Source organism: Mastigoproctus giganteus, chromosome 8 (assembly GCF_048544385.1).
Source record: "Mastigoproctus giganteus isolate SK-2022 chromosome 8, ASM4854438v1, whole genome shotgun sequence".
Taxonomy (NCBI): Eukaryota; Metazoa; Arthropoda; class Arachnida; order Uropygi; family Thelyphonidae; genus Mastigoproctus; species Mastigoproctus giganteus.
The window spans coordinates 34643272-34761036 of NC_143582.1; the positions used below are offsets into that span (position 1 = coordinate 34643272).

Below are 117765 nucleotides of genomic sequence, written 5' to 3' on the forward strand. Positions count from 1 at the left end.
GAAAATGGAGTTTCCAGGAGATAAAATCCATGCAGCCCTTTCTAACTCAGGCACATTAAAAAGGCCAATAAAAATTCCTTGCATCATTGGTGGAATTCAAACCAAGGCCTTTTCAACTTGGCAAGTGATGGGATCCTACAGTTCATATTTATTACCTTTTTGCATTAATTTGTGTGAAGGATTTGATCACCTTTTGAGTCTACAGCATATTAGCATTAGTTGAGGCATACGATGCAAGAAAGCAAGCTCGTACAGCATCAGCAAGAAAAAAAAAAACCCTTCCCATTTCACCCATCTGGCCACTCCAAATGTTTGTCTAGTTCAGCCTTAAATTTATTTAAGCTATCAACTTCTGTAACAAGGCCTTATATACCTCATTCAGATCACCTCATAGGTGCCCAGTCTCCAGATACTGCAACTTGTAGAACTTAAGCCTTTCTTGGTAAGAGCATCCCATTGTTCCTCTCACCAATCTTGATGCCCTTCTCTGTACTCGTTCTAGCAACTCTACATCCTTCCTAAAATGAGGTCTGCAGACCTATATGCAGTACTCAAGGTGTGTCCTGACCATTGCCTTATATAAAGGATAATCACATTGTCTCTGCTAGCAAAATTCCTATATATCATTGATGAGGCTCTATGACCTGCTCTGGCAGCCCACCTGCACTGCTTAGAGAACTTAATATCTGACTGCATAATTTCCCCAGGTCTTTTTCATTCTCCACTTCCCTGAGTGCAGTACCACACAGTTGGTATGTTTCTCTTGGGTTACTGCTGTTCACATGCAGTATCTTGCATTTTTCAATGTTAAACTTCAATTGCCACTTCTCAGCCCATCTGCCTTACTTTTCTAGATCCAGTTGAAGTAGCATACCATCATTCCCGTCATTTTGTCAATCTTAGTATCATCTGCAAACTTGGACGTTAAACCTGATATGCCTTCATCAGTAACATTAATAAATATAGAAAACAAATGGACCAACACCAAGCCCTGGGGGATTCCATTAATAACATTAGTTCACGAAGAGCAGTGTCCATTTATTAGCACTCTCTGTCGTCTCCCACTCAACCATCCCTTTATCCATTGTAGTAACATGCCCTTAATGCTGCAATGCTCCAATTTGTACGGCATTCTACCATGTGCAACAGTATCAAAAGCTTTCCTGAAATCCAAGTATATATTTTTTGCATCCAGTTCCTTTATGACCACAACATAGTATCCAATCAGATTGGTCAGACAAGACCTCCCCTTAACAAACCCACGTGTCTGAACTATTACTGCAGTCTTATTGCCTCCGTAGCCAGGTGGGCAGCAGCAGTGCATAGCACACGCTTCTCAATTAGACCGGGGTTCGAGCCAGTGACCACCAAATACGGATAATGCAGAAAGGTATCCCCAGAGCAATATGGCCTTAGTTGCTAATGCTCCTAAAAACTAAAAAAATAACAACTGCAGTCTTGTCTAAATGATCCTGCAACAATTTTTTTAACCGGTATTTCCATTATTTTTCCTCGAACAGAAGTTAAACTAATAATTATTTGTGCCATCCTTTGAACCCCCTTTGTGAATTGGGAATAGATTTGCACATATTCAGTTCATGGGGACCTCCCCTGAATCTAAGGATGCTGTCATAATTATGGCTAAGGGTTTGTTTCCTTCCCTCGCTGCCTCCTTCAATATAACTGGATACATTCCATCCACCCCAGGTGCCTTTTTTATGTTTAACTTCAACAATTTCTCCTCCACTTTGCTCTCCATTATTACAAAATCATTTAGCTCCCTGTTAGAGTTTAGTAAACCTTTGTCTTCCCCTTCCTTACAGAATTCATGTGTGAATGTAGATGCGAAATACTCATTTAGTTTGTCAGCTATCTGCGCAGAATCATCAACAGTTGAACCATCAATATGAAGTGGTCCAATCTGATTCATCCCCTTCTAGAGTTTACACAAGTATAGAAGTCTTTGTTGTTTCTCGTAATCAGCCTTAGCTTGCCTAACCTCCTTTGTGACTCGATTACAGATTAGCTTATATCTACCATAGGCTTCTGTGTTGCCTGATAATTTATATGCATCCCATGCATTTTTATTCTCTGCCACGAGCCTCGTTAGTTCATCTGACATAGTACTCTCACTTTCTTCAATGCCATGGAAATTAATACAGACAAATCCTACAAAACAAGCATATGCAAAGAATTGTACACTCAACTACAGTTATAAATAACCTGAAATATTTGTCTTGTACTCATATGTTATGGCTTTGCTATCTTATAGATTCATATTTTTCACACTGAGCTTGCATAATAATTATATTTCCTGAATTTGCTCAAAGTACCATACCCCAAGGCTGTAACTATGTGCCCATAGCACAGGAACACTGGTTACGGCACTGAAAATAATAATGAAATAATAAAAAACTTTGTTGAGCCACTTTTTTTTTTTTTTTTTTTTTTATATATATATATATATATATATATATTTTTTTTTTTTTTTTTTTTAAATCCATTTCTTTGACTGCTTTCCTCTCGCATGATGCTGTCTACCAGCAATGAAATTTGCAATTTACAAATTTGTAAAACTTAATTTTATTAAAATGAAATGTAGTGAGCTCTTAAGGACAAAAACTTATTGGTTCACCTATGTTAAATTTATAAAACAATATTTAATTATTAAAAGCTATAATAAATTTATTTTATAAATTTAATGTTTTTTAATAATTTTTTATGTTTTTAAATTAAGGACTTATAAAAAATTTTTAAATTTTTTATAAGGATTTTTAAATGTGGGGGTGATTCCAGTAGCTTCTGGTTTGACAGTAAGTGGCATGCTGTAGGAAAAGGTTGGCACCACCTGAAATAGAATATGTTGTAATCTGGTGGGATGTCTCTAAGATGTATTGAGTAGCTGATGTGGCAAAAATTCTTAAGGGCAAGGTTGATAACTATCAGTACATTTTATTTGCAGGATGGCAGCTGTATTTGCATTTTTCAAAAAAAAAAAAATAAATAAATAAAACAAAAAATGTTTTTATAAGTAATTATTTATTTATTTAATGAATATCTTAATATACTTATGAGCCAAAACATTGAGCACCTACTTAATAGTGTATTGGACATTGACTCTATGAGCAGTGGCTCTGTGAGACTGTGGCATTGACTCTATGAGACTATAGAAGGTATCCTCAGGTACCTTGGTCAGATGGTCATCCCTGTGTTTGGCAACAGAACAAAGTACTGGAGTGGACTGGCAAATGTGGTGCATACCACAAATATTCAATGGAATTGATATTGGGGAATTTGGTGGCTAGACTAGCATGAAAAATGCTTGAACATGATCCTTGAACCATTCCTACGTAGTGTGGCCCTTGTAATATGGGGCATTGTTTTGTTGACAGTCCGGTGCCACTTTACAGTCACCATATAGGGTAAAACTTGGTCCGAAACAATGATAGGACCAAGGTAGGATCTTGTAGTGAGAGTGTGCTCAATGGGACAAGGAGACCCAGCAATGATTCATGGAAACATCTCCCAAATCATAATACTGCTGTCAGCCTGCTTTCATTGAACATGCAATCTGATTGCATCTGTTCACCCACTCATTGTCAAATACAGACTCATCCATTGGTATGACAAAGCTGTAACTTTGATTCATCAGACCAGGTGACTTTTCTAGTTGTCCAATGTCTAGAATGGTTCTCCCACTTACTGTAGGTGGAGGTGCTGATGACAGTCAGTCAACGTGGGCACATGAATAGGTTGCCTACTCCATAGGCCTGTCCACTTGGAAATGTTTGTCTGTGTTCCTTGGTTGTAGTTTACTGTCAATTGGGGGATCTAGAACTGTCTATTGTCCCAGACAGCATGTGCCAAGGCTGTTCACCTCGTCTCTCAACCAGTGGTGGTCTGCCCCATCCTGGCAAGTTGGGTGGTTGTGTATTCCTCATTGTACCATTCCTGCCGCACCTTCATTATGGCAGCCCTCGAACAATATGCTGAGATAATGGCCTCTGCCTTCCTAACACCGTGAATCAAGCCCTGTTCAAATTCCATCAGGTTCTACCCTTTCCATATTGCACAGGCTTCTTACTGACAAAATGATGGGCACTACCCATGCTGTCATTATACGTTATGTGATATCACTTCTAGGTGCTGTGGGATTTGTGAAGACGGGTGGTCATAATGTTTTGGCTCATGGGTGTATATTAACAGCAGAGCTCTGGAAGGCAGCGGCATCATCCGGTCATATCATATGCATCAGTAAAGTCATTTATACTTATATTTTTAATAATAATATAAGACATCCTATTAACGAACATTCCATTTGGAATGTGTTCAATTTCAAGCCTTCATTAGCATCATCTCTAAGTGACTGCTTATTCTTAAATCCACTATATTTTCAGTGTGCTGTCTGGAAGAGAATTGACAAGTTCTATTCAGCACATTGTTATAAAGTTTATGTTGTGAAAACAAACTGGGAAGAATTTTTACCATACTTTTATGTTTACATAATGCATGGCTTTCACTGTGGGTCAGTTTCAATGTGATGAACGAATTAAATGTTCTGTGATCGAGAACATATAATGTCTGAATTTTGAGGCTATTTGAAACATTGCTGCTGTAATATTTTAGGAGCATTAGCGACAAAAGCCATATTGTCTGTAAATTGCGTGTGGTCAATTTATTTGCTGGATCAAAAACCTGAGTTTTTGGGAGGAAAAGCCATGCTACCCTAGCCTGAGACCGACTAACTCAACCACTTTGTGAAAAAGACTCAATTCCTCCCATCATCAAAGGGAATCGAACTCAGGACTTTTTTCCCTGGTGTGCGGAGAATGCTGATCCTACCAACTTTGCTACTCATAGTTGGTGCATTATAGCCTAGGTTGCCGTTGGGCCAGTAAACCCAAAATCAAATCAACTGTGCTACCCACGAGGGCTCAAAAGATATATAATATTTAAAGTGATATGAGGATATTGGTTTATCACCTGAGAAGAATGGTATAGGCAGTATGGAACAAATGCATAAGGAGTTAAGATTTAGCAAAGTTGATATCCTTATGCAGCTGGAGTGGATCTCTCAAAGAATATAAATAAAGATCGGATTTGGACAGCACTAAGGGTGCACAAATGAGGTACTTGTTACAGGCATCACCCAAAATAGGCTCTGCTAGATGCGCTACTGCATATACTGTGCTGCCACTTTATTAGGTACACCCATGCTGTGCACACAGGTGGTCTGTCCCACACCGTTGCAAGTCACATGACCACAGTTGTGGATATAAATGCAGCAGAACAACCTTTCTAGTATCAGTTAAGTGTACAAACCATAGCAAGAATGTAGAAAAGGAGTGATCTAACAGACTTTGAACGTGGCATGGTAGTAGATGCAAGATGCGCTGGGCATCTCTGAAATGGCAGTTCTGATCTTTTCACGCACCACAATTTCAAGGGTGTGTTGAGAATGGTGCAATGAACAGAAAGCATCCTCTCAATGGCACTCCTGTGGAAGAAAATCGTTTGTTGATGAGACATGTATATGTAAGGGGCAGCTCCTAGAACGTTAGTTCAACTCCGCCTCGTATCTCTGTGAAGAACAGTATCACTACAAATGGGCCAGGTGTGTGTGACGTAGGTTTGTGTGTGTTCTGTTGTGTCTGGCTGCTCGGCTACCCAGAAGCATCAGTCACCTGGACAGATGATTCTGGGAACTTGTCAACGCCACGGGAAGGTGGGCCAGTCCCAGTGGAACACACTGTCTCAATATGAGACTGACCCATCTGATGTTGCCAAAAGGTGGGCCAGATTCCTCTAGGGCCCCATTCCAGAGGAGAAAAAAAAAATTAATTTTCCCAGTGCAAAAAAAAAAAAAAAAAGTGATATCACTGTAGAATGCGAAACAACAAAAAAACTAATGAATAAATTTTAAAATTTTTTAAAATAAATAAATAAATAAAAAAAGAAAAAGAAAAACAATATGACAGTAACGCTGAAGAATGCAAAAAGAAAGGGGAAAAGAACCAATGTGATTGAAGAACATGAGAAAAGAAGAGATGGTCAAAAAAAGAGATAGTCTTTTCCGTCCTACACACAGGCCGCAGAAACAAGCTCCACAGCCCATGTAGCAGGATGGGGGGGATACATGGGCAGTTTCAGTTCACTGCTGGATCATCGATGTTGGCCACCAGGGCCTGTTAATCCTTTGTCTGCACTTAAAAGGCTTCACCTGAGGTTTGCAGTGCAGGGAGGTTGCTAGGGTTCTGTAGGAAGAGCTCTAGATGTTCGCCAGAGATCTGTGTACAGCTGACGAGGTTGTGTCTCAGATCCGCATATGTAATGCACTCAAATAGTATGTGCCACCAGTTTTCTTTGGCTCCACAATGGCAGAGTTCTGTTGGGTGTAGACCCAGGTGGTGTAATTTTTCATTCATGGATCTGTATACGGTAATTAGGTATGATTTCTAGTGAAGGGATAAACCAAGAATGTACAGATTTGGTGGCAGCATAGGTTACACAGGTAGGAATCTTTTTGTGACAATGCCCCGTGTTGAGTTATCCCATCGAGTTTGCCAAATGTTGAAGAGCTCGTAGCAACGGGTTATCTCAGCCAGTACCGGTGCTAGGCTGGACATTGCTTGCCTGCAAAGCTGAAATGGTCACCCCCCCAAACAAACGGAAATTTATTTTTATTTTTATGCAGAATATGTAAATTTGTAGCAATTATATTGACTTACCTAATTATTATTACTTAATTCGTTTACAAAAATTTAAAGAAAGAATGAAACTTCATCCTAACACTTTGAAACGGCCCTCACCTTGTAGTGGCACCCGCCTGTAATGCAGGCCCTCTTCTGCCTGCCCTGACCTCAGCCTTGGGGTCAGCATCCAGGTTAACCTCAATGTTGAGGATCTTGGTTGGGACATTTCTCTTAATTCAGAAGCATAACCCACGGAAGATGACAGATAGATCAAGCAGAAGTGCTCCCACGATGACTTGAATGCAGGAGTGGAGACCGTTCTACACACTCGGCAGATTTCCATTAACATTGACCTCTGGATGGTTCCAAGCTTGTCTCACATCTTTACAAGAGTTACCCAATGGAACCAGGCTCCAGCTGCATAGGTCACAATTGGTAAAAATATTGCTTTGTAATACAACTGCAGGGACTTTTTGGAGAGTCCCCAATCATTTTTAGAGATGCATATGATGGTTTCTGAGAATCTCTTAACTTTGTTTTTTAGATGAATAAGATGTGGGAGAAAGCTGAGTTTGTGGTCAATAATCACCCCAAGTACCTTGGTTTCGGTGACGATTGGCAGTTGAGCATTAAATATCTTTACCTGTGGTGGGTGCCTGCCTGAGATCCAGTCTATTTTTGAATAGTATTTTAGTTTTTGTTGGATTGATATGCAACTTATTAAGTGCAGCCCAAGTTGAGAGATCATCGAGGACCTGGTTTGCATTTTCTTCGATGGCCTTCCGTGAATGCCCTGGCACCACCACTGTGAGATCAATAGCGAAGGCCACAATTTTTGCATTTCTGAAAGTGCGGAAGAGCCAGTCTTAGAGAACTATATTCCGAATGAGGGGTCCCAGGACAGACCCTTGGGGAACAACCTCGATTTACTGATCTGATGACTTGCTGGAATTTTGATTTAAGAATAACTTCTTGGTCAGAAAAATAATTCTGGAAGTGGCTGTATAAGTGCCGGGGACGAGCGGTAGTTCAAAGGCGTGCCAAGGCACTATCCAACAGATGGTGTCGAAGGCTCCCTCGAAGTTTACGAAGATGGCCAATTCGAACTTTTCTTCAGAACTCTCAATATGTAAGACCAGATAGAAAAGAGCTTCACATGACCTTCCAGGGGTGAAGTCATACTGGCATGGTGAGACCCAGAGAGACAATTCCGAGAGCCGTGAGTTGCTCAAGGACCTTACCAAGGTTAGCCAGCAGGGCAATAGGCCAGAAGCTGCAGGGGTCTGTTGGTGGTTTGTGAGGTTTCTTGATGAGGCAAAGGAGGGCCAACTTCCATTCTTTTGGGAAGCATCCATCCAAGCATTTATTGAAGAGGAGTAGATGGTGCGGCCGCAGTTTGTGAAAGCGAATGATGAAGATGTATTCTATTAGGTCAAGGCCCGGACACTTTTTGACATTAATGTTTTTAAGGACTGCTCCCACTTCTAGTGTGAATGGGTTGGCTTGCTCTTTTGCTACATAATTGCTGTTGGCAGCTCTAATTGCTGAATGTTCTGGGTGATCCTCAGAGATGTCATCAGGTGGAAACAGTTTGTGTAGAATAAGGTTGGCAGAATCCTAACACTTAGTTTCCTGAGTGTCTACTGAAACAATGTTGAAGATTTCTGGGGAGAAGGTTTTCCCTCTCAAGATCTTATATGCCAGACCCCAACGATTTGTACGGTTGGTTTCTTTTATGAAATTTGTCCACGTTTTTCTCTTTCTGGCTGCAATTGCCTTAGTGTACTCATTCATTTTGGCGACATAATCTTTATGAAGGCGTTCGACATCAGGAGCTGGCCAATCATGGTGTCACTGGTAGTTTCTGCATGCATTGTGGACTGACTTGCGAAGGATGGTAAGTTCCCGGGTCCACCACGGGCAGATTGCTGGGTGGAACACTTTCTTCCTTGAGGACCTGTATGAGGCTCTGCGTATGGAGTGCTGGATAAAGGTTGTCAAGTCCTCTGCATTTAGCTGTTCAATCTGTGATGGGTCTGTAGTTGGGAAATACAGTTCAATGGAGCTGTCATATGCTTCCCAATTGACGTTCCTCGAAGAGAATCTGATGAAGTCAGTTGCACTTGCTCCGTTGTTCTTTCTCATTGGAACCAAGTCAGGATGGAACAGTATGGCTCTATGGTCGCTAACAGTCAGATCCAGAGTTACCTCCCAGCAGCTAACTGACTGATGTAAGTCCTTTGTAGAGAGGGTAAAGTCAATATTAGATTCACCAGTGGAGCTAGAATAAGTAGTGAACTGGCTAGGCTGGTTATGGATAATAAGATTTTGGCTGATGATGAAGCCCTCAAGAAGCGGCCACGGCCATCGGCAACCACACTGTGCCAGAAGGGGATTTTGCATTCAAGTCAGATGCAACCAGGAGTTGTTTAGACCTAATATAATTCAGGACGAATTCCAAAAAGGTTTAGTGTTTCATTGATGTTCCCTGAGAGAGAGAGAGAGTGCTGTAGAGTGACATCAGATAGAATGATTGATCTGTATATGTAATTTGGTTACAGGTGGAGAACTGATTGCAGAGGCCCCAGACAACCAGGACATCGAGATCTCTATTTATGACTGCTATACATGTTTTAGGGTCCAGTGAGACAGGTTGAATGACCCGAGTGTGTATGGAAAAGCCAGTAATTTTAGAGGTTGGATGAGGTATTCTTGCAGCATACGGCTCTTGAATCAGAACAACATCAACTGACTCCTCAGTGGCCTGGCGTATTTCATGTGAAACTGTGCGGGACCTTTGTCCATTTATTTGCATCGTTCGCAGGTATTTAGGTTGAGATACGGGGGCTCCACTTAGGCTTCCAGGGCAGGACTGGATTGGGGACACAACCGGCATTTCTTGTTGGTTTAGGCATCAGCGATCCTGTCCTTTGGTATTCTGGTCATACAACATTCCAGAGAGAATTGTTGTGTGTTCACCGGTTCCTTTTACAATTAACACAAGAGGGCTCTTCATCACAGTGGGGACATTCTGCTTGAACATGCCCACTCCTGGCACAATGCCCGCAGGATGGGGATTTGTTGGAGCAGCGTTGGGAGATATGCCCATAGCCCAGACAGGAAACACCTTGTGACAATTGTAAACAGACGAAACCTGTGTGCGCTGCAACCAAGGAATAATCTTTCTGTAGAGAGGACAGTTCTATAAATCCGTGGGGAGAAGCTAATTACTTTGTGTTCCGTAGAGCTGGATTTTGATTTTGTTGCAATTCTGAAAGTGGTTTCAGCCTTAACTTCCTCCTAGGAGAATCCACGGTCCAGTAGGTTTCTGTGGAACAGATCCTCAAGTAATTCATTGTTGAACTGTGCTTTGGAACATCGTACACTACGACGAACGGATTTGACTTTTTAGGAGGATCTATGACCACTCCTGCATTTGTGAGGGTGCCACATGTGGCAATACTTGTTAGGTCTTCTTTTGTTGGGGTCTCCAGTAGGACTCCTTTGTTCCTAATGGGTCTCAGGGATTTCACATTTAGATTCTTATAATCAGCCCTTATAGTACTTTGTACCAGATCTCTGACGTCATTGCTAGTCTTGAGCTACGAGGTATCACTTGCTCTCAACAGTAGTAGATGCTGTGGCTTCTCTGGGTGGTGCACATGGAGAGTTTGTATCATGCCATTCCATGGGCAAGGGACTCCTGTCCAGACTGCACAGCGGCAGCATAGCAAGTGACACCCACAGCAGACCAAGGGGAGCATCGAATCTCAATATAGTGAGGGTCAGCGTTGGTACAATTTTCGGGCCTGCCAAGAACATCAATGACCTTTTCCATGACTTCACTTTTGGACCAAAATTCTTCATTCAGAGCCTTGAGTCTCTCATTGTCAATGAGGGGCTCCGTTGTAATTGACTCAAGGGTGGCCCACAACTCCTGCACATGGTTACCTGCACTTCTGGAGAAGCAACTGGAGTCGTGGTTTTGGAAGGCAATCAACTGCCAATGAAGTCGAGAGATTGTTTGGTGAAGGGTAGCTGGCTCTGAAGTGGGTCCACCTTCTGGGACACTAGGTGAAGGAGGTATCCCCAGTCTAGTGGAGGATTTTAACCTATCTGCGATAGCATTGGCAAGGGCTGTTGATGTGATAGCTTGGGCAATGCTTTTAACCTCTGTATGGGTGGAGGCCATTTCCCTAGTAGTAGGAGCAACATCAGTGGGTGCAGCAATAGGGCTTTGATCAGGGGCCAATGCCAGTGGTTGCCCCTCATCTTGGGTCAGTAACTCCGAGCACAGGAGAGCAGTCCATGCCTCCCTGGTCTCCTGGTTTTCTTGTTGGCCTTCTTTTTCTTTTCTTTTTTCATCTAGAGATATCCGCTCTTGAGCTGGGTCTTTAGTGGGGCCTTTGGCGAGGTACTAGTTGGGGAGAACCCTGGAACTGGTTCTGGCTCCTCCTCAATAGCAGAACTGAAACTTTCCCTCCCGCTCATGTCAAGTGGAGGGAGTGCAGGATGAAAAGCAAAGCACAAGTGTGAGAGAGGTCAGAGGAGGATGGCTAGAATTGTGCAAGCAAACAGACGGGCCACATTGTCGCACATCACATCAGAATACAACCTTCGTGCACATAACAAAATATCGCAACGGACAACTTGTTGCACTTTGCCGCAAATGGGCTACAACAGCCGACGGCCACATCGCGTATCTTTTGTTATCAATGAAGAACAATAGAGCATGCCTCCTATGAGCACAGCAACACCAACACTAGACTATCGAGAATTGGAAAACAGTTGCTTGGTCTGACGAGTCGAAGTTCCTGGTGCATCATGTTGATGGAAGGCTCATAATTTGGCAAAAACGACTAGTGTGCAAGGTGATGGGGGCAGTGTTATGGTGTGGGGAATGTTTTCTTGGCACACGTTGGGTCCATTGATACCCATAGATTCACGTCTGAATGCCACATCATACCTAAACATTGTTGCTGACCAAGTGCATCCGTTCATGTTGACAGTTTATCCTCAGCCAGATGGTTACTTCCAGCAGGATAATGCGCCGGCGCAAAAAGCCCGAATCACTATGGAATGGTTCCGGGAACGGAACATGAGAATGAATTTTCTTTGCTGCAGTGGCCCACTCAGTCCATGGATCTCAATCATATTGAACATCTTTGGGATGAGCTGGAAAGGGCTGTTCGCTGCAAGCCTTTACCTCCGTCGAATCTCAAGGAACTGCATGACACACTCATATCTGCATGGTACTCCATTCCTGCACAAAGTTTTCAGCATCTTGTTCAATCCATGACTAGACGAAATCAGGCTGTTTTTAAGGCTAAAGGAGGCTCAACACGCTACTAGGTAGGTGTTCCTAATAAAGTGGCAGCACAGTGTATATATGTGTGTTAAGATACAGTATGAATTAGGCTCTGTTACAAAATTTTACCTCGGGTGCCACAAACATTAGCGCCAGCTAGGGCTTATGACTCCGGAATCTCGAATACCGGGATCCAGTCATTTTTTTCCGGTATTGATACAAAAAATACCGGTTTTTCGTTACTAATTTTAAAAAATATAATTGTTTATAATTTAATAATATAAAGGCTATAAAATCACATTTATGTATTTATCACGTCGTTTTCTCTACTAGTAAATGTTCGATAAATCATCGATAGGACACTATGCAACATTGCAACCTGTCCGCAATTCTCGAACAACTTAATGTCTGACCGTATCGTAACTCCCAAGTTCCGTTCATCCACTACTAACTTTAGTTCAACTCCACCAAGTGTATAAGTTATTTTGGGGTTGCTGTTCCCCAGATGTAAGACCTTGCATTTTGCTGAATTAAAGCATTGCTGCCACCTTTAGTACCATCCTGGAAGTCTATCTAGGTCACTCTGAAGACACCCTGCTTGGCGGTGATCATTAACTACTCTACTGATTTTTACATCATCTGCAAATTTAAACATTATGCACTCTATCCCTTCATCAATGTCAATAAGAAAATCAAAAACAACAGTGGTCCCAATACTGTTCCTTGGAGAACCACACTTCTTACTTAACCCAATCTGAAGAATAACCATTTATCACAACCCTCTACCTACTGCCCTGAAGCTATCCTGCTATGTATCTAAGGATTTTCTCTGTGATTCCAACCTGTTCCAGCTTATAAAGTAAATGCTCATGTGGGACCAAATCAAATGCTTTGCTGAAATCCAAAAAAACAATGTCGAAATTATTCCCCAAATCCAGCTCACGAGTGACCTGTCAAAATGGCTAACCAGATTTGTTAAACATGATTTTCCCCTTACAAAACCATGCTGTGTTCTACAGAATTCCATTCCATCTAAACGATCCTGAATTCCACCCTTGATCATTGCCTCCATGATTTTCCCTACTACTGAAGTTAGACTGGCCGTCGGTAATTTCCCGTTACACTCCCAGAAATCTTTCCTGAGTTCAGTGATGCTCTCATAACTAGCCTTAATGGTTCAATGCACTCCCTTGCAGCTCCTTTAAGATCATAGGGTATATGCCATCAACCCCAGGAGCCTTACTCGCCTGTAGGCGCGAAACTTCTCATTAAATAATCATTTCAAATTTCAACATCATTAATTACATTTTTTTTCAACTTCACTTCCATAATATCTAATTGACACAAAGGGTTTTTTTTATGTAAATATCGATGCAAAGTAACTGTTGAGTTCAACTGCAACTTCAGCTGGGTATCTAATACTATCCCACGTCCATTACATAAGGATGCGATCTGGTTCGTCCAATGCAAGACAATGTCTGCTTGCCACCGTGATCAGCATTGAAATATGTAGTACTTCTCTACCGATTTATGATGCATAGCGATAATCTAGCATTAATAAGATAATAATAATAAATTAATTCCAGGGTATGTCTGCCAGGGGCAAAGGTTGATGACGTTGTAGAGCGGATATCATCATTGAGGGCACAAAAGGTGATATAGTTGTACACGTTGACACTAATGATATCAAGAGTAGGAGACCGGCAGAATTACTTAACAAGTACAGGTCACTGTTCAAAAAAAGCCAGGAATTAGGGTTGAATTTGAAAGTGTCTGCAATTCTGCACAGACACAATAGGAGGAAGTATATGATGAGAGCCTTGTCGATCAATTCGACCCTGGAAAGATTGTGCAAGGCTCAAGGAGTTGATTTTTTTTGTGCCTGGTCTGTACTTGTTAACAGGAGAGACTGCTTCTGCAGGGATGGAATACACTTAAATAGAAAGGGTGCAAGAATATTTGCTGATGCTATCGAGGCAGTGTTAGGTGGGTCGGAAAACTGCTAGCTTGGGGGAATATAAGGACAAATAGATTAACAGTAGCCACTGGCAGAGGTGAAAGTGATTCTTGCACTGCTTCTATTGGAATGAGCAACAGCCTGGAAAACAAGATGCAGGATATTTCAGAGACTGCTGGGAGTCATTGCAGTACAAGTAAACACATGGGTTATGTTAGGGTAGCTAAAAAAAAGGGACAGGTGCACGTATACTTACGTGTACACCAATACTAGGAGTTTGGTAAATAAATTTGACGAATTTCAGGTATTGCTCAAAACATCAAAGGCAGATATTGTTGGGATATCAGAGACGTGGTATCACACAGATATAAGGGAATGCAGAACTGGAATTTGGGGAGTATAATGTGTACAGAAAGGATAGACAGGATAGGAAGGGAGGAGGGGTTATGCTATTAGTTAAGAAACACATAAAATCCAAGGAAGTGAAGCCAGTCGACATTGCTGGACAGTGCAGTATCGAGTCAGTTTGGTATGACATAAGCATTGGGAGATCGAAATTGAGAGTAGGAGTGTGTTACAGGCCTAATGAATCTGATGAGTATAATAAGAAACTGTACAGGGAAATAGAGTGGGCCAGTAAATCAGAGAGTCTTATAATGGGGGATTTTAATTTACCAGATATTGACCTGGAACTTGTGGGTTGGTCACTCACACACTAGCAAGGCTTTTAGGGATTTATTGGTTGATTGTTTTCTACATCAGCATGTTCTGGAGGCAACTAGAGGGAGGAATACTCTTGATCTGATTATCAGTAGAGATTCTTCATGCATTAAGAATCTGCAGATAAAGGAACCACTAGGTGGCAGTGATCACAGTGTGCTGAAGTGGGATTTACTCAAAGAAGTAACTACCATCAGGGGTAAAGGGAAGGGTTTTTGCTTTCGTAAAGGTGACTGCGGTGGTCTGAGACAGTATTTAAATTCTATACAGTGGGACCAACTGATGATGTTACCAACAGCGAATTCAAAATGGGAAGCATTCAAAGAACTTACCTTGGAAGCTACTAGGCTTTACATAACAACTAAGAAATATTGTTCAAGTCCTAAATGGATGTCAAATGAACTAATGAGACATGTCTGAAGAAGAAAAATGCATGGGATACACATAAATTAATGGTTGACATGGAAGCCTATGATAGATATAAGCTGGTCTGTAACCACGTCACAAAGGAGATTAGGCAGGCAAAGGCAGATTATGAGAAATCCTTGGCAAAGGATGTAAACATCCTTTGCCAAGGATGTTTTCTGTATTTATAAATGTTATTGATGATGGTATATCAAGCTTAATGTCCAAGTTTGCAGACGATACAAAGGTTGGCAGGGTTGTTAAGGACACTACTGACGCTATGCTGCTGCTGCAACAGGATCTGTAAAGGTTGAGCAGATGGGCTGAGAGGTGGCAAATGAAGTTTAACATTAACAAATGTAAAGTGCTACACATGGGAAACAGCAACCCGAGAGCAACGTATCCTACATCTGTCTGTGGTACTACACTGACAGATGTAGGATAGCTCTGTGGTACTACACTGATAGTGGTAGAGAATGAAAAGGACCTTGGGGTAATGTGCAGGCAGATATGAAGTTCTCTGAGCAGTGCAGACGGGCTGCAAGAGTAGCTCATTGTGTCTTGTCAATAATATACAGGAATATTTCTAGCAGGGATAAGGAGGTGATTATAAGGAGGTGATTCCCTTGTTTAAGGCAATGTCAGGCCACCCCTTGAATAATGTATACAGGTCTGGAGGCCTTATTTCAAGAAGGATGTAGAGCTGCTGGAACGAGTACAGAGAAGGGCAACAAGATTAGTGAATGGAACAAAAGGTTGCTCTTACGAAGAAGGCTTAAGTTTTGCAAATTACAGTGTCTGGAGACCAGGCACCGGCGAGGTGATCTGATAGAGGTGTATAAAGCCTTGAAAGGTTTGAACATGTTCAATGCCCATGGGATTCCTCCTCTTGCTCGGAATAATCACCTGAGAGGGCATAAATTCAGATTGAGGAAAGACAGATGTAGGATAGATGTGCGGAAATTTGCCTTTAGCCAGCGGGTAGTTTTTTTTTTTTTTTTTATGAGAACCCCAAACACGAGAGGTAGTTGGTTGGTTGAACAGAATTCCATCCCTTGTTTTGGAAATTTATAGTCTAAATAAATTTAAGGCTCAGCTGGACAGGTATTTCGAACGAACGGAGGGGTGAAGTGGAAGTGGTTTTTTTTTTTTTTTTTTTTAGGCTGATTTGGGATAAGCTTGCTTTCTTGCATCGTATGCCTCTACTAATGCTAATGCTAATATTTACAAGCTCTCGTTGTACTGAAGGATAGGGCCCTATCACCAATCTATAGAGCATATCTGAACATTACAAGATTAGATTAATATTATGAGATGGCGTTCATCTCATAATATTAACACTGTATTTGGACGGAGACTGATGGTTCCAACGGTGCCACAACCAAGACTACGTAAATCAGACAGGAATGAATGTAAGATGCAATTGCCTATTGGCTACTGCGGGCCATCTGCAATGTCCCACAGTAGCCAATAGGCAATTGCTCAGGCCATTGTAGATGCTTCATATGATAAGACCCCAAACTAATGTGAAAAGGTTCCAAAATATGTAATTATAAGCATTTATCTACCCAAAAGGAAACCATCAAGGAAACCATCAGTAAACCATCAAGCCACGGCTTATGGATAAATCCGGCACTGCGCTTTGCACCTTAATCCCATTGAGAATCGAGATATGCCTCAGCAGCCAACGAATTTGATAGGGTATAGATGTCATTCTTGAATAGGTATGAAATAACGTCACCAGGGAAGGCTGCACGACTGCTAAATTCGGTGCTGTTTCTTGTATTCTGTCTATCTTGTGAACTCCTCTGACTGTTTGGTCGTCCCGGAGTATAAACAGAAAATTTATTATATCATGCAAGTCCGCTGGTGTCATCGCCAATAACGGTGTTTAAACTTGTGCACAGTGTATCCTGATGACTAAAGTGTATTTAGTGTCTAACGACACCAGGGGTTTCCCCCATATCCGTGTTGCTTTCATTGTGGGTGTACCAGTTCTCTGGGAAGGCTAGAGATTTAAAAGTGTATGGATATTGTACATGTATAGTGTTATGTTCTGTTGTTCATCTGGCCATTTAGCCACTAGACCCCTACTGAGGCCCAACGTTGACCACACTTGGCCCCGTGGAGGCAGACCGGGTACACCAGTATTTTTAGATAAGTACTCTAGCAGGTCCTACCACCTAATTTCCTGAGATTTCAGGAAATTAGGACCTATAATTAGGTGGCTAGGACTTATATATATATAAAGGGGGGGGGGGGATAAATGCTAGAATTTAGTTAGGCCGAAAAAGGTTGCAAGTGTGTCTAGGTTGGCATTTTAAATTTTTCGTTGCGTGGGGCATTCGCTTTTCGCTGGCGATATAGGTAGATTAGGGGGAGAGACGGAAGGCTGGGGGGAAAAGATAGAAATATTTGGTCAATAGGGAAGGCGACCCCATGTATATCACCAGAGGGGGTGGCGGGGAGGGGAGGGGTAGACAGACCGTCCCCTCACTCCACCAGGGATGGGGAAAGAAAGTGGCCGGGCAAGGGAGCCCCGCTAAGTTCGCCATAGCGGCAATTTGCAGTGTGCCAGCAAGTGCAGTCCGATGCTGACTCGTTGGTGGGGCCAACGAGTCATCATCGGAGTCAAGTGCAACTTGGCAGAGGGCTACTTCTGAATCCAGTGGATGGTACCGTTGATTTTTCAGCAAGTATTAAATCTCGGTTATAAGTACTTCTGTGTTCTTCGTAGCATTCATAGTCGTGCATAATATGCTGCCACGTTTCAGATTCTCTACAGGTGCATGTGGACTCGTCTATTATTCCGAGTGCGTTCAGTTTCTTCAGTATCATGATGACATTTGGATATTGCTGAAAAGTTGCCGACATATGGATATTGCAGGCAAGCAAAATCTACATATAAAATAAACAAGGATCGATTGCGCCGGTTGTTGCATTTTTACAGGCTTTCTTTCTCCTCCCCCAACCCAATCAAGCGTTGGTACAGACACATTCAGGAAGGCGGCAGACAGAATTTCCGCTCGAAAGGTTCTCTTCAGATATCTACCTATACTTTCACTTCCGTGCGAAATGTTTAAGCAGCATCCGGGATGTACTCAGCCTCGTGGCATTTACTCAGCTGTTTGAATAGCTGTTTCATAATCTGTACCTTGCAACTCATACCACCAACTGTTGCGAACATATGACACCACACTTTTACGTCTCGCCTAACGAACCAATATATCAAAATATGTTCAGACTTTTGCCAAATAATAAATACCCCTCTAGTTCGAAACTCATGAAAACCATGCAGTTAAAGGATTGGGTTAAGGCAACTCAGTGAGATACCAATTGTTTCTTTAATGTAGCCGAGATTTCGCTTTTCTTAGACAGACATGGTCAACCTTCGTAAACTGAGCTATTAATCCTTGAGTCATTTTAAGTTAAATTACCTCAAAGTAACAGAACTGAGCATTACCTATCAGATTGATTGCTAATGCTGTCGAAACCAAATAGCTTTGCAGATAAAACCGCCCTAATTCTTTAGGGTTGCACCGTCACAGCTTGATAGCATCCCCGGGTCCCGACCTGGATATCATCATTCTTCTCTTTCTTGGTATAGAGAAAATTATAGAGAAAAGGTTTTAGAGCGATCTAAAAAAAAAACCCAAAACCCTGGACACCATGCTCCCCCCCCTTACGATGACACCAGGATACGCCACTGGCTCAGGGCATCATTCAGCTTTATTCATCACATAGCAATAAAAAAACGAAAAAAAAAAACCCGCATTATTTTGATCATTAGAGGAGGGCTATAATTCCTATCCTCTACCTGGGACCACCCCTGATCTGTTGTATCTTATTAAAACCGTTCTTGAATATATGTTTGTTCACGACATTTGCTCCTAGTTTTGTATCCACATTGATAGCTCATATATTATTCGAAAAGTCTTCACCAGGAATCGAGTTTATGATATTAACCAGAATTTAATTACGAATTTTTAAATGCGAAATTAAATACAGTAATTGATGCATTTGTGAAATGACTAACTTACACCGGAAATAAGAATATTATATACACAACGATAACGATTGAATTAGTTGATATACGTGATTAAATCCATATGTTCCCTCTCTCATAACTACCGTATTTTCCGGACTACAAGATGCACCTGGTTTTAAACTGCGAATTTTGGATAAAATGTTTTATTACAAATATCTGAAATACAAGTCCACAAGTGTTACTAAACAAAATTTCAGCGTATAATGAATTTACGTTTTGTAAAATTCCAAAAGTTCGCTATTGTCACTCTCATCATTATATAAATAAAATAAATTTTCTGTTTATACTCGGGGACGGCTGCCTGGGTTAAAGAAGTTCACAAGATAGAGGAATACAAGAACACTATATTTCTCAGTCACGGTCGTTAGAGCCACAGTGAACTCATACACCCTCTTCTTTGTAGTTACCTATTCACTCGGCTACAGTGAATCAGCAATTACAAATGTACTAACTAACTTTCATTTTTAGAATAGACCATAACTTTCATTTTTATCCTAGAGTACGTCATCTTCAGTGCCATCAAATTGATTTCTGGTTCCACATTTCCTGAAAGACTTGAGGCTTCTGGAAGAAAGTAGGGTTTTATTGATTTTGGATGAGAGAACGAATAGAGTACGAGTTCTAGGGACACACGGGTACCCCACACTCGGATATGTCAAGCAGCAGTAATATATGATCCATTATGAAATAAAAATAACTGCACGCATCTGGTATACCTTTGGACCATAAAATGCACCGAAATTTTAGGAAAAGTTTTCTAGGAAAAAAGTGCGTTTAATGGTCCGAAAAATACGGCATTCCTTGTTCTGATCGAAATACTGAACGAACCGATATAAATAGAGATATAAGAAAATCGGAGGCATACCATCCTTCCTGACTGCCTAACACCGACTGTAAAGTTCCCCCGCCGTCAGATGGTCTGGGGATGCATAACAAGCAAAGGGGTGGAGCGGATTAAGTTTATTAACCGAACAGTGAATGCAGAAACCTACACTGCTATTTGGAAGAGTGCCTGAAACCCGTTATTTGGACTCAGCAAATTTTGCCACACAGCAAAATTGGTAAATTTTATTTTATTTAGATTTAATGATGAGTTTGTCTTCTTGTTTCACAAGGCTTAAAATACAATTACACCAATGTTTTCCCACGTTTTTCTCCCTTAAGGTGCAGTCATACCTCAGAAATGCAGGCATTACAGTGCTGGACTCGCCCGGCAACAGTGCAGATTTGAACTCTATTGAAAATTGCTGGTACATAATGTCTTCTAAAATTGCTCAGAAGAAGCCAACAAAGATTCAGCTCCAGGAGAGCATTGTAAGGGTGTGGTACCACGAAATTGGGCAACCGTATACATTTGTATATCCGGAAGTTGATTAACTCTATGCCAGATCATTGCAAGGCTGTAATTGCAGCTCGAGGAGGAACAACAAAATATTGAGGACTTATTTTGCTGATTTACAGTATATAATACTATTACGTTAACTTGTCATTTCAGTTTGTACATGTAAATTCAATAAAATGTATATTTGGTTGTCATGATTGCCATTTGCATGATTTTTCATATTTCCACTAATTACTCATTTTACCCTTTGGGAAGATATTTATGGCAATTAGGTATATCAGGTGGAGTCTTTTTATTGTACTATTTCATTCACAGAGATGTATGTCCCATCTAACAAATGCATTTCGAACATTTCTGTAACCCATAACAGCTCAAAACATTATTTGCAATTCACATGTGATGCAGTTTTTTTGTCCGCAATTGTGTGTATATATATATATATATATATAATTATTCATTTTCTTTTCTCAACCTCCCTGAGCAGTTGGTGTGTTTATGTATGTCTGTTTTTTTATTTATTATTTTTTTAAAGAAAGTGATTATATACGTAACCCCTTGGGTTTTTTGCGATTCACTTGAATCAAAAATATCACAAGAAAGTCGATTAAAAATATGGCATAGTTCTCGATAAAGTAAAATGGCTACTTCGTATATGTGTTGAATTATACTAAATGTAAATATAATTCATGACAAAATGTCAAAGAGTATGAAAAGGCTGTTTAAGCATGGGTAATGCATCTCCATCATTTCTACTGTCCAGGTATATGCATGCATCGTTTTATTATATCTCATTTTACCCCAGGGGCTCACATCTGGTGAGTATGGGCTTGGGACTCCTTGGGCCCTGAGCTGGATCATCTTTCTTCTCTTTCTTGGTGATTTCCTTCTACTTCTGACAACTTCTACTGTTTTCTTGATTTCTATATCACAGTAGCTCTCTCTCTCTCTCTCTCTCTCTCAGAGTAACTCAGAAATTTTTTTTGGCTGGTGCATTATAAGCCTTAGGCTTCCTTGCACCATATGGCTAATAATAATAATAATAATAATGTGAATTCAGATGGGCACCACCACCCAGACGACACCGTTTCAAAGCTGGTTGTATGCGTGGGATAATAACTCTAATATCCACTTGTTCCTATTAGGCTTAGAAAAGCAAAAAAGTAGAGCGAAAGTTATAGTAGGAGAGGAAGGAGAAAAGAAACGGTGTAAAAGAATGAAAGGGACTAACTCCTTCAACTCACACCACTCAAAAACTCAGACTCTTCGAATAGGCAACGCTGCCCCTGTGGTGAAGACTGTTGTTACCTATTCTCGGAAACTCCGGGCAGCATAAAGCACCCCCTGACGGCACCGTTTCGAAGCTATTTGGCTTCATCATCGATGGGTGGACAGGTACCCTGTTGCAATAGTGACAACCCAGTTATGAATTATAACTCCACAATATGAGAGATGCTTGATCGTGTGCATGGTTTAATCTAAATATAATTCTTGACAATATGAGATATAATAAAACGATGCATGCATACTACCTGGGTAGTAGAAATGATGGATATGCATTACCTCTTTGACATTTAGTCAAGAATTATATTTAGATTAAACCTAAACCTAAAAGCTTCGAAACGGTGCCGTCTGGGTGGTGGTGCCCATCTGAGAATAAGTAATAGTAGTCTTCTCCTATGGTGGAGCGTTACTTATATGAAGTAGCGCAATACCTAGGCAACTCGTTGTGAAGGCATTCACAATATGAGATATAATAAAACGATGTAGAAATTATGGAGTTGCATTACCCACGCTTAAACAGCCTTTTCTATACTAAATGTGTAACCATAGCACTAACTCATAACATTTACAATACATTTCTCAAATATCTTTGAAAACAGTCAAGTTTTCAAAAACATTAATTAAATTATACGGCCTAAATTCCTATTCCGGGGTAGGTCTTACAAATCATTCACGACCTTTAAACAAATCGTTATCTTCGTGGGTTATTTATGTTAAGAAATAACTACAATTTAAGCCACTATCATTCTGAGATAATTTATTATTCATTTAATATTTATAAAGAGAATCATGATCCGAACTTATGCTGGTACCCTAATCATATGAACACTGCTGACCTAAACGGATCCGAAGACCTTTCTCGATCGGTTAGTATTTCCATTGATTAGTATCAATGGTGTAATGTGGGGGGGGGGGGTGAATATGAAAGGACTGTTAGCTGCAGCTTCCTACTGTGATGGCCCCTATGTATAGTCATACAGACATGAGAATGAACTCAAGATCACCATCGGACTCGGTCTATTTTAATTGTAAAAGGATTCTTGGTATCGTTGTTTCACTGTTAATAGCTTTCGGTTTTTTTGCTGTGATAACAGTTACTGTTATCATAGCAGCATTTCAGTATCGTTTATCTTATTTTTGTTAATATTAGCTATATATAATAAAATAGCTAATTTAATATCTGCATTCACTTTCTTTACTTATAAAATAGGCTGTCGGGTGGTGACCTTAGAACTATACCTTTTATTACGTGAGATAAACATGATTTAATAATTTTTATTTTATTCATCAAATAAATTATGGTGCCCCAAAATTCCAAAAGCATTTGCTGCTTTTGCAATAACAAATAAATAAAAGCATGCGTGAGCGCCTCCTTCCCCCCCCCCCCCCCCCCACATGGATGCAAGCTGAATACGACCTTGTAGTTCAATACAGATGACTTGTCGATTCTGGAGTAACACCTGAAATGACGTGCATGATCTGACGAAATCAGCTGTATGATACGAATATAACAGCCAGAAAATGAATATAAGTTCAGCTCTTGTATTATTCAGATTACATTATGGCTGAGCTACAGGTTGTAGTTAAAATTGCGCTGCTCCTTTGTTCTTTATTTGCGTTGTGGTTAAGAGGATCAACTGCGAAGAATCTGACAGCCACTTGCGTTTTCGGCTGTGGAACTGGTAGTATCACAGGCACCGTTATTTTAACCCAGCGGGTAGGTGACTTCTTAATAAAATTTAAAAGAAAACAATTATTTAAAGTTTCTGTAATTGTGATCTTACCAGATTTTGAAGCAATAACTTACTCCATTGTTTAATATTTATTTTCTCTTATGAAGTGAGATTACGAAATCTGAAATGCATTTTAAAATAATGGCTATCGATATGTTAATATTATTAACAATTGATATTAATGATCACATTAAAATTCTTGCCTTTTTAAATATTTCACCAATATTTAATTCTTTATCAATTTTTTTTCTGTGTCTAATAATTAAAGCTGACTCGAACTGGGTAGGCTGCTGATCAGTACAATTTCAAAAAGCACCTATAACTTTTACTGACCAAATCTGCTTACAACGCTCTGAATTACCTTAAATTAATTGGCCATCAACTTCACTTCGTTCTGTTTGTATTTTCATTATTCTTCACCTCAAAGAATCATCGAGACATTTCTACAATGATGGCTAGCTTGAAATCGATAGTACTAGGAATGAACATGCAATACTGTACTTGACATTCATGTAGAGGCTCCAAAAACACGGTTTTTATGTGCTTGCCTAATTTGCCTGTTGTAACAGACTGTGGGCTACTTTCTTCACATAGATTTTTTTTTTTTTATGTTTCATAAATTACGAATATTTGATTCTGTTTTTTATTTGTATTTAACAATTTATTGGCGTTTTTATTCGTTCGTCAGCTTTTGATCTTCACTGTATTGCAGATTGTATTATGAAACTAGCTTTTAAAGCGCCTGCAATGGGAGGCGCTTTAATGCAAGACACTAGTGTCTGAAATATAACTACAGTATTCTGTTTATGCTTGAATAAATATACTTGGTGGAATTCTGTGAAATCTAAAAATATTATGGACTGGATTATATTGAGGTTGAAATGAAATATACTTCTGTTTTCAAGAATCATAATGAGATTATGCTTATCTAAAGCTGGATTATATTGAGGTTGAAATGAAATATACTTCTGTTTTCAAGAATTATAATGAGATTATGCTTATCTAAAGCTAAGTGGTAAAAAAAAAATAGAAATGATCACATTTTTCGAACTGATAACTATGCCCTTTAGAACCGGTGTAAAGACGTTGGACACAGAAAGCGAGATGAGAATGGCAGCTGTACTATTGCATGCTATTAATAGCATAAATATGTTCAGATATGCCCAGTGTGTAGCGATGAAAGTATTCCATGCTATGCATGGACTTGTGCATGGCATGAAACATCTGGCGTTTTATCGTGAGGATGGAGAATATTTTCTGGATGATGTTGCAGGCTATGAATTGTGGCGTTACCACTATATTCCAGAAACCAAATGCAAGGGTGAAGAATGGGCACGTCATAATTCACACAAATGACAATCAATGTGGCACCATGGGGAAAATTGTTGTTACAGCAAAACATCGGAGCAGTCTGGCAGACAATAAGGACAAAGCAATAAGTTCGCTTAATTGCATGGTCTGTTTTGCTCTGCAGCAACGCGAAACCCCACACAGTTCTTAACATCTAGACTCAACTGCAGTGGCACAAATGGGATGAGCTTCACCGCCATCTACAGCCCTGACTTCTAACCTTGTAACTTCACACACAGCCCACTCACTACCGGAAGGGTACGTTGATGCATAAAGTGATGTTAATGAAAATGTGGTTCTTAATAAACATAGTAACATCAGCTCAATATGTCCACCACCACATTCCCGTACTGAATTAGGTGCAGTATTGACCTCGCTCACGGCAAAAAAATAACAATATCTGTTAGAATTGCTCTAATTTCTTAACCATATGACATCTTTCAACGATAGCAAAGATTTTAGATTGCCGCTGTATAACCGAAGTTTCAGGTAAAAAAAAAAGTAAAGTGCAGCCATTATCAACCCACTGCAAGATGGAAGCCTCCTCAACAATTCATGCTGAGGGAAATGGACCATAATCTGCCACGCTGGTCAGGTGCGGGTTGGCAGATCGACTGTATTCAGCAGTCAGGGGCTTGAACCCCGGTCTACTCAAACAGCGTGTGCTACTCAGAAGGTACCAAGACTGGAGATGTAGGGAAGGCACTTACAGTAGAATAGTCCGTATTTAAAGGGTCACACAAGTAATTGTTTTTCTGGCAGCTGTACTTATTGAGTGGTGCACCATTGTGAATAGATGGTAATTTTTCCGATTGCATTCCTTTCCCGAAGGCTAAGAATGACAGTGTGGCACAAATTTATTGCCTGACCTGCGACTGCAAGTTTTCCATCCAAAAGCAGAACTTTTCTCAAAGGATATGTCCGCACGAAGACCAATTCAGTAAAATCACTTCACACTGCACTATTATTATTGGTATCTGCAGAGCAAATTGACTATAGACGCGAAGCAAGGCCAGATTTACAAGGACACAGTAGTGCATTTGCTCTAAGTGCCTCAAGATCTCAGGAACCTTAAGACCAACAAAATTTCTGTATGGGGACAACTTACAAAATTTTGTCTTTTAATATTTATATGCTCCAACGCTTCCTATATACAGCTATAACAGGAAACTACAGACAGTGATATTGGTCTAGTTTTTCTCATGTCTTTTTTTAACAAAGCTTTGATTAAACAGTTGTCACAGTCAGAATTCTTGTAGCTAAGTTCGGTCAGGCAAACATAATATGGTGATTAATGGAAAATATATGTGACACATGCCTTTTTAAGTAATATGTGTAACCTATGCCGTTACTGTTGAGTGAGCGAAATCAAGGGTTGTCTTATGGTGTAATTTTTTCTAAATGAACATCAAGGCTCATGTATGCTCCTCATTTCAGGTTATTAGCATTAGTAGAGCCAATATGATGCAAGAAAGCAAGCTTATTCAGCGATAGGAAAAAAAAAAAAAAAAACACCCTTCCTATTTCATCCATCTATCTATTTGGTCCTAAAGGTTGTCCAGTTCTTTCTTGAATTTATTTAAGCTATCAACTTCCACAGCGACAGATGGAAGTTTGTTCCAGCAATCAACCACCGACTAGCTAAAGGCAAATTTCCGCACATCTATTCTACAACTGTCTTTCCTCAATTTGAATTTCTTCCACTCGGGTTCGTAATCTCAGCAAGAGGAAGAATCTTATCAGCATTGAGCTTGCTCAAATCATTCAAGACCTTATACACCTCAATCAGATCACCTCTTAAGTGTCTAGTCTCCAGACACTGCAAACTGCAGAACTTAATCCTTTCTTGGTAAGAGTAACTCTTTCTTCCCCTCACCAATCTCGTTGTCCTTCTCTGCACTCGTTCCAGCAGCTCTACATCCTTCCTAAAATAGACCTCCTGATCCGAATGCAGTACTAAAGGTGTGGCCTGACCATTGCCTTATACAACGGGATAATCACCTCCTAACCCTTCTAGCAAAATTCCTGAATATCATTGACTGAGCTGCTCTGACAGCCAGTCTGCACTGCTCAGAATACTGCATATCTGACTGCACTATTAGCCCCCAGGTCTTTTTTATTCTCCACTACCCTGAATGTAGTACCGTACAGTTGATACGTTACTCTGGGGTTACTGCTACTCGTATGCAGTAACCCCAGATATGCATTTGTCACCCCAGATATGCATTTGTCAATGTTAAACTGCAGTTGAAACCTTTCTGCCCAACTTTCCTAGATCCTGTTGCAGTAGCTTACTGTAATTAACAATCCTGCCAACCTTCGTATCGTCTTCATACTTGGACATTAAGCCTGTTATTCCTTCATCAGTATCATTGATAATTATAGAAAACGAGCTGACCACGCACTCTGGGGGCAGTGCCGGACCAAGGTATTTTCATTTGTCTTATTACAAAGTAATAAGACAAATGAACAATAACCTCAAGGAAGCAGTCAAAATTAACACAATACAGTACCGTTAGAAGATTGGCTCGACTATTATAAAAACCTATGGACCACAGTTTATCTTCCCCTGTCTAAATCAACATCTAATAATAATATAATAGAAGCCTTCACTAACAAAGAACTGGAAACAGTGCTTAAAAATAGTAAAAATCAAAAATGTCCAGGCAACAATGGAATTAATATAACTCCCCAACTACTCAGGAAAAGATTTTGAAATTAGGCTACTGGAACTGATGAATATGATTTTTTTCGGGCCACCAGACAGCTGACAAAATGCTCTGGTAGTCCCAATTTTCAAAAAAGGCAATATAAACGACTGCAATAACTACCGAGGAATCAGTCTCCTAAACTCAGGATATAAAATACTCAAGCCTCTTAAAACTGAAACTTAGTAAATACTACGAAAACATCCTTGGAGTAGAACAAAACGGGTTCAGGAGGGGAAGATCATGCACTGACGCTTACTTCACACTCAAGCTTCATAGATTACAAAAAAGCCTTTGACATGGTGAACCGAACAAAATTATTTGAAATCTTAAAAGAAGATAATATCCCAAACCAGTTGATTTGAGGCCATCCTCAATATCTATAAAAATAACAGAATAAAAGTTAAGCTTGAAACACAGACAACTGAATTGGAGACAATAAATACAGGGGTGCGACAAGGATGTGGACTCTTTCCGCTTCTATTCGACATATATATAAATCATATTATAAGAGAATGGAAGAAAATCTCCAAGACAGGTATCGAAATTAGCCGCAAAGCAAGAATGGACACACTGCTTTTTGCTGATCACCAGGTCCTAATAGAAGACAATGAGAACTCATTGCAGAAAGCCATCTTCTCATTAAACAAAATAGCAAGATCATTTAATATGGAAATCTCATCTTCAAAGACAAAAATGATGGCATCTAAAGGAAGAGATCCAATAAGAAGCAAGATCTGCATTGACAATAATATTATCGAACAAGTTAACACTTTCAAATACCTAGGATATCACCTGTCATAAGAAAATGATATTGAGAAAATAATAAATAATTACATAGGAATTACTAAAACTATAAACCATATTTTCAAATCTAATCTGGTGCAGAAGAAAACAAGGACAGGGGTAGATAACACCCTCGCCAGACCTATCCTAACCTATGGCTCTGAGGCATGGACAATGAGCAAAGGGGACAGGAGGAGGTTGACTAGTGCAGAAATGCGTTTCATGCGCAGAACCGCAGGCTATACCAGACTTGACAGGAAAAGAAACCAAAACATCCTGCCAGAACTGCAGACGACTTCAGTACTCATTATATAGACTCATACAGAAACAGATGGATACAACATGAATGGACATTATCCGAAAGAGATACTAAACTATAAACCTCAGGGAAGGAGGAACAGAGGCAGACCGTAACAGGCCACTAGGCCTAATACTGAACAGGAAGAAGTTGTTTTTTTAAGTTTTGTCTTCCATGGATGCTATTACATTATTATTAACCATATAGTGCAAGGAAGCCTGAGGCTTATGCTATACCAGCTAAAAGAAAGTTACCGAGAGAGAGAGAGAGAGAGAGAGAGAGAATGAGAGAATGGAATCACCAAGAGAGAGAAGAATGATTATATCCAGCTCAGGACCCTGGGTGTGCCAAGCCCATACTCACCAGATACACAACTGTTAGAGAATATTACATAAACCTCAGTTGATCCAGACTGCTTTAGTAGAGAGGGCGATATGAAAATGATGGTATTTGTTATTGAGAGTAATTAAATTAACGTAATAACGCATGCTGTATTTGTTCCAACTCAGGCTCTTGGGGGAGGATCGTCGAACTCGCCCTCTACTGGAACTATGTTTAGAGAATGATTTTCTGTATTTTTTATAGAAATAATTTAAAATTTACCCATGAATTTGCAATTAAGTGATACTATTACTACTTAGCCACATGGTGCAAGGAAGTCTGAGGCTTATGCTGCACTAGCCAAAAAAAAAAAAAAAATTCCCACGTTACCCTGAGAGAGAGAGATGAATGATGATATCCAGCTCAGAACCCAGGGTGTGCCAAGTCCATACTCACCAGATGTGAGCCCCTGGGGTAAAATACACGTGTTATTGAATTACTGTATTGCGGTGATTGTAGTAATTGCGGAAAGAAGTTCTCAAAAACAACGCGAAAAAACGATGTACCATAATCAGGAACGATTAGTAAAATCTAATAATCTCTATTTTAACGAGATTTGGCATTAAGTTTGAGATCTAGGAAGGCATTTTTAATGTAAGGTGTTTTATTATGCGAAATTGTTACATACTTGTATTAATTACTTACTTGCATCTATACCATAAGTTTTTTTATGATTAGAAGAAACTAGTGGTTTAATAATTCAAATGTGGAAATTTTATTTATTTGATATGTGTAGTATGATGCAAGGTAATCCTTTACATTAGCGTCGCGCATCACGGCCAGCTCGCAAGTCACTATCAGCTCCGACTTGACTGAGCATGCGCGGCGCTCACTGTATCTGCCGGTATATAGGCTGGGAATTTACTATGCACTCAGTAGGCGTCCTTTTACTAAGGATGTATATATTTCTTGCCTCATTCTTCTTCTGTTTTTGGGGCCCTTAAAGAATGGCGCCTTGGGCAAGACCCCTACTTACACGTGCCTTTATCCAGCACTGTGTGTTGTTTATGTCAGGCCACTTTGCCACCAGGGAGCGGCTAGCACCTCTACAGCTGATTCCTGGTGCCCGTCAGAGAAACACTGGTCTAACACAACATTCCACCGCATAGATCCCAACACAGACCCCTGTGGACGCCTCCGTTGTATCTTTGCATTGTAAATAAAATTATTTGCCCTTGTATAGTTATTTTCCTGTTTGAGGAAAATAACTATACAAGGGCAAATAACATCTTAGAACCTTAAATAAAATATAAATGCTGAAGGCATAATATATTATGGGTTTAAAGTACGCTATAAAATATCGGCGTAAATACACCAGGGTATCCATCCACCCACCCACCGAGGAATTGGCCAATAAGCCTTGAAACGGTGTCATCGGGGTGGTGGTGCCCACTGAGAATAAGTAACAACAGTCTTCTCTATTAGCGAAGCATTACTTATACGTAATAATTCGTTGTGAAGGTAGTCACAATATGAGATGCAATTAAATCGATGCCTTTACAATACATACGTAGTTTTTCATTATGAGTTCACTATGGTGTATTTACATCGATATTTTATAGCTTAGCCTTACATAATTTGAAGAACAATTCATATTGACAAACGCATTCAACATACTTTCCCACCATAGTGAGTAAAATGCTCCCTCGAAGTCCACAAACATTGCTATAACATATTTATCAGAGGTATTATCACAATATGTAATTAGATCATAAATAGCATCTTGGGCTGACTTGCCTTGTTTGAAACCATACTGATTAGTCTGAATTGAGTTACTCTGTTGCATTAATTCATTAAGTCTAATTGCTAAAAGCCGTTCATAAATCTTGGCTAAATTAGCTAATAAAGATGTCGATCTAAATGCTCTGGGGTCTGTAGAATTCTTATCTCGTTTTAAATCAGCTTTAAAATGGCAAATTCACAGAAATCAGGGAAAACCGATATTAACAAGAATTTATTGTAGATGTTTAATCGAATTTCTGGATAAATTTCAAACAGCTTTATAATTGCAGCATTTACTATCAGATCCCATCCTGGACATTAGACTGTTTCTTTACTGACTGCAACTCTGTAAATAAAGCAGTTTCCGTTGGTGTATTATACACACTGTTTTCCAATCTCACTCTTGCCTGTTCTATTGAATTCTCACTGATGTTATCAGACTTATATACTGTATATTATATTGGCGCCTCCGTAGCCAGGTGGGAAGGAGCAGCAGTGCATAGCACACGCTTCTTGATTAGACCGGGGTTCGAGCCCGTCACCACCAAATACGGAGGATGCGGAAAGGTCAGCAAATGACCACCGCATATCCCCGAGCAATATGGCCTTAGTTGCTAATGCTCCTAAAAACCAAATAACAAACAAACATACTGTATATTATTTATAATAGTAGAAACAAAAGAATGCCAATCTAAAATAAATTCGTTATTATTATCTACTGTGCTGTAAAATATGTCTTGAAATTTTTTTATTACTTTATAACTTAATGATATACAAGAATTTTGCTGGCAGGGATAAGGAGGTGATTGCCCCCTTATATACGGCAATGGTCAGACCACACCTTGAGTATACAGGTCTGCAGGCCTCATTTTAGGAAAGATGTAGAGCAGCTGGAACAAGTACAGAGAAGGGCAATGAGATTGGCGACTGGAACAAAGGGTTGAGGTTACCAAGATTCGCTTATCTTCTGCAAATTGCAGCTTCTGGAAACTAGGCACCTGCGAGGTGATCTAATTGAGGTGTATAAGGCCTTGAATGGTTTTAGGAAGCTCAATGCTGATGGGATTCTTCCTCTTGCTCATATTACTCACCTGAGGGGACATAAATTCAAATTGAGGAATTACAGCTGTAGAATAAATGTGCGAAAATTTCCCTTTAGCCAGCGGGTGGTTGATAGTTGGAACAAGCTTCCATCTGTTGTAGTGGAGGGCGACAATTTAAATAAGTTCAAGGCAGAGCTAGATAAACATTTGGAGTGAATGGATGGGTGAAATGGAAAGGTGTTTTTTTTTTTTTGCTGAGGAGTTGATAAGCTTGCTTTCTTGCCTCATATGCTAATGCTATTACAGGAAATTTGGTATAGTACTCCCCATGGATCTGTGTTACCAGTTTCACAAAAGTTTGCCATGAACTGATCTTATGTTTCATGATTTCCTTACAATATAATTTCCTTTTATTCTTATAATTAACCCTGAACCATTTAACCTCTGAAGGAGGCCAAGAACGAACTTTACTTCTATTTTTTTTCTTCTTTTTACATGCATTAGAGGAAGCTCGGTATAACGCATTCCTAACAAATATTCCATTGCATTCAAAACATTTAACTGCATGCTAGCTTCACCCTCAAATTCTTTTCGTAATTCCTGCTTAAATTTATCCCAATTAATTGATTTGTGTGAAACTCTATTTAAATTTCGTAAACTAGGTACGCAAGTAACTCCTCCCCCCCGTTCAGACTTAATGTAAAGTGTATGGCTCAATGCTCACTTTGAGTAGCTTCTGTCAAGACTCTCCAATCTTTAATCTTATTAGTGATGTTAGCAGATGACAAGGTTATATGAATATTTGATTGCTGAAATGCGGCTCCGGGAGTTCCTCCCAACTCTTAGCCTAGGGGCTTGTGTTTTGATACAAAAACCTCTAGTTTACCGTCCAGTACCACGAGGAGACGGTCCGGGCAGTAAGGAGTGTGAAGCACTGGTGGAACAAACGCTGAGGTAGCTAGATCAACAAGCAGGGTGAGCCCAGTAAAAGAAAAAAAGAGATGTGGGGATTGGAAGTAGGGGATAAAGTGGTAGAAGGATTGCGGGGGGCAGTAGTTCAGGCACCTACCTGGTTGAAGGGGGGGAGGTATTCTTATAAGCTATTCACATAGCTTATAAGATTACATTTTGCTTTTTTGCGGTCTTTCGATGAAGCTTTCCAACCAAAGCCTTCCACTAAAAATTTATTAGTGGGTCAGCAAAATCTCGGGGCCCAATTTTATAAAAGGAAAATGAAGATATTTCGAGCATGTCCGTGCCATGTCATTCTTCTAGTAAGTTCCATCAATGTGAACAACTAAGAATTCATATCTGATAAGTGCTGTTTGCTGCTCGAAGAGTGAAATGAAATTCTGTATCTGAATCACGACATCCCACAGGATATAGCCATCTAGAAATGGTATTAACTCATGGCATAGTGTTATGTGTTTCTGATATCGACGGAAGAACCGAACTTTTTCTCCGAAGTACTGTTTCTCTCACTTGTTGAATGGAACAACGTTTAAAAACAACTTGCTCGAGGGTATCCAGATCAATATGCACTTTTACGTATAATGTTAACTCTTGCAACTACGCTTCAGAGAAAGTTAAAATTAATTGCTCTTAACGTTAATTCAGGAGATGAAAGAATAAGCACAGTAATTGTCTATAAATGAATTATCAAAAAGGAAAAAAAAGATTAAAGATATGGAAAATTCCAATCGAAAAAAAAAAATAAATAAGTAAGGTTATTAGTTAATGTAAACAAACATATATTTGTTTACCGCTTTCTTTTAACAGTTTTAACCACACGATTTATGCCGATTACTTTCATGAGCGTCGTGTATCTTCTTTTTGTGCTTGTTGAATTACAATCATATTAGAAAATCCGTTACCTATAAATATTTATCGATCTGCACGTCACTTACTCGATGTACAGTACTTTGCTTTCTCTGCTACAATGATGTATTATCAAATTTCAACGTCGAATTAAAAATGACCCCAGGGGCTCACTGGTGAGTATGGGCTTGGCACACCCAGGGTCCTGAGCTGGATATCACCATTCTTCTTTTTCTTGGTGATTCCGGGGTAATTCAGAAATTGTTTTTTTTTTTTTTTTGGCTGGTGCAGCATAAGCCTCAGGCTTCCTTGCACTATATGGCTAATGATAATAACTGGATTCTGTACCGCTTTTCTTTTCTTTTTTTTATGAAGTGTTTAGCAATGACGTCACACTATCCACGCGACTGGTGAGAAATGTGATGTGAAATTAAAACTATAGCATACGGGGCCACGGTAGTCTTGTGGCAACGTTGCTGGCTTGCTGAATAGCTGATCGAGGTTCGATTCTAGCTGCTTCCCTTATGGGAATTTTCCCAGGGGTTTTCCATTCAGCATTGAGTTTGGCGGTCTCAAACCGTGGTCATGAGGTTTTTCACCGGGATTGACTCCGGTTTTCCCCTCACAACAGGCAAACCGCCCTTCGCGACGAGGGACACACACGAAAATTTCATAGGGCTAGGGACGCGTGTAGACTAAACTTCGCAGCGTTTTCGCTGCGGACTTTACTCTTGAGGGAAGGGGGTTAGTGGGGCAGCCGCGCTACCATCTTAAGGTGGGTTTGCGGGCAGTCTATTTAACAGACATGTTCTGCTTCTTTAAAAGATTAGTGTACTTAAAAGAATGCATTCTGTGGCATGTACTAAGGCAGTGGATTTCAGCTGCAGCTAAAACACGAATTATTAGGCTGTTCAGCAAAAATCAATTGCTGGGGTTTGCAACCGCTGCAAAATATAAATTTATTGTAAAGAGTTAACGAAATAATGCTTTCTGCTGTAATTTACGATTACAGGAGAAATTACATTTAATATTTAAAATACACCTATGGATCCTGATATTTCATTGCTGGAAAATAAAATTTATAATTAAAAAATATGTATACATGGACTATCTATTTATCTATATATAGCAGGGTCGGCAACCTGCGGCCCTTTAACTTTTAGCCCACTTGAAATGGAGTTAGAGGATTTAAAAATCAAGGACATGTGGAGTGCAAGACTAAAATTGAGGATTTGGAGAGGCAAAAGGCTGCCCTATACAAATGGACGGCGATAGATAAGTTAAAAAAGCAAGACCAAATTGTGTTCGATGCATGGAGTAGCTTACCGGACACGTATATAAATTTGAAAATATTTGCCTTTGGACTTCTCTCAGTTTTTGGTTCGACGAATTTCTGCGGGAAAATATCTTCGAATTTAAACTATTTTAAAAATAAATCAAGAAACCGTCTGAACAATGGAGTCTCTCAGCATGTTTAAAGATGAAAATTACGGCATATTTGCCTGATATTGAGATACTCGCTCAAGAAATTCAGCGGCAAAAGTCACATTTATTCGTACCTAATTGGATGCTTAAGTTTTATTCAGTATTAATATATAATATTTCACTATATATATATATATATATATATATATATATATATATATATATATTTTTTTTTAATAAAACACCTTCCACTCTATTCAGTTGAGGTGCGGCTCTTCGGATTATCTCTCTTTTTTTTTTTAATTAATTAGATCAAAAATGGCTCTTCACTCAAAAAAGGTTGCCAACCTCTGATATATAGATATACATTAAACTTTCAAAAAAATATGGTAATATCTTTATTAAAAACCATATCTTATATCCCATCTTCCGCAAGCCCTGAATAGCTAATTACACCACAAGGTTTTTTTTGAGGACATTTTCGTGTGTTATGGTCTCTTTGGTTTTTCCCGCGAACGATTGAAAGCAATGGTAGGGTAGGGTCAGCTGGTATGGGGTACCAACTGGTACCCCATCTTAGGGGATACCATTGTACCCCCTAAAACCAAAAATAACAGGTAGGTAAGCATTAGGCAATTGGCGACTTTTTTTTTTTTTTTTTTTTGTGAATCTATTTGTTAACAAAAAATCCTGGCTACGCGCCACTGATTGAAAGGTGCGTCTTATACGTTTTCTTGGGTTCGCAATTTTCGTTTATTTACAAGGAAAATAAAAGAAATCCAAAACATTTTGTATTTTAGTATATGGTTTTTTTAGATAATCATAAATGCAGGAAATTATTTTTAATTCTTTCTGAAAACGCGTTAAAAGTAAAAACATATCAAATACAGCTAGAGCCGTGCAAGCTCCATCAGAATTAGAGGTTCGGTGACAAGTCGGAACTGCTCATCATAATAAGATTCACGACAGGTTGGAGCTGGCAGTGACTTGCGAGCTGACCGTGATTCGCGATGCTAATGTAAAGGATTAAAGCATTCACATTATTATTATCCATACATATAGTGCAAGAGCCTGAGGCTTTTGTTGCACCAGCCAAAAAAAAAAAAAAAAAAATCATGAGTTACCCTGTGTGAGAGAGAGCAGAGCCAGAAGTAGCAGGGAATTACCAAGGAAGAGCAGAATGATGATATCCAGCTCAGGACCCTGGATGTGCCAAGCCCTTACTCACCAGATGTATTCCAGATATATATAATTCATAGAACATTTATTCATGTTATATATAATTTACATAATTTTTTTTCCATATATTTAAAATTATTGTGTGTGTGTGTGTGTGTGTGTGTGTGTATGTATGTATATATATGTGTATATATATATATATACACACACACAGTATGAAATTAAAAGTTAGGATTTTTAAAAAGACAAACAACTATACTACAAAGATAATGGTGGTTATGTCTCAGAGACCATTGTAACTAAAATGACAGTCTCCTCTAGAAGTACAAATGCATCCCTTTCCAAGTAGATGCATCTCTGCACCCATCAATTTTATCTTATTTCTTGTGGATTTGACACTCCATCTATGGTGGGGGGGGAGAGTAATAGTCTCCTTGGATGTTATGCATTTGTACTACTAGGGATGAGTGTTACCTTAATTTGTTTTTATTTTTTGAGTTTTAATTATTGTTAGGGTTTTCCTGGTACTCGCTTATAGTGCTATCCACCTTTAATGCTCTGTTTCTTCTGGTCTCTTGGTCAAATCTATTTAGTGTTAGGTATTTTTTAATGGTTATAAGCATTCCTGTTTGAATGCTTTCCCACTCATGTCACTCTTTTTAAGGTGCCCAGAACAATAAACCGAGATATAACTCCTTCCTCAATTCTTGGCTTTGGAAAGGAATGATAAAGAATAAATTCTAGGAATTGTTAACCATACAGTTTGGTTTACTTAATAGAAATCATTCGTGGTACAAATGACATTTATTTCGTATTTAACTTGAACCTTTGAAGGTAGAAAGGCCACTCTTGATTTTGTCTAGATATGCGCAGGGCCATACTTATATACAGGCATATGAGGCGCTGGCCTTAGGCCTTGCATGGCCTCTGTAATTTAAAATTTTAAAGTGATCTTTTATTGCCACGTTTGTGTTTAAATAGATCGGTAAAAATAATGTTTTTTTTCTGATTATATTTATATATGTAATTTTTGTCTTTTTGGACTGTGGACCTCTGGTATCTTTAAAGGGGGCCCTGTAAGAGCACCTCGGTCCCCCGAGAAGTACAAGTACGGTCCTGGATATGCATCATTGCATTCAGATGCTCACTTCAGTTTCTTCTACATTCAACATTATTTTCCTTGCTAGTACAGTAATTGGTGTATCTCTCTCTCTCTCTCTCTCTCTCTCTCTCTCTCTCTCTCTCTCTCTCTCTCTGCATCAATAAATTTTATAAATGATGGCTTTATTATTATAGTAATACTGCATTTATTATGTTTAAATAGTAATTCAAGACATTTAGTTAATGTAGTATATATATTCTTTAATTTTCATTCTTTTTAAACATAAAAAAAGGCTGAAGGTGCTAGAAAAGAGAAAGCATAGCCCATTAATATTTTGGTAGATAGCATTTTTTTTTTTTTTTTTTTTTTTTTGTTTTCTTCACAGCATTTATGAAATAATGCTTTATATAGAAAGTTGAAAACTTGCACACTTAATGAAAAATGACTTCCAAAAAGTGGATGTATGCAAACAAATCAATGTGTGCAGTAATGAGTAGATTTGATGGAAATTAAAGATGAATAAGGCAAATCTGAAGGAAAGGCAGGCTGTTAGATTAGAAGGCTTTGTATGTGATATGACTAATAAGTTGAATTGAAGATGAAGTATAAGTAAGAATAATGGTTAAAATATAAAGAAAAAATGGATACATAAGAGGAACAGAAGTAAGAGCAAATGGTGCTGAAAAAGGAAAATAAAGTGTGGTAAAGGAGGTGTAAAGTAATGTATAAAAACGGACCCGGAGATAGCATAGAGAAAAGGATAGTAATAGCATCCACACTGTCATTGTGTTACCTTAATAGCTCAGTGGATGGAAAAATGAAGTATGGAAAGCAAAGAGATAAAGAAAAGAATAGAATTTTTGGAATACTTGGGCAAACTAGGAGTGTAACTTCCCAACCTCTTAGAGAGGACCCTGGCTAAGAAAGCATTAATAGAAAAAGATGTTGGTACCATATGCCTATAAGAAAGCACTGTAAAGGCTGTAATGAGGGAAATATAATTTTTTAAATGAGTACATATTGCATCAATAAAGGTATAAATATTAACTATTGGAACTATATAAGAAAAGCATAATGATGCAAAGCAAGTTAAAGCCAAGTAAAATAAACATAAGTAGAAATAGATCAAACTAATGGAAGGAAGCTGATTGAAAGATGAGAGCAAATTAAATATGCCAAAGTTATAATAAATTAAAAGATGAAGGGTACATAGAAGTATTTAAATATAAAAAAAAATCAGGACATGGGAAAACAAAAGTATGTATCTGTGTAAATATCTGATTGCAAAAAAGAAAGTAGAGTAAACACCTTATATCTCTCCAAATATCAATACTTGGAAATGTAAGGTATTTACTCTACTTTCATCTAGATTGTGTATATGTAACATATTTCACTAATCTTCCCCATAAACTAATAATTGTGTGTGTGTCTTTGCACTTTTATCAAACCCGTTCGTATGTATGATCAGAATGAAGAAACAGTTTTGGGGGAAATTGATAGTGAGCGGGAAAAAATGCACATTGCTTTTCAAAACCTTGGTATTATTTTATATATGCATTTTAATTCTTTAAATTGTATATTACCGTATTTCCCCATGTATAAGACGCACCTTAATTTTGGGGCCCGAAATTTCAAAAAAAATGTATTACATAAAGTTATTGAACTCAAGTTTTATTCATCATAAAATTCATACAACTCATCACTGTCAAAACTCCCATCCATTAGCTTGTCCTCATCTGTGTCTGATGACGAATCACTGTCTTCATATATTGCCTCGTCCTCAGTTCCATCTATGGCATTTGAAATGCCACACTTCTTAAATGACTTGATAACGATCTCAATCTTGATATTATCCCAGGATCTTTACACCCAGGTACAAACTTCTCCTATAGTTGATTTCTTCACTCTTCCTGCTGGTGTCAAATTGTCCCCAGAAGACTTCATCCATTGGTTCCATTCATCTCTCATGGCAGCTTTGAAGGGTTTGTTAATGCTGACATCAAGTGGTTGGAGCTGGGATGTCAAGCGTCCAGGTATGATGGCAAGTTTTGTTTTTTGCTCTGCAGCAATCTTTTTTGTATTTTTTGTTATGTGTGCCCTGAACGATCAAGCACCAATAGGGCAGGTTTGCATAAGAGCCCACCTGGTCTCTGCTCCAAACTTTCTCAAACCAGATCTTCATCCCATCCTGATCCATCCAACACTTGTCATGAACGTGGACAATCACTCCTTGAGGAATGTCTTCTTTTGGCATTGTTTTGCATTTGAAAATCAGCATAGGAGGCAGCTTGGTTCCGTCGGCACAACAAGCTAGAACAACTGTATAATGGCTCTTTTCATGTCCACTTGTCTTCACAGTTACAGTTTTCACCCCCTTCTTATCAACAGTTCTGTTACTTGGGACATCAAATTGAAGGCGGACTTCATCCATATTTGCAATCTGTCCCAACTCAAACTGATGTGTCTTCTGACATTGAATGACAAAACGATGAAATTCAAGGACCTTCTGCTCATAGCTTTCGGGCATCTTTTGGGCAAGTCTGGTGCGTGTACGCATGCTTAGTCCATTCTGTTTCATGAACCTGAAGCACCAATTGTATCCTCCTTTGAAATCAGTAACTTCTTTTTCATCAGCAATTCTTCTTGCCTCATGCTGAACCATCTTTGTGGACACAGGAATTCCAATTGCCCTTTGCTCTTCAATCCATATCTTCAATTCCCTCTCTAAATCAGGCCATTTTGCTGACTTACCTCTCATGGCCTTCTTCTTCCGTGGCGTTTTCAGTAGGGTTTCTTCGTCTCGTAGCCAGTCTCGGATTGTTTTCTCAGTTGGAGGAGGACCAAACTTACGTTCAGCAGCACAATTTCCATTCACTTTTGCAAACTGGATCACTTTTAACTTGAATTCAGCACTGTACGAAAATCTTTTCTGAGCCATTTCTAGGCAGAACGTGGCAAAACATAACCTAATATACCGGTAACAAGTGCGAAACAATGAGTGCAAAGACAATAAGCACGAAAAAGCGGGAAATGCAAGTAAAAAAATCTACAACCACTGTTATAAGACGCACCCAGTTTTTAGAACCCAAATTTTTCGAAAAAAGGTGCATCTTATACATGGGGAAATATGGTAATTTGCTTTGTACATGTACTATATAATGATCTATTAAAATTCTATCTTAATTTTTAATTAATGTTAACATGTATCATTATTTGTTATATCAACTCTCCATGATAAACAGAATATGTCCATTGTTAAATTAATATATTTTAATGTATTTTAGCATCTTTTAAATTTCATGATACCTTTTGGGCATAAATAAAATTTTATAGGTTTTTCAACAATATATATTTCCCCCAGGGGCTCACATCTGGTGAGTATGGGCTTGGCACACCCAGGGTCCTGAGCTGGATATCATTCTTCTCTTTCTTGGTGATTCCTTTCTACTTCTCTCTCTCTCTCTCTCTCTCTCTCAGGGTAACCCAAGGATTTTTTTGGCTGGTGCAGCATAAGCTTCAGGCTTCCTTGCACCATATGGTTAATAATAATAATAAAAATCTGGATGTTTGGTTGTCTTGACAAACATTTATAGAACAAAATGTTGAGACAACATGGGTAGTAGCCCATTGAAACAGAACTCGGGTGCTAAAGCAAACAATCTTGGCACCCAGGATAATGCCAAAATATGCCACCACCCCAAAAAAGGGAGCTTTTATATTCCTCCCCCACCTTGCCATGTTACTTTATCTGGTCACCCTGTATTTATGTATATAAAATGATAATAAAGGGGAAGAAAGATAAGAGTAACAAAAAAAACATACATTGTATAGAAAAAATTATACATAATATGTAGCCATGCAAAATGTGTATACAGGCAATCCCCGTATAACTCTACAACATGGTTTCGCTCTAACATGATTGATAAATTGCGGCAATCCTCGCACAACATGGTACTTATATAATACGGTTTTGCTCTAACATGGTTAGAGAATTTCAGTAAACCTCGTATAACAGGGTATTTTTGAGCTTTTGTGCGAGGAAAACCCTGCTATTATGTTGGATGTAATTTTTCAATGTTTCCACTCTGTTTGAATCTCTGCTCTTGACTCGCTAGTCAAAAAAAAAATTATTGAGAAATCCCTGTATTTTATTTTGTTTGGAAATTCCAGTGTTACATTCTATGCTATTGAACTTGTACTTGTTGAACTTGTGGAAAAATCTAGATTTCAAAGTTTTATTACTATTGGACAGCACACCAGGCCATCCAAACATTGGAGTTATATTCCTACACCACAGTTGTACTGGTTTAATACAACTTCTTTCATTCAGCATTAGATCAAGGCATTATATCCACCTTTAAAACTCATTTCATTAGAAAATCAATACAATGTATTTTGGAAAAAATTGATTCCAAATCTATTGAAGTAATGGAGGCATGGAAACATTTCTCAATTGTGGACTGTATCAGAATTTCAGCTTTGTCGCAGAAAGAAGTAAAACCATCAATGTTAAATGTGTGCGGAAAAATGTATGGCCAGAGTCAGTTCATTCAGAAAATATTATCGAACACGGAGAAAACAGAATCAGTGCAATAGTAGAACTTACTATGTTGGTAGGAGGGGAAGGTTTGGATGATATGATTACTGAAGCCCTCGTGGATAGCACAGTTGATAGAATCGCCCTCCTCCCCACACTGGCTGAAAAAGACCTAAGTTTGAATCCCGTCGATGAAGGGAGGAATTTTTACGGGTCTTTTTTCACAACATGGCTGAGTTTGTGGGGCTTGGGCGAGAGTAGCACGATTTTTTTTCTCCTGGAAACTCGGGTTTTTCATCCAGCCAAACAGAAAATCGACCTCATGCCACATGCAGTTTATAGACTATACAGAGAGTGACATGGCCTTAGTCGCCGATGGTCCCAAAAAAAATAGATATGACTACTGAAGATGTTCAAGAATTAGTGGTAGAAAAAGAAGCCGGCATAGTGGATTTGGTGCAAATGGCATTGGAAGTAAAATCAAATCAATTCAGATGATAATATTGCAGATAAATTCTGAAATTCCAAATTTTACACAAAAAATCATAGCAGAAGGCTAAAGTTAGCCGAGCAATTAGAATCTTGTTTTTTGAATGCAGATTGTTGAATGAAAGGAGCCCAAAGTTCAAAAGGGAGCTTCAAAAATGCTTAGTTCCATACGATGAAATTCACAAAGATTTATCAAGTAAAAGCAAACAAACCCAATTACTGATTTTTTAAAGAGAGCAGAAGATACACGAAATTTAGTATGGTGTATTTTTGTTCGTTTTGTTAATGAAATAGCGCATTTTTTTAGCTTTTGGAACGTAACCCCCCTTTTTGTAATTTTTCTTAGTCCCATTTAACATGCTTTCGCACAACACGACAATTTACAGGAACCTAATAACAGTGTTATACGAGAGTTGCCTGTATGTTTTTTTGTGTTTTTATATATATATATACACATCGAGTGATCACTGAATTATGACCACCTACCTAATACCATGTTGGGCCACTGTTCACACAGATAAGAGCTGCTATTTACCTAGGCATTGACATCAACCAGATGTCTGTAGGGATGCTACCTGCAAGGCTTTCCATAGTTTCAGACTAGATTACAGTTGCATGTCCATATGCTTCACATCCAATTCCAAAAAAAACATCCCACAGGTGTTCGATTGGATTGAGGTCAGGTGAATTTGGAGGTCCCGAAGTACTCGTGCACAGTACAGGCCTGATGACATGGTGCATTATTGTCTTAGAACAGTGGTTCTGAAAAGTGGTCACAGACAGTTTTATTAAATTCTGTACAGTGGGATCAACTGACGATGTTACCAACAGTAAATTCTAAGTGGGAAGCATTCAAGGAATTAGCATTAGCATTAGCATTAGTAGAGGCATTTGATGCAAGAAAGCAAGCTTATGCAGCATCAGCCAAAAAAAATAAAAAAATAAATAAAAAATAACCACTTCCACTTCACCCTTCTGTTCGTTCAAAATACCGGTCCAGCTGAGCCTCAAACTTATTTAGGCCATCAACTGCCACGACAAGGAATGGAAGTCTATTCCACCAACCATAATCGTGGATGCTACTAAAAGTTTCATACCTAATTAAGAAATATTGTTCAAGGTTTAGGCCTAAATGGTTATCAAATGAACTAATGAGACTCATAATAGAGAAGAAAAATGCATGGGATGCATATAAATTATCAAGCGACTCAGAAGCCTATGGCAGATATAAGCTAGTCTGTAATCAGGTCACAAAGGAGGTTAGGCAGGCGAAGGCAGATTACGAGAAATCTTTGGCAAAAGATGCTAAGAAAAACAGCAAGGATTTCTTTACTTATATAAACTCTAAAAGGAAGGGGATGAATCTGATTGGTCCACTTGACATCGATGGTTCGACTGTTGATGATCCTGCTCAGATAGCAAACAAACTGAATGAGTATTTTGCATCTACATTCACACATGAGTTATTAAGGTTATCAAATTGTAGCAGGGTACTTAATGATTTTGTAATAACTGAGAGCAAAGTGGAGGAGAAATTGTTGAAGTTAAACATAAGAAAAGCACCTGGGGTAGATGGGATCTATCCAGTTATATTAAAGGAGGTGGCAAAGCAACTAAGCAAACCCTTAGCCATAATTATGAGAGCATCCTTGGACACAAGGGAAGTCCCCACAGACTGGAGATGTGCAAATGTATCCCCAATTCACAAAGGGGGATACAAGGGTGACACAAGTAATTACAGACCAAATAGTTTAACTTCTGTTCTGGGTAATAATGGAGTCACTGGTTAAAGATGCATTGCAGGATCATCTAAACAAGACTGCAGAAATAATTCAGACACAGCATGGGTTTGTTAAGGGAAAGTCTTGTCTGACAAATTTGATTGGTTATTATGATGTGGTTACAAAGGAACTGGATGCAAAAAATATTTTTGATATCATATATTTGGATTTCAGGAAAGCTTTTGACACTGTTGCACATGGAAGACTATTGGAGCAGAATGGTATTAAGGGTAAGTTGCTACAATGGATAAAAGGATGGTTAAGTGGGAGAAGACAGAGGGTGGTAATCAATGGGTGCTGCTCTTCGTGGACTAATGTTATTAGTGGAGTCCCACAGGGTTCAGTGTTGGGTCCACTGTTGTTTTGTATATTTATCAATGATATTGATGAAGGTATATGTGTCGAAGTTTGCAGATGATACAAAGGTTGGCAGGGTTGTTAATGACATAAATGGCAGTGTGTTACTGCAACAGGATCTAGATAATTTGGGCAGATGGGCTAAGAAGTGGCAACTGAAGTTTAACCTTGACAAATGCAAAGTACTGCATATGGGTAGAAGTAACTTGAGAGAAAGGTACCAACTGTGTGGTACTACGCTTAAGGTGGTAGAAAATGAAAAATACCTGGGAGTAATTGTGCAGTCAGATATGAAGTTTTCTGAGCAATGTAGACAGGCTGCCAGGGCAGGTCATGGGGTTTTGTCAATGATATATAGGAATTTTGCTAGCAGGGAAAAGGAGGTGATTGTCCCTCTATATAAGGCAATGGTCAGGCCACGCCTTGAGTACTGCGTACAGGTCTGGAGGCCTCATTTTAGGAAGGATGTCGATTTGCTTGAGTGTGTACAGAGAAGGGCAACAAGATTGGTGAGGGGAATGAAGGGATCCTCTTACCAAGAGAGGCTTAAGTTCCGCAAATTGCAGTGGCTGGAGACCAGGCACCTGCGCAGTGATCTGATTGAGGTGTATAAGGGCTTGAATGGGTTGAGCACGCTGAATTCTGATGGGATCCTTCCACTTGTTCAGATTACAAACCAAAGGGGGCATAAATTCAAATTAAGAAAAGACAGATGTAGAATAGATGTGTGGAAATTTGCCTTTAGCCAGCGGGTGGTTAATTGCTGGAAAAAACTTCCATCTGTCGTTGTGGAAGTTGATAGGTTGAATAAATTTAAGGAGGAACTGGACAGGCATTTGGAGGGAATGGTGTGTTTTTTTTTGGCTGATGCTGCATAAGCTCATACACTTGCTTTCTTGTATCACATGCCACTACTACTACTGAGATCTACAGACCCTTTCATAAATTAAAAGTGTGTGTGTGTGTGTGTGTGTGTAAAATTCAAAGTTTTATGTTTTAAACAACAACTTTATTCTTATTTTTACAATATATAATAATAATAATAACTTTATGCTACCCACAGAACAAATAATTTAACCAGTTCCAGAGGGCTTGTTTCGTGTAACCCCCCCCTGGAACTCGTCTGTGGACCCCAGTTTGGGAAATGCTGTCTTAGAAGAGTCTGTCTGTCCAGGGAAAAAAAAAATTAAATATGGCTGGGTGCACATCGTCTCCTAAGAACTACCAGTAGACTTCACCGGTGAAATGTTGGGCCATATAAATCAGAGGTCCACGTTTTTCCAGCAAAACTTGCTCCTAGTAAGCAAACCACCGCCACCAGTCTGGATAGTGGGCACAATGGACTAGTGTTGTTTACACCACACATGAAGGCCTTGGTCAGTGTGTTGCACCAGGTGTTTGGACCCATTTCCAGTCTTCCAGCATGTTGACATCAGAGCATTTGCCTTCAATGATAATCAGAGTGAGAAGAGGGAGTCTCTTGTATGATCTGTTGTGGAGCCCCATATGTCTCAGTGTGTGGCACATCGCCATGTCAGATATTGTTCTTGCGTTCTCCATATTGTAATGTGATGTCAACTGTCACACAGTGAATTGCCATTGAGCCTGTACAAAGAATTGTGCCCTTTGCTCACCATGAGCATTCGCCTTGCATATCCCTTATAGTTCTATTGATGGGAGGTGGGTGGACCTGTTCGACACTATTCTTTGTAATAGTAATAGAGGCACAAGATGCAAGAAAGAAAGTGTATGAGCTTATGTAGCATCAGCCAAAAAAAAAAAAAAAAATTCGCACAACCATTCCGTCTAAACATTTGTCCAGTTCCTCCTTGAATTTATTTAAGCTATCAACTTCCACAACGACAGATGGAAGTTTGTTCCAGCAATTAATCACAATCTGGCTAAAGGCAAATTCTGCACATCTGTTCCACAACTGTCTTTCCTCAATTTGAATTTATGTCTCTATTTTATGTGGAAGAATCCCATCAGAATTTGGCATGCTCAACCCATTCAAGGTCTTATACACCTTAATCAGATCACCTTGCAGGTGCCTAGTCTCCAGCTGCTGCAATGAGGCCTCCAGACCTGTATGCAGTACTCAAGGCGTGGCCTGACCATTGCCTTATATAGAGGGACAATCACCTCCTTTTCCCTGCTAGCAAAATTCCTATATATCATTGACAAAACCCCATGATCCACTCTGGCAGCATGTCTGCATTGCTCAGAAAACTTCATGTCTGCCTGCACAATTACTCAGAGTTCTCTTTCATTTTCTACCACCCTAAGTATAGTACAACACAGTTGATACGTTTCTCTGGGGTTACTTAACGATATGCAGTGCTTTGCATTTGTCAATGATAAACTTCAGTTGCCACTTCTCAGCCCATCTGCCCAAATTTTCTAAATCCTATTGCAGTAGCATACTGTCATTAACGACCCTGCCAACCTTTGTATCATATGCAAACTTCGACACTAAGCCTGATATCCCTTCAACAATATCATTGATAAATATACAAAACAGTGGGCCCAACACTAAACCCTGTGGGACTCCACTAATAACATTAGTCCACAAAGAGCAGCATCCATTGATTACCACTCTGTCTTCTCCCACTCAACCACCCTTTTATCCAGTGTAGCAACTTACTCTTAGTACCATTCTGCTCCAATTTTTACAGTAGTCTTCCATGTGCAGCAGTGTCAAAAGCTTTCCTGAAATCCAAGTATATGATATCAAAATGATTTTTTGCATCTAGTCCCTTTGTAACTACATCATAGTATCTAAGCAAATTTGTCAGACAAGACTTTCCCTTAACAAACCCATGCTGTGTCTGAATTATTGCTGCAGTCTTGTGTAGATGATCCTACAATGCATCTTTAACCAGCGACTCCATTATTTTACCCGGAACAGAAGTTAAACTAACTGGTCTGTAATTACTCGTTTCACCTTTTGATTCCCCTTTGTGAATTGGGGATACATCTGCACATCTCCAGTCTGTGGGGACTTCCCTTGTGTCCAAGGATGCTCTCATAATTATGGCTAAGGGTTTGCTTAGTTCCTTTGCTACCTCCTTTAATATAACTGGATAGATCCCATCCACCCCAGGTGCCTTTCTTATGTTTAACTTCAACAATTTCTCCTCCGCTTTGCTCTCAGTTATTAGAAAATCATTAAGCACCCTGTTACAGTTTGATAAACTTCTGGAATTTTCTTCCCTTAACTCATGCAGCAATGTAGATGCAAAATACTCATTCAGTTTGTTAGCTATCTGAGCCGGATCATCAACAGGATGCAAAGAAAAACAGTAAAGAGTTCTTTTCTTATGTAAACTCTAGAAGGAAGGGTATGAATCAGATTGGTCCACTTGATATCGATGGTTCAACTGTTGATGATCCTGCTCAGGTAGCTAACAAACTAAATGAATATTTTGCATCGACATTCACACATGAGGAGTTATTCAGCGAGGGGAATGCCAGAGGTGTATTCAACTCTGGCAGTTAGCTAGATAATCTTGTAATAACTGAAAGTAAAGTGGAGGAGAAATTGTTGAAGAGAAACACAAGGAAGGCACCTGGGGTGGATGGGATCTATCCAGTTATATTAAAGGACACAGCAAAGGAAGTAAGCAAACCCTTAGCCATAATTAAGAGAGCTTCCTTGGACTCAGGGGAGGTACCCATAGACTGGAGATGTGCAAATGTGACCCCAATTCACAAAGGGGGATCAAAGGCTGACACAAGTAATTATAGACCTGTGAGTTTAACTTCTGTTCCAGGAAAATTAATGGAGGAACTGGTTAAAGAAGCACTGCAGGATCATCTAGACAAGACTTCAGTTATAGCTCGACACAGCATGGTTTTGTTAAGGGGAAGTCTTGCCTGACCAATTTGATTGGATAATATGATGCAGTCACAAAAGAACTGGATGCAGGGAATAACTTTGATATTATTTACTTGGATCTTAGGAAGGCTTTTGATACTGTTGAACATGCAAGACTGCTGCACAAATTGGAGCAGTGTGGCATTGGAGGCAAATTGCTGCTATGGATAAAGGGCTGGTTGAGGGGGAGAAGACAGAGAATGGTAATCAATGGACACTGCTCATCGTGGACTAATGTTATTAGTGGAGTCCCTCAGGGTTCCGTGTTGGGTCCATTATTGTTTTCTGTATTTATGAATAATATTGATGATGGTATATCAAGCTTAATGTCCAAGTTTGCAGACGATACAAAAGTTGGCAGGGTTGTTAAGGACACTACTGACGCTAAGCTGCTGCAACAGGATCTGGAAAGGATGGGCTGAGAGGTGGCAAATGAAATTTAACATTGACAAATGTAAAGTACTACATATGGGAAACAGCAACCCCAGAGCAACATATCAACTCTGTGGTACTACACTGACAGTGGTAGAGAATGAAAAGGACCTGGGGGTAATTGTGCAGGCAGATATGAAGTTCTGTGAGCAGTGCAGATGGGCTGCAAGAGTAGCTCATGGTGTCTTGTTAATGATATACAGGAATTTTTCTAGCAGGGATAAGGAGGTGATTATTCCCTTGTATAAGGCAATGGTCAGGCTACACCTTGCGTACTGTATACAGGTCTGGAGGCCTCATTTCAAGAAGGATGTAGAGCTGCTGGAACGAGTACAGAGAAGGGCAACAAGGTTAGTGAATGGAACAAAGGGTTGCTCTTACAAAGAAAGGCTTAAGTTTTGCAAATTACAGTGTCTGGAGACTAGGCACTGGCGAAGTGTTCTGATAGAGGTGTATAAAGCCTTGAATGGTTTGAGCATGCTCAATGCTGATGGGATTCTGCCTCTTGCTCAGAATAATCACCTGAGAGGGCATAAATTCAAATTGAGGAAAGACAGATGTTGGATAGATGTGTGGAAATTTGTCTTTAGCCAGCGGGTAGTTGGTTGGTGGAACAGACTTCCATCCCTTGTTGTGGAAGTTGATAGCCTAAATAAATTTAAGGCTCAGCTGGACAGGTATTTCGAATGAACGGAGGGGTGAAGTGGAATTTTTTTTTTTTTTTTTTTTTTTTCTGGCTGATGCTGCATAAGCTTGCTTTCTTGCATCATATGCTAATGCTAACAGTTGAACCATCAATATCGAGTGGACCAATCTGATTCATCCCCTTCCTTTTAGAGTTTTATATAAGTAAAGAAGTCCTTTTGTTTTTCTTAGCATCCTTTGCCAAAGATTTCTTGTAATCTGCCTTCACTTGCCTAATCTCCTTTGACTTGATTACAGACTAGCTTATATCTGCCATAGGCTTCTGTGTCACCTGATAATTTATATGCATCCATGCATTTTTCTTCTCTGTCACGAGTCTCATTAGTTCATCTGACATCCATTTAGGCCTAACTAAATCTTGAATAATATTTCTTAATTGGTATGAAAAGCCTAATAGCTTCCACGATTAATTCCGTGAATGCTTTCCACTTAGAATTTGCTGTTGGTAACATCAGCAGTTGGTCCCACTGTGAGAAACTGACAAATCTACCATTTCCGATAAAGAAACACCTGATGCACGGCTCTCACAATCGTGCCCTTTTGAAACTGTGATATCTTTATTACATCTCATAACTACTACTTTATCACTTTGACTTGCACGACCAGATGCAGATTACCACTGCTGTAGCATATGAAGCTGTTTGGCATTTTTATAATGCAAGCTATGTGGCATAGTCCATTACAGATGGGGTACTCATAATTCAGTAATTATTATTATTAGCTATATGGTGCAAGGAAGCTTGAGGCTTATGCTGCACCATCCAAAAAAATATATAAATAAATGAGAGAGAGAGAGAGAGAGAGAGAGAGAGAGAGAGAGAGAGAGAGAGAGAGAGAGAGAGAGAGAGAGAGAGAGAGAGAGAGAGAGAGAGAGACCTATTTAGGTGAGTTTTAAAATACAGAAATGTAAACCTAAAAAGAAAGCAAAAGTTGCTAACATATTAATTCTTTCTCAAGGAGGGTGGCTATCGTAAAACTCTCCCTATATACCTGTACGGAAGTGTAAGTGGCTTAGCTCCTGGCCTTCATGGATTTCATGTGCATGAAAGTGGAAACTTGACAAATGGTAACTATGAGTTTTTCCCACCCCCAAATATTTCTATGTATTATTAACTCTGAATCATTAATATTGCATACATTTTCAAGTTATTTTAGAGAATTAAAATAATCATCATTTCTTGTTAAATGTGTATTTTTCAGTATTAAATGCCATAGAAATTAATAAAATATTTGATGATACTCTGTTATTAACAGAAAAAAAACAGAAAAAACTATAGCCTCTTTAAGAAACTTGTATTGCTGAATCTTAAATGAACAAAAATTTAGACAGGATAGAATTTTTTTTTTTCTAAATTGAATTTTAGGCCCAGAAGAAAATTCTCATTACCTTGATCCATTGCAATTATTTTATTCCAAGCTTTGATCTAGTAGCCATATTAAACAAATACAGCTAATGCCAAAATTGTGTAGAATTAACTTAAAGAAATGCACATACACTGGATGACAATAACAGCAATTTGTATAATTCTAAATGTTGCCTTCTTAACAATGTGAATATGAAAAAGGTAAGCATAAGTAGTCCAATAAAAGAATAAACAGATAAAGAAGACATAACCATTCTCCTGCGAAGAATAGGCTTAATATATTCATCTTACAAAAATTCGGTTAATAGTATTACAAAGTTCATTTTCACTCCATGAGAAATAAATATATTGTTATTTTGTATGTTTAATACAAATCTTGGCACAGTTGTCTGATTATTGCCTCTGGCCACCTGATTCCCTGCTCCCCGAAGGATGGCATTGACTTGTTGTTAGAATTCACTTTTGTGTAAACACAAAACCAGTTTATGATAGCTACAATGTAATTTGTAGAACTAAGTGCACTCTGAAAAACATCATTGTGAAGATGAGCTGTTAAATTAAAAGAATAAAAACAGTTTTTCTAAGTTGACATACACTCCCTCGATCTCTATGGAAAAAGGTCAGTTGCAATTGTTATACCAATTCAAAGAGTCGTTTGCTATAGTATAATCTATTTTTTGTGCCATTTTTATCCGTGCTGATGTCTTTTTTTTGGATCTTGTGTTTAAATTAATTTAAAATTTGTTTATATTAAATCTTATCTATCTAGCTGTGTTATGGTGACAAAATGTAAATGGACAGAATTAAGCCTGCAAATTAAACTGAAAATTATATAAGAGGCTGATGGGATGGATCAAAGTGAAATGGACATTGCAAAGGAATACAACATCCCTTTACCTACAATAATAAAAAACTTGAAGTTCGTGATACTGGAGCAGCGATAAAAAAACGGGAAACGAATTCCTGGTTCAAAACACAAGGAGCTTGAAACAAAACTTTTTGAGTGTTACCAACAAATGCATGCATTTAATTTGCCGATATTATGTCCAATTTTGCAAGAAAAGGGCAAATTATCTAGCTCAGCACATGGAATTAGTGACTTAAAATGCAGAAGTGGCTGGCTACAAAGATTTAAAGACAGGAATAACTTGGTTTCGCGAAATGTTTTTTGCGAGTCTGGATTAGTCGACCAAGAAAAGGATACAGACTGGTTGTATTCTGTACAGTACATTCTTGAAAAATATGGGGCAAAGGATATTTTTAATCTTGATGAGACAGGTTTATTTTTAATTTTCTGCCAAACAAAACATTTGATGTTTGAAGGAGAGTCTTGTCAAGGTGGAAAATTGGCATTAGTAGAGGCATACGATGCAAGAAAGCAAGCTTATGCAGCATCAGCCAAAAAAAAAAAACACCTCCATTTGTTCCAAATGCCTGTCCAGCTCAGCCTTAAATTTATTTAGGCTATTAGCTTCCACAACAAAAGATGGAAGCCTGTTCCACCAATCAACTACCCACTGGCTAAAGGCAAATTTCTGCACATCTATTCTACAATCTTTCCTCAATTTGAAACTGTGCCCCCTCAGGTTCTTAGTCTGAGCAAGAGGAAGAATCCCATCAGCATTCAGCTTGCTCAACAACCCATTCAAGACCTTATACACTTCAATCAGATCACCTCGCAGTTACCTACTCTCCAGATGCTGCAATTCGCAGAACTTAAGCCTTTCTTGGTAAGAGTACCCCTCACCAATCTTGTTGCCCTTCTTTGTACTCGTTCTAGCAACTCTACATCCTTCCTAAAATGAGGCCTCCAGACCTGTACACAGTACTCTAGTGTGGCCTGACCATTGCCTTGTATAACGTGATAATCGCCTCCATGTTCCCGCTAGTCAATGATTCCTATATATCATTGACAAGACTCCATGACCAGCCCTGGCAGCCAATTTGCACTGCCCAGCGAACTTCATATTTGACTGCACAATTATCCCCAGGTCTTTTTCACTTTCCACTTCCCTGAGTGTAGTACCACACAGTTGGTATGTTTCTCTTCGGTTATTGCTACCCATATGCAGTACTTTACATTTGCCAATGTTAAACTTCAGTTGCCACTTCTCAGCCCATCTTCCCAATTTATCTAGATCCAGTTGGATTAGCATACTGTCTTTACTGTTCTTAACAACCCTGCCAACCTTTGTATCATCTGCAGACTTGGACATTAAACCTGATATACCTTCATCAATATCATTGATAAATATACAAAACAACAATGGGCCCAACACCGAACCCTGGGGAACTCCACTAATAACATTTGTCCACGAAGAGCAGTATCCATTGATTACCACTGTCGTCTCCCACTCAACCGTCCCTTTATCCATTGTACAACTTACACTTAATGCCATACCTTTCCAATTTTTACAGCAGTCTTCCATGTGCAACAGTATGAAAAGCTTTCCTAAAATCCAAGTATATGATATCAAAATTATTTTGGGCATTCAGTTCCTTTGTGAGCACATTACAGTATTCAAGTAAATTGGTCAGACAAGACCTCCCTTTAACAAACCCATGCTGTGTCTTAGCTATTTCTGCAGTCTTGTTTAGATGATCCTGCAATGCTTCTTTAACCATTATTTTCCCAGAACACAAGTTAAACTAACATGTCTGTATTTACTTGTGTCACCTTTTGGAACCCCCTTTGTGAATTGGTGATGCATTTGCACACCTCAAGTCCATTGGGACCTCTCCTGAGTCCAAGGAAGCTCTCATAATTATGGCTAAGGGTTTGCTTATTTCCTTTGCTGCCTCCTTTAATATAACAGAATAGATCCCTTCCACCTCAGGTGCCTTCCTTATGTTTTACTTTAACAATTTCTCCTCCACTTTGCTCTCGGTTATTACAAAATCACTTAGCTCCCTGTTAGCGTTTGATAAACTTCTGGCACTCCCCTCATTGACCTCATTGCCGGTCCATGGGGACCTTCCCTGAATCTAAGGATGCTGTCATAATTATGGCTATAGGTTTGCTTACTTCCCTCATTGCCTCCTTCAATATAACTGGATAGATTCCATCCACCCCAGATGCCTTTTTTATGTTTAACTTCAATAATTTCTCCTCCACTTTGCTCTCCATTATTACAAAATCATTTAGCTCCCTGTTAGTTTAGTAAACTTCTGTCCTCCCCTTCCTTACAGAATTCCTCATGTGTGAATGTAGATGGAAAATACTCATTCAGTTTATCAGCTACCTGAGCATGATCATCAGTAGTCAACCCATCTATGTTAACTGGTCCAATCTGATTCATCCCTTTCCTTCTAGAGTTTACATAAGTAAAGAACTCTTTGCTGTTTTTCTTTGCATCCTTTGCCAAAGATTTCTCGAAGTCTGCCTTTGCCTGCCTAACCTCCTTTGTGACTTGATTAAAGACTAGTTATACATGCCATAGGCTACTGTGTCACCTGATACTTTATATGCATCCCATACATTTTTCTTCTCTGCTACGAGCCTCATTAATTCATCTGACATCCATTTAGGCCTAAACCTTCAACAGCATTTCTTAGTTGGAATGAAAAGCCCAATAGGCTCCAAAATTACGTCCCTGAAGGCTTCCCATTTAGAATTCAACATTGGTAACATCATCAGTTGATTGCACCAGCATTAGCAAAGGCACATGATGCAAGAAAACAAGCTTTTATAGCATTAGCCAAAAAAAACAACAACCCTTATTTCATCCATCCACTACAAATGTTTGTCAAGTTCTGCCTTGAATCTATTTAAGCTATCAACTTCTACAACAACAGATGGAAGTTTGTTCCAGCAATCAACCACCCGCTGGCTAAAGGCAAACTTCCGCGCATCTATCCTACAACTGTCTTTCCTCAATTTGAATTTATGCCCTCTCAGGCGATTATTCTGAGCAAGAGGAAGAATCCCATCTGCATTGAGCATGCTTAAACCATTCAAGGCTTTATACACCTCAATCAGATCACCTCGCAGGCGCCTAGTCTCCAGACACTGTAATTTGCAAAACTTAAGCCTTTCTTCGTAAGAGCAACCTTTTGTTTCATTCACTAATCTTCTTGTTGCCCTTCTCTGTACTTGTTCCAACAGCTCTACATCCTTCTTAAAATGAGACCTCCAGACCTGTATACAGTACTCAAGGTTTAGCCTGACCATTGCCTTATACAAGGGGATAATCACCTCCTTATCCCTGCTAGAAAAATTCCTGTTTATCCTGGACAAGACACCATGAGCTACTCTTGCAGACCGTCTGCACTGCTCAAAAAACTTCATATTTGCTTGCTCAATTACTCCCAGGTCCTTTTCATTTTCTAACACTGTCAGTGTGGTACACCGAGTTGATACGTTACTCTGGGATTACTGCTTCCCATATGTAGTACTTTACATTTGTCAATGTTAAACTTCATTTGCCAACTCTCAGCCCATCTGCTCAACTTTTCTAGATCCTGTTGCAGCAGTGTAGTGTCATTAACAACCCTGCCAACCTTCGTATCTTTTGCAAACTTGGACATTAAGCCTGATATACCATCATCAGTATCATTTATAAATACAGAAAACAATAATGGACCCAACACTGAACCCTGAGGGACTCCACGAAGAGCAGTGTCCTTTGATTACCACTCTCTGTCTTCTCCCACTCAACCATCCCTTTATCCATAGCAACAATTTGCCTCCAATGCCACACTGCTCCAATTTGTGCAGCAGTCTTCCATGTGCAACAGTATCAAAGGCTTTTCTAAGGTCCAAATATATGATATCAAAGTTATTCTTAGCATCCAGTTCCTTTGTAACTACAACATAGTATCCAGTCAAATTGGTCAGGCAAGACTTCCCGTTAATAAAACCATGCTGTGTCCGAGTTATAACTGAAGTCTTGTCTAGATGATCCTGCAGTGCTTCTTTAACCAGTGCCTCCATTAAATTTCCTGGAACAGAAGTTAAACTCACAGGCCTATAATTACTTGTGTCAGCCTTAGAACCTCCTTTGTGAATTGGGTTCACATTTGCACATCTCCAGTCTATGGGTACCTCCCCTGAGTCCAAGGAAGCTCTCATAATTATGGCTAAGGGTTTGCTTACTTCCTTTGCTGTGTCCTTTAATATAACTGGATAGATCCCATCCACCCCAGGTGCCTCTCTTGTGTTTATCTTCAACAATTTCTCCTCCACTTTACTCTCAGTTATTACAAAATTATCTAGCTTACTGCCAGAGTTGAATGCGCCTCTGGCATTCCCCTTGCTGAATAACTCCTCATGTGTGAATGTCGATGCAAAATATTCATTTAGTTTGTTAGCTACCTGAGCAGGATCATCAACAGTTTGACCATCGATATCAAGTGGATCAATCTGATTCATCCCCTTCCTTCTAGAGTTTACATAAGTAAAGAACTCTTTGCTGTTTTTCTTTGCATCCTTTGCCAAAGATTTCTCATCATCTGCCTTTACCTGCCTAACCTCCTTTGTGACTTGGTTACAGACTAGCTTATATATATCATAGGCTTCTGTGTCACCCATTAATTTATATGTATCCCATGCATTTTTCTTCTCTGCCATGTGTCATATTAGTTCATCTGACATACATTTAGGCCTAAACCTTGAACAATATTTCTTAGTTGGTATGTACAGCCTAGTAGCTTCCAAGATAAGTTCTTTGAATGCCTCCGATTTTGAATTTGCTGTTGGTAACATCATCAGTTGGTCCCACTGTATAGAATTTAAATACTGTCTCAGACCATCGTAGTCACCTTTACGAAAGCAATAACCCTTCCCTTTACCCCTGATGGTAGTTACTTCTTTGAGTAAATCCCACTTCAGGACACTGTGATCACTGCCACCTAGTGGTTCCTTTATCTGCAGATTCTTAATGCATGAAGAATCACTACTGATAATCAAATCAAGTATATTACTCTCTCTAGTTGGCTCCCGAACATGCTGATGTAGAAAACAATCATCCAATAAATTCACAAAAGCCTTGCTAGTGTGTGAGTGACCAATCCACAAATTCCAGTCAATATCTGGGAAATTAAAATCCCCCATTATAAGACTCTCTGATTTACTGGCCCACTCTATTTCCCTGTACATTTTCTTATTATACTCATTAGGCCTATAGCACACTCCTACTCTCAATTTTGATCTCCCAATGCTTATGTCACACCAAACTGACTCGACACTGCACTGTCCAGTGATGTCGACTGGCTTCACTTCCTTGGATTTTATGTTTCTTAACTAATAGCATAACCCCTCCTTCCTTTTTATACTTTCTGTAGACGTTGTACTCCCCAAATTCCAGTTCTGCATTCCTTATATCTGTGTGACGCCAAGTCTCTAATATTCCAACAATATCCGCCTTTGATGCTTTGAGCAATACCTCAAATTCATCAAATTTATTTATCAAACTCCTAGCATTGGTGTACACGCAAGTATACATGCACCTGTTCCTATTCTTAGCTACCCTAACACAACCCATGTGTTTACTTTTACCGCAATGACTCCCAGCAGTCTCTGAAACATCCTGCATCTTGTTTTCCAGGCTTCTGTTCATTCCAATAGAAGCAATGCAAGAATAAATTTCACCTCTGCCAGTGGCTACTGTTAATCTATTAGTCCTTGTATCCCCCCAAGCTAGCAGTTTTCCGACCCACCTAACACTGCCTCGATAGCATCAGCAAATATTCTTGCACCCTTTCTATTTAAGTGTATCCCATCCCTGTAGAAGCAGTCTCTCCTGTTAACAAGTACAGACCAGGCAGAAAAAAAATTCTAAGCCTTGCACAATCTTTCCAGGGCTGAATTGATCGACAAGGCTCTCATCATATACTCTTGATATCATATGTTCTTGGAAATGTTTGGTTCTTAGATTACTCGAGGCATATTGTGCCAAATCGTATGGTACTCTAGTTCACTGATTTTATTGTATATTATGTATATACAATTGTGTATTCATGGGACAATATACAGATTACAAAATAACTGATGTAGTGGAAGGGGTAATCCCTCTGCCAAGATCAGTTAACTACCAGCTTGACTGCTGAAGCCTCTTAAGAATTCCTAAATATTTTGTAAAATAAAAATTCCTAAATTTTGTGCTTATCTTATTTAACTCTTAGTGAAGAGATCTCATAAAACTAGATAGCATAATATGTAGCACTGTATTAGAAATCTGTTAGCTTAGTACAGCATTATCAATTAATCAATAAAATTTATTAATCTTAGCATTTGCATTAGTAGAGGCATATGATGCAAGCAAGGAAAACTTATATAGCATCAGCCAAAAAAAAAAATTCTCTTCCCATTTCACTCCGAGTTTTTGTCTAGTTCTGCTTTGAACTTATTTAAGTTGTTGACCTCCACTATAACAGATGGAAGTTTGTTCCAATTATCAACCACCTGCTGGCTAAAGGCAAATTTCTGCACATCTATTCTACAATTGTCTTTTCTCAATTTGAATTTATGTCCCCTCAGGTGAGTAATCTGAGCACGAGGAAGAATCTCATCAGCATTGAAATTGCTCAAACCATTCAAGGCCTTATACACCTCAATTAGATCACCTCGCAGGTGCCTAGTCTCCAGACGCTGAATTTGCAGAACTTGGGCCTTTCTTGGTAACAGCATCCCTTTGTTCCACTCGCCATTCTCGTTCCAGCAGCTCTACATCCTTCCTCCACTATCCTAAGTATAATCTTATTAAATTTCATTGTTAATTAAATTGTGCTTAAACGGAATCATGACTCAGACTAGAGCAGCAAAGCAATGAGCACAAAGTAGCAGGAGTGCTGTGGCTCTAGGGAGAATGAAGGGAGTGATTCTCCAATGCGTCACAGTCTAAAAAAATGTGCAAAATGTGAAATGTTTGCAGACCTTTTTGGAACAGGACATGATCTAGCCAAGGAAGATGTCTTTGTGTGTGTGTTAGGGGCAAAGAGCGTCAAGAAATTAGGTGCCAACTCAGCATTCTGATCGGCATCTATGAGAGTTTGAAGTGTATGGTAGATGCCCTCGAAGAAATTAATGAGGGGCCTATCAAGCTGGTCCCACAGGAGCTTGTTATTGTCGGTGAATCTATCACCGACAATAACAAGTCAGGGAGACAGGGAATATATTATGCAAAAGGAATAGGTGGAACAGGACTAGGATATGTCTGCCAGGGGGCAAAAGTTGATGACATTGTAGAGCAGATATCATCTTTTAAGGGCACAAAAGGTGATATTGTTGTACACGTTGGCACTAATGACCTTAAGAGTAAGAGATCTGTATATTTACTTAACAAGTACAGGTCAATGTTGAAAAAAAGTCACAAGTTAGGGTTAAATTTGAAAGTGTCCGCAATTATGCCCAGATATGATAATGGGTATATGATTAGAGCCTTGTCAATCAATTGGCCCTGGAGAGTTTGTGCAAGCTCATTGAGTAGAATTTTTTTCAGAGTGGTCTGTGCTTGATAACAGGAGAGATGGCTTCTACTGGGATGGGATACACTTAAATAGAAAGGTCCAAGAATATTTGCCGATGCTATCGAGGCAGTGTTAGGTGAGTCGGAAAACTGCAAGTTTGGGGGGGATTCACAGAGTAAAAGATTAACAGTAGCTGCAGTCAGAGGCGAAAGTGATTCTTGCACTGCTTCTATCAGAATGGAAAGGTGCTGGGAGTCATGGAACAATTAAATACATGGGCTGTCAGGATAACTAGGAGTAAGAACAGGTGTATGTATACTTGCATGTACACCAATGCTAGAAGTATAGTAAATTGATTTGAAGTGCTGGTCAAGACATCAAAGATGGATATTGTTGGGATATCAGAGACATGGTATCACACAGATATAAGCAGTGCAGAATTAGAATTTGGGGAGTACAATGTTTACAGAAAGGGAGAAGGGGTTATGCTGTTAGTTAAGAAACACATAAGATCTAAGGAAGTGCATCCAGTTGACATTGGTGGACAGTGCAATGTTTAGTCAGTTTGGTGTGACATAAGTGCTGGGAAAGGAAAAATGAGTAGGAGTTTGTTTTAGGCCTAATGATTCTGATGAGTACAATGAACAGTTGTGCAGAGAAAGAGTTGGCTAGTAAATCAGAATGTCTTGTAATGGGGGATTTTAACTTTCCAGGTATTGACTGGAACTTGTGGGTTGGTCACTTGCATGCTAGAAAGACTTGTGGATTTATTGGATGATTGTTTTCTACAGCAACATGTTCAAGGGACAACCAGAGGGAGTAATATCTTTATCTACTCTTCATTATCAACAGTGATTATTCATGCATTAAGAATTTGCAGATAAAGGAACCACAAGGTGGCAGTTATCACAGTGTACTGATATGGGATTTACTTAAGGATGTAACTACCATCAAGGGTAAAGAGAAGGGTTTTTGTTTTTGTAAATGTGACTACAGTGGTCTCAGTTTTTAAATTATATAACTGATGTTAACAGCAGCGAATTCTAAATGGGAATCCTTCAAGGAATTAGGACAGTTGTGCTTGGTTGAATTCAGATGTCATTTGCTGCACACTGGATGTCCTATTTTTTCATACAGTCATCTTTAGAGTATGACAACTTTGCTCTTGAAGTATTGTTTTTTTTTCTATGTTTATGCCTTTTAAAAGAGATGTGGAAGAACAGCTTGCTTTCCAGTCGTTAAAAATATTTGAGATGGATGCTCTTGAGAAACCAATTATGTCTTTCGTTTCTTAAATTGTGGTTCCTTAGTGCACCCTCGATAAGACCGTTTTGAGTCTGACAAATCACGTGTTTTCCCCATTCTGGCTCTAGATTACTGTTGTAGAACAGCCTGTGCAGTCTTTGTACTCAGTGAAGCAACAATTTGTCACCTTGCATCACAGTTTTATATGAATTTATTGGCCTTGAGGCTGTTGTAGTCATTTGTTCAGGTATGACAAGGTGGGCTTGCTAACTGGGTGTCTAAAACACTGATATTCAGGTGACATTTAAGTGGACTGACTTGAGTGTCGATGTGTGACTACCCGATCCTCAGCTTGCATCTTCATGATGATGAGACTGTTACTAATCCTGGGTTCGCTCCTGTTTGCAAATCCTGAAATACGACACTTTGTATACCGGAGGTGATCAACCAGGTGCAAATGAATGTAAGCAGGGTTGGTGTGGCATTCATCCCACATGCAGAAATGATACCCCCCCTGTGTTACCAGGCAACACTATGTGGTAGATTACTTATCAAATGGTGTCATACCACCACTTTTACTTATTGGAGGCTTGAAGTGGTGGAACCCATGCTTAGGTCCTCAGAGCAAATTCTAGCAATATTCCCCCCCTCACAACTGTTCCATTATGCGGTATGATCGGCATCTTTTGAGGTTATGATGAGTATCATGGCAAGATCCAATCTTCTGTACATTTCAAGGTTTCAGCTCTAAAACAATGTTCGCAGCCTGGCCACTAGGTAGTCCACCGGACCAAACCCATTGGTAACTTTCTAGAAGATTTCTGATTCAGCTAGTGTATAATTTCACTGCCTCTACTCTGTGAGATAGTGAGTGGAGGGAGTCAGAGTAGTGTGTATGGGGGGGGGAATTGTCAAGGTCACATTTTGTGAAGGGTTAGGTATATTCTTGCCATGTGTATGCAATATCCAAAAATATCATTACTTCATACAGCAATGTCCTCCCCACCTTTTCTTTCTACTGAATACATCATGCATAGTCAGACTAATCAAAAAATTTATCTGTGAAAAGAACTAAACCTCCCCTCATTCATTTCAGAAATATATGTGGCCTCAGTTTCAGTCTGAATGATGTCCATTACCACTTAATCTGCCAAACTCTGTGTACTTTTTCTGACAGAATCCCAGTTATCGGTTGATGAGGCGACAACTCAGCGTTGTTATGGGCCTATATGAGAGCTTGAAGGACAGGGTGGATGCCCTCAAAGGATCTAAATTGAGGGGCCCATCAGGCTCTCAGCTGCCCACATCAACACCAGAGCTTGGTCATCACGCAACACAGCGGCAACCCCCAAGGCACTTGTCCCACAGGAACTAGTAGTTGTTGGTGACTCTGTTGTCAGGGAAACGGGGAACATGCTTTGTAAAAAGGATAGGTGGAACAGGACCACAGTATGTCTGCCAGGGGCAAAGGTTGATGACGTTGTAGAGCGGATATCATCTTTTAAGGGCACAAAAGATGAAATAGTTGTACACATTGGCACTAATGATATTAAGAGTAGGAGACCGGCAGAATTACTTAACAAGTACAGGTCACTGTTGAAAAAAGCCGTGAATTCGGGTTGAATTTGAAAGTGTCTGCAATTCTGCCCAGACACGATAGGAGGGAGTATATGATGAGAGCCTTGGGTCGATCAATTCGGCCCTGGAAAGATTGTGCAAGACTCAAGGGGCAGAATTTTTCTCAGCCTGGTCTGTACTTGTTAACAGGAGAGACTGCTTCTACAGGGATGGGATACACTTAAACAGAAAGGGTGCAAGAATATTTGCTGATGCTATCAAGGCAGTGTTAGGTGGGTCAGAAAACTGCTAGTTTGGGGGTGATACAAGGACTAATAGATTAACAGTAGCCACTGGCAGAGGTGAAAGTGATTCTTGCACTGCTTCTATTGGGATGAGCAGCAGCCTGGAAAACAAGATGCAGGGTATTTCAGAGACTGCTGGGAATCATTGTGGTACAAGTAAACACATGGGTTGTGTTAGGGTAGCTAAGAATAGGAACAGGTGCATGTATACTTGAGTGTACACCAATGCTAGGAGTTTGGTAAATGAATTTGAGGTATTGCTCAGAACGTCAAAGGCAGATATTGTTGGGATATCAGAGACGTGGTGTCACACAGATATAAGGAATGCAGAACTGGAATTTGGGGAGTACAATGCGTACAGGAAGGGAGGAGTTGTGCTATTAGTTAGGAAACACATAAAATCCAAGGAAGTGAAGCCAGTTGACATCGCTGGACAGTGCAGTGTCGAATCAGTTTGGTGTGACATAAGCATTGGGAGATCAAAATTGAGAGTAGGAGTGTGTTATAGGCCTAATGACTCTGATGAGTTTAATAAGGGACTGTACAGGGAAATAGAGTGGGCCAGTAAATCAGAGAGTCTTATAATGGGGGATTTTAATTTCCCAGATATTGACTGGAATTTGTGGATTGGTCACTCACATACTAGCAAGGCTTTTGTGAATTTATTGGATGATTTTTTCTACATCAGCATGTTCGGGAGGCAACTAGAGGGAGTAATACTCTTGATCTGATTATCAGTAGTGATTCTTCATGCATTAAGAATCTGCAGATAAAGGAACAACTAGGTGGCAGTGATCACAGTGTGCTGAAGTGGGATTTACTCAAAGAAGTAACTACCATCAGGGGTAAAGATAAGGGTTTTTGCTTTCATAAAGGTGACTACGGTGGTCTGAGACAGTATTTAAATTCTATACGATGGGACCAACTGATGACGTTACCAACAGCAAATTCAAAATGGAGAGCATTCAAAGAATTTATCTTGGAAGCTACTAGGCTTTACATGCCAACTAAGAAATATTGTTCAAGGTTTAGGCCTAAATGGATGTCAGATGAACTAATGAAGCATGTGACAGAGAAGAAAAATGCATGGGATACATATAAATTAATGGGTGAACTGGAAGCCTATGATAGATATAAGCTGGTCTGTAACTAAGTCACAAAGGAGATTAGGCTGGCAAAGGATGCAAAGAAAAACAACAGCGTTCTTTACCTACGTAAACTCTAGAAGGAAAGGGATGAATCAGATTGGTCCACTGGATATTGATGGTTCAACAGTTGATGATCCTGCTCAGGCAGCTAACAAACTAAATGAGTATTTTGCATCTACATTCACCCATGAGGAGTTATTCAGGGAGGGGAATGCCAGAGGTGAGTTAAACTCTGGCAGTGAGCTGGATGATTTTGTAATAACTGAGAGGAAAGTGGAGGAGAAATTGTTGAAGATAAACATAAAAAAGGCACCCGGAGTTGATGGGATCTATCCAGTTATATTAAAGGAGGCAGCAAAGGAAGTAAGCAAACCCTTAGCCATAATTATGAGAGCTACTTTGGACTCAGGGGAGGTAACCATGGATTGGAGATGTGCAAATGTGACCTCAATTCACAAAGGAGAATCAAAGGGCAACACAAGTAATTAGAGACCTATTAGTTTAACTTCTGTTCTAAGAAAATTAATGGAGGAACTGGTTAAAGAAGCACTGCAGGATCATCTAGATAAGACTTCAGTTACAGCTCGGACACAGCATGGTTTTGTTAAGGGAAAGTCTTGCTTGACCAATTTGATTGGATAATATGATGTGGTCACAAAGGAACTGGATGCAGGGAATAACTTTGATATCATATATTTGGATCTTAGAAAGGCTTTTGATACTGTTGCACATGGAAGACTGCTGCACAAATTGGAGCAGTGTATCATTGGAGGTAAATTGCTGCTATGGATAAAGGGATGGTTGAGTGGGAGAAGACTGAGTGGTAATCGGTGGACACATGCTCATCATGGACTAATGTTATTAGTGGAGTCCCTCAGGATTCAGTACTGGGTCCATTGTTGTTTTCTGTATTTATAAATGATATTGATGATGGTATATCAAGCTTAATGTCCAAGTTTGCAGATAATAAGAAGGTTGGCAGAGTTGTTAAGGACATTAATGACAGTACGCTGCTGCAATAGGATTTAGAAAAGTTGAGCAGATGGGCCGAGAGGTGGCAAATGAAGTTTAAGATTGACAAATGTAAAGTACTACATATGGGAAGCAGCAACCCCAGAGTGACATATCAACTCTGTGGTACTACACTGACAGTAGTAGAGAACGAAAAGGACCTGGGGGTAATTGTGCAGGCAGATATGAAGTTCTCTGAGCAGTGCAGATGGGCTGCGAGAGTAGCTCATAGTAGCTTATCCCTTCTAAAAGGGATAAGGAGGTGATCATCCCCTTATATAAGGCAATGGTCAGGCCACACGTTGAGTACTGTATACAGGCCTGGAGGCCTCATTTTAAGAAGGATGTAGAGTTGTTGGAACGAGTACAGAGAAGGGCAACAAGATTAGTGAATGGAACAAAGGGTTGCTCTTATGAAGAAAGGCTTAAATTTTGCAAATTACAGTGTCTGGAGACTAGGCACCTGCGAGGTGATCTGATTGAGGTGTATAAAGCCCTGAATGGTTTGAGCATGCTCAATGATGATGGAATTTTTCCTCTTGCTCAGAATATAATCATTTGAGAGGGCATAAATTCAAATTGGATAAAGACAGATGTAGGATAGATGTGTCGAAGTTTGCCTTTAGCCAGCAGATGGTTGGTTGGTGGAACAGACTTCCATCCTTTGTTGTGGAAGTTGATAGCCTAAATAAATTTAAGGCTGAGCTGGATAGGTACTTGCAACAAACAGAGGGGTGAAATGGGAGCTTTTTTTTTTTTTTTTGGCTGATGCTGCATAAGCTTGCTTTCTTGCATCATATGCCTCTGCTAATGCTAATTTGACCACTGCTAATCTCTGTTGTCCTATTTATTCATTGTATCCCTTTCACTTTAAAGGTGGTACTTGTGCATATGTCCACTCTGATGTTCCCTGTCAGAGACTTAATAATTTGGAATCTTCTCTTTTTGACCTTCTCTGGCTTAAAATCTCTCTGTCCCATTGTTTAAAATACATCTATTGTTCTCCCTACGCCACTAACCATTTGGAATTCTGACTTCCTCTCTTTGAAACATGACTTTCTCCAGTCAGACTTTTCCTAACAGTGAGGTCATTTTTTCTGGTGACTTTAATGTTCACAACTCCAGTCAATTAATCAGTCCAAAGCTGGCTTCTGTTTTGTAGTCATATGGACTCAGCTGGTAAAGATGCTGAGGTTTTTGCAGTTACTAATGACCTCTCAGATCATTCATTTACCTTCCAGAATACCAGATAATCCTAACCATGCAGTCAACACTCTTGATATTTTTCTCACAAACAACCCTAGAGCACCACTCACCTCCACTATGTATTTAGAAGGGTCCTCAGATCATAACTTGGTGATGGCTTCTTCGCCAATGAAGCCTTTCTCTTGTGGCCATTCTCAATCTTGTGTTGCTTGCTATTACAAGAATGGAAAACGGGATGGTCTGTGAGATTTCTTTTCTTTTTGTTGGTTGGATTACTGTTTTAAATCTTCGGATGCCAACATATTTTACTCTGATCATGTCAGTGAAATTATTCTTGTAGGGATGGAATCCTTTATTCCACCTTAAACTCTCATCCTTCATCTAAACCTTGGTTTTCCAATAAATGTGGTAAGGCAGTTTAAGATAAGAATGTTGCATATCACAATTGGCTTGTATCCAAGTCTCCAGGTTCATTTTCTTCTTCTTCAAGAAGAGTATTTCCATTTACAATGGGTTTCCTCAGCCTATAAGTTCTTTTTTTGGTAGTAATTTTTTCCTGCCACAATGTGCAGTTCAAAGTGTCTTGGTCAGTTAAACCTTGGGCTGTCATGCACTTCCGTACTCCACCCACATCCTCCTGGGTCTTCTTCTTGGAAGTATCCATTCCAGGATAGCCTTTGGATATCTGGTTTCTTGCATCCATTTTACATGTTAAATGCTCTTCTTCGATAGTAGCAATAATATTATTTTTGACTTCCATTTCTCTTTTATGTCTTCATTCCATTTTCTGTCTCTTCTAGAAGTTCTTGCTGAGCATCTCCAAAAATCCATTTCTGTGTAGAGCAATTTGTTTTCCCCTCGCCTATTCCAAGTCCAGGTTTCCGCTCCATACAATAGAAGACTTTGTACTATCGTTTGAAATATGTTTCCTTGTTTTACTTAGAATATTTCTGCTCCATAGAACAGAATTTAGCATGCCGATAGCCTTTCTGCCATCTGCAATTCTCATATTGTTCTCTGTTTGGGATGATCCGTCACTTTGTAAGATTGATCCCAAATATTTGAATTTATCAACTTGGTTGATTTGAAAACCTTCAATATTTAGAATGTGTTCTGATCCTGAAGACATTTCAGTCTTGCTAAAATTAATTTTCACATCCCATCGTTTATATTCCTCAAACAATTTATGACAGGCATAGTCTACATCTTCTAAGTCTTGTATTATTACTATCTGATCGTCTGCAAAAAATAAATTGTGAATTCATTTTCTGCCTATACCAAATCTTGCAACAATTGTAAAACAGTTATTAATCAGTTCAAACTAGATTTTGAACAGGCTAAGAGTAGAAAACTGGCTTCTTGTCCAAATGGTAGTTGAGCATTCCGGTCTCTTGCCAAAGCTATTATTGGCTGTAACTTTTGCCCATCCCTATTCTCAGCTCTTTCAAAACTGCATTATTCTATTGACACTTCAGATAAGAGCTGACCTGCTAGCATCTTACTTTTATTTTAACTCGTGTATTGATGATCATGGTAAATTGCCTCCTATCGTTCACAGTACATGCCATTCAATGCCTCCTGTGGTCTTTTGTCAAAAACATGTCTGAAGAATTTTGAACAGTCTTTATGCCAGGAAAGCACCAGGTCATGATGGTATTTCTCCACTTGTTCTCAAACCTGTGCTCACTCCTTAAAACCATTAAACACCAACTCCTAAACTATTTAGAGACCTTCTGCCTGATCAATGATTGCCAGTATGGATTCAGTTAGTGTCAATCCACTAATATACTGGCTTATGTTACCCATCAGTGGACAAATTGAATGGAAAAGTTTGGTGAATCTCAAGCAGTTGCTCTTGATATTTCAGACTTTTGATCGTGTTTGGCATAAAGGAAGTGTAAGTGAAGGGAGAATTAGACAAACTATTGGAGTTGATCGATAGGTGAAATTTGTGTTTTTTTTTTTTTTTTTTTGCTGAAGCTGTATAAGTTTGCTTTCTTGCATCATTTGCCACCACTAATACTAATGCCTTAGAATCTTTTGCACATATTTCTGAAATATAATTTATGTAAAATAAAGTGCAGTCTGCAAATTAAAGTTCATCAAAAATATATAAAAAAAGACTAGACTATTTTATTATTACTCCTTTGTCATATATCCTTCTATTATATCATTACACGTGTGGAAAAATTGTTCTCAATAGACAAATCATGTCTGGGGAATGCATGATGTTCATAAATTGTGAGATTACTGTAGGCTGTATCTTAGTATTCAGGTGGTCTAGCAGTGAATTGATATGACTTAATCAGCAGTGTTTGTGGCATACTGCTGATCATTTAACAGAGGACTCTAGCTTCTGTGCCATTCTACTCACTTAGCTCTTCTGTACACAGCCGCGCAAGTCTGCATTATGCAGTGTTAGGACTAATGATAAAAGGAACCTACTATATATTAAATGATGCATTAGCTAATTTTGTTAAGCTAAGCAGTAACTTACTGGAATTTGTGAATAAGGTTGTCCTTATAAGATTCTTTTAACTGTAGGATGCGACAGTACTGGAGGTCATTACAATCCAGAAGGAATGACTCATGGAGGACCACTGGATGAAATCAGGTAATATTTTCTTTCTGATATTCAACTTCAAATATCAGTGTTAAAGCTTTAATGTAGATGTTTTAACCTTTCTAAAGTGTTGTAGTTTTAGGCATTATATTTGGATGTTCATTTTTTTTTTTTTTTTTTGTAGTTGTTGCCGCATAGGCTCCTGTGGCCATAATGCACCTCCCAAGGTTTTGCAGTACTTTGATCCAAGCCCGAGGCAGGAATCGAACCCGCGACCTTTGGGTTGCTAGGCAGGCACTTTACCCACCCGGCTAGCCCGGTCGGCTTGGATGTTCATCCATCCTTTAATAAGTGTTACATTTATAACCTTATTTTTACACTGTCTAGTTCTCTTGATACCAGTTCTCAAATTATTTCATTTTTTGACACCCTATCCCTTTTCTCTTGTAATATTCTCCTTCATACCACAAGAGTTGAGCAGCTCAATTTGCTGAACAAGTTCTGGGGATAATGTATGTGAATACTAGTGTGCACATTGCCAAGGTTGAGCCCATATGCTGCCACAATCAGTGCATGACCCATTGTTAATTGTTGCACTGATATATCAGCAGTAATAAATCCTCTGGCACTAACTGTATAGAATATAAATGGAAATTTAGTTTTTTTATTACTTAGTGTAATGTTGCTAAGCAATTTTGTGAATTGTGAGGCAGTGTATTCATTTGTGGCGCATAATGTAATTTTTTTCTTTTCCGGTGTTGGATATGCAGATATGCCAATAATTTATTTTGGATCTGGAAACTGCATGTATAAGAAGATTCTGCAGCAGCATTTGAGATTTCTCATTCTATTGTTAAAAATATTTATAGTACTGTTATTGATTTTTTTTTTTTATTAGTATTATTATTTAGACAAATACATCTTCCACCTGTTATAAACCTGAAAATTACTGTAAATTTTTTATAAGTGTCATAAGAACTAGGAAGAAGATCTGAGCATTAACATGCTTCTGCTACCACAGTTTGTGGTTTTTATGACAGCAGGAAAACTAATCCTGAATTTTATTTGCAGAATATTGGTACCAGCGCTGTTAAGAATCTAATTATCTATCTATTAAAAAAAAATATATATATATACTGGGGCAACTACCTGGTATACCTTGCCAATAAGATTATTATAAAAAATAATAAAATCAATTCTCCTAGCTAGGTATATGGAAAGAGTAGCATTAGTAACTTTATTATAGGTGCTACACCACAACACCATTTGGTTAAACATAAGTCTGTATTAGTGGCAAATGATGCAAGAAAGCAAGCTTATAAAGCATCGGCCAAAAAAAAAAAAAAAAACTATACATTGCATGTATAAGAAGACTGGCTGCAGCAGCAGCATCTGTCTTATTCTGTTTCTGACTGGACACCATTGTTTGGCTGTTGTAATGATAACGTTGTTAGTCTTATCCCAGATTCTAAAGTAAGCCTTTTTAATTTCATCATTAATAGAAGGGGTGGGGAGGAGAGGAATTTTGATTTTCCTTATAATTTATTGCTATATCATGCAACCAAGAGATTTATATTATGTGGTAGTAGCAGCTGTGACCATTCTTTCCACATTTATGCCTTTTTTTTTTATGAGATGAATCTCTGCCTCAACCCAACAAGACAAAGTGAGTTTTTATATTTATTATTAAAAGTTGGAATGACTGCTCTGCATTTATACTTAATTAAAAAGTGGAATACATTCCTTCATATGTTTCTAATATATGAGAGTTATCCCAAAATTTGTAATGTACAAAAGCAGTTAATTTACAATGAATTTATTCTATAATATAAATTACATTTAAAAATCTTCGACATAGGCTCCTTCGCATCTTATGCTTCCCAACTTTCGGGTAATTTTTGAATGCTGTCTGCTGAAGTTAAGTTGTCTGATGCATTCGGTCATAGCTGCACTCAACACTTCTATAGGTAGAAATCTTTGTCTATTACAGTCATTTCAGGACTGTAAGTGAGGTGAAGTAGTGCTTCCTGCTTGTAAATTGGTGAAAACAAGCTATACAGACTATGATATCAGACCAACAAGAAATTGTCATGATCTACTGTTGACTTACCACACACTTTCTGCAACAATTCATTAATTTTGTGTTGGGGTTCAACAGTGTAAATTTCAATTTTGATAAAAGATCTTTGATCTAAAATTAATCTGGCTTGAAGCAATGCGCATTATAGCCTTAGTAGCTAATGCGCCAATAAAATCAAAACCAAACCAAAAACCTTGAAGCAATAATACCATCCATTTTTAAAAGCCTCTGTGCAAACTTTTAACCTGATCATTAGTGGCAGATTAATGTTTAGGTTAAACTTCAAATTATTATCCTGATAAATGTTAGTCAAGCAGGCATATGGAGTGAGCAGCACATGTACATTACTTTTGGGATTACTCCTATATGTATATATGAGTAAAAGTTCCATAATCTGGTGTCAGAGTAGGCTAGCTAACAAAATTATGTAGTAGTGCGTGTGTGTCTCTCTCTGTGTAGGATAGGGATTTCGCCTCACTCAAATTTTGGCACATTATAGCCTTAGTTGCTAATGTGCCAATAAAATCCAAATCAAATAAAAATCAATCTCACTCAAAGCAACAAAAATAGTTACTGTACTCCAACTTTGAAGTAATATGAAATTACTAAAACTGTTTTTAGAATTAAGGCATGTAATCTCAAATTTATGGCATGGAGCAGTTAGGGCACTGGATTGCCTATTGCTATTCATGAATAAAATTATCAGCTCACTGATAATTAATGATGGGGAACTCTAAGGTGTTTTTTAGTCCTGTGGTCCTTGCATGCAATATTACCAATACATCAACATAATACACTTGGGTTGTTGTTTATAATCAACACAACTATAGAAAATTTCATCCATTTATAGTCACACAGAGAAATAAATATTGCAAGATTGTTCATTCATGATAGTATTATACTTTCTTATGGAATTTTGATCATGAGTCAAGCGTTCCTAACTCAAGGAACGTAATTTATTATCTTTTGTGAGTTTTTTTCCAATTCGTATTACTTTTGATATGCTAGTAATAATTTGTGTATAATTAAATTATCATATAGGTTAAAAATTATTAATTTAAGTTAATTTTGTAAAGAAATTTAAAATCTGTTAACTTTCAGAGTTTAATTATCAGTAAATCTTTAAATTATAGTGTATCAGTTGTGAAAGAAAGAAAGAATATGTGCACACTGGTGTGTTTTTTTTTTTTTTTTTTTTTTTTTTTTTACAAGTTAGTTTACTGCATCTTTAATGGTAAACCTACTACAAATATAGTACACACTTAAACATGTAGACTGGTGACATTTCAGGATTCTTGCCAATTCCTGTCTTCAGGCCATAAAAGGAGCCTAATTAATTAGGTAAAAACAATGGGAATCAAAGAAATTAAATGAAGCAAATAAGATAACATATTTTACAATGTTTATCAATTTGGTACAAATAAACCACCTTCCCTAATGATAATACCAACCACAAGCCACAGGAACTTCACAGATTAATGGCAGTTTCTTCTGAGAAAAGAAACAACCATAGATGCTTCCTCAGAAGAAGCACCATGAACTACATCCAAAATTGAATTCATTTTGCTGTAAAATCAGGAGGGGTGCTTTCCAGTGAATATGTCCAAGCATTTATATAGACCTCTGTCTGAGGTCTATATAAAATTTATGATCAACCACATGGTATAGTTACAAGTTGCATATTAACCCTTTTGTGAGTATGTACATATATACACATTTTTGTTGTGTGAGGCTGTGTAGTAATTATACATATATTTATTTAAGTAAAATTAAATGCAACAAGGCATCATATCTTTAAGAGTATAATATTGGCGTAGACACACCATAAACAACTTTTAAACAAAAAACTACGTTAGTAGTTTGAAGGGTATCATTTTATCTGTATCTCGTATTGTGCTCTTCCTTCACAGCAAGTTGTGAAGGAAGAGCTCAGTGAGCACCACATCACATACTTATTTTCAGTGGGCACCACATGTGGTGATGCCCACTGAGAATAAGTAACAGTAGTCTTCTCTTTTAGCGAAGCATTACTAATTCGAGGTAGTGCAATACATGGCAACTCGCTGTGAAGGAAGAGCACAATATGAGATACAGATAAAATGATGCCCTTCAAACTACTAACGTAGTTTTTTTTTGTTTAAGAGTTGTCTATGGTGTGTTTACACCAATATTATATACATTTATGTGTGTGTGTGTGCACACGTGTGTTTTCATGTTTGGGCTGTTTGGAGTACATATATATGTTTTTTGAGGGTCATTACCCCAGGGGCTCACATCTGGTTAGTATGGACTTGGCACACCCAGGGTCTTGAGTTGGATATCATCATTCTTCTCTCTTTTGATGATTCCCTCCTACTTTAATCTCTCTCTCAGGGTACTCAATTTTTTTTTTGGCTGGTGCAGCATAAGCCTCAGGCTTCCTTGCACCATATGGCTAATAATAATAATTTCATATATGTCCATTTATGTATGAATTAACTAAACCTTTAAATTAAGTGTTAAGATATCTTCTCTATGTTTCTCAGTAATTGTAAATGCAACTTATAATATGTAGTGGTAAGAAAATTAGCTTTTAAAATCATAAGAAAATGTCATACATGTTAGTTACAATTGTCTGATTTGGATATACACATGATGGACTTAAATTTTTGGAATTCTGATCTATAAGTTGATGAAACTGAATTATGTGATATATAAATAAGTGTGAGGATATTATTGCATTAAAAAACAAAAAAGTAACAGTAAGTTTTTTGTTTTTTTAATTTTTTTTCACTATTGCTTGCTGCTTTTTTATTTTTTAAATTCTGATTTCATTTTTGCTGATTTCACTTTATTGTTGGAAAAATCAATTGAAATTAGGACACATTAATATTTAAAAAGTTTTATATACAAAGGGTTCATTTTTGCAAAGCTTTGACATTCCAGAAAGAACTTCACCTGCATAAAAATCTATATGCATTCTTGGAATTCACTCTTTCAAGAGTTAAAATTAAAGCATACCTGTATCATAAGATACTATTTAGCCCTAAGCACTGGTATAATCTCAAATACATACTTTTAACCACCCTCCCCCAATTAGGTAGTCTTTGTTGCAAATAATTTCTTAATGGTTTTTCCCATATCCAGGCCACTCCTATCAGGCGCTTACTGTATGTTTTATAATAACCATTAGGAAACTTAATTGAAACAAAATAAATATTAATTTGTTTATTTAATTTATTTCGCATCAGTTTTAATTAATTACAGCCCCTCTCCCTTATAGTCTGAAGACAGTTTGGTTAAAATCGAGAACTGTTACCAGTTTACAGCTTTACTATGTATTAGATTGTACACTGGTGTATAAAATTTAAGGACCAGTCAGGTTTTCACCTGTAGTTTCTCATAGGAGTGGCCTGGATATGGGAAAAGCATACCAAAGGAACCTCGTGAGGTGCAGAAATGATGAAGGAAACAACACTGACATAACAACAGAAACAAAACAGTACAGAGGGACTTTATTCAAAAATAGCAACATAGCACTGGCTGCCATGATACAGATGCATGACTGCCAAAAATGGAACAAAGGGAAGAAGTGATCCTCAGTAGGAGATATGGCCACCCCTAATTTCGATGCAGGCTTTGCACCGCCTGTCCATACTTAGAACAATGTTGTTGATAAGTTCTTGCAGTAACATAGTCCATTCCTCTGTCAGTGCCATCTTCAGCTGGTGAACATTTTCTGGTGGGTGTGGACGTGCCGCTAGGAGTCTCCCTAGAGCATCCCATATGTATTTGATGAGATTTAGATCGGTGAAACAGGCAGGCCAATCCATACGAACAATGTCCTCACTTTCCAAAAGCATATCACAGCTGCAGTGCTTTATCGTCCATAAACACGAACTTGGGGGACAATGGCATCTCGGAACAGACACACATGGGGAAGGATTACCTCAGTACAATAGTATGCACTGGTTGCAATACTGCCTTCCAGTATCTTCAGTTGTGTACGTCCATCCAAGATAACGCCTCCCCAGAAGAGAACACCTCTACAGCCATATCAATCCCTTTCAGTGATGTTTGCGGAGTGATACAGTGGGCCAACCTCTTGCCAGATCAGCTGACGTCCAGAATTTCTGCTGAGACTGAATCTACTCTCATCAGTAAAGAGCACCTTAAGTAAAGATTTTGTGGTTGTAACCTTTAGAAATAGTGTTGGTCCTTAAGTTTTTTACACACCCGTGTAGTAGGTGTGCACTATAAGTTTACCATTATAAGTGTTTTCCCTTTCATAATTGCTTTAAATAGTCGCATAATATCCTGCCCAAACAACATCACATCACAAGTATAATAACCGTTAGGAAATTTATTTGAAACAAAATAAATATTGTTCTTATAATAATTTAGCTTCAGCAAGATTGCTGCTCCATAAAAGTTAGTTTTCCAAGAGGGCCAAAGTACTGTATGCAATTGCCAAAAATCAGTGTTAGCTAGGTTCAACTTTTAACCTCTACAATGTATGGCATTAGAGTGAAAACAAAAAAAAAATTGAAGGTAATTTCATTATAATTTTTTTATTTATACATTTCAGTTTTACATATTTATGTTATTTTATTATATAAAATAAATAATAGACACACCAAAAGCTTTTAGTTACTTAATGATATCAGTAGTTTTTTTTTTTTTTTTTTTTTTAGGTAAATGTTCAATAATTCAGAATATTTTATAATCTGACACTTTTGTGGTACTGTTAATTGTATTTCTACTGTATATATACTTCTATGTTCTAAAAGACAGCACTGTAGAATTAATACAGAATAATTCAGAAGAAATTTTAAATACCTTTCATAGTTTTATTTTAAGTTACTTTCTCTTTACTAGACATGCTGGTGATCTTGGCAATATAGAGGCAGATTCAACTGGTACTGCTGTGGTGGATATAAGTGACAGGAAGCTTAAACTGTGTACTATTATAGGCCGAGCAGTAGTGGTAAGTTTTTGAATTTTATTCTGAAATTGGGAGGGAACTTTTGAAATAAAATGGATCCACAAATTTTCTGTTAAATTTTAGAAGTGGAAATTCAAGCTAGTCAGAAACTACAATATTTCAATGATATCTATAAGAATACTTTCTTGAACATATTAAGTGAATTATCACTTTATTTAGTCTTATTTTTTTTATTTATTTTTTTTTTTTATGAGAACCCCAAACACGAGGTATTAGAACCTATAGTACTTAGTACCGTGCTTGGGTTGGAGGTTGAGAAGACGAAAGAAGATATTTGTTGACATTGGACTTGAACTTCTGTAGATTGTAATTTTCAGGAAATACGTATGAAGGAAGGTTGTTCCAGAAAACGGCAGTTGAATGAATAAATGAGGAAGATGAAAAGTTGGTTCTGTGGGTTTGAAGTTGGACAGTAAATGGATGTTGGCTGGTGGCGGCACGTGTTCGGACTGTTTTGAAAGAGAGAGCGGGAATTATAGAAGCCAATTCAGAAGAACAGTGCCCATGGAAGTATCTGTAGAAGAGGCATGCAGCAGAAACAGTACGTCTATGAGAAAGCGAGTGGAGAGACTCTGTTAGAGATGAATCATTAATTAACCTAACTGCCCTCTTCTGAATGGAATCAAGAAGCCTGAGAGAGGTTTTGGGGGCACCACCCCAGATGTGGGAACAATATTCCATGGCAGGGCGGATTTGCGATTTATACAGAGTGAGCAGCTGTTTGGAAGAAAAGTAACGCCGAGAGCGAAAGAGAAAACCAAGTTTTTTAGATGCAGAGGAAGCAATATTTGTAATGTGCTTGTGCCAAGAGAGATTAGAAGTCAGGGTAATCCCCAAAAGAGATATATCATTTTGCCTAGAAATCGGAGTGTCACTAAAGATAAGCATAGGAGCAGAAGAATCCTTTTTGCGAGATATAAGACAAGACTGAGTTTTAGAAGGGTTGAAATCAACTAAGTTGTCTTTGCCCCACTGGAGAATTACCTGAAGATCGGCATTTAAGGAAATGGCAGCAGATTTTCGAGAACTTGAAGCTGATTGAGCAGGACAAGGTTTCTCAAAATGGAAAGTTGAATGCAATGTGCTATCATCGGCAAAACTATGGATAGGATTTCCATTCAATGGAAGAAGGTCATTGATATACAAGAGGAAAAGAGTGGGGGAAAGAACTGAACCTTGGGGGACACCGGCATTAGTGGAGAAGTTAGAAGACAGAGAGCCATCTACCATCACCCTCAGTGAGCGATCAGAGAGAAAACTGGATAACCAATTACTAAAAACAGTTGGCAAACCATAAGATGGAAGCTTGTTTAGAAGACCTTTATGCCAAACACGATCAAAAGCCTTTGAGATGTCAAGAGCAACTACTTGTGTTTCACCGAACCTTTCCATTGAATTAGTCCATAAATGGGTAACATAAGCCAGAATATCACCAGTGGATCGACACTGACTGAATCCACACTGGCGATCGTTGATCAGATGGAAGGTTTCTAGGTAGTTTAAGAGTTGGCGGTTAATTGATTTCTCCATTACTTTAGAAAGAGTAGAAGTAATTGCAATGGGACGATAATTGGATGGGAGGGATTTGTCACCCTTTTTAGGAACTGGCTGGATATGAGCAAATTTCCAAGCAGAAGGAAAAACACCTTTGGAATAAGAAAGTGAAAAAAGACGGCAAAGAATAGGAGTAAGTTCAGGAGCACAGGTTTTGAGAACAAGTGGAGAAATACCATCAGGACCTGGAGCTTTCTTAGCATCAAGATTCATCAAAATCCTTCTGATATCCTTTTGACGGAAGACTACAGGAGGCATTGAATGGAGCGTGTTAGGAATGGTGGGAGGTGTTTTACCAAGATCATTAATACATGAGCTGGAAGAAAAATGGGATGCTAGCAGGTCAGCTTTATCCTTGGCTGAAGTGACAACAGAACCATCTGGTTTGGACAGAGGTGGGAGCAGGGATGGGCAAAAGTTGCGGCCCATAGCTTTGGCAAGAGACCAGAATGCTCGGCTACCATTAGGGCAAGAAGCAAGTTTTCTACTGTTAGCCTGTTCAAACTCTAGTTTGGACTGATTAATAACTGCTTTACAATTGTTGCGAGCTTTGGTGTAGGCAGAAAATGAAACTGAAGAATTAGAAACAAGCCAATTACGATATGCAACATTCTTCTCTTGGACAGCCTTAGCACATTTATTGGAAAACCAAGGTTTAGATAAAGGACGAGATTTTAAAGTGGAGTGTGGGATAAAGGATTCCATTCCTGCAAGAATAATTTCACTGACACGATCTGAGCAAACGTTGACATCAGAAGTTTTGAAACAGTAATCAGACCAAGGAAGAGAAGAAAAGAAGTCTCGCAGGTCATCCCATTTTGCATTCTTGTAATGCCAAACAATACGAGGTTGGGAATAGCCATGAGATAAAGGTTCCATTGGAGAAGAGACAATCACCAAGTTGTGATCTGAAGTGCCTAAAGGACCTCTCACTTCGACCTTGTACTTAGAAGGGTTGTTTGTGAGAAAAAGATCAAGCGTATTGGCTGTATGATTAGGTTTGTCCGGTATTCTTGTAGGTAAATGAACAATCTGTGCAAGGTCATTAGTAATTGCAAAAGCCTCAGCATCTCGACATGCTGGGTCGGTGTGACTAGAAAATGGAAGCCAGCTGGAGTTGTGAACGTTAAAATCACCAAGGAAAATTACCTCACTGTTAGGAAAGTTGGACTGGAGAAAGTCAAGTTGCAAAGAGAGGAAGTCAAAGAGCTCCAAGTGATTAGTGGAGTTGGGAGAACGGTAGAGACAACAGATGAATTTGACACAATGAGGTAGAGAGATTTTAAGCCAGAGAAGATCAAAGAGAGGAGATTCCAAATTGCCAAGTCTCTGACAGGGAATATCAGAACGGACATATGCACAAGTACCACCTTTGAGGCGAAAGGAATCATACAGCAAATAATTTGGACATCTGAGATGAGAAGTAGTTGAATCAACTGATAACTGAGATTCAGTCAGAAAAAGTACATGGGGTTTGGAAGACTGCAAGTGGAAATGGACATCGTTGAGATTGGAATTAAAACCACGTATATTTGTGAAATGAATTAGGAAGTCCTTGGGAGGTTTAGATCTTTTCGCAGATAAGCTTGCTCTATTATTTTGACAATTCATGGTGTATTCAATAGTAAGAAAAAGTGGGTGGGACATGCTGTATGAAGTAATGAAATTTTTGGATATGGCGTACATGTGGTAAGAATATACCCAGATCCTTGACATAACGTGGCCTCGACAATGCTCCCCACATACACACTACTCGGACTCCCTCCAGTCCCTATCTGGCAGAGTAGAGGTAGCAAGATTATACACTAGCTGATCCGGAAGCCTCCTAGAGAGTTACCAATAGGTTTGGTCCGGTGTACTATCTAGCGGCCGGCCTGCGAACACCGTTTTAGAGCTGTACCCTCGAAATGTAAGGAATATTGGATCTCGCCACGACATTCATCATAACCTCAAAAATCATCAATCATACTGCATGATGGAAGAGATAGGGAAGGGTTGGCCGGAACTTAGCTCTAGAGACTAAACATGGGTTCCACCACTTCAAGCCTCCAATAAGCAAAGTGGTGGTATTTCACCGGTTGATGAGAGTCATCTACCACCTAGTACTGCCTGGATATATGCATTATATTTTATTAAATTTATAGTGTATTTCTAAAACTTGCATATACATCCAGTGGTATAACTTTTTAAGCATTCTGCAAAGTCAATTAGATATCAATAAAAAAAAAAACACAACACACCTTAATTACCAACAACCATCAGTCATAGTTTCAAGTGACCCCTCCAAAAGCTGCACTGGCTGATAGTTTTTAGAACAGTAAATTGTAATGCAGCTCTGGGGGTTTCCCCAACTCCACAGTTTTTAGGACAGTGATATTCTGAGAGATTGCTTTAGTTTATGAGAATTGGTTAATATGCAGGACTACAGCAGACCTCACTGGCTAACTACAATTTTTCTGAGGAATATTAAGATGTCATAGCTCTAGTCCTAGTTCATTATACATAAATTATTAAAGTGACAGACACTTGGTGCTGAACTCACTGCTTTCATGTTTTGAACAAGTCCTTGCTATCAGAATTCCTCTACATCATTTGAAAGAGCTTAATGTTGAACTCTGAAGTTGCTTACTGTTCTGTCTTTTTAAAAATTAACATTATCAACTACTTTAAAGCTGTTGTTTTCCAACTAAATAGATAAACACTTTTTTTTTTTTTCCTTTTTACTTACTTTTTACTTACTAAATAATTTCATTTAAGTCTTGTTGAACCAACATACCTTGTTCACTCTTGTTAATCAGACTTGTAACCTTTTGTGTAATTGTCAAGCTTCTTATATCTTAATTATTAACAAATATCAGAGATCCAGTATGAGACTCCACTAGAGATGCCAATTCACTCAGAGTAATAGTCATTTATAATCGCCCTTTCTCTTCTTCTGCCTGTCATTTAACCAGCCTTTTATCCACTTTAGTGCCTTCATTTATTCTAATTTATACAAAAGACTAGCAACAAAATCTTTTCTAATGTATAAATATAGCATTCCAGAATTATCCTCTACATCTAATTCTTTCATGACAACTTCGTACTAGACTAGTTAGGCACGATTTCTCTTTAAAAGTCTCGTGTTGTCTTCCAGTATTCTTTCAGATGCTGCTGTAATACAACCATAACTCTATATTGTTCCTTATGCTACTGCTTTAATATCACTGGATAAATTCCATTAGCTCCTCATGATTTTTTTGCATCCAAGCATAATAGTTTCTCCTTCAAATCATTTTCAGTGATCACAGTTATTTAGTTAAAATAACTTTTACCAATACCTGCTATTTAGACTGATATTATTGTCAAATCTGAAAAAAAAAAACACGTGGGAATATCAATTCAGAACATTGTTTTGCTCATTAACTGCCGGTTAGGGTTATCAGTGATGCTACAGGGGTATTCCTATATTGAAAAAGGATGTTTAAAGTTTCTTCCCTCTGTTGTTCACATACGCAAAAAAACCTCTGCTATTGCTCTTGGCCCTCTTTGCCAAAGTACTTTCATAGTGTGCCTTAGCATGTTTTACTCACAACTGTATTGCAAATTAATTAATTTATACTGGTATAGTGTTCAATGTCCCTTTTTAAAATTTATATTTGCCCCCTGCAACTTCTTTTTTTGTTGCTAACTTAAACCATGCAGTGGTCATCCACTTTGGTTTAGGTCTAGAATAACTACTCTTTAGAGATACAAATGATGAATATCTTCTAAACTTATTTAATATATTATGTTCACCAATTATATTTCCCATTTAATATATTATGTTCGCTGTTGCAGCTTGTTAGATTTTCCAAGTGTTCCTTTAAATAAAACTCAGATAACATCCAGGTCCATCATAATTCTCCTTCTAAAAATTAAAACCCATAATTTTACCATTAAAAACAGTTATCCATTTAAATATATCCCACATTAATAAATTTAAATCATTTTCTGCTAATGAGTCCTTAATGTGAAAATTCTCAATGTCAGTTGAATTCATAGTAAAAATGAGTTCCAAGAATAGTGTTTCCATCACCCCATATAACATTTCTAACATCTTGGCACAAGAAGCAGTTATCCAAATAAATCAAGAAATATACTACTGCTTATAGGCAAGCAACATACCCACAAGTTTATCTCTAGAAAATTAAGCCCCCCAATCCTCATAATAATATTAATGTTTTGCTGACCACTCCATTTGTTTGCATGAATTGTCATACTCATTTGGTCTATAGCATATCCCACTTTTTTTTTAGTATTAATATTAGTAATGGCCATATGATGCAATGAAGCTTAAGGCTTATGCTGTGCCAACCAAAAAAAAGTAAAATAATAATCAAATTAAATAATTAATAAAAGAGAAGAAAATAGACAACCTGTGCATTTCCCTCCTCCCACAGGTATCCAGCTGACCTTTGAATTTCCCCAAAGTCAACTACCCATGTAGGTAACTTATTCCAGTAATTTATAACTTGCTGGATAAAATAAAACTTCTTGCAATCCGGTCTAAACATCTCGTAATATGAATTTATGGCCCCTGGTTCTAGAATCATTTATAACCTTGAAAATTTCCTAATTTCTTCCTCATTCATTTTACTTTTGCCTCTCAGAGCCTTAAACACTTCCAAGTCTCCTCTAAGATGCCTGCTAGTTTTCAAGCTGTGCAATCCACATATTTGAAGTCTTTCCTCATATGGATGCCCTTTTGCCGATCGCACCAGGCAAGTTACCCATCTTTGGACCCTTTCAAGGGGCTCTGTCTTTTTTTTTTTTTTTAGGTGTGGTCTCCACACTTGAACACAGTATTCTAAGTGTGGGCTAACAAGAGCTTTATATAATGGGATTATGACATCCTTATCTCTACTAGAAAATGTTCAGTAAATCATCGAATGGACAACATGGGCCTTCCTTGCAACCTGTTTCCAATGCTTGGAGAACTTCATGTCTGACTGTATCGTAACTCCCAAGTCCCTTTGTTCCACTACTGACTTTAGTTCAACTCCACCAAGTGTATAAATTATTTTGGGGTTGCTCTTCTCCAGGTGTTAAGACCTTGCATTTTGCTGAATTAAAGCAGCTGCCACTTTTCTGACCATCCCTGAAGTCTATTTAGGTCACTCTGAAGACACCCTGCTTGGCAGTGATCATTAACTACTCTACTGATTTTAACATCATCTGCAAATTTAAACATCATGCACTCTATCCCTTCATCAATGTCAATAAGAAAATCAAAAACAACACTGGTCTCAATACTGTTCCTTGGGGAACCCCACTTCTTAACCCAATCTGAAGAATAACCATTTATCACAACCCTCTATCTCCTGCCCTGAAGCTATCCTGCTATGTATCTAAGGATTTTCTCTGTGATTCCAACCTGTTCCAGCTTATAAAGTAAATGCTCATGTAGGACCAAATCAAATGCTTTGCTGAAATCCAAATAAACAATGTTGAAATTATTCCCTAAATCCAGCTCATGAGTGACCCTGTCAAAATAGCTAACCAGATTTGTTAAACATGATTTTCCCTTTACAAAATCATGCTGTGTATCCTTCAGAATTCCATTTTTATCTAAACGCTCCTGAATTCCACCCTTGATCATTGCCTCCATAATTTTCCCTACTTGTGAAGTTAGACTGACCAGTCGGTAATTTCCAACTACCCTTAGAACTACCTTTATGCATTGGCACTTTTTCAATGCAATGGAATCTCTCCTGAGTGCAGTGATGCTTTCACAATTAGCCTTAATGGTTCAATACACTCACTTGCTGCCTCCCTTAAAATTATAGGGTATATGCCATCAACCCCAGGAGCCTTACTGGCCTGAAGGCTCAAGTATTTTTCATTAAATACTAATGTGAATCAATATCATTAATTACATATTTTTCAGCTTCACTCCCTTAATTTCCCATTGAAATAGTGTTTTTCTTCTGTAAATATCAATGCAAAGTAACTGCTGAGTTCATCTATGACATTAGCTGGTGTATCTAATACTATCCCATGTCCATTACATAAGGGTCTGATCTGATTTGTCCTTCTTTTCTTTGCATTTATATATGTGAAGAATTCCTTGGATCCCACAACTTGCTCTCTTTTTTCCAGTGATTTCTCATAATCTACCTTTTCTGTAGCACTATTACAGATCAATTTGTACTTTTTATAGCTCTAACTTTTCCATGTATTCTTTATCTGCTCAAGTAATCTGGCAACTTCATTATTCATCCAACTTGGAATCCTCCTCATGGAGTATTTTTTTAAATGGTATATATGCAGTCCAGGTTTCTGTGATTGTTTTAAAAGTATACCATAATTCAATTGTATTAGCTCTCTGCAAGATATCTACCCAGTTAATATAGGCTGTGTAGCACCTTAAGCCATTGTAATTTCCTTTCCTGAAATTATAACCTATTCCTTTGCCTTTAACTACTGCTACCACTCTTCATTGTCCACTGTAGAACTCTGTGATCACTTCCTGCTACTGGTTCCTGTACTGTCAGCCCTATTATGTCATCTGGTTCATAGGTGATGGATGATCAGTCTAGAATATTCTTTTCCCTAGTACTTTCCCTGACATGTTGATATAAATAACAATCATCTACGACATAGCTGAGTGATCAGGAGAAAGAGTGCAGGGAATGCACTCTTTGAGTGGACCAGGGTTTGAGCCTGTGACTACTAAATATGATAAATGTTTGCATTGGCGTTGGGTGAAGGAAACACCAAAAATAAAACCTAGAGCATCAGGCTTGGCTAGCCGGCTTGTAAAAATCCGGCTGGATATATCAACATGGAGGAACGACAAGCATTCCATCCATATCGCTGATCCCTATCTGGGACAAACAGCACAGATTTTTTTTTTTTTTTTATCCAGTTGATTTAAAAATTTTGTCCCCCATGTAGTTTCCTTTCCATTTGCTCCAATCAATTAGAGGCAAATTAAAATAACCCGTAATAAAACATTCACAAAACATTCACACTTACTTGCCCATTCAATTTGCATGTAGAGGCTGTCATCATAATCTTCACAATCACTTGGACTGTAGATTACTCCCACTCTCATACCTTTGCTTCCAACTATCTCACATCATATAGATTCTATACTAGCTGGCACAATGTCTGAATTGGGGAAAGCTTTTGGTGCACTCAGGCTGCTTTTGATAAGAAGCATGACCCCATCATACCTTCTCTCTGCCCTATCCTTCCTAAATACATTGTACATACACCATACTGAAGCTCACCATCCCCCAATTTCCGGGTGGCACCATATTTCTGCAAGCCCTATTATGTCAGCATTACTTGTCCTAACCAGCAGTTCGAATTCACTCATTTTATTGATGACACTTCTGATATTACTGTATAAACAATTCAGAATTAGTGTTCTTGTACAGTTAACTTCCCTGACTTGCTTCCCTGGCATTAGCTACCTGTTCATCTTAAACATTTCTGCCCTCAGGACACCTTGCTAATATGATCTGCTGTGGTAACAAACAAGAACTCTTGAGGTATACACAAGAGTTGCTTTGACCAATATTATCAGATAAATGTGTATATATATTACCCTTGTTCCCCAAACTAGCAGTTTCGCTAAATTCTTAAGATATCATCAAACCCTTGCACCACCTTTAAGTGTATCCTGTCTCTACAAAACCGATTACTTTTACCAACAAGTGTGGGCAAAGCTGATTAAAAAAAAAAAAAAAATTCTACCCTCCCCCTCCAAAAAGCCTTGCAGAGTCCTTCAAGTCCTGAGTTAAACCACAAGGCTTTCAGCATATAATTCCTCCTATCATGTCTGGACAGCATCGCAGACACAGACATTCTGATCTAACTTGCGGAATTTTTTTAGCATGGTCCTATATTTGTCTAACAAATCATCAGATTGTGTGTGCTTACTATCATTAGTCCCCACATGAATAATAACATTCTCTTTACCCTCTGAAAATCTGTTAGTGACATCATTAATTGTTACTTTCCCCATAATTTATGTCATACCAGATTACCATATTCAAATTCTCCCTTCAGAAAATCAGAATGCCACATGTTATTATGTTGAATTGGCATTTGTATCCAAATTACAAAATTTATCAACTATACTTCTGGTCTTTGTAATCTTAGCTCATCCCAAGAATTTTCCAGTTGGATACTTGATTAGTTCTGGCAATCCCTGAACAACTGTTCAATTTTCCATTACTTTTCTGTGGTCCACTGCCCTTATAGCTAGTTTAAGTTTTCACTGTGTTAAGTGTTATAAAAGCCCTTTTGTCAACAAGTGCAGAGAATACTTAAAAAAAAAAAAAAAAAAACACTTGCAAATCTTTCAGCCTGGAATTGAATTACAAGACTCTTATTATAAACTCTCTCCTACCACGGGTAGGCAAAATTCCAGGTACTTTCACATTGGGTTCCAATTCATGACTTTTTTTTTCTGTAGCACCTTATAACTCCTCACATTGTCTATGTTTACTGTCATTAGTACCTGCATGTCTAATAATATCACTTTTTGAACATGTAATATTATTAACTTTTGCACCTGGCAGACATATCCTGATTCTATTCTAACTATCCTTTTTAAATAATATTTGTCATTTCTCTAACATCTGAATCTCAATTATTGGAGCTTCCCATGGGACCAGCACTTTTCTCCCTTACTGATCCCTCCCTGCAACCAAATGCATGGAAATAGGGTTCAGCACTTATTTAGGCCCCTGAATGTCTGCTAAGCCTGATTTCATTCCTCCAAGTACTTGCCCTCATTTATCAAAATGCCAAATTTTAATTTAATTTCCCAACACATAAAACGAATCATATATAGCACTTTTTTTCTTTTAATGTTTATTGTACTATCCAGTCCCAGTCAGCTTTTCCGGCAACCCCATAACCTATTTATAATGCTGTACCACTGAACAATGTTGATATACAAATCTCAGATTCCATTGTAGAGGGTCAATTCATATCAAGGTAATGTCCATATCACAATGCAATACCATAAAGGTATCTGACACTATATGCTGCTACAGAGAGCTCCAAGTATATGGTGTAGTCAGTACAAGCAATGGAACTGTGATAGAGGAGAATCACTTGTGGCAATTTCCTCCTCCCAAAGTCAGCTAAAAGATTATTAAAATTACAGTACACTCACTACAAAACTACCTGTATTTAAAAAAGAACTTCATTTGTATGAAATACTTTTTAAAATACAGGCAGTTTTTGGGAACTTTATGTTCATAGAAAATATGAGCTGAAACCCATTTTTGCATAGAAGCAATGATATAACAGGAGTTTAACACCTTTCTATCATTTAGTGTTCAATACACACTTTTTTTTTTTTTTTATATAAATGACAATAAACAGCATATTTAATCAAACACCAGTCAAAGTATGTAATAATGCTCAAAAATATTCTTACCAAGTATTTTCTCTTCACTGCTAATGTAATGGTTTTTCTATATATCCTTATAATAATGTTCACTTTAGCACTGACCTTTCTGTATATCAACCATTTTAAAGAATGGAATAAATCAACAATGCTTTAAAATAAATGTGTGTGTGATTTGGTTTTTAGGAGCATTAGCAACTAAGGCCATATTGCTCCGGGAAATGCGGTGGTCATTCCCTGACCTTTCCGGATCCTCCGTATTTGGTGGTGACGGGCTCGAACCCCGGTTTAATCAAGAAGCGTGTGCTACGCACTGTTGCTCCTTCCCACCTGGCTACGGAGGCGCCCATTTTTTAAAATAAGTAGACATTTAGCACCGAAACATTTTTGGAAGCAGGAATGGATGAAGCATGTTACTTTGTGAGGAGCAGAACTGACTCAACATGACATAAGCATAATTTTAAAAACATAATTATTTTTTGTATAATGATGACACTTATTATTTTTTTAAATGACTGTATGGAAATTTTATTCTTATTTTGTTTGTACTAGTGCTGTATTTCTACTGTTTTGTGAAATAGGGTAAAAGCAAGTGCTGGTTAGACTGCCACAAGTAAGAGTCACACTGCAATAAACATGGGTGGCAGTTTGCTAGTGGGAAAGTGCAGACAAATGTAATTCTAATACCACCTGTATTCTATATTAAAATTTTAAAAAAAGCATCAGCAAAAAAAAAAAAAACAACTCCCACATTACCTATCAGTCCTCTCTATTAATTTGTCTAGTTCTTCCTTGAATTTATTCAAGCTACCCACTTTCACAACACCAGATGGAAGCTTGTTCCAACAATCAACCACCCACTTGCTTAAGGCAAAAGTCCACACATCTAAAAGCCTTAAGACCACAATCAGATCACCTCGCAGCCAGCAGTCTCCAGACACTGCAATTTGCAGAACTGAAGCTGGCCTTATTAAGACCTCCTTTTCGGTCCCTTCATCAATCTTGTTGCCCTGCTCTGCACTCACTCCAACAGATCTACTTCTTCCTAAAATGAGACCTCCAGGCATGTATGCAAGATCTGTCCTAAACATTACCTTATACAATGGGATAATCACTTCCTTTTCAATTGCTAGCAAAATTCCTGTATATCATAGACAAAAACTACAGGAGCTGTCCAAGCAGTCTGTCAGTATTGCTCAGAGAACTTCATATCTGATTGCACAATTACCCCCAGGTTTTTTAATTTTCCACTGCTCTGAGTGTAGTACCACACAGTTGGTATGTTAATCTGAGATTATTGCTACCCATATGCAGTACCTTACATTTGTCAATGTTAAACTTCAACTGCCATTTCTCAGCCCATCTGCTTAATTTTTTTAGATCTTGTTGCAGCAGCTTACCCTTATTTATTTATTTATTTATTTCGTATGATATGATCAATACACAAAGGAACCAGTTTTTTCTTGCTTCCTTCGTGTATTGTGGCCAGGATATCTAACCAACCGGTTGGTTTGGCACCATCGTGATATCCAGCCCGAGGCGGGAATCAAACCTGCAACCTTTGGGTTACCAGGCAGGCACTTTACCTACCCCGCTAGCTCGGTCGGCATAGCTTACCCTGATTACTGTCATTAACCATCCTGCTAACTTTTCTATCATCTGCAAACTTAGACAATAAGCCTAATATACCTTCATCAATATCATTAATAAATAGAGAAAACAATATCCCACTCAACCTTGTCCCACTCAACCATCCTTTTATTCAAAGCAGTAACTTTTTGTTATTGCCACATTGCTCCAGTTTGTAGAGTAGTCTTTTAAGGGCAATAGTATCAAAAGTCTTCCTGAAATCCAAGTATATGATATCAAAATTATTTTTTTGCATCCAGTTCCTTTATGACCAAATCCTAATATCCAATCAAATCAGCGAGACCAGATTTCCTCTTAACAAAACCCATGCTCTCTTTGAAGTACAACTGCAACCTTGACTAGATGATCCTGCATTACTTCTTTAACCAGAGACTTCATTATTTTCCCCAGAACAGAAGTTAAGCTAACATGTCTATAATTACTCATGTCACCCTTTTGTAAATTGGGGATACATTTACACATCTCCAGCCCTATAATTTAGGGACCTCTCCTGAATCTAAAGATTCTCTCATAATTATGGCTAAGTGTTTGCTTATCTTGTTTGCTGCTTCCCTTAATGAAATTTCATTCATATTACTCACTGAAAGGCAAAATCTCCACTATTTTTGGTAAAACTCAAACACAGTACTGTGTGATGCTGCTAAATGCTATGGAAAGTTTGATTCCTTAAGCATTCATTGGACACAATGACTTTTGCTGTTACCAATACTGTTGAAAAGGATATTAAGTGTTGTTTATAAAAAAAAAAATTATAACTGTAGCTAAAAATATGGCAGCTAGTTCCCCTCTCAAGGTCAAATGTTTACTTTCTTGCATGCAGTTAACTTTTTATTGCATCTCTACATGAGGGAGATAGGGGATGAACAAGAGTAATTACTCTTGGATAAGTCCTGTTTATAAAATTTAATCATCTAAATTGAGGAAACACACCACAGAAAGAGCATACAGTTGCTCAGTGGTCTATACTTTGGAAATGAGTAGACAGAGTTTGCTCTATCTCTGTGAAGCATACTCATTACATACATGAAATTTTTGAACATTAAATGATTTTTAAACTTAAGCTTCTGGTAACCATTTGCTCACTATAATTGTGACCTTGTTATGTCCATGCTTGTTATAACCAAGTTAAATATATTAAAACATTCATTATGTACAGTCAGTTCTGCTATAACGTCGTACATGTGTTCCTAAAAATTATCATGTACATGGACTAGTGAGGGTACAGTGTTACCTTTTTATTACTCTATTATCAAAGTAGTTAAAAACCTGATGTTTTTAGACAAAAAGCTGCCAGCTTGGCTAGCTTAAGTATCTATTACTTATCACAAAGGCAATTATTTTTTAATACCAGGGTACTTTTTATTCCTTCTTCATGAGAAGTATCAACTTTTGTGTTTGTGTTCTGCCAGTTTAATAGAGTATGCAGAATAGTAGATGGATACATTTGCACAACATCATGCTACTATAAGTGGTTAAAATACTTCCCAAGTTCCAAGTATGGAAAACCTTACTGTCTAAAGTCACCAAGGTAGCTGTAATAAACAGGTGCCGAGTAACCACTTATGACAGGCATCCTCATGCAAAGTGGAGGATATGTTTTGAATGAAAGCTCAGGAATCCCAAAATACTTATAGCTGGAACCACATAGCAACTCCAGTCTCTGTTTCACCTGTTCATAAACTGGAAAGGAGTCAGTGAAAGTAACTGAGAAGAAAGTGGAAGAAAAATTGCTGAAGCTAAAAGTGAATAAGGCATCTGGGATTGACTGAATCTATTCAGTTATATTAAAAGAGGTAAGCAAGCTTTTAGTCATCATTATTTGAGCACCCTTGGATTCAAAGGAGGCCCTTACAGATTGGAGTGTGCAAATGCAAATGTCTTCTTTATTTACAAAGGAGGTTCAAAGGGCAAAGTGAGTAATTTGATTTCTGTTCCAGGCAGTAGCAATCTTCTGTTTTTATCAATGTATTTGCTAATTTTTGAAAAAAAATTAAAAAAAAAAAACACTTTGAGCAAAAAAAACAAAACTATTTTTTATTTTTTTCAAACAACATCTCAAACCAGCACTGGATCGATGGGTTGCAGATCAGTATTGGTTTCAGGAAAAATAATGGAGTCAATGGTTAGAGAAATAATGCATAACCACCTTGATGGGAATGCAGTTATAATATGGCAATTACACTATGGATCTGTTAAGGGAGAGAGCTTGTCTGACCTATCTGATCAACTGCTATGATGCAGTAATAAGGGAACTGGATGAAAAAACAATAATTTAACATCATATACAGATTTCAGTGAAGCTTTTGACACTTTCTATGAAAGATTGCTATACAAATCAGAGAAATGTAGCATTAGGGGTGAGTTACTGCTGTTGTTAAAGTCAAGATTGAGTAGCAGAAGACAGGAAGTGGTTATTAATGGGCATTGCTCTTCTTGGACTTGATCTAATGTTATTAGTAGGCTCCCTCAGGGTTCAGTTCTGAATCCTTAGTTTTCAATATTTATTATAACAACATTAATGAAAGCATATCAAGTTTAATGTCTAAGTTTGCAGATAATCCAAAAGTGGGTAGGGTATGCCACTGCAACAAGACCTAGAGAAATTAGGCAGACAGGCTGAGAAGTAGCAATCGAGGTTTAACATTGATCTCAAGATATTGGAGAATGAAAAAGACCTAGAAGGTAATTGTGCATTCCAACATGAAGTTCTCAGAGAAGCACACAGGCTGTGCTTCTCAGTGTCTAAGACAACTGATGGGGATTCTCTCAATAATATACAGGAATTTTGCCAGCAGGGCCAAGCTGCTGATTATTGTATTCGGTAATTGTTAGGCCACATCTTGATTACTCCACAGAGGTCTAGAAGGCATCATTTTAATAAGGATATGGATCTCTTGGAATAGGTGTAGAGAAGAGCAACAAGAATAATCAGGGACACCAAAGGATACTCTTACCAAGAAAGACTCCAGTTCTGAATATGCAGTGTTTGGACTGAATATTGCAGACAAGAAAGAGAAAATTGTATTTAAGCTTTAAATGGACTGAGTAAACTAAATACTAATGGTATCTTTATTCTTTCTTAAGTGTTATACATAAGGGGAGATAAATTAAAAAAGGATGGCTGAAGGATAATTGTGTGAAAATTTGCTTTCAGCTAGAGAGTAACTGTTTATTGGAACAAAAATTTCCATCTGGTGTTGTAGAAGCGGATAGTCGGAATAAGTATAAGGAAGGATTAGACATATGCATCATAGATGATATGGGTAGGGTTTTTTTTTTTTTTTTTTTGCTGATGCCATATAAGCTTGCTTGCATAATTGCCACTACTAATACTAGTATCTCAAATCTGTGCCATATAAGCAAAAAAACTATTTTATTAGACCACACCAGTTTCAAGTCAATTAAATTTTGGGCTAAGGTAAAGAAAGCCAACATGAGACCCATGGGAAACTGTGCTTAACTCATCGGGCAAACTAGTATCCCGCTACTGCAGTTTCTCCCTGCACACTCAGTAAACAGATGGTGTGTGTTATCAGTAGAAGTCGATAACAGTGTATTGACTAGTTTTCTCATTATTAAAAGCAGATTATTGGAGTTCATGATTGGGCTGAAATTTACTTATGGGTACATCATCCATACTACCTCAGTCTTATGGTGTTTATCCCCCCTTCCCACTGTTTTTTTTCCCCCGATAGAAAACTAATTTCTACTGCCACTACCGGTAACACTCTCTGTCTGTAAAAGTCATTTTCCTATTTTAAAACAGTGGGAAGAGTGGGTGGGGGGGGAGATAAACACTAAGACTGAGGCAGTCTGGAGGGTGTACCCATAAGTAAATTTCAGCCACGAAGGCATTACACTCATGAACTCCAATAATCTGTTTTTAATAATGAGAAAAACTAATCAATACATTGTTATTGACTTCTACTGCCACTACCTATGAAACGAGTTTGCCCAGTAAGGTTTCCCCATGGTTCTTGTGTTGACTTTCTTTACCTTCACCAAATTTTGTTCAGCAGAAGTGTTCTATTTTTGTTATAATGATTGGTTGTAGTTAAATTAAATTAACTAAACAAAATTATAAACAAAACAAATAAAAAAAATAAACAAAATTAAGAAGGAAAAAAATAAAAACTGATTTTTCAATAAAAAACATTTAAATGTTTTGTAACATTGTGAAACTGAATCTGATTAATTATTCTAAACTCTTGAACAGGTTCATGAAAATGAAGATGATCTTGGTAAAGGGGGTGCACCAACAAGTAATACCACGGGAAATGCTGGCAGGAGGATAGCGTGTTGTATTATTGCCCGGACATAAATTATGAAGCGTACCCAAAAGAGAGAGAGGGGAAAAAAAAAACAAAACTAATTCACTTCAGTACATAAATTTTATAATATTAATTTAAGCATTATTTTTTTTATTTAGTGGATATTGAAAAAGTTATAATTTTTAAGTATGTATCCTTGTTTAGTGAACTGTATTCTGCAATTCTAATAAAAGTTTTAACCAATACTGTGGTTTATTACTGACACAAACATTAACATCTATGATCATTGTTTGATCAGGTTGTATCATAGTTTTAACAGTGATAAAAGGAAGTTTTTTTTTTTTTAACCAGAGTTCTCAAGAAAGCCTTAAAAGTATTACATATTTTTACAATTGATTTATTTACCATACCTACCTCATTCTGTCTGGTAACATTTTTAATTGAATTCAAATAATTTTGTAGCGATTGCAATTTAAGTACACCTCGGTTAACTAAATAGTATGGCGTAGTATAAGAGCAGATTTAGGAACATCTTAAGGGAGATTTCAAAATGATTTTAAAGCCTACGTATATTAAATTTCAGAAAATTTAACGAGTGCATCCGCTGTTCAGTTGGATGGTCACATTTGTCGTCACAGAAATTTTGTCCACGAGATCTGCAGCTGTTAGATCCTTATGGAAGTTAACATGGCTTTACTCACATAGTTGGGTACACTGCCTGAACTTAACTCATTTAAAGTGAACGTTTTAATTATTTATAATAATACTCATTAAGAACTATTTTTTTCCACCAAAATGAAGTACAACTTTTTGGTTAAGTAATTTTAATAGAAATATAATTTAATTTTCTGAAATTTTGTTTTCTCTTAATTTCTTATAGGCTCATAGAAAATTAGCAGATATAGATGTATGGAAATATTTAAAGAGAAGTGATGAAGTGCAATGCAATCTGTGTATAAAAAAACAAAACAAAAAAAACACTAAGGCATCATCAACAACAGGCTTACATAGGCACTTGGTTGGTGTATGTAATGTAAAATGAAATCAGAAAGAAGCTTGTTCCTTGCATTTCAAAAGTGTTGAAAAACATTGATAAATTTATGATTAGCAATAATAGCCCTACATTTGAAAAAAACTGTTTTGGAGCTGGTTGCTAAAGATGGAAGTCCGATATTTACCATTTTCAAAAGTGAATTTATTCAGAGCAGCTTAAAATATCAAGGCTTTACATTAATTGGACAGTTGTTTTGGTAATGAAACTGATATACAAATTTTATGAAATTCTAAAAGAAACAGAACTCTGTAAAATGAAAGCAGAAACAAAAAAAAAAAAAAAAAAAAAAGTCAATCCATAGTGAGTGGACTAGTTTTCAAAATCGCTGATACATGAATTTACATATATATATATTTTATTATATATATGTATGTGTATATATATATATTTACATATGGGGCCCGTACATATATAAATAAATATGTGCTGGCCCCAACTCACCAGCAGTTATGTTATAATCATGCCATTTGGTTGGAGATTTTTAATTCAACAAATCAGGAAGCAAGCAACAATTCAGATGATGATGCCTCGGACACTGAACGTGAAGATGAATGTGTTTTGAAAAACAAAAGTGAATATATTATAGATCAGGGGTGGCCAACTTAATTTGTGATTCGATCTATTTTTTTTTTTTTTTTTTTTTTCAAAATGTGCCCACGATCTACCATCTCAAGAATTTCATTGCACATGGTTAAAAAAGTTAATCAACACATATTGAAAAATGTTGTTTATAAATTTTAAAATTAAATACAATTCAGAATTCTTATTTTAAATTCATATGTATTTAAATTTTTAATTTATGTGAAGTTTGTGTCTTGTCATCTGCCAAGCTTTCAAAATTGGGGATATACTGTGATAAGGCCAACCGTAAAGAATCTTCTGTATGCAAGTCCGTAAGAGTAGAGCGAGTCTTTGTTTGTTTCAAACATGAAAAGGCCTATTCACATAGATATGTGGAACAAAACAGCAATTTAAAAGTTTACTATATTATTTTACATTTGGGTACTTTTCTCGGCAAACATTTTTTCTGATAATTTGGCTTATAGCAAGATATTGTTTCACAATGTAATAATTTCATTTTGAAGTAATATTTTCTGCATGCAAAACTATTTCAGCTATTTTTCCTTCAATTTGTTTCATATCTAAGTCAACATAAAATGGATAAGAAATATACTGAACAATATCTTCGATTGTTTTAAAATCACTGAATCTGGTTTCAAAATCATCCACAACTTTCTCAATTTCAGAAAAATATTTCTGTCTATTAAATTCAAAAACAGGATATTTTTGCAAATGATTGAATTTTTTTTTTCTTTGAAATCCTTAGCCATTTCCAAAAATGGATATTTATATGCTGAAATACTACTAATCATGTTACCCACATTTTTATTTTTTCCTTGTAATTCCAAATTCAGATCACTTAATTTACTGGTAAATCTGCCAAAAAAGCCAGATCACACCACCTCGTATCTTGTAGCTGCTGATAATCATTTCACCTTTGATCAATGATTTTTTTAAAAATTTCATTCAGCAAATTTCGAAATCTCTGTAGAAACTTGCTCCGACTCAGCCACCTCACATCTGTGTGTAATATCAGATCTGGTTCATTTTCATCAAGTTGCATTTTGAAAAGTCTCCTTTGAAGACATTGTCCTCTGATGGAATTCACGATTTTGAAAGCTATGCCCATAACACTTTTAGTATTTAATCTTTTGCTGGTTAACACTTGGTGGATGATATAGAGGCAACTCAAAAAATCTGGGAATTCATCATCCTTTTGGCACAATGCAAAGAATCCGTTAAGATGCCCTGTCACTGCTTTAGCTCCATCTGTTGTTATTGATATGAGCTTAAATAGTGGTAATTTCATTTTTTCAATAAAATTTTTGAATGCATTAAATATATCAAGGCCTCTATAGTTCTTTCTTTTAACGAAACCATACCCAGCAGTTCTTCTCTAGTGGTAGAATCGTTGAAAACCATATGAATAAAAACGAGCAATTGAGCAGTATCACTGATGTCTGTAGATTCATCCAGTTGTAAAGAAAAGGACACGCAATTAGCGATATGAGCGCGCAATTGTTCGTTCACATTTTTACTAATTTTTTTTGATGTGTTGCATAACAGTATTTTGAGATGATTGCAGATCTTGAAGAGCACTTCTAACTTCATTTTTGTTCTTAAAATTTTCAAAAAGAGAATCTGTTATTTCTAAAAATGCATCTTTGATGAATTGACCATCAGAAAATGGTTTGCATTTTTTTGCAAGATGACTTACATTAAATGATACTACAGTTACTTCTTTAGATTGTAAATTAGGTGTCATGAAGAAATTTTGTTGCACAAATAATCTGGATTTAAGTTCTTTTAGTTTATTTTTTCTAAGGTCACTATTAGGCAGAAAATCCGATTGGTATTTACCATGAAGTGCCTTTCTAAATTTCCTTTTTTGGGTATAGCTATGGAAGTATTGCAAATCAAAAAACATCATTTTTCTTTTATCATTACAAAAAAAAGTATCCTACTTCCCACTCTTGATGAAAATGATACATTTTACTCTTTTTCGTAGTATTCATTTTAAATCAAAGGGTATTAAATTAACGTATAAGTACTGTGCAGTTATTTATATTAAGTAAGCTAAATAAGAATTCGACACATACACTATGCTCTCCACAACGTAACTGCATGAATTTTCACTAAACAAGCCTAGCAGCTGCATGGCGACAAGATTAGTCACGTGGTTCAACAGATAAAGAAAATATTTAAAATTCGTCGTGATCGATCAAAATTAAAGCCGCGATCGACTTGTTGGCCACCCCTGTTATAGATGATCTGTTTATGGATGCAAGTATGTGCAGAACTGTACACAGAATTTGTGAAACTAACGAAAATCACCAGTTTGAAATACTGGTGATTTTCTGAATATACAACTATTCAGTATATAAGTTTGTACTACAAAGTTTATATAAATTCTATAGAAAAAAATTTGCAAAATCTTGTGGAATACAATGGAAAATATGATAGAAAGATTTCTTAGAGTTAAATCTCCTATTCAGAGATCCTTGTAGAACCTAAATCAAACCATTTATGGATATCGGAGGCTGATGAAGAAATAACATCAAATATACTCTACATTTTAAAACCGGGCAGAATATCCACGAGTTGCAAAGATGCTAACCTTTTAACAGGCGAGGGTGTCCTGAAATTCTGATTTAAGACATTAGGAGAGAACACTTTAGAATTAAGTGTGAAACTTGTTGTTGCATTAAAAAAACATATTGCCAAAAGAAGAGATGTGTCATTAATAAAATCTTTTCAAGATCTCACTTGCCTTATGGTAGGTGAAAAGGAAAATTCCTTTGCCATTAGTTCAAAAGGTGAAATTATCAAAAAAGCCAAAATAATTATGAAAAAGAGTTTTCAATTATTCAGATGACAAAAAATGGTAGTACAAATCTGAATCATCAATTGGAAGAATCAATCCATAAAAGCCTGATGTGTAGCCAATTAATTTATGACTTCCAGTCATTATCCAGAGATTAATCTAATATGAAGCAATGGGAAAGAAAACAGCCAATCTGGAAGAACTAAAAAATGCCTTCAGTATAATTAAATCAACATCAACTGAAAATGAAAGGAATTTCTCAATTTCAGGAATTTGTCTCCAGAAGAAGGGCAAGGTTATCAGATAAATAAATAGACTGTCTCTGTTTCTTAAAACATTACTTCTCAAAATTTAATAAAAACTAATGCATTATTATGTGTTTTCTTTTGATCCTTAAATATCTTATAAAATTCATCAGAGTATTCATTTCGAAATGACTTCCGTTATAATTCTAAAAAAAATTATTGTCATAAAAAATATCAAGTAACAATAGTAATCAAATTCTTACTAATACATATTATATAATAATATATAGAAATGGAACAATTTTCACTGTGGGATTTGCATAACTTGTATTAATTTTTTTGAAAGGGCAAGTAGAATAATATTCCTTGTTAGTAAGGTTGTCAAAGATTTTTTTCTCACTTCTGCTATTCTGTATACTTTTAAAAGGAATTCATATTTGTATAAGAAATATGAACTAAAATTAAATTTAAATATTTTAGCATCCTTACTTCTCAGTATTACCATGTTTTAAGATAACCTTCTTCTCACACAATTGCTGTCTTTCTTGAGAAGGCAGAATAAATTCTCGTCTAATTTCCACAATTCATAATTCTGAACCCTGGAAGGGGGGGTGTATTGTATCACCACTAGCAAACTCCCTCCCCAGGGGTGAAGTCATTGCCTCTACTGTTGCCAAGAAGTTATGTCCACCTCATGGCACCAGTCAATAAATAATATCTTACACTTTTTCTACCAGTAGATCTGTAAATGTGGAAAAAAAAACACAAATGATTAAAGAAAATGACACATACCACTCCAACAGTGCTGAAGAACTTTTTATTATAGAAGAATTAGTCAGTTCTCAACTATACCAAAGACAGGAAGTGCCCAGGACCCGATCTCCTTGAGCCTGAAATAATAAAACAGGTTGCCCAGCTTAATCTTCAGCTCTTCCTCAATCTATTCAACCACTGTCTCGCTGCTGAAAAATTCCCCAACTGGAAATTAGCAAAAACACTACTATATTAAAGAATCCAACCAAACCACCAGAACTCCCAAGAGACCAATTGCCTTTCTGCCCGTCCTCAGCAAGTTATTCGAGCAACTTCTTCATCTAAGCCTGGACAAACATTACAGTAATGCAGACCTATATTCCACCCAACAATATGGCTGCCGAAATGGCCATAGTGTACATAGTGTTTGGGGAGGGTTCACCACAACTGCACCATAAGTACCCTTGAGAAGTATACATTACTCTGTAAAAGCCAGACAAAAGTATTGAGTGTTGTATATGAATTATTATGTTGGGGTCTGGCTTTTGGCTGCAGGACCCCTAATGGGACCGACCCCATGTTGCCCGTACACACTGCTAGAAGGTAAGCCAGGCTGCCCCTTATTCTCTGGCAGGTTCTGCCACCTAATTGCCCGAGCATTCAGATGACAGAACCTATATATATAATACACCGATGAGCCAAACCATTATGACCACCAACCTAATATGATATTGGTCCTCCACATGCAGCCAAGATGGCTCGTACCTGGGGCAGCATGGATGCTACAAGATTTCCAAATGTCTTTCTTGTGTTATCTGGTACCAGCACATAACCATCAGATCCTTTAACTCTTGTAAGGTCCATGGTTGAGACGCCGCAGATCGGAGTTGCTGTTCCAACACAAACCACATATGCTCGATGGGATTGATGTCTGGGGAATTTGAAGGCCAGGGCAATACCTGGAAGTCTTCCTCATATTCCGTGAACCAGTCTCGAACAATCCGGGCGGTATGGCATGGCGCATTATCCTGCTGAAAGATGGCATCGCCAGAGGGAAAGACTGTTGCCATGAAAGGCTGTACCTAGTCACCGATGATGTTTAGGTAGGTGGTAGATGTCAGAGTGCCCGGCGCATGGATGACTGGACCGAGGGTATCCCAGCAGAACATCGACCAAAGCATGACACTGCTGCACTGGCTTGTTTTTGTTCCACCGTGCATCCAGGCGCCATCACTTCCCCAGGTACACGATGGACACGTACCCGGCCGTCCACATGGTGCAACAGGAAACGTGATTCATTGGAGCAGATAACCTTCTTCCAATCACTCAAGGTCCAGTTTCGATGCTCACGTGCCCATTGTAGGCACTGATGCCGGCGAACTGTGGTTAGCATGGGCACTCTTAGCGTGCGGCTATTTTCAACAGGGTTTGATGTACTGTGTGTGTTGTGACACATTACTCCCATCACCAACATTCCAATTACCAGCGAGTTGCACTACAGTCACCCTCCTGTTGCCATGTACCATGCGGGACAGCCTTCGCTCACCTTGAGCATCGATGAGCTGTGGTCGTCCAACACCTCACTGGTGGTTCGTGGGTTTTCCCTCCTCGAACCACTTTCAGTAGGTACTAACCACGGCTGACTGTGGGCATCCCACCAGCCGTGCCGTTTCGGATATGCCCTGACCTAGTCGTCTGGCCATTACAATTTGGCCTTTGTCAAACTCGCTTAAGTCCACTGCCTTTCCCATCTGAAGAACAAGAGTAACGCTGATTAACGGAGCTCAGTATTAGGTGTTTTTTATACTGAGTCCCAATCCGCGCACATGATGAAGTTCACCTGCAGTTGTTTCAATTTGCATAACAACTCGCTAGTCATAATGTTTTGGCTCATCAGTGTGTATATATATATAAAAAAAAACAGATAGAGATTGGGGAATATGAAAGTCCAATGGGGGGGGTTAATAGTAAGACGTATTGAGGCATAGAGGAAGGTGTCCTTCAAATTATTCAGTGGAGTAAACTCCACTAGGCGAGTGGGGGAAGGGAAGGGAATGGGAGTCAAAAGATACCAGACAAGACAATCTGATATTGATCGCCACTTGGCACACAAATCATGGTCAAGAGGCAAAGTCCTTTTCTGTGGTTTATCGTTGTTTGTTATTTGGTTTTTAGGAGCATCAGCAACTAAGGCCATGTTGCTCCAGGGATATGTGGTGGTCATTCCCTGACCTTTCCGCATCCTCTGTATTTGGTGGTCATGGGCTCGAACCCCGGTCTAATCAAGAAGCTTGTGCTACGCACTGCTGCTCCTGCCCGCCTGGTTACGGAGGCACCCCTGTGGTTTAGTCATGTTCAAGTAACTGTTACAATTGAAGATGTGCAGGTCACAGTTGCGAAACCAAGTCCAATCAATGGCTTAGCCATGGTCCTTTCCTCTGTTTGAACCATGTCCAAGTAACTGAAGATGCACAGGTCATGGTTGGGAGATCAAGTTTCTGTGGTTTAGTCCAGGGATTCTCAACAGAGGCAATATCACCCCCATGGGGGAAAAAAAAATCATGGGCATTACAATGGTTTGTGGCCCTCCAAAGTTCAACCCTACTCGACATCTTATTCCTTAATATTTAGTTTCTCTCAGGTTTTCTTTTTCCCCGAGACAACTGATTTTTAATATATAGGTATTTTATATTAGGAGCGAGTGAGAAATTTTGATAAAAGGAAGATAGTGGGCATCATTTAATTCAACCACATTTGCCTTTCATAAGCATTAAATCCCTACGTGCTTTCAGAGGTAATGTTTACACAATCCTTGGCCTTTGCGCCATTCCGACAGCTGCAACCTTGGCGGCAGCATGGTGGACATGGTTTATTTATTTATTCTTTTTCATTGGTCAATATATGAAGCATAGATGGGATCAGGAAATGTTTCAGTCTATTGTTTCTGCTTTCTAAGCGACAATTAGTATTGATTTATTGTTTCCTTGTGGAAGTTGTTTATTTTTGATCCACAGTGCTTTTGCGAGTGATATGGGCTATGAGAGATAAATAAAAATAGTTTATTTTATTATTCAGTTCTCTGTGGTTATTCAACCCATCTCCAATCATGTCAAGTGCTGAAAATAAAGTGTCGACAGTAAATGAATGAATATCTAGCTTACGGTTTTATTGAAAGCCCATTCGGCTCAAGACAACCTATGTCTTATGTGTAATAGTTCTTTTTCAAATGAGGCTATGAAACCATCAAAACTTTTAGATCACTTAAAAAGAAAACATCCTGATTAGAGTTGGTAAACATATCTAATATTTTAAAAATAACACTTACTTCCTTATTTAAGACGGACACACAAACAAATGACGGAATGATTCAGTCTTATAAAATTGCAGAAATCATTGCAAAAATTGGTAGTGCTCATACAGTTACTGAGACTGTTATATGACCCACATTACAGACTGCAATTTCAACAGTGATAAATCAAAATCCTACCAGTACTTTAAAAGCACTGCCATTGAGCAAAGATTCAATTCGAAGACCAATCGATGAGATGTCAGTTAACATTGAAGAGCAGCTAATTGACAAACTAAAAACGAGAAAATTTTCTATTTAGATTGATGAATCCATAGTTACTGACAGTAAGGCCCTTCTAATAGCATACGTTCATTATTTCGACGATGATTGTAAATTGCAAGAAGAGACGTTTGTAAAATCTATAGAAACTGACTGTACTGGAACAACCATTTTTGCTGCTGTAAAAACATGGTTTGATGAAAAGCAAGTACCATTGGAAATTTTGATATCCTGTGCCACTGATGGTGCTACCTCCATGGTTGGAAGACAGGTTTTATAGCCCACCTAAAAGAAGTACTGTTATGTCTCGAAGTTTTTGCAATACATTGCATTGTGCACAGAGATCATCTGGTTACAAAAAATATTAGTCCAGTTCAGGGCCGCTGCGACCCTATGTGTAGCCAGTAAGCGAAATCAAATATGCCACCCCAAAATATTTGGATTAAAAAATAAAAAAGGTGTAAATAATTATTATTAATTTATTGAAAAAGTAAAGAATTACAATATATCTCACATGTAACATAATGAAACAAAATCATTAAATTCTAAATCACAGTTAATCATACCCACAATAATAAAATACAAGGAAAATTATAATGCTAAAAAATTATACAAATTTATGTTTCCTTGCTTTACAATATTTGAATTTATTAATTAATGTTTATTTGTTCCAAAAGATAATTTCAATAGAAAATGATTGCCAAATTAGAGAGTTGTTGTTGAGACATTGTTGAGCATAAATAATTTTGAAAAACTCCATTCAATTCAAGCAAATGAAACTGGTAAAGTTAGAAAAATTCTTAATACATCTGCTACATTTGGAAAAGTATCTATAAAATCCTTTAAATACCAGGTGGTTATAAAATGTTTCCCTATTCAGGAGACCCTAGTGTCAAAACGATTAGAGTTAGTGCTGTGAAAATCGGTGGGTATGTCATTTAGGGTATGGGGAAGCAAACTGTAGAAAAAAAAAAAAAAAGTTCAAATTTCCACCACCAGGGAAAAACGGCGCTGCACATATGTAAAAATTGTCATTTACTTCAAGACACGCTGCATAGGCAGCGTGTCTTGAAGTAAATGACAGTATATGGCTAATAATAATAAATGCGCCTAAACCACGCCTGCCACCATATAACAACTCAACTCTCAGAACGGATTTTCATGAAATTTATATTTTGGACTTTTAGAAAGATTTGTTGAACATTCTAAATATCATTACACTTTTAAAAGCTAAACACGAAATGATTGCCATTTTTGATGACGTTCTTGTTTCAGAAAGGCTTTTGGCCGAGTAATGCCAGCTCAAAGTATATCGATATAATATGATTCCAAATGAATGATAATTTTTTTTTTTTAATAAGAAATGATCATTAAAATCGGACTAACAGGAATGCTACAATCATTATTTTGTTGTCCGTCCGTATGTAATATCTCATTCCAGTGTATGGATTTTAAGAAAATTTCATATTTCGCTCTGTAAGAAAGATTTTTCATTAAAATCACACCAATTATTATTTTATTTTTTTTTGGAATATACATCATATACTGTAGCTGAAGCAGTGGATATTATGCTTGTTGACAGTAACGAAATATTCTCTGTTCGCGCATAAACAGTGAATTATTAATGTTTGCTAATGCACCGCGTACACATTAACTACCTTTTTTTTTTTTTATTCGATGAATTTTAGCTGCATCTGGAATCCACTGCATTCTTTTAAGGAGCAGAACATGTCTGTTAAATAGACTGCCCGCAACCCACCTTATGATGGTGGCGCGGCTGCCCCACTAACCCCCTTCCCTCAAGAGGAAAGTCCGCAGCGAAAACGCTGCGAAGTTTAGTCTACGCACGTCCCTAGCCCTATCAAATTTTCGTGTACCCCTCGTCGCGAAGGACGGTTTGCCTGTTGTGAGGGGAAAACCGGAGTCAATCCAGGTGAAAAACCTCACGACCACGGTTTGAGACCGCCAAACTCAATACTGAATGGAAAACCCCTGGGAAAATTCCCATAAGAGTAGCGGCTGGAATCGAACCTCGACCAGCTATTCAGCAAGCCAGCAACGCTGCCACAAGACTACCGTGGCCCCGTATGCTATCGCTTTAATTTCGGTATTTCACTTGACATTTCTCACCAGTCACGTGGGTAGAGTGACGTCATTGCTAAACTTCCGTTACACATTCCATTGGTAGGTGCCGCTGTAGATCTTTTCACATCAGAAAGCAATTGGAAGGTAGTTAAAAGGCAAGGCACCAAGAGAGATGCATTTGTTCCCCTTAGCTAGGAGGGCGGAGAGTGGAGTAATTGGGAAGGGTTAAGCTCATAAGAAAATTTGGTTGCGTCTTTGCTGTAAAAGTCCGTACGAGTTTGGAGACTTCGTAAACCAGCGGGAGGCATTCGTGGCAAGACTGAAAATGAAATTTCTGGAACGGGTTTTATGAGATTAATCTCGGTTTACCAGTCCCTACCATGTGTTTTCAAAGTGCTTAATACTGAAAACTTAATAACATTTTCTTTGCTCCATTCTAGAGATAACGATAAGCTGCCAGGAAACCCATAAGCCTATGGGATTCCTGGTAATTTTCAGTCTGCTTGAGTCCAGCTTTCAAGTCTCATCTGTTGGGAAACACCGATCTACAGTCTTCTATAATATTGAAAAATACCCCACTTTCTATAATATTCTAGAATAATCTACGCCATTAAGGAATCTTCTAGAATTTTCTACCATATTCAGGAGTCTTTCAAACTTTTCTGTAATATTCACGAATATTCTAGAAATTTCTTAAATATTACTGTATTTTTTTTTTTTAAGTTTTTTTTATTTTTATGCAGAGTTGTTAAAATTAAAGTATCCCTATGGAGCGAATTCTAAGGCTCCTACTGAAGAGAAATTTGGACAACAGGTACAATAAAGAATGTCCTCGCCATTTATTGGAAAAGAAAAATTAGTCACAAAATTTGTCACTATGTGGCGCTGTTGCAATACAAATCACTTGAACAGCACTACAATTGTTCAATGTGTCCTCCATTTTGGTCAACAACAGTTTCCATTCGAAGAACAGCATTTTCTACAGCAGAAAATAAAACATGTCAACTGGAATAGCCAGCACATGATGTCTAATGCTGTCCAGATATGCCAGAGTTTGACATCCTTCCCGATCATATCACCTGGTTCTTCAAAATTCCACAACCAGAAGTCGCATGGGGTGAGGTCCGGTGATCGCGGTGGTCAAGATGTCTGGAAACAACGGCTGATGACACCCGTTCGTCTGTAAAGTGTTGCCTTAGCAATCTTTGGACACAACGGTGGATGTGGGGTAGCGCACCATCTTGCATGAATATGGTATCCTGAAGTCACCCACGTTGTTGCAGCTCCGGTATTGCGGAATTTGCCAACATTTCATAATATCGCTGTCCAGTGATGGAACAGGTGCGGGTCCAGTCGGTGTTACCTGTTCAAAAATATATGGCCCAAACATGAATGTGGCCGTAAATCCACAGCACACTGTCACTTTTGCAGAATGCGGCGGGACCTCTTCGATAACTCGAGGGTTTTCTGTTGCCCAAATGCGACAGTTGTGAATATTCACTTGTCCATTTAAGCAGAAGTGGGATTCATCACTCCAAAGGATGTTCCATGGCCAAGTGATATCCACTGTCGTTCGCGCCAGAAACTGAAGTGCGTATGTGAAACGAATATCTGCATCACCATGCTTTAACTGCTGTAGCATGTGCATCTTGTAAGGATAATACCGCAACACCTTACTCGATAAATCCACTACAGCCATATCTTCAACATAAGATAATTACGCGCCATAGTGACAAAATTTGTAACTAATTTTTTTCTCCAATAAATGGCGAACGCATTCTTTTTTGTACCTGTTGTCCAAATTTCTGTTCAGTACGAGCCTTAGAACTCGCTCCAGAGCCCTCTACACAGGGATACTTTAATTTTAACAACCCTGTACATAAAAAATATTTCAATAAAATTTGGTAAATAAGTTGGTTCTATATTAATAAAAATTTGAAATATTAAGAAAAACGAAACGTGATTCCAAACTTTTGGGCGGGAGTGGATATATATAATTAAATCGTCGTCTTAATAATAATTTATATATCCCTATTTTATGTTACATTTTTTTTTTGGGAGATAACAGCAAAAAGGGAGGGAGAACATAGAAGCCAATGGCTTTTTAGGGGATGTTCCCTTAAAAAACGATATAAATAACATTACAAATATACAGTTCTGAAATTGTACAGGTAATGTTCAACACAAAAGACAAATAAATTGGATTTTTTTTTGCACATTTCTTTACAGAAGACTTCGTAAACCATTACTACTTATAATATCATTGTGAACATTTTTACAATTAAATGATGAAAGAAAAGAAAAATGATGATATATATGCACAGAAATTTACAAACTATTTGTCAACTTCCTTTAACATTTGTACATTATTTCCATGTTGGTAATGATTTCCTCTGTTTTTAAAAACCAGGAGTTGAGTGAAAGGTAATTTGAATCAGACATCCCTAGTGATATGTTCAATTAGCAGTTTCTTGAATCGGTTTAGTGAAGTGACATTTTTGATTTTTTCAGGAAGTTTGTTCCAAGGTTTTAGCGCCTCTGTATTTTATATTTTTCTGACCCATGGATTTTCTGAAAAGCAGAACCTTCTTCTATGGTTATAAAAAAGGATCTGAAGAGAGGGAGAAACTCTGGTGTCTTCAAAGCATTATAAACAAAGACCACCTCAGTTTTCTGTAGCAGTCGATAGATGCTGAGGAGTCTCACTTCCTTGCCTTGTATCTCGAGCTAACCGATGCGTTCCAGGGAAGGCCCATTCTAGAGATAACGTAAACTAAAATTGAACTAACCCATCGATTGAGAATAGAGTTGATTCTCGAAAGGTTTTCTTGGCTGGTGGTACCCCATGAGATAATTCCATATGCGAGGTGTGGCTAAATTAAAGAAAGGAATACTAATCTGAGAAGGGAAGGAGACACCCAGACAGAGGCCCTGGCGAGTATTCCCGCTAGTGACGAGGTTTTCTTTCGTAAAGTTATTATTTGTTTTACTAAACTTAGCTTATCATCTAGCCAGATTCCGAGAAACTCACAGAAAAATTCACCCTTTCAAGTTGTTTTTCTTCGTATGTTACGTCGAAATCAATATTTAGTGTTGTTTTTCGTTGTAAACACCATATATTTAGATTTTTCTGGATTCAGTATAAGCTGATTCTTTTGAAGCCAACTATGCATCACAGAGAGCAAGGCAGAGATTTTGAGTTGAAGCTGATTAGGATCTTTACCTGTGATCAGGATGGAAATATCATCAGCATACGCTACAAGGTGAGAAGATGGAAAAAGAGAGATAAATTCATCGATGTAAAGAACAAATGGGTTAGTTTCGAGAAGTGAGCCTTGAGTTACTCCCCTGGAGAAATAACAGATGTCAGAGTATGACTGATTTGTTCTTACGACAAACGGCCGATCAGTAAGGTAGCCTTCAAGGAGAAGGTTAATTTTCCCTCTCAAGCCAAGATTATTGAATTTATGGTTTATGCAATCAAAAGCTTTAGATAAGTCAAGAAACAGTGCTATAGCATAGTGACCCTTTTCAAGACTATCAATGATCCTTGAGCAGAAGTCAACAATTGAAAGACCAGTGGATCTTTTTAAGCGATAGGCATACTGTTGTTGATGGATGAGCTGATTTACTTCAAGAAAACCTATGAGTCTGTATGAAGAATTTTTTTTGAATAATTTTGCAAAAACTGAGAGTAGAGCTATTGGACGAAAGTTGTTGTACAGTTACAACGGTTTCCCTTTGGAACAGGGACGATTATTGCTTTTTTGAACTGAGGAGGGAATTTACCAGATTGAAAGGAGAGACTGAATATATACTTCGGTTGTGTAAGAATTGAGCTAAGAACCTTTTTCAGCAGAGAAGGAGATATTTCAAAGTCAGGGGCTCCCTTTTCTTTCAATTGATGTCCTGCTTCTAAAATCTCTTGATCCGAGAGGGGAGCGAGAAAAAAAAAGGATTTCTGATCGAGTATTTGGCAGATTCTCTCATTTCATTGTCTCTAAAGTCAAGTTCGTCTTGAAAGAGGTTATTCACACTTGAGATAGTGTTTACAGAAGGCAGTAGCTTTCATCTCTTCATCTGAAGTGAGTACGTTTCCAACTACATCTCCAACGTAGCTCCTTGATTTCAGTTTCCTTCTCGGTAATAGCTTGTTCAAAACTGTCCATTTTTTCTTGCTTGTTATGATACCTGTAAGTTGAGAACTAAAGTTTTTTTTTTTCCTCTCTGACCAAATGTAGTCAGTGACTTTGTTTCTGTACGTTGTATATTTAATTTTATCTGCCTCAATTCCTGTTGCTCTAGCAATTCTCTTTTCGTTAACAAATTACGAATCTTGTTTGATATGAACGGACATACTTTCCCCTCTTGGCCCGGTGGTATTTTTATTCTCTGGGATCCTGATATATGACACGTATTTTTCATAACTATTTAGGATATGCTTAAAGCAATTCGTCGCAATTTCAGGATCGCTTGTAGCAAGCACTCCATCACACATTGACTGCTGAAGGTCGTGACAAAGCTTACTGAGAGAGTCTGGAGTGACAGATTTGAAAGTGTGCATGATCTCTGCTTCATTTATTTCATTTTCAATTACCATTAATATGGGACGATGATCCGAAATAGTTGTATCAAGTATTGCATATATGAGAGCATTCCCCAATTGCGAAGTCAAGAAGGGAATTGTGGGACTCTCCCGTTCTAGTTGGGATATCTCCATCAGTAAGAACAGAGAAACCATTCGAAGTAATGACATGTAGGAGGTCTTGCACTTGAGAGGAAGAGCTTTGAAGAATGTTAAAGTCCCCAATCAGTAGAAGGCTTAGGGATTTGCTTGTGAAATGAAATAGAAGTATTGTCAAGAGTTACAAGGAAGCTGTTAACTGAAGCTGAGGGAGGTCGGTATAGACACCCGATCACCAAAGAGGCAATGCGAATAAAAGTGAGTTAATAAGCTTGATCAGGCAGATTTGAGATAGGAAAGGCACAGCATCGCATATGACTATAAACATAAATAGCAACTTTACCACCTTTTGAATCACCTCTTCAACTTATGAGAGAAGTCTGGAATTTGGATTGAAATCTCAGGCCAGAACCAGGTCTCAGTAAGAACCATCAGGTCTGGATGCAGATTCCATGATGTCAGTTGAGCGAGGATTTCACCATTATGTTTTACAAGGCTGCGTGCATTCATATAGAATAAAGTAATTGCATCTTTTGATGGTGCAGTAAGGCATAAGTTGTTTGGCTTAATTGTTAGCAAGTGATAGGGTAGAAAGATGTTTTCACAAGAGCCTCCGTAGCCGAATGGTCAGGCACGCGGGTGCGTAAGTACACGTGCCTTGAGTGATCGGGGTTCAAGCCTGTGACTGCTGTTCCTTGTATTCTGTCTATCTTGTGAACTCTTCTGACCGTTTGGTCGTCCCGGAGTATAAACAGAAAAATTTATTTATTTTTAGTGTCATTCAAATTCTGGTAGGCTGAAGAGAACGATGAATCATTTGTAGACATTATTTCCTGTAGAGATTCCTGAATATCTGAAAAATGCACGGATTGCCATTCATGCTCACTTGTTTCGATAGCTAGTCACTAGCTGGTAACCTAGGACGAAGAAGAGGGTGTCGTCCATAGAAAGGCCGAATGATGGCCTCACAGGCCAACAGTGGTCCTTTAGTAATTCATCAAAGACTGTTTGCTGACAGTGAATGTAGAAAGAGCTGTACGACTCGTGTTTAGAAATCATTTTTATTACCTTTGCTCTATCTGCAGTTGAGTCCTGATATGCTGTTCTACTTTTGTATCGCAGAGTTGGAGTCTCGAGACAAAAATACTCTTGGTCGAACTTTTGGTTTTGGGGATTGCTTTAGCATTAGCATTAGTATTAGTAGAGGCATTTGATGCAAGAAAGCAAGCTTATGCAGCATCAGCCAAAAAAAAAAAAAAAAAAACCACTTCCACTTCACCCCTCTGTTCGTTCAAAATACCTGTCCAGCTGAGCCTTAAACTTATTTAGGCTATCAACCTCCACCACAAGGGATGGAAGTCTGTTCCACCAACCAACCACCCGCTGGCTAAAGACAAATTTCCGCACGTCTAACCTACATCTGTCTTTCCTCAATTTGAATTTATGCCCTCTCAGGTGATTATTCTGAGCTAGAGGAAGAATCCCATCAGCATTGAGCATGCTTAAACCATTCAAGGCTTTATACACCTCTATCAGATCACCTCGCTGGTGCCTAGTCTCCAGACACTGTAATTTGCAAAACTTAATTAAGCCTTTCTTCGTAAGAGCACCCCTTTGTTCCATTCACTAATCTTGTTGCCCTTCTCTGTACTCGTTCCAGCAGCTCTACATCCTTCTTGAAATGAGGCCTCCAGACCTGTATACAGTACTCTAGGTGTGGCCTGACCATCGCCTTATACAATGGAATAATCACCTCCTTATCCCTGCTGGAAAAATTCCTGTATATCATTGACAATACTCCATGAGCTACTCTTGCAGCCCATCTGCACTGCTCAGAGAACTTCATATCTGCCTGCACAACCACCCCCAAGTCCCTTTCATTCTCTACCACTGTCAGTGTTGTACCACAGAGTTGATACGTTGCTCTGGGGTTGCTGTTTCCCATGTGTAGTACTTTACATTTGTCAATGTTAAACTTCATTTGCCACCTCTCAGCCCATCTGCTCAACCTTTCCAGATCCTGTTGCAGCAGCATAGTGTCAGTAGTGTCCTTGACAACCCTGCCAACCTTTGTATCGTCTGCAAACTTGGACATTAATCCCGATATACCATCATCAATATCATTTATAAATACAGAAAACAATAATGGACCCAACACTGAGCCCTGAGGGACTCCACTAATAACATCAGTCCACGATGAGCAGTGTCCATTGATTACCACTCTCTGTCTTCTCCCCCTCAACCACCCCTTTATCCATAGCAGCAATTTGCCTCCAATGTCACACTGCTCCAATTTGTGTAGCAGTCTTCCATGTGCAACAGTATCAAAAGCCTTTCTAAGATCCAAGTATATAATATCAAAGTTATTCCCTGCATCCAGTTCTTTTGTGACTGCATCATAGTATCCAATCAAGTTGGTCAGGCAAGACTTCCCCTTAACAAAACCATGCTGTGTCTGAGCTATAACTGAAGTCTTGTCTAAATGATCCTGCAGTGCGTCTTTAACCAGTGCCTCCATTAATTTTCCTGGAACAGGAGTTAAGCTCACAGGTCTATAATTACTTGTGTCAGCCTTTGATCCTCCTTTGTGAATTGGGGTCACATTTGCACATTTCCAGTCTATGGGTACCTCCCCTGAGTCCAAGGAAGCTCCCATAATTATGGCTAAGGGTTTGCTTACTTCCTTTGCTGCCTTCTTTAATATAACTGGATAGATCCCATCCACCCCGGGTGCCTTTCTTGTGTTTATCTTCAACAGTTTCTCCTCCACTTTACTCCCAGTTATTTCAAGATTCTGTAACTTACTGCTAGAGTTGAATACACCTCTGGCATTCCCCTCGCTGAATAACTCCTCATGTGTGAATGTCGATGCAAAATATTCATTTAGTTTGTTAGCCACCTGAGCAGGATCATCAACACTTGACCCATCAATATCAAGTGGACCAATCTGATTCATCCCTTTCCTTCTAGAGTTTACATAAGTAAAGAACTCTTTGCTGTTTTTCTTTGCATCCCTTGCCAAGGATTTTTCGTAATCTGCCTTCGCCTGCCTAACCTCCTTTGTAACTTGGTTGCATATCAACTTGTATCTATCATAGGCTTCTGTGTCATGTGTTAATTTGTAAGTATCCCATGCATTTTTCTTCTCTGCCATATGCCTCATTAGTTCATCTGACATCCATTTTGGCCTAAACCTTGAACAATATTTCTTAGTTGGTATGTAAAGCCTAGTAGCTTCCAAGATAAGTTCTTTGAATGCTTCCCATTTTGAATTTGCTGTTGGTAACATCATCAGTTGGTCCCACTGTATAGAATTTAAATACTGTCTCAGTCCATCGTAGTCGCCTTTACGGAAGCAATAACCCTTCCCTTTACCCCTAATGGTAGTTACCTCTTTGAGTAAATCCCACTTCAGCACACTGTGATCACTGCCACCTAGTGGTTCATTTATCTGCAGATTCTTAATGCATGAAGAATCACTGCTGATAATCAAATCAAGAGTATTACTCCCTCTAGTTGCCTCCCGAACATGCTGATGTAGAAAACAATCATCCAATAAATCCACAAAAGCCCTGCTAGTGTGTGAGTATCCAGCCACCAAATTCCAGTCAATATCTGGGTAATTAAAATCTCCCATTATAAGACACTCTGATTTACTGGCCCACTCTATTTTCCTGTACAGTTCCTTATTATACTCATCAGAGTCATTAGGCCTATAGCACACTCCTACTCTCAATTTTGATCTCCCAATGTTTATGTCACACCAAACTGACTCCACACTGCACTGTCCAGCGATATCGACTGGCTTCACTTCCTTGGTTTTTATGTGTTTCTTAACTAATAGCATAACACCTCCCCCCTTCCTATCCTGTCTATCCTTTCTGTAGACGTTGTACTCCCCAAATTGCAGTTCCGCATCCCTTATATCTGTGTGACACCACGTCTCTGATATCCCAACAATATCTGCCTTCGATGTTTTGAGCAATACCTCAAATTCATCAAATTTATTTACTAAACTCCTAGCATTGGTGTACACGCAAGTATACCTGCACCTGTTTCTATTCTTAGCTACCCTAACACAACCCATGTGTTTACTTGTACCACAATGGCTCCCAGCAGTCTCTGAAATACCATGCATCTTGTTTTTCAGGCTTCTGCTCATTCTAATAGAAGCAGTGCAAGAATCTCTTTCACCTCTGCCAGTGGCTACTGTTAATCTATTTGTCCTTATATTCCCCCAAGCTAGCAGTTTTCCGACCCACCTAACACTGCCTCGATAGCATCAGCAAATATTCTTGCACCCTTTCTATTTAAGTGTATCCCATCCCTGTAGAAGCAATCTCTCCTGTTAACAAGTACAGTCCAGGCTGAAAAAAATTCTACCCCTTGAGCCTTGCACAATCTTTCCAGGGCCGAATTGATCGACAAGGCTCTCATCATATACTCCATCCTATCGTGTCTGGGCAGAATTGCAGACACTTTCAAATTCAACCCTAATTCTCGGCTTTTGTTCAACAGTGACCTGTACTTGTTAAGTAATTCTGCCGGTCTCCTACTCTTAATATTATTAGTGCCAACGAGTACAACTATATCACCTTTTGTGCCCTTAAAAGGACGAAGAAGAGGGTGTCGTCCATAGAAAGGCCGAATGATGGCCTCACAGGCCAACAGTGGTCCTTTAGTAATTCATCAAAGACTGTTTGCTGACAGTGAATGTAGAAAGAGCTGTACGACTCGTGTTTAGAAATCAATTTTATTACCTTTGCTCTATCTGCAGTTGAGTCCTGATATGCTGTTCTACTTTTGTATCGCAGAGTTGGAGTCTCGAGACAAAAATACTCTTGGTCGAACTTTTGGTTTTGGGGATTGCTTTGATTGTAGAGTTGGTAGCTGTTCCCTACAGGAGGAGGATGTCAGCGTCTGCCTGTGTAATTAGAGGCAGATAGATTCCGTTGTCTTCCAATATGATCTGTCCGCCGCCTAGAGGAAATGACATCTTCTAGGAGTGGATTTGCAGTTTGATTGCCATCCTTAGATGTTTTCTGAGACTGACTGGCAACATGAGCATACGAGGAGAGTATGAAGGTTGCTTTACAATAGATGCGCAAGTGGCTTCTGCAACAGGAGCAGGGGCTGGCTGGAAAGCAGAATTTTCCATTGGGTTTCGTCAAATTGTATGTAGGACTTAATGATCTACTTGAGTTTCGAATAAGATCTGTCAAATCCGAAATTTTCTGTAGTAAAATATAATTAAATTCATGCAGTTGCGCGTTTTCCAAATTGATTTTTTTTAGTTTCATCAAGAAGAGAAACAATCATGGATTTGTGAGTATCCACGATTTTTAAAAATGAGTTTTGGTCAGTTCATTAGGATTTTTCTCTTGTGAAACTTCTTGGTTAAGGAGGTGAGAGAAGGAACGATTTGACTTCATGACAATTGATGCACGATTCAACGATCATACGTGTTCCGCTCGCTTAAGATGTACGTGAATGATGCTCATCTACGTTTAAATGCGAATAACCAAGTCAGTAGAGTTTACAATTAATCTTCAATAGAAATATTTATCGTATTTAGTCACAGGCTTGAACCCCGGTCCACTCAAGGAACACGTGCTATGCACTCTCGCTCCTGACCACTGGGCTAGGTTTCAAGCCTGTGACTACTAAATACGATAAATATTTCTATTGAAGATTAATTGTAAACTCTACTGACTTGGTTGTCGTGCCAGAGTATAAACAGAAAATTTAATTTCATTTAATATTCTTCATTATTTTTTGTTGCCTGTGCCACGGAAGCTTAATAATGAAAGTATTATTAATATGTTACTAAGTATGCTGACTATCTAGCAATCGACCCTACAGCCAGGCCCAGACCATGGTATTTCAGCGCCCCTTTACTAAGGATATACACCCATGAGCCAAAACATTATGACCAGCGAGTCGTTATGCAAATTGAAGCAATTTCAGGTGAACTACGGCGCGTGCGCGGGTCGGGACACCGTATAAAAAAAACAGCTGATATTGAGCTCCGTTAATCAGTGTTACTCTTGTTCTTCAGATGGAAAAGGCAGCGGACTTAAACGAGTTTGACAAAGGCCAAATTGTAATGGCCAGACGACTGGGACAGAGAATATCCGAAACAGCACAGCTGGCAGGATACTCACGGTCATCCGTGGTTCGTACCTGCCGAAAGTGATCCGAGGAGGGAATACCCACGAACCGCCGGCGAGGTGTTGGACGACCACGGCTCATCGACGCTCGAGACATGCGAAGGCTCTCCCGGATGATACGTGGCAAAAGAAGGGAAACTGTAGCGCAACTCGCCAGTAATTGGAATCCTGGTAACAGGAGTAAATGTGTCATAACACACGGTACAAGTGCCCCGAGTGCCCATGCTAACCACGGTTCACCGGCGACAGCACTTACCATGGGCACGCGAGTATCGAAACTAGACCTTGAGTATTTGGAAGAAGGTCGTCTGGTATAATGAATCACGTTTCCTGGTACAATAAATCACGTTGCACCATGTGGACAGCCGTGTACATTTGTGTCGTTTACTTGGGGAAACGATGGCGGCTGGATGCACTGTGGGACGAAAACAAGCCAATGGGGGCAGTGTCATGCTTTGGGCGATGTTCTGCTAGGTTACTCTGGGTCCAGTTATCCATGTGCCGGGAACTCGGACGTCTGCCACCTATTAGGAGGGGCTACTCCATTCTGAATGCCCTGGAAAACATTACCAGAGCTGCTGAAACAACAAACCACAAATATCTACTTGTAATCGCAATAGATTTTGCCAGGCCGTTTGACACCCTATGGTGGCGAAGCGTCCTCGGCAGACTCTCTGGAAGGCCAACCTATACCAATGCATCAAAACATATTTTGGCAACAGATTGGTTGTCGTAGAATCTCCATACTGTTCCATATCCAGACAGATCTTCAGAGGTTGCCCACAGGGGTCAGTCTTGGATCCACTCCTCTGGAGCATGGTTCTCGACGGCTTCCTAAACCTAGACCTAGGTCGTAAGTGTAAGTTGTTGTTGTATGGCACCAGGGGTTCCCCCCATCTCCGCGTTGTTTTCATTGTGGTGAACCAGTTCAATGGGAAATGCCAGAGATTTAAGTGTGTGGGAATTGTTCATATGTAGTGTCATGTACCGTTGTTCATCTGGTCACTTAGCCGTTGGACCCCTATTGAGGCCCAAAGTTGCCCCACTTACGTCCCGTGGAGCCAGACCAGGAACCCAGTAGCCGTAGATTCACTCTGGCAGGTCCTGCCGTTTAATTTCCCGGGATTTCGGCGGCTAGGACCTAAAAAAAAAAATTTTTTAAATAAAATAAAGAAAAAAAATCTGCACTATCGTAGGAGTAATATCGCTTAGTTTTACTAGGCCGAGTTTTGGGCATAAGGTAATTTTATCATATTAAGTTTTTGATGTGTGGGGTTTTCACTATGATGAAGGTAGAGAGAGGGGAGGGTGACCAAAGACTGGGGAGAAGACAGAAATATAGGGCCCATAGAGTAGATAGCCCCAGTTTTCAGTGGGGCATGCCCATGCCCCACCAGAGTAGAAGTTTGGGGGTGGAGGAGAGGGAACATAGAACATCCCCCCAAGGAAGTGGGAATAATAGGTGAGGAGGGCTAGGGTGCCCTTTTCAGATCGCCATCAGGCTGTTTGCAGCTGTGCTGCGTTTATCTGTTCTCTGCTCTCTGTGCTGCGTTTAGTCTGTTCTGTTTTTCCACACATGGGGCAAGCCCCGTCTTTGCTTTTCTTTTCTGTGTGATCAGCACTCTTCTTGTCCAAGTACTGGTCCCCTGCAGGTTTGTTTTCTGTGACGTTTGGCGGTGATTTTTGTCAATCTCTATGTACGTTGCTGTAGATAGCTATTAATGTTTTTCTCCTGGTGAATAGGTCTTGCGCAGTCCTTTTGGGAGGTGTCTCAATCTTGTTATTAGTAGCCCTCTGAGGTCTTCATAGTGTTGACAATCAGATTATGTGGCTCCAGCTTTCGCTCTCCCCATATATGCAGTTGGGGTCCTCAACCAGTCCGAATCCAAACAGCTTCTCCTTGTAGGGTCCGTGTCCGGTTAATAGTGTTGTCATATGGTACACCCTGGGAAGTACCAGGCCGGTTTTTGGGTATATATTCCGGTGGTCTGGTAGAAATCTTTTTGTTACTTCGCCTTTTTTAGTCTGTCCACCTTCTCTGCCAAAGGTCTAGGAGGTGAGTACTGTAGCGACCCAGGTCGTGTGACAACTCAGGCATACGCGTACGACTGACCCCAGTACTGCGAGAGAACAGCAGAGCCATGCTAGAAGTTTCTGCTTCTCGCGCCATTGACACCTTACAGAAGTGGGCCGATGAAAACAATCTCTGCATATCCCCAACCAAGGCCAACTCAGTACTGCTAAAAGGTACCCTTGACATCAGGAGACCACCCCAAATCCGCATTCAAGGCACTACAATTAAGCTCACAAAGCAACTAAAACATTTCAGGGTTGTTCTAGACAATAACCTTTCATTCACTCCTCATCTGACCTACATACAGAAAAGATCAGAAGATACTCTGCTCTGTTCATGAGGGTCTCTCACAAGGATTGGGGCCTGGGGAGGAGAGCCCTCAAGCTATTCTATAAAACAGTCTTCCTGTCTGCCATAACGTATGCCGCTGGCGTGCGGTACTAGAAGGCCACCACAGACGTCAACAGAAGAAAGCTGGACATATTACTTACAATAACTTGCAATACTGGTAAGCATGCATGCTCTTCAGGCCCTAAATGGGGGCTCTTCACCTAGACCTGGAAATAGTCTTCCACGGCCTAACATATCAACTGTCAAAGGGACAGGAGGCTAACCACCTGAACTTCACCGTGGTCCCCGAAATCGACCACAAAGTGGATCACGAAAAGTGGAAAGCAAGCGTCTCTTTGCACACCTCAACCAGACCTGGTAAAACCGCTGGCAGACATCAACCAAAGGTGAAATCACCAAAAAATTTATTCCCGATATCCAACTGGTGTACCCAAACTATCTACTTTGGCTTTCTTCTGGACTTCTCGCCACCTACCTGTTGACCAGCCATGGCGCCATAAGAGAAAAACTCGATGGATTCGGATTAAGTTACACCCCCCCCCCCATGCCACTGCGGTCTACGCGAGACATGGAGGCACTTGATGTACGACTGCCCACTGTAGGAGGATCTCCGCTGCCGATTTATAACCACCACCCGAATAATGCTACAAGACCAGGAACATCTGATACTAACCGAAAGAGATACCTATAGTGCCTTCACTCAATATGCACAAGACCTCTTCACGAGAAGACGGACTCTTACACATCCACCACAGCAACAACCATGAATAACCTACCAGTGAGAACTCTGGCCGAAATGCCTAAAAGTCACAACAACCCCTCCTTCACCAGCCTCGAGAATTCACAGCCATCAAATGCCAATGACAGCAAACAATACAAACTAACAACTAACTGCCTCAGAGAGAACAAAAAAAAACACAACTTAAGAGGATCATACGAACTGGACTTGACCCACAAAAGGTGCACACCCGATATGTGGACCCCCCCCTGGACGGGACGCAGTCTCATGAGTGACTTTCTACTCAGCTGAATTCCAATCAGCCGAATGAGACGGCAGAGCTTTTGGCATATGCCAGCCATGATGGCAATCTGTGCCGGGTCCATCTTTCTTTCCCCTCCCTTGGCGGCAGGGGAGGAGGTGGTCCCTCGTGCTTCCTCCCCAACCCAGATTTCCTCCTGGTG

General features: G+C 38.5%; 1 protein-coding gene across 1 annotated transcript; it reads left to right on the forward strand.

The window, feature by feature from the left end:
* Positions 1 to 23292: 23292 nt before the first annotated feature.
* On the forward strand, positions 23293 to 92459 carry LOC150081436 (superoxide dismutase [Cu-Zn]-like). Its single transcript, XM_090379295.1, has 5 exons — positions 23293 to 23470; positions 50434 to 50542; positions 68263 to 68332; positions 75219 to 75327; positions 92160 to 92459. The coding sequence occupies exons 1-5, from the start codon at positions 23315 to 23317 to the stop codon at positions 92262 to 92264; spliced, it is 549 nt and encodes a 182-aa protein (XP_090235421.1). The 5' UTR covers positions 23293 to 23314; the 3' UTR covers positions 92265 to 92459.
* The last annotated feature ends 25306 nt before the right edge of the window (positions 92460 to 117765 follow it).

Excerpts from the sequence above, each read along its gene's own strand:
- LOC150081436 (XM_090379295.1), top strand. The coding sequence starts at position 23,315 with ATGGCTGAGCTACAGGTTGTAGTTAAAATTGCGCTGCTCCTTTGTTCT. Across the intron at positions 23,471-50,433 it reads CCGTTATTTTAACCCAGCGG|GAGGGTGGCTATCGTAAAAC; the intron begins GTAGGTGACTTC and ends TTCTTTCTCAAG. Across the intron at positions 50,543-68,262 it reads AAGTGGAAACTTGACAAATG|GATGCGACAGTACTGGAGGT; the intron begins GTAACTATGAGT and ends TTTTAACTGTAG.